This window comes from Pan troglodytes, chromosome 6, assembly GCF_028858775.2.
Source record: "Pan troglodytes isolate AG18354 chromosome 6, NHGRI_mPanTro3-v2.0_pri, whole genome shotgun sequence".
NCBI classification, from domain to species: Eukaryota; Metazoa; Chordata; class Mammalia; order Primates; family Hominidae; genus Pan; species Pan troglodytes.
In genome coordinates this window covers 75,183,841-75,328,019 of record NC_072404.2, presented here as the reverse complement: position 1 = coordinate 75,328,019, position 144,179 = coordinate 75,183,841, and the positions used below count along the sequence as shown (strand labels likewise).

The 144,179-nt window shown below is 36.3% G+C and overlaps 2 long non-coding RNA genes across 9 annotated transcripts; both read left to right on the top strand.

The window, feature by feature from the left end:
• Positions 1-23,515: 23,515 nt before the first annotated feature.
• LOC134810441 (uncharacterized) lies at positions 23,516-28,405 on the top strand. Its single transcript, XR_010158477.1, has 3 exons — positions 23,516-25,183; positions 25,947-26,059; positions 28,314-28,405. It is a non-coding gene; the product is annotated as an uncharacterized LOC134810441 (long non-coding RNA).
• A 12,565-nt stretch (positions 28,406-40,970) lies between these two features.
• On the top strand, positions 40,971-138,307 carry LOC134810442 (uncharacterized). 8 transcript variants are annotated; one of them, XR_010158485.1, is made up of 6 exons: positions 40,971-42,027; positions 70,451-72,212; positions 74,797-74,876; positions 76,701-76,892; positions 77,406-77,521; positions 122,419-126,168. It is a non-coding gene; the product is annotated as an uncharacterized LOC134810442 (long non-coding RNA). The 8 variants fall into 8 exon arrangements; XR_010158484.1 differs by lacking the exon at positions 40,971-42,027 and adding an exon at positions 62,628-62,844 and having other exon boundaries at positions 70,454-72,212; XR_010158483.1 differs by lacking the exon at positions 40,971-42,027 and adding an exon at positions 62,628-62,844.
• Positions 138,308-144,179: the final 5,872 nt, after the last annotated feature.

Below are 144,179 nucleotides of genomic sequence, written 5' to 3'. Positions count from 1 at the left end.
CACACTCAAATGAAACATGGGAAGAAATGACAAAGCCTGTTTATGCTGAAGGCTATACATCCCACAAATTGAATCCTTAGTAACACAGACATAAATCCGTCAACACTAATTGCACACTTATCACAGAAATGACTTTGACACCTATGTTGAAGATTATCTAAACAAAAGAAATAAAAGTGTTGTCCAATCCTTAAGGAATTGCCAATGAAGGTAAATTACAGAAACAACCAAATGTCATTCAAAGTAGAAGTCATGTTTTCAAGAAACAAAGAAGAAAGGATGCTTTATTTTGCTCAATGGGTATAACAGAATGTTTCTAAAGGTAAGGTTGAACCAGAGCATTTAAAAGATCTGGCCCCTGCACACCTTTTAATTCCCACTTTTATCCATTTCCACCAAGACACTTCTTACTCCAGCTTTTTTGGACTTGTTTCCATGTTTATTTATACTAACTCTCTCTTTACCATAGGGCTTCCTTTGCATAAAGTATTTAATCTGTCTAGGAGATTATTGCTCTTCTACCATTTACCTTAACCCATAGTCTTTGTGAAGACAAATGAGATTATACACCTAATGGACTTAGAACAGTGTTTGGCAAATAGGAAGAGCTCAGTAAATGTTCAATACTACTAAGTAATAATAATAAAATTGTAATAAATTTATTTTAACGTCAGGATCATATATACCCTCAATGTTTATATGTTTCGAAATGCCCAAGAAGAGTTGGTGGAGGAGGCAGCACTGGAAGCAGGCACATTGATAGAAAGAAACTACATTTTTAAAAGTAAGTTAAAAAGCAGTTATAAATAAGAAAAGCATAGCTGTTACAATCTGTAGCATAGATTCCCTGTAACAGGCTTTAAAGTCATGGTTATATCACACCACAGTGTTATGACTGATAATTATTTCAGAAATTCAAATTATCTGAACTTCTAGTTCAGGAGGCCAGAATATGAATAACCCAATTAAGAAATGCTTTCCTCCCAATCATGAAAATAAAAACAAAAACTTTTTAGCAATAATGAATATTAATTTCAGTTGCCTGGGAAATTGTCTTTATGTGACTTTCATCATTACTCTAAAATGGAAAAATATACTTCCATTTTTTATTATCTAGCTTATTGACTAATATACAGCCTAAAGCAATATCTACTCCAAGCCCATAAAGACCTCAGTTGAACAGATTGAATTAAAAAGAATTTGACCTGCTATCTAAAGTTTTCCAAACCTTGAAATTACATATATGTCATTAAAATAAATTAATATGGGAAAACTAATAACACTGATTTAAAATATAAAAAAATAAAGAATATTAAAATTACTATTCATAATTTTTAGAGCATAGGAATGAAAACAGATTGTCACATAATGTCTTTAAGCAGCAACATTTTGCACTGCTTCAGCAAATACAAAATGTGGAAAACATCTCAGATAGGAAAATAAGTTATGCTTGATTAGAGTACTTCTCTAGCTTTGATTTATCAGTTGAGTAATTGATTGATTAATTGGATGTTTTACTTTAGTTTTGGAACTCTGGGAAGCAGGCAAGGTTGTGTTTGGAATGCAAAGGTACAACTTTTCAAGAATGAAACACATTGCCCTGCTAGTAGTTTGGTCAACACAGCATTCAAAAATTCACTTCAACAAACATTTGAAATTAATGCAATATTTGTTCACTTCATTAGCAAATGTACAAGTCCTTGCAAGTACAAGATCTTGTGCTAGGTGTTGAAGGTTCAGTATTGATAAAACACTGTCTACTCTTACTGGAATTACAATTTTAGGCAAGCACCCAAAATTATGCCATAATGAAATCAGTGGATAGGAAAGCGGTGGGAGGGCTTTAGGAACACAGTTCAGAAGGAGCTATTAATTTTTCCGGGTAGAACCAGGAGTGTTTTAAGAAGAGCTGACATTTGCACAAGGTCTTTGGTAAAATTTTGCCAGGTAAGGTGCAGAAGTGTAATTCAGGCACAGAAGATAACAAGAGAAAAACTTGGAAGCAAAAAAAACCCACAAAAATCCCCCCAACAAAATACAGTTGTTCGTGTGATTCAACATAATTTCTTAAAAATAGTTTAGTGTGACAAAATATACAGTGCTGGAGTAGAAAAAAGAAGGATAGTTGAGACCAGATTTTAAGGGCATTGTATGACTTGATGAATGTGGCAGACAGACTCTAAGATGACCTTGTGATATTCATGGCTGATGCAATCCCCTACCATTGAGTGTGGGCAGAATCTGGGGCTTGTTCTAACCCACAGAATGTGGCAAAGGTGATGTGATTGCATTGCCTAAGATTGTAAACTCCATCTTATAAGGAGACTCTTTCCCTTGCTGGCTTTGACAAAGTAAGCGTCCACATTGGGAAGATTCATGGAACAAGGAATTGAGGCAGTCTTAGGTCAACAGCCAGCCAGGAACTCAGAACAGCTTCTGGCCAACAGCTCACAGGAGCTGAAAGATACTAACAGCCACATGAGCTTGGAAGTGGATTTTTCCCCGGTTAAACTTCAGAGCTTGAAACAGCAGCACCAGCCTATACCTTGACTGTAAACTTTGTGAAACTCTGAATCAGAGTAGACAGCCAAACCATCCCTGGACTCCTGACCCACAGAAACTGACATCATAAATACTGACATCATAAAAAATAAGACAATAAATTTGTTACAATATTGTTATATAACCATAGCTAGCTAATACAATGGAGAATTTGGAGCTTATCTTAAAATCAATGGCAAGCCAGCTGCTAAATATTGTCAAGCAAGAAAGTGGCTTGACATCTTTCCTTTAGGAAAGAAAATCTAGGGCTGGGCGCGGTGGCTCACGCCTGTAATCCCAGCACTTTAGGAGGCCAAGGCGGGTGGATCACGAGGTCAGGAGATCGAGACAATCTTGGTTAACACGGTGAAACCCCGTCTCTACTAAAAATACAAAAAAATTAGCCAGGCTTGGCAGCAGGCGCCTGTAGTCCTGGGGGAGGCTGAGGCAGGAGAATGGCATGAACCCAAGAGGCGGAGCTTGCAGTGAGCCAAGATCGCGCCACTGCACTCCAGCCTGGGTGACAGCAAGACTCCATCTCAAAAAAAAAAAAAAAAAAAAAGAAGAAGAAAAGAAAAAAAAAAAAAGAAAATCTAGGAAGCAATGTGGAGAATAAATAGGATGGGGGAAAATGAAATGCATAAAATACAGCTTGGAGATTATTGCAACAGTCTGAGTGAGAGGTAAAAAAGAAAACTAAACTGGTAATACAAAAAATGAAAAGAAAATATTTATTTTTATTTTTAAGTTATATTTTAGGTTCAGGGATACATGTGTAGGTTTGCTATATAGGTAAATTGCATGTCACAGGGGTTAGTTGTACAGATTATTTCATCACTCAGGAAATAAGCCCTATTAGGTAGCTTTTCAATCCTCTCCCTCCCCTATCCTTCAGCCTAGTAGTCCCTGGTATCTGTTGTTCCCCTCTTTGTACCCATGTAGTCTCATTGTTTAGCTTTCATTTGTGAGTGAGAATATGCAATATTTGCTATTATGAAAATAGTGTGTGATGAACATTTGCATTCATGTGTCTTTATGACAGAATGATTTATATTCCTTTGGGTATATACACAATAATGGGATTGCTGGGTCAAATGGTAATTCTGTTTTAAGTTATTTGAGAAGTCATCACACTGTGTTCCTCAGTGGCTGAACTAATTTACATTCCCACCAGCAGTGTATAAGCATTCCCCATTCTCTGCAACTCCACTAGCATCTGCTGTTTTTTGCCTTTTTAATAATAGCTATTCTGACTGGCATGAGATGGTATCTCATTGTGGTTTTGATTTCTCTAATTATTAGTGATGTTGAGCTTGTTTCCATATGCTTATTGGCCACATGTATGTCTTCTCTTGAAAAGTGTCTGTTCAGGTTTTTAGCCCACTTTTCAATGGGGTTGTTTTTTGCTTGTTAATTTAAGTTCCTTATAGATTCTGGATATTAGAATCTATGAAGAACCTATCTTCATCAAATCATAATTTGCAAATATTTTCTCCCCTTGTGGAAGTTGTCTGTTTACTCTGTTGATAGTTTCTTTTGCTGTGCGGAAGCTCTTTACTTTAATTGGGTCCCGTTTGGCAATTTTTGTTTTTGTTGCCATTGCTGTTGGCATCTTTGGGAAGAAAATTTTCCCAGGACCTATGTCCAGAATGGTAATTTGTAGGTTACCTTCTAAGGTCTTTAGTTTTAGGTTTTACATTTAGGTCTTTAATCCATCTTGAATTGATTTTTGTATATGGTGTCAGGGAGGGGTTTAGTTTCAGTCTTCTGCATATATCTAGCAGGTTATCCCAGCACCATTTATGGAATAGGGAGTCCTGCTCCCATTGCTTGTTTTTTGTTAACTTTGTCAAAAATTGGGTGGTTGTAGCTGTCTGGCATTATTTCTGGGCTCTCTATTCTGTTCAGTTGGTGTATGTGTCTGTTTTTGTACCAGTACCATGCTGTTTTGATTACTGTGGCCTTGTGGTATGGTTTGAAGTCAGGTAATGTGATGCCTCCAGCTTTTTTATTTTTGCTTAGGATCACCTTGGCTATTTGAGCTCTTTTATGTTTCCATATGAATTTTGAAACAGTTTTTTATAATTCTGTGAAGAATGTAATTGGTGGTTTAAGAGGAATAGCATTCAATCTAAATTGCTGTGGGTAGTATGGCCATTTTAACAATTTTGATTCTTCCTATTCATGAGCATGGAATGTTTTTACATTTGTTTGTGTCATCTCTGATTTCTTTGAGCAACGTTTTGTAGTTCTTGTAGAGATGTTTATGTTTCACCTCTGTCATTAACTGTATTCCTAGGTATTTTATTCCTTTTTTGGCTATTGTGAATAGGATTGTGTTCTTGATTTGGATCTTAGCTTGAACGTTATTGGTGTATAGAAATGCTACTAATTTTTGTACACTGATTTTGTATCTTCAAACTTTGATGAAGTTTTTTATTGGATCTAGGAGCTGCTAGGCAGAAACTATGGGGTTTTCTAGGTATAGAAACAGATTGCAGATAGAGATAGTGTGACTTCCTCTTTTCCTGTTTGGGTACCTTTTATTTCTTTCTCTTGCCTGACTGTTCTGGCTAGGATGTCCAGTACTATGTTGAATAGGAGTGCCGAGAGTGGTCACCCTTGTCTTGTTCTGTTTCTCAAGGGCAATGCTTCCAGCATTTGCCCATTCAGTATGATGTTGGCTGTGGGTTTGTCATAGATGGCTCTTGTTATTTTGATGTATGTTTCTTCAATGCCTTGCTTGTTGAGGATTTTTAACATGAAAGGATGCTGAATTTTATTGAAAGCCATTTCTGCATCTGTTGAGATGTTCATGTGGTTTATTTTAGTTCTGTTTAGGAGATGAATCATATTTATTGGTTTTGTGTAGGTTGAATTAATCTTGCATCCCAGGAATAAAGCCTACCTGATTGCTGTGGATTAGCTTTTTGATGTGCTGCTGGATTTGATTTGCTAGTATTTTTGTTGAGGATTTTAGCATCTATGTTTATCAGGGATATTGGCCCAACATTTTCTTTTTTTGTTGCATCTCAGCCAGATTTTAGTATTAGGATGATGCTGGCCTCATACAATGCGTTAGGGAGAGTCCCTCCTCCTCAACTTTTTGGAGTAGTTTTAGTAGAAGTGGTACTAGCTCTACTTTATACATTTGGTAGAATTAGGCTGTGGATCCATCTGGTCCTTGTTTTTTTCTAATTGATAGGCTTTTCATAACTGATTCAATTTTGGAACTCATTATTGATCTGTTTAGGGATTCAGTTTCTTCCTTGTTCAACCTTGGGAGCTTATGTTTCTAGGAATTTATCCATTTCTTCTAAGTTTTCTACTTTGTGTGCATAGGTATTTGTAGTTGTCTCTGAGGGTATTTTGTATTTTTGTGGGGTCAGTGGTAATGTCTTCGTTGTCTTTTCTAATTGTGTTTATTTGGGTCCTCCCTATCTTTTTATTAGTCTAGCTAAGAGTTTATCAATCTTTTTATTCTTTAAAAAAATTAAAATTTGGATTTATCTTTTTTGCTCTTCATCTCTCAATTTCCTTCAGTTCAGCTCTGATTTTGGTTATTTCTTGTCTTCTGCTAGCTTTGGAGTTGGTTTGCTCTTGTTTTTCTAATTTTTCCAGGTGTGACCTTAGGTTATGAATTAGAGATCCTTTTAACTTTTTGATGTGGGCATCACTATAAAATTCCCTCTTACCACTGCTTTAGCTGTGTCCCAGAGATTCTGGTATCTCTGGGATACTAGAGTTTAGTTTCAAAGAATTACTTGATGTTTGCCTTAATTTCATGGTTCACCCAAAAGTCATTCAGGAGCAGGTTGTTTAATTCCAAGTAATTGCATAGTTGTAAGCAATTTCTTAGTGTTGATTGTTTATTGCACTGTAGTCCAAGAGTATGTTTGGTATGATTTGTTTTTTTTGATTTGCTGAGGGTTGTTTTGTGGCCAATCATGTGGTTGACTTTAGAGTATGTGCTATGCGCAGATGAGAATAATTTATATTCTGTTGTTTTTGGATGCAGAGTTCTGTAGATATCTATTAGGCCCATTTAGTCAAGTGTTGAGTTCAAGTCCTGAATATTTTTGTAAGTTGTATGTCTCAATGACCTGCCTAATACTGTCAGTGTCATGTTGTAGTATCCCACTATTATTGTGTGGTTATCTACATCTTTTTGTAGGTGTTTCAGAACTTGCTTTATGCATCTGGGTACTCCTACATTGGGTGGGTATATATTTACAATAGTTAGGTCTTCTCATTGAATTGAACTGTTTATTATTAGGCAATGCCCTTCTGTGTCTGTTTTGATGATCACTGGTTTAGTCTGTTTTGTTGGAAATAAAAATAGGAGTCCCTGCTTTTTTCTGTTTTTTGTTTGCTTGGTAGATTTTTATTCATCCCTTTACTTTGAGTCTATGGGTGTCACTATTTGTGGGATGGGTTTCTTGAAGACAGCATACATTTGAGTCTTGCAGTCTAGCTTCTTTATCTAACTTGCCAATCTGTGCCTTTTGATTGGGGCACATAGCCCATTACTTTCAAGGTTAATATTCACGGGGGGGTGGGGGAAGGGAATTGGATCCTATCTTTGTGTTGTTAGCTGGTTATTATGCAGACTTTATTATGTGGTTGTTTTATAGTGTCCATAACCTATGTACTTAAGATTGTTTTTGAGGTGGCTGGTAATGGTCTTTGCTTTCCATGTTTAGAACTCCCTCAAGTACCTTTTGTAAGGCAGGTCTGGTTGTAACAAGTTCCCTTAATATTTCCTTGTCTGAAAAGGGTCTTATTTCTCCTTTGCTTATAAAGCTTAGTTTGGCTGGGTAGGAAATTATTGGTTGGAGTTTCTTTTCTTTAAAAATGCAGAATATAGGCCCCCAATCTATTTCAGATTGGAGTGTTTCTGCTGAAACAGTCACTGTTAATCTGATGAGTTTCCCTTTGTAGGTGACCTGTCCTTTCTTTCTAGCTGCCTTTAATATATTTTCTTTCATGTCAACCTTGAAGAATCTGAAAATTATGAGTCTTTGGGATGGTCATCTGATATAGTATCTTGCAGGGGTTATTTGCATCTCTTGAATTTGAATGTCGGCTTCTCTTGTGAAGCTGAAAAAGTTTTGGTGAATGATATTCTCAAATATGATTTCCAAGTTGCCTGCTTTCTCCCCTCTCTTTCAGGGATGCCAATGAGTTGAAAATGTGTTCTCTTTATATAACCTCATATTTCTTGAATGTTTTGTTCATTTTTTAATTTTTTCTTTATTTTTGTCTAACTGTATTTTGGAGAACCAGTCTTTGAGCTCTGAGAGTCTTTCCTCAGCTTGGTTGATTCTGCTGTTAATACTTGATACGGTTTGGCTGTGTTCCCACCCAAATCTCATCCTAAATTGTAGTTCCTATAATCTCCATGTATGGTGGGAGTGACCTAGTGGGAAGTAATTGAATCACAGGGCAGTTTCCCCCATGCTATTCTCATGATAGTAAGTTCTCACAAGATCTGATGGTTTTATAAGGGGCTTCTCCCTCATTTGGTTCTCATTCTTCTCCTTCCTGCCACCATGTGAAGAAGGTCATTTGCTTCCCCTTCCACCATAATTGTAGGTTTCCTGAGGCCTTGTGAACCCTGAGGAACTGTGGTCAATTAAACCTCCTTCCTTTATAATTTACCCAGTCTTGAGCAGTTCTTTATAGCAGCATGAGAATGGACTAATACAGTAAATTGGTACTGGTAGAGTGGGGTGCTGCTATAAGGATACCCAAAAATGTGGAAGTGACTTTGGAAATGGGTAACCGGCAGAGGTTGGAACACTGTGGAGGGCTTGGAAGAAAACAGGAAAATGTGGGAAAGTGTGGAGTTTCCTAGAGACTTGCTGAATGGCTTTGACCAAAATGCTGATAGTGATAGGGACAATAAAGTTCAGGCTGAGGTGGTCTCAGAGATGAGGAACTTGTTGGGAACTGGAGCAAAGGTGACTCTTGTTATGATTTAATAAAGAGACTGGTGGCATTTTGCTCCTTCCCTAGAGATCTTTGGAACTTTGAACTTGAGAGAGATGACTTAAGGTATCTAGCAGAAGAAATTTCTAAGTGGCAAAATGTTCAAGAGGGAGCAGGGCATAAAAGTTTGGAAAATTTGCAGCCCAATAACTAAATAGGAAAGAAAAACCATTTTCTGGGGAGAAATTCAAGCTGGTTGCAGAAATTTACACAAGTAATGAGGAGAGAAATATTAATCACCAAGATAATGTGGAAAATATCTCCAGGGCATGTCAGAGACCTTTGTGGCAGCCCCTCCCATGACAGATCCAGAAGTCTAGGAGGAAAAAAATGGCTTTACGGGCCCAGGGTCCCCCCGCTGTGTGCAGCCTAGCAACTTGGTGCCCTGCATTCCAGCTGCTGCAGCCACGGCTAAAAGGGGCCAAGGTATAGCTTGGGCCATGGCTTTAGAGGGTGCAAGCCCCAAGCTTTGGCAGCTTCTACTTGTTGTTGAGCCTTCTGGTACACAGAAGTCAAGAATTGAGATTTGGACCCCAAGACTATGGGAGCCCACCTCTTGCATCAGCATGACCTGAATGTGAGGCATGAAATCAAAGGAGATTATTTTGGGTCTTTAAGATTTAATAACTGCCTTGTTGGATTTCAGACTTGCATGAGGCCTGTAGCCCCTTTGTTTTGGCCACTTTTTCCCATTTGGAACAGGTGTATTTACCCAATGGCTGAACCTCCACTGTATCTAGGAAGTAACTAACTTGCTTTTGATTTTGCAGGCTTTTAGGTGGAAAAGACTTGCCCTTGTCTCAGATGAGACTTTGGACTTCAACTTTCAGGTTAATGCTGGAATGAGCTAAGACTTTTGGAGACTGTTGGAAAGGCATGAAATGTGAGGACATGAGATTTGGGTGTGGTGGAATGATATGGATTGGCTGGGTTCCCACCCAAACCTCATCTTGAATTATAGTTCCCATAATCCCATGTCTGGTGGGAGGGACCTGGTGGGAGGCAACTGAATCATGGGGGAAGTTGTCCCCATGCTGTTCTCATGACAGTGGTAAGTTCTCATAACATCTGATGGTTTTATAAGGAGCTTCCCCCTTCACTCAGTTCTCATTCTACTTCCTGCTACCATGTGAAGAAGGACATGTTTACTTCTCCTTCAACCATAATTATAACTTTCCTGAGACCTTGCCAGCCCTGTGGAACTCTGAGGCAATTAAACCTCTTTGCATGATAATATACCCAGTCATAGGCAGTTCTCTGTAGCAGTGTAAGAACAAACTAATACAATAATTGTGATTTTATTATGAAGTTTTTGTAGTGTGTTTTTCAGTTCTATCAGATCCATTTGGTTCTTCCTTATAATGGCCATTTCATCTTTCAGCTCCTGTATTGTTTTGCTGCAATCCTTAGATTCCTTGGATTAGAATAAAATTTTGACTTTCTCCTGAATCTTGATGCTTTTCATTTCTATCCATATCTGAATTCTATGTCTGTCATTTCAGTACTTTCAGTCTGGTTAAGAACCTTTGCTATGGAACCAGCACAATCAATTGGAGGAAAGGAGATACTCTGGCTTTTTGAATTGCCAGAGTTCTTCTACGGGTCAGGTCCTTTCTCATTTGTGTAGGCTGATATTCCTTTAACTGTGGTATAATTTGAGTATCGACAGTTGACTTCTTTTCTGGATGTTTTCAGAAGGCCAAGACCTTTGTGCAGGGTCTTTATTTGTAGCTGAATTCTAATTTTTGTCCTTGGTTTCACAGGTGGGTATATTAGCAAAATGTTTTTGGTGACGAAGTTTGGGCTATGACTCAATAGATGGTGCTTAAGCATAATGGCCAGTAGGTAGGCTCTTGCTCAGCCATGTGGAACCTCTGTACTTCCTCCCAATTGTATCTGTGCTCCCTCTTAGTGATCTGAAAGTGTCGGCTCCTCCAGAATGCTGGCTGTAGATCTTAGCTTGGCATGCCCAGGATCCACACTGCAGCCCTGGGGTAAGCTCAGGCTTTATGTTCCCTCCCCAGCTTGGAGGAAGCAAGAGATGGGACCTTGGCAATGGTTGTGGCAGCAGGACTTTCACTTGTTTCTTGGGGCTCCACTGCAGAGATATGCAGAGCCACTACCAGTTGGTACAATCAGCCCTGGGTGGGGCAGCTGTGTTGTGGATTCAAGCCAGGAGTCCCTGCCCAATGACAAGCAGTGGGGACCAGGGGACCTGGGGAGACAGACTGGCCTCTTCTCTTTAGGGCAGCCATGGTTTATTGGAGGTGTGGTTAAAGCACTCATGGTCTTTGTTCCTTTCCCAGTCTGAGGGCAGCAAAGGAAGTACCACTGCAGTTACAGTGGCAGAGGAGTTTTCAGTTGCCTCTTGGAGCTTCACCTCAAAGAAATACAAGGATCCTGCTAACGGGAATGTTCAGCTGGGTGTGGCTGAATATTCATCCAGGGACCCTGCTTGGTGAAAAGCTGGGGGTCAAGGCTCACAGGAAGGGGTGACTATACTCCTATCTGTATGGTGACTGTGGCATGCTGGAAATGTGAGTAAAGCCCTCAAACTCTTTGCTCCTTTCCCAGTCCTGGGGCAGCAAGGGCAGAACCACTGCAGGAGCCATAGCGGAGAGAGGCTGTTGGTTTCTTCTGAGAGCTCCATCCCTGGGAAACCCAGAGCAACTACCAGTAAGAATGCTTAGCCTGGGGTGGGGCAGCTGTTCTGTGGTCCCGAGCCAGGGGCCCTGCCTGGTGAAGAGTTGGGGGTGAGGACTCACAGGGAAGAAAGACTGAGCTCCTTTTCATAGGGTGGCTGTGGCATGCTGGAGGTGCCGGCATATCAACCAGGCCCTTTGTTCCTTCCCCAGCCTGAAGGCAGTAAGGGCAGTACTACTGCAGCTGCAATGACAGAGGGGCTGTGGATGTCTCTGTGATTTTTTTCTTCAGAGAAACGCAGAGCTGCCACTGACTGAAGTATTCAGGTGCAGGCAGTGTAGTTATGCTGCAGGCACACCTCAAAAAGCCCCCTGCCCAGTGAGGAGTAGTAGGGCCAGGGACCCATGCAGAAAACCATCTGACTGTTTGTTGGTAAGGCAGCTGTGCTGTGCTGGGGGCCCATGATAGTCCCTAATCCCTGCACTACCCTCCCAATCCTGAGAGCAGCAGGAATGAGGACTGTGGAGCTGCAAAATTTGCAGGCCTGCCTGTTACCCCTGGGAGCTCTGTTCCAAGAAAACGCAGAGCTGCAACAGGCCGAAAGCCCAGATTGGGTGTTTCTGAGATCCTAGGTCAGGAGGCCTTGCCCTGTGAGGAGTAGCAGGGGTGGGGACCCTCATGGAAAACAGTCTGGCCACTTTTCTGTAAGGCAGCTCTGCTATGCTGGGGGTCTTCATTAGTCCACAGTCAAGGTGCTCTCTCCCATGGGTGGAGGGGTCCTAGGGTATTTCCTGTGCCCAGGATTGCAAAGGGGTCCATGGCAGAAGTGTGGTCCCCAGGGACCCTCACTCACTGACCATTTTCCCGAGGTGGGGGCCTCCCCTGGCTCTGTACCACTCCGGGTGGGCAATTGTCATATCTCACGCTTCTCCATTCTCCATGGGTTGTGTTGTTTTCTTCATGAATTCTGAAGTTTACTCTTGGATGATCTAGTTGAAGAGCTAGTGTTTACTGATCACACTGTCTTCTCTCCTTGAAATTGGTGAATATTCGCTGCTTCTAGTCAGCGCTCTTGCCCAGAATCCCCAAAAAGAAAATTGTTAGTTCAGGGATTGTAGATTTTTTTGTTTTAACATGAGATATGTGATTATAATAAACTTCAAGTATTCAGGACCATTTTATGGATAAAAGGAGAATCTAACTTTTAAAGGTTGGGAAAATGATTTAATATTGGAAACTCAAGAGTTACAAATTCTTACAGTTATTTCAAAACTAAAGGTTTCTTTAGAGCTCCAAATTTAGAGCTATAAATCCTATATCCGTAATCAAATCCAGTACTGATAACAATGAACAATTGCTGAAGAGTAATATTCTCTCTTTACCAATGTAAGCCTTAGCATTGGTACTTTCTTGTATTATCTTTTTGCATGCCATTATGATCAGAAAAAACAAAAAGCTACCCAGAAAGGGCAGCCACATTCTAAATGATAGCTTTTACCTCCCTGAGGAGCTGCTAGTACCTACCTGATTAGAATTCATTTGTAAACAACAGAGGCCTTTTAAATCTAAATTACATTTCCTAATGAATTGTTTCTGTTTATTCAGTTTACATTAAGAAACTCTTCATTCATTGAGCAAATACCTACTGAAACCTATATTATGCCAGGCATTCTGATAAATACTAGGTATGTATCAATAAATAAAAATTACTCCATTTTCAGAAATATTTTGAATAACTCCTATGTATTAAGCAGGAATTTTTTAAATATACTAAAAACAGACAAAAATCCTGATCCTCATAGGGCTGCAGTCTGATGGAGGAAAGGGGAAATCATGCAAACAAATACGTATATCTCTAAAATCTCTAAAATAATGTCAATAAAGGATTAGAATTATAAGGAGAAATAAAGCAGAGAGAAATGGAGAAATCCTGGGTGTGATGTTTAAGTCACAGTGGTCAGGACACACAGTGGTTTAAGTCGTCTCTGGAAGTGATTTTGGGGACACAGATTTGAATAAAAGAGAGATTGAACTATAGAATATTTATGGGAAGAGAGCCAGGTGCAGTGGTTCACCCCTGTAATCCCAGCACTTTGGGAGGCCTAGACGGGCAGATCATGGGGTCAAGAGATCAAGACCATCCTGGCCAAGATGGTAAAACCCTGTCTTTACTAAAGTTACAAAAATTAGCTTGGTTTGGTGGCACATGCCTGTAGTCTCAGCTACTTGGGAGGCTGAGGCAGGAGAATCGCTTGAATCCGGGAGATGGAGGTTGCAGTGAGCTGAGATCACACCACTACACTCCAGCCTGGGTGGTGACAGAGCAAGACTCCATAAAAAAAAAAAAAAAAAAAAAAAAGAAAGAATATTTGTGGAAAGAAATTCATGAGAAGGTTGAGAAAACTGTGCCCAGCAGAAAGGAACTATTGCAAAGCCCTTGAGGTAAGAAAGTGCTTGACTTATTCAAACAGAAGCTAGAAAGCTAGTGGAGTGAGCAACAGGAAGAAGGGAAGGAAGTGAGATTGAGGAGGAGGATGCAATGCTAGACTACATAGAACAATATTGTTTAGAGTTTAAAAATATGAACTTTGTTCTATGTGTAATGAGAAGCCAATAAAAGTTTTGAACATGAAAATGACTACTGTGGTTAGTTTGCAGATGATGGAATACAATGTGTAATAATGTAAACAGGAAGACCAATTAGAGAACTATTGCAAGGGCTAAAGTTAAATTAGAAACAAAAAACAATGATGACTGGGCAAGGATATCAGATGATGCTAGATGGTAAATTTAGGATGCTAAATTTCAGATTTACTGGGTTTTAACAAAGTTTAAAGTTATTCAAATTTTTAATGTGAGCAACAGTGAGAAATAGTATTTTCATTTCCTAAGATGAGAAAGAATAGAAGGACATGTTTGATGGGAGGGTCAGCAGGAATCAGAAAAAAGGCTTTGTTTTGGATTTCTTTAGTTAGAAATATAGATTTTGCAGTTGAACATATGAATTTGGAATTCAGGAAACAAATTGGCATCAATAATATAATGTTTGGAAACTTTAATGTTGAGGTGATGTTTAAAGACTTAGGACCCGATAAGATTATTACTGAGGGAGTATGCAAAAGAAGAAGTCTGAAGACTCAGCTAGGATGCTTCAACTTTCAGAAGTTCAGAAGAAGGTATAATCGAATAATCAGTGTTACAGGCTGAATGTTGTCCTCCCAAAATACATGTTGAAATCTGAAGCTTCAGTATCTGTGCATGTGATCTTCTTTAGAAATAAGATCTTTTAAATGTAATCAAATTCAAAGGAGGTCATTAGAATAGGGATCCAATATGACTGGTGATCTTATAAGAAGAAGGGATAGAAACACACAGAAGAGAATGCCATGTGAAGACATGGATGCATGAGGTGAGAATGACATGATATTGGAGGCAGAGATTGAAGTGCTGCTGCTACAAGTAGAGGAATGACAAAGATTGCTGGCAAACCACCAGAAGCCAGGAAGAGACAAGAAAGAATTCTTCCTTTATGAGTTTCAGAGGGGAGCATAGTCCTGTCAACATGTTGATTTTGGACTTCAATTCTCCAGAACAGGGAGAAAATAAATTTCTGTTTATTGTAAACTCCCCATTTGTGGCACTTTAAAAAGGCCACCCTAGAAAACCTAAGTCAGCAAGGGAGGAGAGAAATAAGTAACTATGTGGGAATTGACAGTAGTAGATAAAATAAGACGAGGATTGAGAATTGACCTTTGAAGATCACACGTGAACAAAACAGTAGAAGCATCTATGATGACTGCGGATGGAAAGTTGTGGGGTTGCAGATTCGAGAGATAAAGGGATTTTCACTTCCTGCCAAGAGGGAGTAACAGAGACTGGACTTACTCTCCCATATGAAGCAACTAAAAAAGTGGACAAAATATTTAAAATAAAAGTTCTCAATACATTGACCATTAAAAAATGAAAGACAATGATCCATTGACAAAAAGCATGAGCCTTTTGATTGCTCTATTTACTGCCTGGAGAAAGCTTCCAGGTCATAGCACAAGGAGGACCTGGGTGTTTTCTAACACCAACAACCAATTTTCCAATTCTCTGATTTTTTACACCAACCAGAGGTCCTACAATTAAATTCCATTATGACACTAACTACCGAGAGTTTGCATGAGACTCTGTAGGTTTGAAAGCTCAGTCCCACAAGACTGACCACACTTCAGACTCCAGTTGCTAATGGGGTGCCTAGACTACCTACCTTTGTGCTTGGCCAACTACAAAGTAAGGGGTTCCCAGGACATCCCCCCATGGTTAAGAATTTGCTGTAGCAATTTACAGACACTGGAAACAGCTTTACAGACTATTAAAATTAGGCAAATTAAAATCTTAATGAATTTATTTGAGCATGCAGCAATATACGGATTGGCCAGCACCAGAAAACAAGCAGTTAGTGCTCCATTAAGGGGGCATGAGGCAAACACTTTTATAGGGGACGCATGGAAACATGACAAAGAAAATATTTGACTAGTTAAAGTGGAAGTCCTTAGAGGTTGATTGGCAGTAGCTGATTAGCTAAGCTTAAGTTTCATGTTACTGTTGACACTGAGTTGGGTTTTTGTTTGCTTCTGTAAGAACCCAAGGTGCTAGTTGTCTCAGCCTATTGGTCTCCCGATTAATTATTTTAATGTTACTATTGCCAGTTTATTATAAAGCTCAGGAACAGCCAAATGGAAGAGACGCAAAGGTCAAAGTATGGATGAAAGGGTGCAGAGCTTCCATGACCTCTCCAGTTGCACCACCCTTCCAGCATTTCAATGTGTTCACCAACCTAGAAGCTCTCGAACCCCATGGGTTAGGGTTTTTTATGGAGACTCCATCACATAGGCATGATTTGTTAAATCAGTGGTCACTTGTGAGTGAAATCAATCTCCAACCCCTCTTCTCTCCCTGGAGGTTAAGGGACTGAAAGTTCCAACCTTCTAATGAGAAGGCTGGTTCTTCTGACAACCAACCCCCACCCTGAAGCTATCTCACGGCCATAAGAGGGTCACCTCATTAGCATAAATTCAAATGTGGTTGAAAGAAGTTTGTTATTATTAACAAAAGACACTCCTATCACTCAGGAAATTACAAGGCTTTTAGGCTCTGCTTTGTACCAGAAATGGAACAAACAGTAAATATGCATTTATTCTTATACCACAGAATGGGAACACAAGTGGAACACAGAACTTTGAGTTGAGGAGCTGGAATTGCAGGGAGATCAAGGTGGCTGGCATGTATACAGCACAGTACTGAAGTAGAGAGAGCTATACTAAGAAATAACCCCAGAAATCTCCAGAGTCCCCCTTGTACATACAGCTGAGTACTGCTCAGTGCATGTGAGAAAACTACTTGAGTTTGGGAAAAGAACCACCTGAAAGGGTATGAGGGAAAAGTCTTCAGTGCTCACAAAGGGATAGGAATAGTGTTGTTCTCAACAGCCAGAATGGAAAACCTCATGATTCACAGGACATCAGGTAGATTGCTCAGAAGGTTTATGTTTAAACAGAGGGGTGAACTTAGTACTAAATGAAATGCTACTATCTTCTCCTGCAACAAAGTTTATAATAAGACTCATATAACTTAACTATATCTCAAGAGGAAGCTCAAGAATATTTATAGAAATAAAAAAAAACCAGCACCAACAAAGTAATATTCACACAAATTTTGCATTCTCCACAAAATTACCATAAATGCCAAAATACAGAAAACTACAATCCATAATAATGAAAGGAAGTAGGAATAACAAGGAACCATGAGGAAATTTTCATGGGTGAGTTTGGTTCATAACTGTAGTAACGGTTAAGTGGGTGCATGCACAGGTCAAAACTTAACAATGATGTGTATATATTATATGTCAATTATGCTGCAATAAAGCTGATTGAAAAAAAATGAGACTGGAAGGTGAAGAAGTGGAAAGAGCAACTCTTTGGAGACTTTTCTTTAAAAGAAAAGTTAATAGAAGAATGACGTAGTGGTTGGAAGAAGAGATAGGATAAACAAATTTTCATGCTTTTTTCTGTTTTGAGGAAATAAATAGTATTTAAAAGTAGAATTTGTAGTAGATAGTAACTAAGTGGACACAAAAGATAGGATGAAATGGATTACTGGAACACATATAGTATAGCATCAGAAATAGAGAAACCTGGGTTGCAATCACTGCCGTGGCACTTCATTGTTGTGATCCCATGCAAACCACTTATACCAAATGGCCCTCAATTTCTTCATTTGTAAACTGAAGATAATAGCAATATGTACTTGCATTGTATTTACAATTTTAAAAATCATAAATACGTAATAGAATCCAGCAGCAAGCATAAAACATAATTAACATTTTGCCTTTGCTTTCTCTGCTCTGTGTAGATAATAAAATGATACACTTTGCAGTGTTTTAGGAAGCTTGTCTGATGTAAACACAGAATAACAGTTTACCAATTTTGTAGTATTTTTATTTCTTCCAGTCTGTTTTACTTTGCTAATTGCATACAGATCAACTGTCTTAGAAAAGTACTTTTATGATGCTTACTATTTTGGGGAAACTTAGAGAATAAAATAATATTTTTTGATCCTTCAGAAGAACATATAGAATAATGTATTAACTCCATTTAAGATTCTGTCTCCAGCCTCACCCAAGCCGCTTTTTACCTTCGACCATATATTTTATTCCTCTGTGTAACTCAGTGTCTCCTAAACCCAAACATACTCAGGTCTCTGTACATTGAAATATTGCAGCCCTTTATTTCTCCTGGGACACATTCTTTTCTCTCCACTCCCTCCACTCCTTCCATGCTGTTCTCACCTATGGCCAACACTCAACTCACTTTTATGGAGTTTATCAAACTACCAATTCTTCCAAGTGTTTCCCATTTTATGAAATATTTCCCAAAAGACAGCCTGTCCTAGCACCATTGCCTGACATACCAAGCTCTCCACTACAACTCTTTTTCCACACTAGTGACACACACACACAAAATCTGTATTTTATTGGCCTCACCAGCCAAACTCATGTGCCATATTTATAAAATAAACAAAATATCAAAATTCTGATGCCTGCTGCTCCTTTTCTCCTTTTAATATCTTGGAGTTTTGTCCTTTCTAAGGATCTCCTACTTGAGACCACGGAAAGCAGCACTGTTAGTAATAGAATTCTGATGTTGATGCCAAGACATTAACCATGTTTCCAACAGGACACTGACAAGGCCAACAGAAACAAAGTGTATTTCTAACAGGATGTGGCCAAGATCACACTGAAGCTACTTCTGAGTTACTGCTGCTTTCTTGCGTAGCTGATCTGGCCCCCTGAACAAAGATTACTGAAATGTCCGGTAACTAAACTCCCCCCTCTTCTTGACAGTGTATCCAGATCGGCTTCCACATCTCTAAGCCCTTCTTCAATAACTCAGCACAAGCAGAAACTCTGTTAAAACCTGCCACTCCTCTCACCGAGAGGCTCTATGCTTATCTTCCATTGTGTTTCCTTTACTGCAACAAGATTAAAGACCCTATCTTTTTTTTTCTTTCCTGTATATAAGTGGTTGGTGGATTTTAACACACCAGTTATTCCTCCTGTGAATGCCTCAGAGATGGTGGAAACTGAGGCTGATGGGGGAACAACTTTAGCTAGGGAAGGAGGGTATTGGTTCTCACATTTGACCCACACTCCTCCTGCCCCGGGTTGTTCCTCTCTGCCTCCCTTCCCTACACTGCTGCTGTCCTCTTTTTGACATTTCTATTTGTTTATTTTTCTGCCCTCTCAGATCAGCAGGAGAGCACCTAGGTCTCAGCCAGCTCTCTATGGCAGGCCTCTGCAGCAGCACTTGTGAAGTGCTAGTGATTCACTTCCTTCTCTATTGCTCACCCTTCTCTTTCTTGGCAGGCAGTCCAGGGAGTGGAGGAGGGTGGAGTATAGCAGGGAAAGCCAGGCACTGCCTCACATTTTCACTGGAAGCACTGCTCCCTCTTAGTGGCAGGCCAAGTTTTTTAGTCTGAGCCATCAGACTAGATTTTGCCTTCACTTGCAGTGATCTCCCTCAGCGGCCCTCTTGCCCTTCCATCCAATCTGGCCCCTGTGTGGAATACCAAAACAGCAGTTATATTTGTGCATGTGGGAAAGTTAACTTACCAAATTCTTTTTCTGCCCTTTGGCAAATTAAAGGATGTAACTGGGAATATCTCACAAGGCACAAACATGCTAGGATGGCTAGGAAAGTTCTGGCTTATTCTGTTAGGATGCTTGTCTGCTCAGCACACACAGAAAACCTTTGGAGTTTATGGGACTAAACCTCTTGCTAAAGCCAACTGGAGTTTTATGATTGCTTATGTAATCCAAACACTACTCTTTAAAAATATAGCATTTGATTTTATATTAATATTGATTTTGTGTTTAGCTGCCTCCCGCTGTGAGATTGTGAGTGGCCTGCCAGGAGGAATTGGTCTTAGGGGAGTAGCCCCTATCACGTCTCTGGGTGAGTAGCCCTAGCACAGCAGTCAGCATAGAATGGATTCTTATTGGAACTATCCATGAAGCGTTTATAAAGATGCACAAATGCTAGGACATTCAGCAAATCTCCTAATTGGTGTATTGCTTATACCAGGCAATTAAAATATTATTTCATATTGCATGTTTAAAGAAGCTAATACTGGTTAAATTCTTAGTAATCAAATTGGACAAATTAATAAAGTGGGTCTCTTGCTATGATTTGATTTTGGTTGTACAATGTCTTCAAAGATGAGCCCATTTCCCTACAAAAGATAGTTCCCCACAAAAGAAGTCGAATTCTGTCCAGCAGACATTCACATATCCTAAGTGATTTGTGTGGAACATTGACAATAGTAACAATTTATACCTCTGGCCTCCTAAGTAGCACCAATAATTTTAGGGAGTTGATCTTAACTATTTCAGAGCTCAAATATGCTTGTTCAATAAATTAAAAACTACATTTGGTGGACCTCAAAGCACTAAATTATAAAACTGATACAATATTTTGCCAACACAACATTATGCTTGTTATAATGCCATGTCACAATCCATGTGATATTTTGTGGACAGACACCGTAGTTCTTTATGTATATTAATACTCACTGCAATCTTTGCAATGGGTATTATTATCTGCATTGAAAGATGAGGAAACTAAGGCACAGAAAAATCAAATGATTTTTCTCATGTCAGATGGCTGGTAAATTTAGCAGTTTGGCTCCAGTAAGCACATATTTCAAAACAACCCTGTCACAACTCTTTCTATGCTCTACACAAGATTTCTATGAAATAATGTGAAGAAGTTCCTAGCAGTGAGACCATAACAGAGGATCTACCCTAAAATTAAAAAAAGGGGAAAGAAGGTTGTCCTAGATATTCTCAATGATTGTTGCATTTTTAGAGTACAACTTGTATCAGTTTAGCAACATTGAACCTATTTTAGCTTCCTTGCAAGCTACTGATTTTTTTCCTCATTATAAAACCTTCAACTATATAAAGATTTTTCTCAATTCTTGCAGAAAGCTAGGATGAATAAAGCAATGAATATGGTACCCTTTTAAATAACACACCACATTAGGTAGGAATTTTAACTTTTTTCTTGCTGTTGTTGTTTTTGGAAGATTTATAGCAATTAAATAACATGGTCTCTGGTAGTTCTGGGACTGTATTAACCATGGAATCATTTTATTTGTACATTAATGAAATTTAGGACTATCATGAAATTTATAAAAAATAACATCTAACATATTCTTAGTTGTAAAACCTACATTCACAAGAATCCAAAGTCCTTGTAAAAAATAACCATCTTCCACTAAACATATAAATCACCCCTTCAAAGAGTATCTGTATCCTTGATCTTTCATGAAATTGTGAGTTTCACAACTTTGGGGAAGAATGAAGTAGTCTGTATAGCATTAGTATGCTAGGTCATCAAAGGAAAAATGGATAAATATCAGAATTTATTTCCAACAAGAAAATTGTTGTGCACAACTATTCATAGTTCAGTTTTGAAAATAATATTTAATATGCTTTTAAAATGCTAGTCAAGATATTCCAAGTTTTCTCATGCATCATTTACCTTCAGGAAACATGAAGAACTCAAATGTAAAAAAATATTAAAAGAGAAAAAACCACCCTACCTCAAAAAAGAATGGAATTTTGGGGGGTTTTGTTCTTATAATGTCTTAGTAGATAATATGCTGAAATACATAGAATGATATGTCAACATAAGTCTTCATTAGATTCTAAACTAATGGAGTTTCATGTATGCCTATGACTCTGCATAGTTAAAATATCATCCTGGCATTTAAACTCATCATTGAGATCAGAGCTAACTTGGGAAATCCAGGCTTGCATTGTGAAGTTGCAAATTATGGCAATTTCTCAGGTAATTTGAAGCAATTTCAATGACTTTCTCCTGTCTGCTTCAGGAAAGTACTAAACAAAAAGTAAATGTTATGTTTCATGTTGGGTCACTGATAAAACGTAAATGAACCCAGGACTCAGAATAAATTCCAGAGAAAACAGTATTTCTGTATTCAACGTGATGGTAAAGGCCAATGTATGAGGTTGAAACATCTTTATAATGTAGGTTTGCAAAACTATGTTTACTAAACCCTATTAGCAATATAGTCTTAGAATGGAGTCAAAAGCTACAAAAATAATTGCATAAATAGGTAATGTATGTTAATAAACATCTTATTTATATAACTTATCGGTGATACTCCAGACCTACCACCTCTTTTGTTTTGCTTGAGATTCTGACCTTTTAAACTAATCATTTTTGCTTCCTACATCTTCATTAACACATCATTAACTCTGGAATTTAACCTGAGATCCGTTCTTAATTCTTCTCTCTCAAACTCATAAGGGCTTTATGATAGCTGTGTAGTAAAAATGAAGTCTCCCTCTCTCTCTCTCTCTCTCTCTCTCTCTCTCTCTCTCTCTCTCTCTAAGGAAACACTCAAAACCCTCTACATAGCTTACTGTTGCTTGAATCACCACCAAACACTTTCTCTCCCCTCTCCTGGTGAAACATGCTAGGACATCCTATGAATATGTGCTGGGAGTGTTTTATGAGTGTGATTTTACCTAACCAGGAAGTCAGGAAGGAGGAGAATGACCTAATCTGCCATGTTTTCTTTATGAGAACATCTTCTTGGCAATGTATGGTTTCATGAAGTAGCTATAGAGTTTTAAAGTTGCCCTTACATCCTGAGTCAAGAAATGCTACCTTTCCTGCCATTCATTTCAATGAACCTGTAGTTTATTAAGCCAGTATCATTACTTTGAATTTGATTTGTGAGCATTACACAGAAAGCTGTATATGCCTGTATTTGATAAACAGAAGCATCTGACTTTGATTTGCATTATCATATTTGGATTCTTCAGTGATTGCTTGAAATGACTCATGTTGATCCTTATATATCTTTCTTTTCTTCCTTCCTTCATTCCCTTCCTCCTTCCTTCTTTCTTTTTTTTCTTTCCTATTTTTAAAAATTATTACTTTCAGATGATGAAAAGAAGAAAAACAATGAGAGTGACTAGTTAGGAATCATCTAGAAGCTTTAATATAGAAAGAAAAACAAAAATAAATACTCCCATCCATACACCCATTTTTTGCTTGAGAATCTCAGGGGAACTAGTTAAAACAGTTGCTAGGCAGCCTATTCCTCATCTCACAACGGGTTAGAACTTTAATCATGTTTACAGAGATACCATGTAAAACTCTAAATGAACAGTCTTATTTTATAGCTCCAATTTAATTAATAGCTAATATTTTTGGCATGTTTATACTAATTGATTACATAGAAATATACTCTATGATATATACATATTTCAGAAATTCTATGATATTTTTGGAAACTTGGTTTTTTTAAACTTTCATATTTTACTGCCTTGGAGTTTACTTGGAAATTGCATACACCAATCTGCTCACACATATCTAGTCTATTTTTTTCATTCTACAGAGAAAGCTATATTTTATACTACATCCCTTGAGAGATAGTACTTGAATCTACTAGTAATGATATTGTCAAAGAAAGTATATAGAGAGCTAGGAAGATAGATAAATGGTATATCTCTTACATACACACATATGCACACACACGTGTTTGTGTGTGAGAGAGAGTACATATGTTCATTCCTATAAAAATAAATACACATATTATAGCTTTCTCTGTTTCTAGTTATAACTCCATTAACCATGATAAAAAAAATAAGTCTTTCTTCTCTTTATAATTTAGATATCTCTACAGACAGTTTTCTTTATTCATGTTGGGAAAATCTAAAGTACTTTTAATTTTTCTTCATTTATTTCTCTATTGTGTTATGTACTTTTACTGCTTTTCCCTTGAATTTTTATTTAAGATGTTCAGGCAAATAAAATAGTCCCCAGGTATAGTCTCCCCAAAAATTGGGGAGTCCAGGGATACAGATCCTTATCTAAGTCATGCTACTGAAGGACTAGCATATTTCAGGCCCAGGTTCTTCTATATCCTTGCCATTGGTCTCCTATTCCTTCATGGCTCATTGTGAATTCGTCTGTAACATTCTGTCATCTATTAGTCTTTCAGTTCTTACTATGTTCCAAAGCTGGTACACTGATTCAATCTCATATTCCCAGACCAGGGTTTCTTAACCTACAGGTAATGAACAATCCCATGTGTATCTGTTTTACCTTTTTGTTTCTTGGTCTTTTCAGTTTTGCTTTGTTTTTGTTTTATGAGAACGAGGACCATATATTTCATTTGATTTTTAAAGAGACCCCTCAAATGCTAAAAAGGGTCATCCTAGATAACAGTCAAGATCTTTGTGACAACCCAGAGTAATTGTGGACACACTTCCATGCTGTCCTGATGTCTTCTTCACCTATTAGGATTGAAGAGGAGTCATGGTCTGCCTAATGTTATAAGGGGCAAGACTGACAAGGATAAACTCAGATGAAGGTGCTCTTATTTAGAAAAGGTTAATATGATCTATAACATTAAAATTTCAATTAACCCTCTAATGACAATACAGCTGATTTTTTTTGTAATCTTTAATCGAGCTTAATCTCTCCTTTAATAATAGCAAAGATGATCTTGAACATTCAGAATCCCTAGACAGTAAAATCCTTAACACAGAGAGTGTGCAGGGGACATGGCTACCTATAATTCAGCAGTGCTGACAAACTGAATGACACTGGATAAATCATTTAATTTTGATGTCCCTTAGTTACCTTGCCTTGAAATGGGAATGCTAAAAGTTTCACTACTTCCTTTGCAAGGTTACTGTGAATGTAAAATAGAATAACTAGAAAGCTAAAATATATATGTAATTTATGTATCTGTAAGTAATGTGTGGAACTTTTAAGCCTTGTATGGGAATAAAACAAATATACACTGTACTATTCTATGAACAAATCTGTTGGCCAACATTCTGATATTGAATATTTATACGCGATATAATGTCTCCATTTATTTTCTGGACAGAATATATGAGATTTCTCAACAGAGGATTTCCCGTTCTCTTATTTAAGTATTCTCCTCAGTGTTTGGGAGGCTGTATACTAAACTAGAGAAAAGGTATTTGTTTGTAGTCAAACATAAGCTTTTATATCTACTCTGCCCTTTTACTAGATCTGGGTCTCTGGGAAGTTAGTAGGTCCTTTATGAATGACAGTGTTCTTGTGTTTTGGCAATACCAACTATAGGTTTTCCTAACATCAGTTTTGTGCTTTGTCAAGTCTCTTGTTTGCTTGGTTTAAATCCCACTTCCAACTTCTTAAAGTCTAATTATAGAATTGTCTTGAGTTTATTGATGTTTAACTTCTAGGGCGGTCTGTGAATGTCATCGAAATGTTGATAACTTATTCTTCTAGCAGAAAGAAATCCTCTAGGATATGCTGAACCTTCTGAAAATGATTTTCTTACCTCTATTTACAAGTATCTCAATTTTAAAATCACACTTCTCAAAGTAAAGCAAAAATAGCCAATGAAGAATATTTCTAAAACTCAAGTGAGTAAAAGCTGCTTTATTACAATTTTACTCTATTCACGTTTTGGCATGCACTTTCTCTTTTTATTTAGCTAATAATTACTCTTTGGGGAAAATGCATCATTTAAACATTTATAAAATTTAATTTTAAGACTTGATTTATGATAGCTTCTTAAGTGATTATGAAATGAAACCTATTTTTGTAGAATATTCAGAAATAACATTCATGTAAATGACTTCAGTTTCTCTTGTTAGAAGTATCTATGAAACAAAACTTTCCCAAGTAATTTTACTTAAGTTATCCTTGGAATGATAATTAAACACAAAGACATGGTAAATTGAAAAGTAAAGAAATTAAAAGGATAACAGACAGGTGTGTCTTTGTTTGTTTCTTCCTTCCTTCTTTTCTGAATTATTTAGGAAGTGTCATAACATTTGCAACTTACTCTCAGTAGATTCAGGATGAAAAGAGAAAAAGAAAAATATGCAAGTACAAATATAGCAAAAGTTTTAGCAAATATGTATAATTATTGTACTACTGTTTCAGATTTTCCCTAGGTTTGAAAGTTTTTAAAACATAAATTTAAAATACCTGTGTTTATCTAGCTCCTGATATATATCAGGCACTTTGATATATGAAGTGAATTCAATGTTGAACAAAAAAGACCAAGTCCCTGGCCTCATAGAGCTTAAGATATTTAGGTAACAGGCATTAAACTAATACTTACATAATTTTAAAAACCAGGGTCGATAAGTGTAATAAATGAGTCTGGTGCTTGTGTAGGATTCATGTGGACTCCTGCTTCTGCTGGTACAGTCCAGCACTGGCAAATCTGTGGCAAGACGTTCAGTTCCAGAGCCTCCATGTCAAGGCCAGTCTACTGGCTTCAAGCCAAGGTAAAGAAACAGCCTCACTTGGGTCTTCTCTCCTCCTCCCATTCATTTGGCTCCTACTTATCCTCGCATTCATGGGATCTATAACCCACTTTCTATAACCTACTTCTCTATATTACCCAAATTAATTTCAAATACCACTCACAGTGTAAGTACAAAATGTTGAGAAAAAACCTCTGGGCTCTGAACAAGCAAGTTTTAGACTCTGAATCAAAAATTCTCTTGGAGTCTTACAATGAATGGAATGTGAATGCATGCAGTGCATACAATTCTAGGGTCACTTTTCTAAAAGGAAGTTTCTTGCTTTTGACTTCCTCATTCCCCTTTCTAAAGACCAGAATGAGAGTGGTTGAGAGACAATTTTCCTCTTTCAATAGCACCATGCATGATCTTATGAGGCAGAGTAATTTCTCCACCCTGGCCATGCCCCTACCTCTGGTCTATTATATAAGAAAAAAATAAAATTATCTCTTGTTTGACTTGCTCTAGTTTTAGGTCTCCTTGTTATAGCCAGCTCAGTCTATATTCTAACTAACATTCATCTTAAGTAAAAATCCAGAAATCATAATTGGCTACCTTTCTTTGTTTTGTAACTTTTCTCCTACCATAGTTTATTTCTTCATTAACCTTTGACTGAACTGAAGTAGTCACAACCTTGGTTTCCAAACCTTTTGATTTCCTCCTCTCTTATTCATCCTTCACAGTTCTATCAGCATAATCTTTCTAAAGCCCAAATTGCATTTGCATTACGTGTTCTCCTCAAGGACATTCAAATGGCTCCTCTATTACTTAGAAAATAAAACATGAACTCTTAGCTTGGCATTCAAAGTACTGTAACTTGTGGCTTCACAAGCAATAGAGTTATGAAGTTACTATGTTATGCCCAAGTGGTTTTGTTGAGAGAGCGACACCCTCCTCCAACTACTTCACTCATTGAAATTCTAATAATCCTTGAAATTCTAATAAGGCTGCCTTGAATTCCATATATTTTATGAAAATCCTTTCTTAGTTCCTCAAATTGAATTCATAATTCTTCTTGCACTATTGAGATAAAATTTCGCTTTTACCTCTTTTGGATATTTTATTCAGTCAAATATTATAATTTCTTTAATATGTATCTATCTCTACCTCTAGAATATAAACTCCTTGAGGATATGCACTGTATATTATTTTTCTGTATCGTTTTTATTGCTATCACCCATGGAAACGTGCATATTTCTCCATACATCAGAGGTAACAAAAAATGTTTACTGAATTGAACTAACTTGAAAAAAGCTAAACTATCCAATTCTTTCCTGAACAAGAATGGTCATTTCTGTAAGCCAAGATACTACCAGAAATTGAGAGAGAGAGAATATGATTTGATACAGTCCTCCAAAATTGGGTGTTTGAGTTTATTTACTTTAAGCAAGACATGATTTCCATTTTCCAAAGGAAAAAAACCTTGAATATATTATAAGAAAACAATAAGGCTTTCTGGACATCAAAGAATTCTTACAAAATAACTTTTGAATTAGTTAACTATAAAAGAATCAGAAACATACAAATTAAGTTCTCCTTGAGATACACTGGGCTTAAAAATAAAGAAGAAACATGTTTAAGATTATATAAAGCCTACAACTTTGAGGAAAGATTTCAGAAAAAAAAACTGAAGTCTAATAATATGGTAAAAATTTAACTATAATGGCAAATTATTCAAACATTTTAACTCCCTACTAACCTTCTCCAAATGTGAACCATTGAACCATTTACTAAATGACAGATTTTTTTTTAGGATTATGGCTTAACTTACTGGTCTCAGTTATATATCTTCTCATTTTGCCACAAAATGCTAGTAAAAACTTTCATTTAGCAAGTGCTTACAATATGATAGGTATATTTCCAAATATTATCTTTACTCTAAACAACAATTCATGTTTCGAAAATGGCAGTTCCAGATGTCAGAGATTTTTTTGACTAGTCCATGCTGTCTCAGCATGTTTTCGCGTATCTTGAAACTCCTTCTAACTTCATATATTATGAGAAATCATGAAAGGAACCTCTTATCTGCCCAGAAAATCTCACCATATCTTTGGGAAAAAGAAATAATATCTACCTCATTCGTAAATGTTGTGATTAATTGGCCAATGTGTAATATTAATAATAGCAAACATCTATGGAGCATGCTTTATTATGTCAGATGTTGTATTAAGTGTTTTAAACATCTAATTTCAGTTTTCACAACTACATAAAGTATTTTGTTATCCTCACTTTACAGATGGAGAAATGGAAACTCCAAAAGATTAAGCAAGAAGCCCATAGGAACACAATAAGTAGAGGTAGGATTTGAATTTATATCTGTCTAGTTCCAAATCTTATACTATTTACTATGATTTCACATTGTTTTTGCTTCAAAAATTATAAACGATTCATAATAAAGTATACTACCATAAAAATTGTTTCATGCATTTCAAGTTTGAATAGCATATAAATTTACATTATCAAGATAATTTTTTTACTTTGGAAAACTTTTTGTTCATTTAGGTGAATAATTTTCTAACATTAATGTCATATCGAATTACGGCCAAAAAATCCCCTTTAAGTTCTTATATTAGCACTGAGAGTGGATGAAGAGAAAATCTACCAATTCCTTACTTAGTTTTATATCTCCCCTTGACAAATGGAAACCTCATCTGTAGACAGGCAATATTTAGCTACTTTATCTTGATTAATCCATGGGATAGAGTGAGGTTTGTTAAGTAAGCAATAACACACGACATGATGCATGTTACTCTGTAATGAAGCCATGCTTGAGCTGTTTGGTGATACATGAACATCCTCCTCCATCAGATGCTGTCATTCTGTAATAGCAGGAGCTTTGGAATTAGCCACTGATATTTTGATGCCCTCCATTACTGAGAATGTTCATATAAAAATCAAAATAATATGAGACCACATACTATGAAAAGTTTTGCTCTCACTCTCTCATCTTTCCCATCCAAGAGGCCCATCACCATCACTACTCACTTTTAAGCTTATCCTCTGGAGATTTTCTATCCAAATGCAAACAAATACAAACATAAATTCTCATTTTCCTTCTTTCTTACATGAGTGGCAGCAGACTATCCACACTACTTTGTACTTTTTTTAAATAGACTTTTATGCCTTAGCAATCTTTACAAACCTATGACAGCTTCATAGTATTCCATTATTTAGACAAGTCTATGCTTATTTAACCAAAAGTTTCTGGTTGAGCTATGAAAATATCTGTGTAAGGAGAAAGCTTATGTGAAAGAGAATATATAATGTCTACCAAATACACTCTTTTCTATTTTCTATCCCATTTGCAGTTAGGGGCCAAGTGCCAGGTGATAAGATCTGGCCAATAATATAAAATTCAAAGGAATGCATGCCACTTCCAGTCAGAGGAAGTGAAAACTCCCTATGTGGTTTTTGGTTCTCTCTCTCACTATGCAATGAACAAAGAGGCTGAATATTCCTGATGTTGCAGCTACAAGATGAGGGTCTTCATCAGTTCACATACGGGGGCAAACTTGCAGCAAAACTCTCTGCCACACTGCAATGGTCACATATGGTTTTGTTAGATCACTGTAATTTGGGACTTATTTTGATATTGTATAGAATCAAACACTTCGAACTGGAGTAATCCTTGATAATATTCAAGCCAAGAAGTTCTTAAGTCTCTGTGTTGACTGGGAATTTTAAACATATGTTCAATTTCATTTTCTGGAGAATCGTTAGTAATGATTAGATTCTTAAAAGGAGTTCAGAGCCTAAAATTAGCTAAATTTTATCAACATGACCTAACCCCTCATTTTACAGACAATGAAAATGAGATTGGGGTGTTGGTTTAGAAGGTGTGGCTGAGTTGCAGATCCCCTTCTTCTCAGTTCTATACCGTGCCTCATCACGGCCCAGTCTGAGGAGTCCAACTGCATTAAACTCACAGCCCTGATGGAGCCAGCTGTTGTTTTCTACTTCATAAACATACACACCCTTTTAGTAACTAGGGCCAGCATCACAACCTACTTATGTTCATACCCTTCTTCATCTCATCTGTTCAAGTACTCAAGCCAAAAATTTAGGATTTTGCTTTGATCTCTCACTTCACCCTTTCTCCCTCTGAGTAAACCTCTCCTACATATCATGAACTACCAAAAAATCCTGCTCTTCCTGTTTCCATTCATGACCTCTTTTGGACTTGTGAAAGAAAGCAGGAATAATGATCTTTTCAAAAAGTACATAGAACCTCTTAAAGTCTTCTTATCACACTTAGAAAGAAATTTGTTCCCAGGTTGCATCACTGGTCTCATCCACCAGAAAATGCTTCCGTGGACATTTGCATGATAACATTCCTTATCATTCAGGTGTCTCCTCCAAGGTCATCTTTAAGAGCGGCCTTCTCTGATGACTTGGCCTGAAATACTCCTTCCCTCTACCACTTTCAACCCATTTACTCTATTTTCTTAACAGAAGGTAAAATAATTTTTAAATTTTGTTATTCATTTCTAAGGGTCCATATTCCACTTATAGCATAGATTCTGTAAGACTAAGATGGTGTCTCTTGCTCAATGCCAAATCGCAGTACCTAGAACACTAGCTGGTGCTTATGAATGCTTAATACTTATTAAGTCAGTCAACAAATGTTAATTTTCTAATCGTTAACCAAGGTGTTGCCTTGCTCAGAATTTCTTTCATTTTTTTCTTGTATTAGTTAAGCATTACCCATCTTTCAAGGTTTAGGACCATCATGATGGAGCTCCTCCGCCTGCCCTCCGGATATAGTCCCTCTTCTGATACCTACGATAGTTTCAGTTATAAGGTAGACCTGTACTCTTGACAGTTGAGACAGTATTACTTGTGAGAAAACACTTTGCCCTATAATTCAGAAGACTCAGCCACATCTACTTTTGATTCTAATAGTATTGAGATATAGCCTTGGATAAGTCATATAACTTCGCTAAATCTCAGTTTTCTAACCTTGGAAATGAGAAAGACAAAAATAATAAATAATGATGATACTTCCTTTAAAGCTGCCCACTCCATCTGTGTTTTATGTAATATACTCAAGTTCAAGGGCATACTTCATGTTTATGTACACTGTAAAACATAATGCCAATGCAAAGTACTATGATTATTACTGTTGTTATGTATTATGTGAAGGTATAGTTTATCTCCCTGATTCAGTTTTCTGGGTGCTTTCTATTAGCACTAGTAATAGTGCCAATAGGAACACCTAGGAATGAACCCTTTCAGCTTTTACAGCATTTGTTCCAAGAACATTATAAGGGTGTTTTGAGGGCTGTTGTTAAGTTAAAATACCATTGCTTTTGCTATACCCACATTTTATGTAAATCAGAGAACTTTTTTCCTACCATGAGAATATTATATCATTTAGCAAAAATGGAATCCCATAGAGCCAAAAATTTAAAACCTTTCATCAATTTTCTGCTAATATCCATTGGTATCAACTAATAACTTTACTCCACTAGTTGTAGAAACTATGCTTTTCTCCCTTTAATTGGCCAATGTCTACAAAGAAATTAGCTGATTTTATTATACATTTTTTTTCACTTGATGTAATTCTGTAACAACCCTTAATTTAATCCTATCTATGTATGCTATATAAGTGTGTGTATCATGGTTACACAACAGGCTGCAAAAGAACTGCTTCAGAAACATATTGAACAAACTAAGCAATGAAAACTTGCTAATGCACTGTGAGTCACATACTGTGCAAGAGCAGTAAATTGCTTCCTTGGTGGTTTTGACAACATTGCCTCTGAACATAATTGAATGTCATTCATTTATATGTTTGCAAATAAGGTCCCAGTGACATTACACCTGGGAGTGTGCACACTTGGTCGTCTGTTTATGACGGAGGAGCCAGACATATGGCCTGTGGACTCGGTTTGGCCCAGAGCTGTTGCAAAGTCCTCCTACCAGTTTTCAGCCAGTCAGCCCCGTCACTGTGAATCAGCTCTGTCAAAGGCAGTGCTTCCCATCAATTAAGGAGGGGAAATGCAGCTTACCCAACTGCCAGTTTGCCAGGGCCTCTCAGTCCTGAGATGGCAAAAATACTTGAAACATGCAAGAGAATGTCACATGCTATGTAAATAAAAGAAAGGAGATAAGACAAGGAGAAAGAGAAATGTTACCATTAAACTTGCAAAAGGGAGAGTCTAGAAAAGAGAAAACCTACTGCATGGAAGTGATTAAGTATGAGTTTTAATACTTACTGTGCTCTAAAGGGTTTGTGTGATATTAGGCAAGTCTCTTTTACCACATTAGCCTTAGTTTTCCTCTCTGTAAAGGAGCTGAATACATTTTTCAACATTTTTTTCTCAATCAGAAGTATTTTCATTTTTTCTAACTACAAATTCGAAAAAAATTATTAAACAAACTATGTCTATTAATTTGTTTTCCAACTACTATAAAGACATCTACAACTACCAAACCACAGTTACTGATCAGCATGATTATTAACATGTTGGGTTGGTATAATTTCAGCAACAAAGATGTCATTTAACTTTCCGCAAAGCCTTGGAATATTTAAAATATCTTAGAACTATCTGTAATGCTCCATGGATTTATAATCTTCCTGTGAAAATGCTGTGTTTAGTTTTTCTTTCAAAAATAGTTAATAAATACTGAGCTAGGCACTGGCATTATTAGGTACTGAGGTAACAAAAACTGTTCTTGATGCATTTCCAAAGTGGTAGAGAAATTGGTAAAGAAAAATCAAATTCAGCAAAAATAGGAAATACAATAATAGACCTACAAATAAAATCTGGGATCATGAGAAGGCCTATCAATATCCTCATTGAAAGAAAAGAGCCACAATAACAAAACCCTATTTCTAGAGACTCACCTAAAAGGAGGAGCCATCTGGCCATACTGCTTACCAGACGTGTGCTCTATGGAATCAAAGCCCTGGAGACACTCATTCAAAAATAGGCTCCCAGACTTAATTTTGCTTGACAAACACAATATTTTCTGTCTCACTCTTAAAGATTTACAATGCATATTTGCATATTAAAGGCTCTAAGAAGTCCCAAAGGCAAAGAAACACATCTAACTTGGCTTGATATAAATTTTCTGAAATATTTGACCAAAGAATCTACTTTTGCAGAATAAAAAATAGTAGCTTAGTTTAGGACACTCTAAATATGGCTTTTGGAATAAACAAGACCATAGCAGAGCCATGTTTTATGATCACATTGTTTTGTGGCCCATTGCCAGTTCCTACCTAGAAAACTTCAAGACCTACAAGACAGGTATTATCAAGCTGCACTTTGGCAGTCTACATGAACATTTACAAAGAAAAAGCTAAATGAAATGCATTGAGTTGCTATAAAGATAGCATTAAAGTTGCTGCTCAAACATCACTCAATAGAGACACAGAATAGATTTTTTTATTTAGGTACTCATGCCAGGAATAATGTGTACCTTCTGAATAATTTGTTTGTTTTCTATCATGTTAACACCATGATTTAACTGGTCATTGTTGGCAGAAAAGATCAGAGTCCATTTTATGACTCACAGTTAGAAAATGTAGAGAATTCTATATGCATGTCTTGTGTATTAATGTTACTCTTGATTTCATTGTACTTTTTCTATTTTATTTTTCCTTTGCCCTAATTTTCTTATTTTTGAAATGTATCAACACTATAAATGAATATCATTTTAAGAATTCAAACAATTTAAAATCAATTAAAAATTCCACTTTTACCCTTCTCTACTTTGTCAAACCTCTCCTGCCTAACCGTATGCGCTATTACAAATAGTTTTGATGTTTCTTACAGTGTCTGTTTATAAAGAGAAAAATATATTATATATATAATTTTGAATAGACTTTATTTTTTAGAGAAGTTTTAGTTTTATAGGAAAATTGAACAGAAAATACCAAGAGTTCCCTTGTAGCCCCTGCTGCCCCACATGCTCAGCCTCCCCCATTATCAACAGTCCTCACCAGAGTGATACTTTTGTTACAGTTGATAAACCTATATTGAGACATCATCATTACCCACATTTCCTACTTTACGCTGGGGTTCACTCTCGGTGATGTACATTCTGTGGGTTTGGACACATGTAAAATGACATGTACCACCATTGTAATATCACAGAGTAGTTTCACCTCCACAAATATCCTTTGTGCTCTGCCTATTGATCCCTCTCTCCCCCTAACCCTGGCAACTACCAATCAATTATTTTACTGTCTCCATCTTTTGTCTTTTCCAGCATGTCTAATAGTTGTAGTCACATAGTATATATCCTTTCAGATTGGCTTCTTTTACTTAGTAATGTGCATTTAAGTTTCCTCTAGATGTTTTCATGGCTTGATGGCTTCTTTCTTTCTTTTTTAAGCACTGAATAATATTTCACTGTCCTGATGTACCAAGTTTATCCATTCACCTACTGAAGGACATCTTGGTTGTTCTATGTTTTGGCAAATATGAATAAAGCTGCTATAAATGTTTATGTGCCAGTTTTTGCGTGGACATAAATTTTCAGTTTATTAGGGTAAACACCAAAGAGTGTGATTGCTGGAGAGTATGGTCAAAGTATGCTTAGTTTGGTAAGTGGCTGTACCATTTTGCATCCCCATGAGCAATGGATAAAATTTCTTGGTGCTCCACATTTTCCACAGCATGTTCTGGATTTTGACCACTCTAATTGGTAGGTAGTGGTATCTCATTGTTTTAAGTCACATTTCCCTGGTGACATATGATGTAGAAGAGAATCTTTCTGGTAGTTTATTTCACATCTGTTATATATATATATAATGTTAATTTGTTAATGAGATCCTAGTCTATGTTTTATTTTTTAAGTTTCTTTGTCAGTCTGGGAATTATTTTATGGATGGGGTCTTGCTGTGTTGTCCAGGCTGGTCTTGAACTCCTTGCCTCAAGCCATCTTCCCACCTCAGCCACCCGAGTAGCTGAGACTACAGTCATGCACCACCACACCTGGCTAATTAAGTCATCTTCTAATGAATGTATAATATCAATATAATGAGTAAAACAGTATTTAACCATTCCAATATTGATATTATACAGTTTTCTTCTATTAAAACAAGGATACGGTGGAGCCAAGATGGCCGAACAGGAGCAGCTCTGGTCTACAGCTCCCAGCGTGAGTGACACAGAAGATGGGTGATTTCTGCATTTCCATCTGAGGTACCAGGTTCATCTCACTAGGGAATGCCAGACAGTGGGTGCAGGACAGTGGGTGCAGTGCACCATGCGTGAGCTGAAGCAGGGCAAGGCATTGCCTCATTCGGGAAGCACAAGGGGTCAGGGAGTTCCCTTTCCTAGTCAAAGAAAGGGGTGACAGACGGCAACTGGAAAATCGGGTCACTCCCACCCTAATACTGCCCTTTTCCAATGGGCTTAAAAAACGGCACACCAGGAGATTATATCCCACATCTGGCTCAGAGGGTCCTACACCCACGGAGTCTCGCTGATTGCTAGCACAGCAGTCTGAGATCAAACTGCAAGGGGGCAGCAAGAGAATGGGCAGACTGCCTCCTCAAGTGGGTCCCTGACCCCCGAGCAGCCTAAATGGGAGGCACCCCCGAGTAGGGGCAGGCTGACACCTCACACAGCCGGGTACTCCTCTGACACAAAACCTCCAGAGGAACGATCAGGCAGCAGCATTTGCGGATCACCAATGTCTGCTGTTCTACAGCCACTGCTTTTCTGCAGTCACCGCTGCTGATACCCAGGCAAACAGGGTCTGGAGTGACCTCTAGCAAACTCCAACAGACCTGCAGCTGAGGGTCCTGTCTGTTAGAAGGAAAACTAACAAACAGAAAGGACATCCACACCAAAAACCCATCTGTACGTCACCATCATCAAAGACCAAAAGTAGATAAAACCACAAAGATGGGGAAAAAACAGAGCAGAAAAACTGGAAACTCTAAAAAGCGGAGCACCTCTCCTCCTCCCAAGGAAGGCAGCTCCTCACCAGCAATGGAACAAAGCTGGACGGAGAATGACTTTGACGAGTTGAGAGAAGAAGGCTTCAGATGATCAAACTACTCCAAGCTACAGGAGGAAATTCAGACCAATGGCAAAGAAGTTAAAAACTTTGAAAAAAAATAGACAAATGGATAACTAGAATAACCAATGCAGAGAAGTCCTTAAAGGACTTGATGGAGCTAAAAGCCAAGGCTCGAGAACTACGTGAATAATGCAGAAGCCCCAGGAGCCAATGCGATCAACTGGAAGAATGGGTATCAGCGATGGAAGACGAAATGAATGAAATGAAGCGAGAAGGGAAGTTTAGAGAAATAAGAATAAAAAGAAATGGACAAAGCCTCCAAGAAATATGGGACTATGTGAAAAGACCAAATCTACGTCTGATTGGTGTACCTGAAAGTGACGGGGAGAATGGAACCAAGTTGGAAAACACTCTGCAGGATATTATCCAGGAGAACTTTCCCAATCTGGCAAGGCAGGCCAACATTCAGATTCCGGAAATACAGAGAACACCACAAAGATACTCCTCGAGAAGAGCAACTCCAAGACACGTAATTATCAGATTCACCAAAGTTGAAATGAAGGAAAAAATGTTAAGGGCAGCCAGAGAGAAAGGTCGGGTTACCCTCAAAGGGAAGCCCATCAGACTAACAGCGGATCTCTCGGCAGAAACTCTGCAAGCCAGAAGAGAGTGGGGATCAATATTCAACATTCTTAAAGAAAAGAATTTTCAACCCAGAATCTCATATCCAGCCAAACTAAGCTTCATAAGTGAAGGAGAAATAAAATACTTTACAGACAAGCAAATGCTGAGAGATTTTGTCACCACCAGGCCTGCCCTAAAAGAGCTCCTGAAGGAAGCACTAAACATGGAAAGGAACAAACGATACCAGCCACTGCAAAAACATGCCAAAATGTAAAGACCATCAAGGCTAGGAAGAAACTGCGTCAACTAACGAGCAAAATAACCAGCTAACATTATAATGACAGGATCAAATTCACACATAACAATATTAACTTTAAATGTAAATGGGCTAAATGCTCCAATTAAAAGATACAGACTGGCAAATTGGATAAAGAGTCAAGACCCATCAGTGTGCTGTATTCAGGAAACCCATCTCACGTGCAGAGACACACATAGGCTCAAAATAAAAGGATGGAGGAAGATCTACCAAGCAAATGGACAACAAAAAAAGGCAGGGGTTGCAATCCTAGTCTCTGATAAAACAGACTTTAAACCAACAAAGATCAAAAGAGACAAAGAAGGCCATTACATAATGGTAAAGGGATCAATTCCACAAGAAGAGCTAACTATCCTAAATATATATGCACCCAATACAGGAGCACCCAGATTCATAAAGCAAGTCCTTAGTGACCTACAAAGAGACTTAGACTCCCACACAATAATAATGGGAGACTTTAACACCCCACTGTCAACATTAGACAGATCAACGAGACAGAAAGTCAACAAGGATACCCAGGAATTGAACTCAGCTCTGCACCAAGTGGACCTAATAAACATCTACAGAACTCTCCACCCCAAATAAAGAGGATATACATTTTTTTCAGCACCACACCACACCTATTCCAAAATTGACCACATACTTGGAAGTAAAGCACTCCTCAGCAAATGTAAAAGAACAGAAATTATAACAAACTGTCTCTCAGACCGCAGTGCAATCAAACTAGAACTCAGGATTAAGAAACTCACTCAAAACCGCTCAACTACATGGAAACTGAACAACCTGCTCCTAAGTGACTACTGGGTACATAACAAAATGAAGGCAGAAATAAAGATGTTCTTTGAAACCAATGAGAACAAAGACACAGCATACCAGAATCTCTGGGACACATTCAAAGCAGTGTGTAGAGGGAAATTTATAGCACTAAATGCCCACAAGAGAAAGCAGGAAAGATCCAAAATTGACACCCTAACATCACAATTAAAAGAACTAGAAAAGCGAGAGCAAACACATTCAAAAGCTAGCAGAAGGCAAGAAATAACTAAAATCAGAGCAGAACTGAAGGAAATAGAGACACAAAAAACCCTTCAAAAAATTAATGAATCCAGGAGCTGGTTTTTTGAAAGGATCAACAAAATTGATAGACCGCTAGCAAGACTAATAAAGAAAAAAAGAGAGAAGAATCTAATAGATGCAATAAAAAATGATAAAGGGGATATCACCACCGATCCCACAGAAATACAAACTACAATCAGAGAATACTACAAACACCTCTACCCAAATAAACTAGAAAATCTAGAAGAAATGGATAAATTCCTCGACACAAACACTCTCCCAAGACTAAACCAGGAAGAAGTTGAATCTCTGAATAGACCAATAACAGGATCTGAAATTGTGGCAATAATCAGTAGCTTACCAACCAAAAAGAGTCCAGGACCAGATGGATTCACAGCTGAATTCTACCAGAGGTACAAGGAGGAACTGGTACCATTCCTTCTGAAACTATTCCAATCAATAGAAAAAGAGGGAATCCTCCCTAACTCATTTTATGAGGCCAGCATCATTCTGATACCAAAGCCAGGCAGAGACACAACAAAAAAAGAGAATTTTAGACCAATATCCTTGATGAACATTGATGCAAAAATCCTCAATAAAGTACTGGCAAACCGAATCCAGCAGCATATCAAAAAGCTTATCCACCATGATCAAGTGGGCTTCATCCCTGGGATGCAAGGCTGGTTCAATATACGCAAATCAATAAATGTAATCCAGCATATAAACAGAGCCAAAGACAAAAACCACATGATTATCTCAATAGATGCAGAAAAAGCCTTTGACAAAATTCAACAACCCTTCATGCTAAAAACTCTCAATAAATTAGGTATTGATGGGACGTATTTCAAAATAATAAGAGCTATCTATGACAAACCCACAGCCAATATCATACCGAATGGGCAAAAACTGGAAGCATTCCCTTTGAAAACTGGCACAAGACAGGGATGCCCTCTCTCACCACTCCTATTCAACATAGTGTTGGAAGTTCTGGCCAGGGCAATTAGGCAGGAGAAGGAAATAAAGTGTATTCAATTAGGAAAAAAGGAAGTCAAATTGTCCCTCTTTGCAGACGACATGATTGTATATCTAGAAAACCCCATTGTCTCAGCACAAAATCTCCTTAAGCTGATAAGCAACTTCAGCAAAGTCTCAGGATACAAAATCAATGTGCAAAAATCACAAGCATTCTTATACACCAACAACAGACAAACAGAGAGCCAAATCATGAGTGAATTCCCATTCACAATTGCTTCAAAGAGAATAAAATACCTAGGAATCCAACTTACAAGGGATGTGAAGGACCTCTTCAAGGAGAACTACAAACCACCACTGCTCAAGGAAATAAAAGAGGATACAAACAAATGGAAGAACATTACATGCTCATGGGTAGGAAGAATCAATATGGTGAAAATGGCCATACTGCCCAAGGTAATTTACAGATTCAATGCCATCCCCATCAAGCTACCAATGCCTTTCTTCACAGAATTGGAAAAAACTACTTTAAAGTTCATATGGAACCAAAACAGAGCCCGCATCGCCAAGTCAATCCTGAGCCAAAAGAACAAAGCTGGAGGCATCACACTACCTGACTTCAAAATATACTACAATGCTACAGTAACCAAAACAGCGTGGTACTGGTACCAAAACAGAGATATAGATCAATGGAACTGAACAGAGCCCTCAGAAATAACGCTGCATATCTACAACTATCTGATTTTTGACAAACCTGAGAAAAACAAGCAATGGGGAAAGGATTCCCTATTTAATAAATGGTGCTGGGAAAACTGGCTAGCCATATGTAGAAAGCTGAAACTGGATCCCTTCCTTACACCTTATACAAAAATCAATTCAAGATGGATTAAAGACTTAAATGTTAGACCTAAAACCATAAAAACCCTAGAAGAAAACCTAGGCATTACCATTCAGGACATAGGCATGGGCAAGGACTTCATGTCTAAAACACCAAAAGCAATGGCAAGGAAAGCCAAAATTGACAAGTGGGATCTAATTAAACTAAAGAGCTTCTGCACAGCAAAAGAAACTACCATCAGACTGAACAGGCAACCTACAAAATGGGAGAAAATTTTCGCAACCTACTCATCTGACAAAAGGCTAATATCAAGAATCTACAATGAACTCAAACAAATTTACAAGAGAAAAACAAACAACCCCATCAAAAAGCGGGTGAAGGACATGAACAGACACTTCTCAAAAGAAGACATTTATGCAGCCAAAAAACACATGAAAAAAGGCTCATCATCACTGGCCATCAGAGAAATGCAAATCAAAACCACAATGAGATACCATCTCACACCAGTTAGAATGGCAATCATTAAAAAGTCAGGAAACAACAGGTGCTGGAGAGGATGTGGAGAAATAGGAACACTTTTACACTGTTGGTGGGACTGTAAACTAGTTCAACCATTGTGGAAGACAGTGTGGCGATTCCTCAGGGATCTAGAACTGGAAATACCATTTGACCCAGCCATCCCATTACTGGGTATATACCCAAAGGACTATAAATCATGCTGCTATAAAGACACATGCACACGTATGTTTATTGCGGCATTATTCACAATAGCAAAGACTTGGAACCAACCCAAATGTCCAACAATGATAGACTGGATTAAGAAAATGTGGCACATATACACCATGGAATACTATGCAGCCATAAAAAACGATGAGTTCATGTCCTTTGTAGGGACATGGATGAAATTGGAAATCATCATTCTCAGTAAACTATCGCAAGAACAAAAAACCAAACAATGCATATTCTCACTCATAGGTGGGAATTGAACAGTGAGATCACATGCACACAAGAAGGGGAATATCACACTCTGGGGACTGTTGTGGGGTGGGGGGGTGGGGGGAGGGATAGCATTGGGAGATATACCTAATGCTAGATGACGAGTTAGTGGGTGCAGTGCACCAGCATGGCTCATGTATACATATGTAACTAACCTGCACAATGTGCACATGTACCCTAAAACTTAAAGTATAATAAAAAAAAAAAGAATCTTCAAACCTAATGCCTAGAACATTTTATCAACATTAAACTTCTATTTAAAGTTTATTCTTAGCTATCTATAAGAAACGTTTACAGGAAGCAGAAAAGATAAGCTCTTTCTAAGTTAAAAGAGTATATTTGCAATTTGAACTTTCAAAAATTGATAAAGCAGTACACACATTTATATTTAGAAATTGAAGCTGCAAAGCTAAGCAATTTCCTACTATGACATGTGTGTTGGACAGTGTAGGGCATAGCAATGATTAGTGATTTTCAGCAGCCTTTCTTGAATAGGCATTGAAAATAGCTAAACAAAAAAAGAGAAGTGAGCTGAATTCTTGGAGTGAATATTTTGGAGTGAATTATAAAACAGAGTTCTTGCAATAATGCATGTAAATTAAAAATAGGTTAGCAAAGCATGAGTAAAAATAGTCAATTTTCAAATACGTCTCACAGCTCTCCGAGTCTGACATATTTCTCTGGCTAAAAGGGAAGAAACATATGGGCACTCATGTTGGGAAGACCTTAGAACAGCAAAGTACTAAAACTTGCCAAACCAACTTCAAGTGGCTTTCTTCTTAGTGCAATACACACTGCACTGAGTTCCTGAGCATAATATTTCCACCCTTTCCCATGGAGTCTGTTTAAATTTGAAGATTTTTTTCTGGTAGGTGTATTGTCCTTAATTTTGGAGGAAGTTTTAAAAAGGTGGATTAATGTTATATATGCTTCCGGGAATATTATGCAACCATGAAGCTTTGCACTTCAACATAAATGAATCCCAAAAAGAGCCAGATGAACTGTTGGCTGGGAGGCAGAGCCTTAGGATGTTTCAAATTCATTGTGACTTCACATAAAGGTCCTCTCTGGAGTATGAAAGTCAATTTTACAGGTGTAAAATAAAGGAAAAGAAGACAGTCTGAAAGTCAAATGAAATTCCAGGACCACCTGTATTTCAGTGAGGTAAGTGTTATAATAAAGTGTTACGGGTAGATACATAAAAGACAACTAATTTAGAGTAAAAATAAATTGGGGGACTATTAAGAGACTGTCTTAATGTGGAATGAATTTTACAGAGTCTTTATGGTAACATTTGTAGATTAAAATTAGGTCAGTAAAGCATAAGTAAAAATAGTTAATTTTCAAATATTTATCACAGAGCTTTCTAGTTTACATTTAAGAATATATTCTGTTGCATTGGATTGATATGCACAGGATTATTTTGTCTCCACATAGGGGTAGGAAAGAAAACAAATTTGTTTTGCAATAGCCCAGTTTAATAGAGGTGGTACAAACTTTAGGAAGTATTTTAATTTTAGTTAAATTGATCCAGGTTAATTTGGAGACAATTATGAAGCACATACAAATTACAAATCATAAAATGGTAATTGTGTTTGCAGTTGTAAGAACCCAAAAGATTTAAGCTCCATTAGCTAAGAATAAAATGCTGATAACCGTGAGTCGCAGCCATGGTTTGGATGTACTCAGAAAAGTTAACTACGTAAAAAATGTCACCTTCTTATTCAGCATATTAGCTCCCTGGGTGTTTTCAAGACATATCTGCTGGCTTTTCTTTTAAAATTACACTTCCCTTAGCTACGCTGTGATATTACAGCTATGGAAGAGTGAGCTGGCTTCACCCTGCCTCATGCATCATCAGCCGAACTGTCAGTAAAGTGCTAATTGCAGAAACTTTATTACTTGAGGTGATACTGAACCAGAGAGAACACAGCTTGATTTTTCATAATCTAAACTTTGCAATGTGAGCAATTAGAAAAAAAAAAACTTTCCTTTTTGTTTCAATTTCTAAGCTAAGCAAAATTAAAATGGATGTCATTGACAGTAAAATAGAAACTTAAAAATGTTGTCCTTCTAGGTGACTTTATAACTTAGTATAAAATCCCATTAACCCCTTTTTATAAAAATGCATAATTTGAAGCTTAACAGCACTTACAATTCTATGACACATTTGGCTACCTGTAATTGGTGAAAGACAGAACTTTATTTTCTGCTTCTGTCATTTTTGTATTTTGTAGAGGAAATATACTTCAAAGATATGCTTTATATATACTCTCTAAATTTATATATTTCCTATGGGATCTGAAATATTTAAAGCACCTTTAAACACTATTTCAGAAAATGGGTTTGCAGGTAGCACAAGAAATTTCCTCTAGAAATATAAAAATAGATGAGGATGGTTTAATGGAAAATTTATTGGAATAGACGCATGGAATGTTGGGACCATTTTTAGGGCAAATTCCATGGGGAGTGATTAGAAAAATCAGCAAATATAATTCCATGTGAAATCCTTGGGGAAATTCAGTATACAATAAAACACATGAGTGGGATATCTAAATCAGACCTAAGGGTCTAAAAAGAAAACAAACCTATGATAGCCTCTTAAGGAGGAGAAATAATTAGGGACAAGATGGTAGAAAAGGCAAAGAAAGGAAAAATAGTTTTCTCAGTATAGGAAACAATGTACAACATCCTTGGGATTATTTCTCCTTTTTATGGTCGTAATGTAGAAAGACTGAAAGTCAATAGGAGTAAATTCTACTGATTAAGTGGGTGGTGTGGATTAGAAGGACACCTGCCTATAAAGTTAACTGTGCAAAATCTTGAAAGGGCTTGCGAGCCATGCTAGAGAATTTCAAATTGATCAGAAGGGCAATAGGAAATCATATAGGGTTTTGCATAGGAATTTAACATGAGCAGATTTGTATTTTTTAGGGGTCAGTCTTATTGACGTCTGGAGAGTTGCCTGGAGAGAAACAAGGCTGAAAATAGGGAAACCATTAAAAAAGCTATTACAGCAATCCACATAGGCTATGATCTAAGGCACAGCTGGGGTGGTAGCAGAAGGAACAGATGAATTTGAAAGATACTTAGGAGATAAAATCAACAGGTAAATGACTAGGTGTGTGAGGCAAGAGAGACGGGAGATTCAGAAATGGCACTTGGGTTTCCGGTCAGGACAACAGAATGGACGGTAATGTAATTTGCTAGAACACAGGAAAGAGAGTGGGTTTGGGTAATAAAGGTGATTTCAGCCATGGACCTGTTAAGATTTCCTATGAGATTTACATGAAATTAATGTAAGTTGAATAGTGGATCATGAAATATAAGCCAGATGGAAAGGAAGTAAAGAGAGAAAGTTGATGATAGGAGGAAAGGAGAGGGGTCAAGATTTGGAAGTATCCATAAATTACATGGACAAGTGTGGAGGAGTAACCACTAGAGGTCCGAGTTGGTAAGAGATTATGCTCAGAAAGTGGGATGTCTGCATTCATGAATTCAGAAGTAGACATGTCCTGGTGAAGACAAGTGCACAGGTGGCTGTGGGAGTGGTTGGCTGAAGTGGAGTTAAGGTAAGGGTCCTTGGAAATGAGGCACTAGCAGCTCAACTCAGTGCTGGGGTTTCACTTTCCTGGAGTTCATGCTGCTATTTCATTTGGAACTCAGATGCTTTTAGGGTACTGAGTATGTTTTCACTAATATCTGTACCTTAATATTTGTGCCCATACACACAGGGGGTCATGTATAAAATTCTTTGGTGGGTGATTCTGCTGTATCTAATTATCTCATGGAGAAAATGGAACTTACTGAAGAAAAGAATGGCAGCTCTTCTGCAAATAAATAAGCAAATACACATAAGCTTGTAATACATTACTGTTAAAACCAGAGAAAAGAACCGGCTTTATAATTAATTTAATTAACATATTCACCACTATTGGATTCAGTTTAATTTAATAAAATTTGGTTTAAAAGTGCTGGCATAGATAAAACTAAATGTTTATATAAACAAGCATTTGAACAGCTGAGGGAAAAGATTGATCATTGAGGGCTAAAGGTTTAAGAGCCTTATAGAAGATGGAACAATTGATCTGAACCTTAGAAGATGGGTTAAAATCTAAACTAGGGAACCTATACTATATACTAATTATACATTTAATAGGCTTGGGTTCGAATCCTGACTCTGCCTCTTTCTGGCTGTAAGCCCTTGTTCAAATTAATTAATCTTTCTAAAAATAAATGTTCTCATCTGTAATATAAAAATATTAATAGTCTTACTTATAAAATGTAAGTACATTTAAAAGCTTTTGTCCTGTAGTAATTGACTGAAGTACAAGCATTAAAAATGTTAATCATCAAAAGCATAAAGATTATATAATATAGAGGTTATATATAGAGAAGAAATTAATATATTTTAAAACTGAACATTTTTGTTGTGAAAAAAATTATAAAAAATTTAAACAGAATTAAAAATGCATTTATTGTATCCCAAATATTGGCAAATGATATCATCAGAATATACCAGATGGTTGATACCATTAGTGTTGCCCAATACCTTGTTTATTTTCATTTATCAGTACACAGATAATTAAGGTTTCCTTTCTACTTGAAGTTAGGTGTGGCCAGTGATTGGTTCTGGCCAGTGAAATGTAAGTGGAAATATCTCCTTCAATAAAGCACTTAATTACTTGACCTTAATTCTCCAATTCTCTTCTGCCATGCAAACCTCTAAGCCTGGTGTTAAAATGGAATTATCAAAAAATGTAGAACATTCAATAACCTGGTTGTTTGAGCTCCAGATTTCTAATTCACATGTGCTGACCATGAGCAAGAGCCAAATGGGCATTGTTTGTTATGCCACATAATTTAAACTGTACTAACTGATACCAGTTATAAGGTTCTCTATCTCAAATAAGAGAATAGATTGAGAGAAAGCAATGTTATCTTTTATCTAGGCCTGGGCAGACATATATTAACATGCGTTGATAAATAAATATGTGTCAGACACATATTGATAAATCAAGAAGAAAATAGTAAAGTTAAGATATATAATAAATGGTAACATAATTTTATCCTCCTAACAAATACATAGACAATGATGTAGTTAACATTATCCATATTAAATAGTTTATCATCTTAAAAATCATTTTCTAAGTTTTTAATTTCATGTGACACAGATAGCATTTCCTCTTTCCATGTTGCCTCCCTTCTAAGAGCTTATAGTCTCAGACCAATAATATAGCATAGGTTAAGTATGAAGCAAACAACCTGTTAAATATATCGGGGTTCTAGGTATGATGAAACGCATGATAAAAGGCACAATTAGGAGTGAGAAACACATGATGAAATAAACCTAAATGCTCTTTCTACTTGGTGGGTAGCTTGATGGGTTCCCCTTCCCTGATAGAATGAAAAGTATCTGTTGAGAAAGTAAAACATTATTGACATTTGAATACATAATGGGAAAGGGCTAAGACACAAAAGGGTGTTTATGGCAATCATAGGTAATGTCTCAACTCAAAATGTGGAGAAGGTTACCGTAGTGAAGTCTTCAAACTGTCATCTAGGTATCTAGGAACCACAGGCAGTAAGGATTGCGTCTGGATGTTACTGTGCCTCTGATGATACCACTGCCATTTCAGTAGAGTGGATCTCCATGTCAAGTGGATCTATGCTAAGAGTCCTTGGCACAGATTTCTGATCCCTTCAATCCTGAAGAATTGGCATGAATAGCTCCATTTTGCTTTGTGGCAATAGTTCTGACTCTGAAGTCAACCCTAATCACAAAATATCTCTGTGAATTGAAAGTGAACAAGAGATGTCAATGAAAATTCTCAGTGCTTCTCAGAACTGTAAGGCCTCCAAAGAAGTGTAAATTTAGGAAGGCTATGCAGAAAATGGCAGGAGGATGACGGTTCATTCTCCACCCTATAGCAGAAGTGATCTTTGAAATGTTGGTCTGCTCATATTATTTCCACTGTTACTTAAAACCCTTCAATGGCTTTCCATTCCTCTTAAATTGATGGCCATGAAGAACCTCAAGATAAAAAGATAAAATGACCCAAAAGATAATAAATGATGTGAACACTGTCTACCTTTCCAGCTCTTCTCTTATTATTTCCTTATCATTTCCTTCCCTGGAGCCATCACTCTAGATCAGCCATGCTTCCTCCCACCATGAAGATCTTACACATGCAATTATCTCTACCAAGATGTTTTTCCTTCCCTTCCCTTCTTAGTAGTTCACACTGCTTATCTCTCAGCCACATGTCATCTACCATTTCTTATGGAGTCTTATATTACTCCTTGGCTAAGTCACATCCTCCTGCAACAGGGTTTTGTACCACTGAGGACTTCCCCTTTGTGGTCATTGTCAGAATTGAAATTTAATAATTGTGTAGGCATAATTCATTGATGGATATTTGTTGTTATACATATTTTTTTATTTTGCTGGAAGGTAAACACTACAAAAACAAGAGGATATATAGGTTTCCATTTAGCTTCTTTTGCCAGTGTTTGCTGAAGGGTCAAACAAGTGGCAGATTTTGAATACATATTGGTTGAATAAATTAATATTGTTGAACACTACGATGATACCCTAATGAACAGATGTGCCTTCTGACTCACTTAAATGCTTAAAATAAAAGTCAAGGTATTCTGGAGGGTGTAGATGACACAGACATCCTTCAAAATGTTGCAGTTCACTATTCAGAGAAAAATGTGGAATCTGATGTTAGTCTTTTAAGTTGAGGGAAGGAGAGTAAACTGTCAAAGCAGTGCTTCTCATGGGAATTTTTTCTTTGCCACGGTTCATAAATGAAAGGTAAGGAATGAGTCACCATGTTGATAGTGCATTCAACCTCTCAGATACTCTGCAAAAAGGATTTTATACATTCTGGCTTAATTAGGATCCTTAGGTAATATCCTAGTCTAAAAAAATAAATACAATGGTTAACTAGGTCCTCTGTATATTTCAGTCAGTATTGCAGATTATATTTTGGAGAAGTCTTAGTATTTTTTCTTGCCTTAGAAAGCACCATGGTAGTGGACATCACGGAACCTTTTCCAATGATTCAGAACACTGTGATGCCTCATGGTTGTCATCTTGTAAATCAGTTATTATGGGAAATAGAAATATAAATTTAGAAGATAGAGCAGATTGAACCAAATGACCCTTGGATATAACTTGAAAAAAGTTCTGTTTAAAACCTTCCAGGAGCTTCCAACACTTAGAATGATATCCCAGCCTTTACCAGTGCCCAGTACCCTGGAATCTGGTTCCTCCCTGTCCATCCAAACTACCTTCCTGCTGTTCCCACACCTGCCAAATTCCATCCCTCTTTCTGGAAAAATCTCCCACTAGAACTTGAGAAGCTTCAGTCACATCATTTAGATTTCTGCTTGATAGCTTCTCCTCAGAGAGGCTTTCCTTGAGATCCTGTGGAAAATACCATAGTAGACAACCTGGTCACTGTCTATCACATTAGCCTACTTTATTTTCTTTATAGCCCTTACTACTTATTGAAATTATATTATTTAGGGTGTGTGTGTGTGTGTGTGTGTGTGTGTGTGTGTGTGTGTGTGTGTTTTAATTTTTATTGTTCATCTCCTGGACTAAAATATATGCTCAAAGAGTAACAATATTTACTCTATTCTCTGTTTTATCCCCAGTGCTTAGAAGAACATATGGCCCAGATTCCACACTCAGTATATAATTCTTGAATGAAAAAGAGAAATGAATCAAGGGCCTCTGATTCCGTGAAGCCCCCCCCAACTGCCCACCACCCATGACATACATCACTTAAGCAGATTGATCATTCCTCTCCTATCCCATTAACAGTTTACATTTCTTGGGCAGGCAGTGTCTAAGATCTTTATATATGTTGTCTGATATTATTTGTCAGGCTGTCAGACTGCCTGATTCTGACCAAGGAGAACAGAAAAACAGGTAAATTTTAGTCTCACGAGGGTCTTTAGAACATATAATAACCATGCATTCATGTAAGCATTTATAAACAGCCTTACAAGTAGAAGAATTCCAAGAGTACCCTTTTGGAATTTAGACATAAAACATTATAATGCCTTTTGGAACAGCTAAAGTCAGGTAACACCCAATTCCATACTGGTTGTGTGAGTGTGTATGTGTGTGTGTGTGTGTGTGTGTGTGTGTAATTGTTTGTGGACATGCAGATGAAATACAACTTAATTTATTAAATAACTCCAGACCTGTGTCATAAATTTCCTTGCTACACTTGCGCCCTTTGACCCTAATGTGCCAAGTTTATACAGTGGAGATAAAAGCACCAAGGACTTCATCTGAATACATGAATATGCAAACAGGCAAAAATATGCCCTATGCACCTGAGGAACTAAAGGGAAAATATGTCTGCTGTATTTCTCAGGACTTTAATTTTCAGAGACATCTCTCTAGGACTAGATAGGACAAAAAGAATTACTGGCCAAACTAAAACAGCTAAGGGCAAGGCAAACTGAAGTGTAGCATAGCCCTCCAATATAAGGCATCTGAGCCAGGTACTTAACATGCTATCAGGATTCTTATAGGGATGTATGTGTTAATTTTTCTCAGTCCAAATCATTTATGTCCACTGACAAATGGGGAATAATTGGGCTTAAAAATCTGTAAAATTAAATCTAAAAATGATTTTTAAAATAATAGTATTCTGTCCACAATTCAACAGCAACAATTATTTTCATCAGTCTAGCAAAAGACAATTTTTTTAAAGGTACTTTAGGTAAAATTTTCATAAACTATTTTGGTTTCAATGATGCTGTATTGATACCATCATTGGTTTCTGCAATTATTTAATCTAATTAACTTGAGTTCTCCCTAATGCCTTAACCAAAAATATGTATTAAGCATAGTATATGTACAGTATTGAACTAACTTTCTGATATAAATAATACTAAAGAAGTTTGGACAAGAGAAACATGTTCCCTCTTCAGGACAGGGCATTTCAAACAGGTGAAGAATCAGAGTTTAGTTTGTTTGTTTCCCCAGTCCATCAGAGACCAATATTTTTGTAAAGAGAAAAAAAAAGTGAATTACTACAAAAATAAAATAAAAAAGACATCCAAAATACAAGTCTAAATTATTTAGTTTTTGATTTATCAGGGATAAAATTACATTTCAATAAATATAACCAAAACAACATTTCATAGGAAAAAGGGAACTATGGAAACTCTGCAAATTGTCCATTTAAAATGTGTATGCAGGTAGAGAATCACTATTATGCCCGTATTTTTTTTCTTTCCTCAATTGTAACTGAACAAACAGTTATATGTAAAACAATTCCTGTGCCAAATACATTTTTGCACATGTTGAATGAATACCATGGACAACAATATTTAAAGTTTTCAAATGTGGCAAATGAACATATTTCTTACTTCCTCATTTATCTAATTTAAATTGGATTAATGAATTTCTAAATTTTGATCTTCACTTCTGTACTTATTTTATCACAAACCATAACAAACAGCAAGAATGTAATAAGAGAATTAGACCTTCCCCACAAATTCTTGCTGCTGTGGCCTCTTGAACTCTCTTCTCTGTCTCCTCAATTCAGCAAGACCTTAAATCTGGTGCTGCCAGTTGGAAAATGCTTCCACAGAGTTAGTGCCTGTAATCGTAGGCCTCACTTTGTTTAATACCCTTCTCGCATGGATCATATTCCTGCACTATCTGTTGAATTCCTGCAATAAATGTCTGAAAACATTTGTTTCATATTTTTCCCCCTATTCCCTAGTTGTTTAAGAAGGAAAGGTAAATTCAGGCTTGACTAGGAGCAGAAGTTCCATATCTTGCATACATTCTACACTGTTATATTTTCATTATAAATCACACCAAAATATTTTCTACTTTGCTTGATTTTTTTTACTTAAACCTTGAAATACTAAGAAATGTATTATTTAATATTATGCAGTTGGGAAGTTTCTAATTTTATTTTTATTATTGACTTCTAGATTAATTTCTTCTCATAGCATAACTGAGTAACTTCAATCCTTAGATATTGTTGAAGCTACCATTTTGGCCTAGCATATGGTTAAATTTCATACATGTATACTTAATATATACCTTGCTTTCCTCAGGTGTTGTGTTTTCTATATATCGATTAGTTCATGTTTAAAAATTTAATTATTTGTACCATCTCATTTTTTGTTTTGCCAGTTCTATCAGTTATAGAGAGAAGAGTGTTTAATAATTGCAGATTTAGACCAGGCACGGTGGCTCACGCCTGTAATCCCAGCACTTTGGGAGGCCGAGGCGGGTGGATCACGAGGTCAGGAGATTGAGACCATCCTGGCTAACACGGTGAAACCCCGTCTCTACTAAAAATACAAAAAATTAGCCGGGCGTGGTGGCAGGCGCCTGTAGTCCCAGCTACTTGGGAGGCTGAGGCAGGAGAATGGCATGAACCTGGGAGGCGGAGCTTGCAGTGAGCTGAGATCACACTGCTGCACTCCAGCCTGGGCGACAAAGTGAGACTCCGTCTCAAAAAAAAAAAAATTGCAGATTTATTCTTTTCTTTTTTAGGTTCTGTAGTATGTAGCTATGGTAGTGGATGAATACCCATTTGGTATTGTGCTATCTTCCTATTGGATAGACTCTATATTTTAAAATGTCCCTCTTATCTCTAGTCATTGTCTTACTTTGAAATCTACTTTGACTTACATTAATTAGCACAGCAGAACTAGCTCTCTGTTGGTTAGTGATTATCATGCTTTCTTCCATTATTTCACTTTCAACCATTCTGCATTCTTATATTTAAAGTGTATTCTTATAAACAATATATAGTTGTTGTTTTATATCTTAAACATAATTGTTTTTTCCTTAATAAATTTGATCTATTTTCATTTAAAATAATAATGGATAGAGCTGTGATTATGTCTGCTATCCTGCAAAGTCCCTTTTTAACTGCTTTCTTGATGACTTTTGATTTTGTCAAATATTGTGAGAACGTTTTTCTTATATTAACTCATTAACTACAACTACTTTGTAGTGATTACCCTAGAGAGTATATAACTCATTCTACACTTATTACAATTTAAAACAAGCTATTATTTATCACTTTCATTATACTACTTGAACCATAGACCTTTTAACTCCATTACTCCCCAACCTCATTTTGCATTCTTATTACTTTTACAGTGGACACACCTTTTAAGATTTTGCTGATGCATAATGTTGGCTTAAATATTTCCTGTTGCCTAGTTGAACTAAACATATCATGATGGTATTTAGTGAGGAAATGTGTCTGATACCAGAAATTGAATTCAATTTATTAAAGATTTCTTGGCATCTGTCAAAAAGTTCATCAAAATTTTCCCCTTTGCCCGTGTAATATGATTGATTATGGAAATCTATTTTTGAATAATGAAAAATATTTGAATCTTCTCAGAGACTATCACTTAATAATGGTACTTTCTGAATTTAAAGCTCTGATGAATTTGTTTTACTAATATCTTTCACTTTGTATCTCTCTATCTATAACCTAAATTTGTCTGTAGATTGCTGTATCTTTTTTTGTTCTGTTTATTTAATATTTATTACAAGCTTGCTAACAGCATCATCCTAGCTTAAAAAATTAATTAGAAAGTTTCTGTTCTTTTCTCCGTGTCTTGGAAGGGATTGAAAAGCAAAGAAATTGTGTCTTCTTAAAAGTTTGCAGCACTGTTCACAATAGTCAAATTATGAAATCAACCATTAATGTGTCCATCAAAGGATGAATAAATAAAGAAAATGTGATAATATATTCACAATGGAATACAATTCAACCCTTAAAAAGGGAGAAAGTCAATCATTTGTGACAACATGAATGGAATTGAAGAACATTATGCTAAGTACAATAACCCAAACATAAAAAGACAAATACCATATGTTCTTACTTATATGTGGAATCTAAAACAACTGAACTCATGGAAGCAGCGAGTAGAATCATAGTAACCAGAGGCTGGGGGTGGGGTATTGGGGAAATGATAGTGAAGCCTCAGTAAGGAAGAATAAGTTTGATTTTTTTTTGACTAATTGCCAACATGATGAATATAGCTAATAATTAATTTATATATTACAATATCATAACAAGTAAATTTCTAATGTTCTCATCACAAAAGAATATTAAGTATTTGAGGTGATGGATATGTTTATTAGCTTAATTTAAACTTTTCATATTACATTCAAAAATTATAATGCCACTTTTTACTTCATAAATATATACAACTATAGTTCATCAATATATCATAAAATAACTTTTTTAAGTTTGTAGAAACTCAACTATGAAACCATCTGGGTCATGAAACTATTTGAACAATTTCTTTATTCTGTATAATAACCTAACTTTATGACAAAAAGTTTACTATTTCACTTAGTGTTTAAATGTCTTAAGCACAATTTCATGTATGTAATTAATCTGAAAAAACATTTCTATGACAGTGATTGCATCACCTTTCATACACTAATATTGTGAATTACTATTCTCACGCATTTTCCCATGAGTATCTTTTAGAGATTTATCTATTTCATTATAGTTCTTAAATAACTAGCATTAGATGTATTTTCATTTCTAACTTCCCTTACTTATGTTATTATCTTTACAACTTCCTTTCTACTGATTTCATAGTGATCGAGGCAGGAGGCAGACAGATGCCCAGGCATATAGGGGCAGGTCCCAATGAAACCCAATCTTCAAGTTGGAAACTGTTCCTGGTAAATCCTTGGACCCCATTAAGAACCTGCCTTCCTGTTTCATGCACTATCCTCTGACCTTGATCCCCATCCTTCACGTATTTTACATATAACTACCCTTTCTTAATTGTTTTTCTACACTGTAGTGCCCATCTTTGAATGGTGTTCTTCACTTTGACCTTTTTTGCATACTCACAAACAAATCAGCACACACTCCCTATTCTGAGCTCATAAAAAGCCCCAGGCTCCACCACATTAGAAAACCTTCCTGTCTTCAGGTAGGAGAACCACCCCACCCCTCCCATATCACCTGTTTTTGCTGAGAGCTTTTCTTTCCCTTAAATTTTACTCCACTCACTCTTTGAGGTTTGCGTGCCTAATTTTTCCTGGTCATGAGACAATAACCCAAACCAAGCTGAGCTAAAAGAGCAAACATCCTAAATCAATAGGAGTTAATTCAGTGTACTTTCTTATCTCCCTGTTAATATTTATTGCTGCGAACAAACTATAGGAGATTTTGCAGCTTAAAACAACACCCATTTATTAGCTCACTGCAGGTCAGAAGTTTGCGTGACATCACTGGTTTCTCCTCTCAGTGTATCATAGGGCTAAACTCAAGATGTTGGTTATGCTGAGTCTTCTTTGGAAGTTCTGAGGAAAAATCAGCCTCCAGGATCATTCTTGTTTGCAAAATTCATTTCCTTCCTCTTGTAGGAATGAGGTCCTGGTGTTCTTTTTGACTGTCAACCCAGTAGCTTCTCTCAGCTTCTAGAGTCCCCCCACATTCCTTGCTATGTGACCTCTCCGTCTTCAAGCCTGCAACACTGTATTCAATCTTCAAGCCTATAACAATATGTTCAATCCTTCCTATGCTTTGAATCTCTGACTTCTTGTCTCTTACCTCTGGACCCAGATTTAAAGAGATGACATGGTTGAGCCAGGCACAATTTTCCTATCTTAAGGTCAGCTGGTTTTAGACCCTAATTTACACTAGCAAAATCCTTCACAACAGCATCTAAATTGGTATTTGATTGAATAATGGGAAAAGGTGTGTGTTTATCAACAGACAGAAATCTTGGGAGTCTCATAGAATTCTGCCTACCACATTTCTATGAGTGGCATATTTAGCTCATTTATTTTTATTTTCCCTATTTTGCAGGCATAAATTTTCAGAGTGCATATCATATTTGTCTGTGTTTCCTACTTTTTGATATATTCTGTCTTGAGAAGTTGATATCCTCTTTGACTCAAGAGCTCTTTAGGTTATTATTTTTGGTTCCTATGTGATTTAATATGTTCCTTAAGTAATGCTTTTGTTATTAATGTTTTTATTTCACTGAAATAAGGGAAGTAGAATTGTTATGATTTATTCTTTTCCTTTTGAGATTTTTTAAGACCCAGGATATAATCAATATTTAAAAATACCTCATGAGTATTTGAAAATATTTTTTTAAATATATTTTTTCTGCCTAGGAACTAAAACATTAATTATATTATTCAATTTCTTAATTTCTTCATTTGATTTCTGATTATTTTATCTTCAGAAAGTTTGAAAAATAATTATTTTCCCATTTATTTTTTATTTTGAACATTTAATATAGTTCAGAGATATATTATTTGTCTCATAGATGACTTTTGATAGCTAAATCTTCATGTTACAGTACATCTTTTATCCTCATATAATACCTGACAACATGCTAAACAAAGAATTGCTATGATGATTATAAATGATGATATTTGTGCAATATGATATTGCCACTAATGCTTTTATTTGTAATTTTCTTTATGTCACATTATTTTTCATTTTGTTTATATTATTTAGCTATCAGTCTTCATGTATTGTCGTTGTTTTTTGTTTTGCAATCTAATTCCCGAGTTTTCAAGTAGTAGGGTTTAACACTTTTTTTTTTTTTTCAGTTGGGCTTGCTTCTGTTATCTACTTTATATTTTATGCTCTTAAGTTTTCATGCTATTCCCCAGTCAGTTCACTGATTTTGCTATACTATTCAAAGTTTCTTTCATTTTTGTTTTCTAGTGATTTGAGAATAATATACCTATGTTTATTCTATCAGTGATTTATCTTAAAATTTTGAGCATAAATGTATGAACATTCATGAACTCATTTTTAAATTTATTTTCCTCTAGCAATAGAGAATGATCTTTTTAATAAAATAAAACCAATAATCTCATTTTCCCACTTAATGTTCTTTCTATTTTTGAAAATAAAAGTCAAAATCTTAGCTTAGACATGAAGGCCCTTCATTAACTGAGTGATGTCTCTTTCTCTTGCGTTGTAACTTCTGTTCTCCTTCTCCTTAGCTATGTTCTGTTGTTTCAGGATTCCGACATTCACACTGCTGTTATGCAAAATGCTGTTTTTCAAACTGAAATGCTTGTGCTTCTCTTTTACCTGCTAAATTCTATTCAAACTTCAACATTCAGTTCAAATAATTATGTCCCCTGGAAAACTTTTCCTAGTCACATTCTCCATGCAATCTGATTTTAAAAACCCTCTCCTTCACTGATGTGGCACTCTGTAGATACCCCATCACAGGACCTATCATCTTGCCCTACATTATTAGGTTACTCATTCATCTTCTCTTCTTCTTAGAGCTCAGTAAGGGCAGGGACTTTGTCTTATTCAGCTTTGAGCCCTCAGAATCTAGTGCTGTCCTTCACATATTTGTGGTACTTACAAATATTTGTTTACTGAATTAAGTATATTAGACAAATATCACCAGTGTTTGCCCATTTTTGGCTCAAATATTCAGAAATTTCATTTATGTTTATAAAATACACAATGTAATTTTCTGATTTATTCTGAAGTACCAGAAACAAAGAAAAATAGAAAACCGAATATATTATAATGTAACCAATGAACTTTAGCTAACAATGTATCAGTATTGGTTCATCAATTGTAATAAATGTATTATACAAATGCAAGATATTAATAATAGAGGAAACTGGGGTAGGCAAGTACATATGAGAACTTTCTGTACTTTCTGCTCAATTTTTCTATAGGACAAAACTGCTCTAAAAGTAGTCTTATAACTAAAAACACCTGTTTATATATTTCAAAAATATTATAACTGAATATACCTTACCTTACTATTTAATAATAGCTCTTTTACATATTAATTTAACTAACATATTGAACACCTCTATGCCCATAAGACAAGTGAGAGACCAAGTGTTACTTGCTACATATTGTGATAAGCCCTGTCAAGACAGTATTTTTTGAGAGCATGTAGGAAACCTATCAATCCTAGACCTGGGTAGGTGATTGAAGATTCCATGATGGAAGTGACACCTCCAAGGAAGCCTGAATGATGAGAAGGAGTTTATGAGTAAAGAACTAAAAATAAGGAAAATAGAACCTGGAGAATTAAATCTGATCCTGTTTCAGAGTTTGAACTTTAATCCAGAGGTAATGTGATGCCACTGAAAAGACTGTTAACATGTACATGACATAATCAGATTTCCTTTCTAGAAGGATTACTTTGGATGCTACAAAGAGGAAAGTGGATGAGAAATAGGCAAGATCAGATGGTATCAAAGCAAGGAGACAACTTATGAAGCTTTTTTGGCCATCTAGGCTAGGAATGATGATTCTCTAAAATGGAGTAGTATCAATAGGAATAGGGTGATGAGAATTTCACAGCAGATCAGGAGATAGATGGATTGGATACAAGTGAGAAGGAGGCATTCAGGGTGATTCTTCAGTCTTTAACTATTCAACTGGGTGGATGTCCTCATGCCATTTTCAGAGAGAGAAAAGATAGAGAGTAAATTTGGGTAAAGGAATTGAAAATGAGTTACATTTGGGATTTGAAATATCTGCCGAATATGCAAATGAAGACCTCCAACTGAGAAATGAATGTGGAGATCCTGGCCTATGTAAGGGAATTGGGTCATTAAAAGACAGTAAGAATTGTCAGACTATCTCAATAACTGAAGAAAGGGGTGTGGGCAAATTAGCAACTGAAGCATTGGATACTTTCCCCACTGTAGAGATATAGAGAATTATTACTTCGGAAATACAACAACAACAAATATTTTCTAGTTGAGAAACTTCATAGATGTTTATAACATATTTTTCTCTTTGGTGATAAAGTGATTTTAGAAGTAATTTATATTTATTTTTAAGTTGGCATTACATCTTTTTGAAGATACCAGGATATTTACTGCAGAATCTCCAGGCTGCCATCCATATGGATCCCAAGGACCTTATCACTTTCTTGACAGTAAGAATGTGTGTACTTTAATGAAGTTATCAATTCCATCAGATGTAATACTTACTTTGATAATAAATAATGTGGAATATACACATAATACCTACACAGATAATTAAAAAATACAGTGCCCTAAATGTAGTATAAAGGAGGAGTAAAGACATCTAATAAAGTTAATATTTCTCTAAAAAACTGCTCAACGTAACAGCACTAGAAGACATAATGAAATAATCAGATACTTAAACCCCTGGGTGTAATTACAATGAAGTTGTAGCTATAAGTGAAGGTTATGTAAACTTCAGAAAGGCATGTGTTTATTCTACTTAGTTCACTGCTATTTCCTTTGTACCTGGAGCTATGCCTGAAACATGGTATGTGCTCAGTAAAAACTTTATTAAATAATTGAAATAATAAATTCAAGTGTTCCTTATGATTTTAAATACCACTAGCAGCACTGCTGTCAGTGATGTGATGTTTCAAAATGTGGATCAATTCTCAGTGAATTTCCAAGCAATAGTTTGCCCAGTTGTTGCATTTAAGTATTATTACTGGTTTAATTGTAAATTGTTAAGTACTAATCCATGAGAATAATCACTAATCTGAACAAATTTCTTTAAAATAGCTTACTATTAAGTACTTTACTTAAATCAGCAATAATGAATTTGCACTAATTGGTCACCTATTATGTACCTGATAGTAGAGATTGTGCTCTCACACCTGTATATCTTTACCCTTGGAGAGGCATTTACTACATAATTTTTGAGTAAATGATTTCTTGCAACAATTCTGCTCTGTGAGTGTTTTGCCACTTTTAAAAAATTGTCTTTCTGATTGCTATGTTTAAGATTTGATTACTATGTTCTATTACTGATATTTGAAGTAACTTAACAGAACTATCTGGTTTATTTATCTACAAAAATATATATTTTACCCAGCAATTTAAGACTATGTTTAACTCATCATTATTTCAATAAGAAATGAAAAATACATTAAACTTATATTTATCATAGTCAGTTCCCTGCCCATTTCCCTTTGGGTCCTTTATCTCTTCTGAGTGGCAGTCTGACTCCCCACCCATACTGCCATCTGTACTGGAAGGCTGTCCTCTGTTTCCAGAACCTTCTTTGCCAATGCACAGCTGACCAGAAATGTCTGGGGGCTAGCATGTCTCTGAGAGCCTTTGCCAGTGGGTTTAATACCCTAGGTTGCTCATCTTGGCAAGAATAATCCTGAGGCATGTCTTTTCACCTTTTCTCAGAGCTGACCTGGGGATTGTGCTCCAGAACAACTTGACGGCCTGCTTTTCCCTTCCTGTATCATCTCCACAGTCCTCTGCTTGTTTTTCCTGCAGCTCCCAAATAAACAAAGGGTGTATCATCCTTTTCTCAGGGTCTGATTCTCTTAGGGTCACCTAATTAAAGGAGTTAGAAATTGTTCTAGGAAACAGATCCTCACAGAGAACTTTGGGGTTGGGTCTTGGGGCTGGCCAGATAGCAAAAGACTGCATTGCTGGTGGTAGTCGGGATAATGATAATCTTTGACATTCTATAGCATAACCATTAATGCCCTTTTCACCAGTGGTGAAATGAAATGGAATATCTGTGGAAGAGGATGCAATATCACTGATATGTAAGAGGTATGGTGGCAACGGTCATTACAGACTGTGGAATTCTTTAGTTGTTTTAAAATTCTATTAATAAGCAAAATTAAAATGCTGACAGGCTCAAATCCGAAAACAGATACCTTTTCCCGGTGGGGTGGGAGGGGCCAAAGGGGATCTTTGACAGTATTCAAAGATTCCTTCATCTCCTGCAACTAGAGGGCAGATCAGGACAAAAACTAGACCCAGCACCGCATTGTGAGAGTAGGTGAGTTACAGAGAAGGCATGATTCCTAGTACTTATGTCTCCTCTGCCGAATAAAGGCCCTAGGTGCAAAACGAATGTGCCCTGGCTACCTGGGAGGGGAATATCTGAGCAGACACACTTGAGAATACTTAATCTCCCATTCCCTTGAATCCTCCAAGGCTGCAGAAGAGGCCTGCTTCTCTTGCCTGGAGACCTTGCAGAGGCCTCTGCTGAGATGGATGCTTCCCAAGTTGATAATGGAATTTTCCAAGATTTCCCTCCACTTCCCCTCATCATTTCTAGACTAATAGCTGGTATAAAGTTTAGTAAATTACCTCCTCTGGGAAGAAAGGGATTCTTCCATCCCTCACCCCCTCAAAAAAAAACTATAGTTCTTGCAAATATGTACTGACAGGGCCCCAGGAATGAGTTCTGAGGGCACTAGATGAATGGAGGGAAGGTGTTGAGTGGCATGCAGAACATAAAGCTATACAGGGGAGAGTTTGTAAATATAAGAAACAATCTAATGGTACAGTATGCAACATACTGACAAGGACACCTGGAGCTTGTTCTAATTTGCTACTAAAATGGCTCCCTGAAGCTTGGGGAAAAAAATGCCGGCCTCTAATAAATGGATGGAGATGCTGAAATGCCTTGGCAGAATAGTGTGGAAGAATTAAAAACGCTTAGAGAGGTAGGCGTGCTAGAATGAATTTATTCACTACCTGACCTATTTCTCAATGAGAGCCCAGAGGACTCTCCATTTAGTAAATCAATATGGGATGAGCTAGTAAGGATGGCACCAACACTGTGTCCTTTCTAAGCCAGGTCGATGGAGGGGACACTGCTTTGGAACTGGACTCCCCAGAGTCAATGAGGACAATAGGATTCAGGCACAGCAGAACCCTGAGGCTGGCATTAAACATTAAAGAAAAATCATAAGTAGCTACCAAAGTGTAGCAAAGCTGCAATGGCAAACACATTTATATTTTGCAGCATCTAATTATGATTTTTACGGAAAACTTAATACAAACCTACCTACATTCATTATCATAAACTTAACTGCATATCAGTATCTTAAAATAATCTTCCCATATTAAATGTTTGTGAAAAAGAAATCAATTCTAGTCATCAGAGAGCCCTTGTAATAAATATGCAAGAAAAACAAATTATTGACATTTCCTGGAAAGGTGAACATTAATTTTGTTATACAAATTTCATGACTGAATATTTAGTATTGATCTTTCCAGGCCAGAGTTTTTTTCAACTTTATTTTTATCTTCAAATTTTTACTTTCTTTAACATGGGTCTTCATGATATTGAAGCAGCGTCATTTGTCTGGGGTGATACAGAGGTTCGTTGTCTCATGGCCACAGGAAACTAGGACATGGACACGCGAAGAGTGAGGTTCAGAGCAGAAGTTTAATAGGCAAAAGAAAGAGAAGAGCTCTCTTCTGGGTTAAATGCAGCAGGTTTTATAGATGATCTTGAGGAGACAGTGTCTGATTTACATAGGGCACAAAAGATTGGTTGGACCAGGTATGCCATTTGCATAGGGCACAAAAAACTAATTAGGACTAGGTGTGCCATTTGCATAGGGCGCAAAAAGCTGGCCACCCCCACCCTGATCTTTTATTATGCAGACGGATTTTCTACCTTGCCAGCGCCATGTTGCCTGTTTGTTTACTGTACACCTGGTGACAAAGAAAAGGGAAGACAGAGCCTCCATGTTGAACCTACCTGGCCCCCAGGTAGCTCTTTTCTATTGGCACAGCTGCTGGCATTCACCCATGCAAGCTTCCAGCTTGCTTATCTATGTCTGCAGCTCAATTTTTCAGGCTGCTCTTTGTTAGAAAAGAAATGATTTGGGGGCTGCTTTTTGTTAAAAAGGGAAATTGCACCAAGGACTCTTGCCCTTACTATCTGCCTAAACAGTTTATTTCTATCTCCTGTATCAATATTCCATGCTTCTCTGATAGAAAAAAGTATGTGTGCATGTGAGTATGAGATGTTACCACTGTTCACCAACAGGACTGAAGATATTACCACTGTTCACTAACAGGAGTAAATTGATTTATATTCTAGTAAGAAACGCATATAACAAGCCATCCCAGTCCCTTTTTGGGTATTTCTTGCCTAGGAGCCACTTTATGCCAAGAGAAGTGGTTTATTGGCATTATAGTGTTAAATATTCCCCCATTCTGCTTAAGTGGCCGTATTTAAATGAAGTTTAAGTACTCCAGAACCTGTGGAAGCATTAGCAGTCAAGTGGGCCAGTGCTTTCTATTTTTCAGTGTGTGTATTTGGGTAGTAGATGGCATGCATTTGTACTTATGTGTGTCTTCCTGTGTATTCTAGTGTTCTCAAGGCATAACAAGGTACACATTTTATCAGGTTTACTTAATATTTTTGGCTGGTAGACCCCCTATTAAGGTGATTATTTTCATTTTAAAATTAATATAAATTTATTTTGGGAAATCCAAAAATATATCTTGTTTAAAAATATCACGAACATCTTTGCCTCTTTATAGTAATCCAAGTGTGTTTTAACTCACTTCTTTATTTGTTGTATTTATATATTTGCTTTTTATAGTGATTATGCAACTCCAAACCCTTCCTTTTCATTTATGAAAATGATATATATATTTTTTTTCCAAGAGCTAGCGTCTCTTATATAATATTTAATGGCATTATAAAAGCTCACTGAATGTATATACTATAATTACTTAGCCATGATTCTATCATAAACAGAGATTCTGTATCAGTCAGGGTTCTCCAGAGAAAGAGAACCAATATAGATATATAGAGAGATACAGATATAGAAACAGATTTATAAAGAGATTAATCATGAGGAATTTGCTTACTTGATTTTGGAGACTGAGAAGTCCCATGATCTGCCCTCTGCAAGCTGGTGACTGAGGAAAGCCAGTGAGTTAGTTCTAATCTGAGTCCAAAGGCCTGAGAACCAGGAGGCTGATGGTATAATGTCTGAGAACTGGGGAGAAGAAGGTATAAGTTTCAGCTCAAAGGCAGGAGAATATGGATGTTCTAGCCCATCCAGTCAGGGAGAGAGAGTGAATTCTCCATTTCTCTGCCTTTTTTCTTCTATTCAAGCCTTCAACAGATTGAATGCTTCCCACCCACGTTGGGAAGGGAGATCTTTCCCCAGTCTATTGATTCAAATGCTCACCTCATCCAAAAACAGGTATTTGTTTAACCAAACATCTGTGCACCCCTTGACCCAATCAAGTTGACACATAACATTAATCATCACAGGACACAATCCTACTGATTGTTCGGAATTATTCTGTCATCAGTATTTGTGCTTATTTTATCTTTTTGTTCATGTTTCAGAGTTTATAATTAATTTCTTATAATAGATTTCCAGATATGGAATTACCAGATCAAATTGCATAATTAACTTTAAATTTTCAGCTGGGCACAGTTGCTCTTGCCTGTAATCCCAGCACTTTGGAAGGCTGAGGCAGGAGGATCACTTAAGCCCAGAAGTTGGAAGACCAGCCTGGGCAACATAGGGATTCTCTGTTGCTACAGAAAACTTTCTAGAAATTAGCTGGGCGTAGTGGCACACACTTGTGGTCTCAACTACTTAGGAGGCTGAGATGGGTGAACTCATGAGCCTGGGAGGTTGAGGATGCAGTGAGTTGTGATTGTGCCATTGCACTCTAGCCTGGGCAACAGAGTCAGACCCTGTGTCAAAAGAAAAATCATAATTGTCTCAAATTATTTCTGAAATAATTTTATCATACTATATTTGACCACACATTTATTATTATGTACGATTTCATATGCTTAATTTTAATAGAATAAAAATTTATATTTCATTTTCCCCATGTGCTTATTAACGATTTATATGTTCTCTTTCTTTAAACATCAGATCATATTCCTTGGCCACTTATCTATTGGAATTATAGGATTTTTTGATTGATTTCTGAAGTCTTCATTTATTAATATTGTTACTATTAATAATATTGATATTTCATCTAATGTGACCTTCTTAATTGTATTATTTAACTTTGTATTCTTTTTGAACAAGGTTCTAACCTGATGTACCAAAAATCCATTTTTACTGTAATATACTTAAAATGATAACCATCTCATTATCTTGTGATTTAATGAATTATTATTTTTATTTCTCCCTGAATTCATGTTTGAATGTTTGCATCTCATATCTTATTTTGGAATAATATATGAGTTGAGTATATAAATTCATTATTTTCTAAATAGCAAACTGATTACCAAAACAGTTTTATTAAATAATCTGTCTCCTTCTCACTGGTTTGTGATACCTCTATGACTGTAGTAGTTCTCATGGAAGATGAGGCCTAATTCTTATAAATATGTTTTGTAGTGTTCATCGAGGTCTACCTAATTTTGTTAGTACCATGTTCACTTAAGTATTATAGTTTTATAACATTTGATGTCTATTATGTCTTGCTCCTCATTTTAATTTTTTGAAAACTAGCTCTCCTCATATGATTTAACATATGGAATTTGAAATTTTAATTTCCAGTTTTTCAAAAATTATTTCTTTTATTTATAATAAAATTACATTAAATAAATAAAATAATTTAGCATGAAGATATATTTAAATATACATCCCTCTTGCTTGAAGCATGGTGTATCTATCCAACTTCTTAAGTCTGCTTTAATTCTCTCTATATTTGGTAGTTTTCATTAAATATACACTAGACGTGTTTCACTGAGGTTACTTTTAGGTATTTTGTTACCACAAATGGGAATGCAATTATAGGCAAAGCAAGCAGAAACATACGGCTTTGATGAAAGCTCTAGTCTCAACACTGTCCATATATATTTGACCACATCATTAGACCTATAAAAGTTTGCATTCAGGCAATACTCCAGATTTTATTTGATCTCATTTCTTGTTTTGAGCCATCTGGCAAGTATTCACAATTATTGATGGCAAGAATTTCTCAAACTGGATCAATAAAATGTCTTCCTTCCTAAATCCCAGTGGAATACACTGAGGACTGTGGGGAAGTTGATTTACTTAAAGATTCCGACAGTTCTGTAGAGAAAGTAAGAATGGAGGAACTAAAAGCTCTGTCACAGGCTCACTGTTCCATCTATACTTTCCCTTCCTCATCTCATTCTCACCCTGAGCACCAACCACCATATGATGTAGCTGCTGTCCAAATATAAATTTCTAGTCCAGGTCCTCTGATGAACCATAGCATAAATATATCTTCACTCAGACAAGCTCAATTTGTCCAAAACTGAACTCAAAATAATTTTGCTCAAGTAGGTTACTTCTGCATTCTATATGAGCAATGGCACTACTATCCCCCCAGCTGGTTACGCCTAAAAGAGACTATCTTAGTTTTTTGTTTCTTTTTATTTCCCCTAGAGTGTAGTCTCCACGTCTCCTTAACATCTCCTTAGTGCAGAACCTCCTCTGCATCCTATCTGCTACTGCCTTGGTTTAGGGCTCCGTTTTCCCTCTCCCAGGCCTGAGCAATAGCTTCCCCACACTTCCTCCTCTATAGTCAGCTACTCCCACCATCTATCCTTCCCACTTTAGACAAAGGGAACTTTCTAAGGAGCAAATCATTGTTGTTGACTTTTTCTCCCTTCCAAAATACTTCAATGGCTCATTATTAACTTAAGGAGAAAAAGTATTCTATTTACCTGGACAACTATATAATATCTTGCGTATTACTCATCCTGCTAAGTAACCCTTAGTTAAGTGAAAGCGTTTGCATTGCTAAGGTAGTAACAGGAAACAGAGTGAAAGAAAATAGTCTGCCGAGCGTGGTGGCTCATGCCTGTAATCCCAGCACTTTGGGAGGCTGAGACAGGTGGATCACAAGGTCAAGAGATCGAGACCATCCTGGCCAACATGGTGAAACCCCATCTCTACTGAAAATACAAAAATTAGCTGCAAGTGGTGCGGGCACTACTCGGGAAGCTGAGGCAGGAGAATAGTTTGAATCCAGGAGGCGGAGACTGCAGTGAGCCAAGATGGCGCCACTGCACTCCAGCCTGGCGACAGAACGAGACTCCATCTCAAACAAAACAAAACAAAACAAACAAATAAAATAGTCAATAATCAGGCATTGAACATTCAGCTAGGAAACCTGAGGGAATCAGCACAGTTTATACCAGAATCCAGCTCCCACTCCGGGAGAGATAAGAAGAAGACTACTACTGAGGCTTAGGACAGTGTAGAGGAATGAGGAAAAGCGACCTAAAATTTTCGTGTCTGGGAGAAGAGGGAATGAGCAGTGGCTGAGGGGAGCAGGAGGTCAGCATGGAGAGATATAAGGAGACAGTTTTGGTGGCCAGCCCAGGGGCTGTGTGAAATCATTGAATGGGAGTCTCACCAATGGCAGAAGCCAAGCCAATGCCTGATTTTTGTGCTTACCTTCAAACTGCCTGTTCCTCTTCTTCCTGTCTTCAGTGGTTTTCCATCAACAGCATGCCATTTGTGGTTCATTCAGAAAAATGGCATTCTGGCCCCATGACTTTGCTTACTTTTTATACAGGCCACTTGGCATGGCCATTCTCCAGTCCCCTTTAATGGTCCAAAACATTTAGAAGACTAAGAAACAGAGAGTGAAGTGAAATTAAGTCCTGAAAGAGCCTTGTGTATCAGGGAAATCCTCAGCACTCCTACTTGGAGGGACGGCACTGCGATTAAAGCACTTCAGTGACATGTGCATACACTTAGCTCTCCAATGTGACCTGTTCCTGTGACCTCCCTTGCTTCAACCTAGTCACCTGTTCTAGTTACCCGTAGATACACCAGGTGGTGGGAAACTTTGACAACTTCACCAGCACTCTTCCTTCTACTGAGAAACTCCCTTCCCTATCCCACATAATTTTCCAGTGCACACGTTAATCTTGCAAGATCATATCTTTTTAAAAAGTGTCTGTCTCTTATCTTGTCATACACATGTAAATAAAAAGGTGCAACAAAGTTTTTGGGTATTGACCCTCCCCACCATTCCACCCACCCACCTCCACTCACCTGTGGCTCCAGCCTCCGGAGCTTATCCATCTCTCTATTACAACAAGTACTCCTTCAAGCAAATGTTGAATAAATGAATGAAAGGACAAACAAATAAATCTGTTTTGTCAAGCCTTAACAGCCAGCTGAAGGCTTAAATCAGAGAACTTAAATTGCCCCTGAAAAAATCACTGCAATCTGTACTACTCTTCAGACAATTCCCTATTTCTGTCAACCTACCCCTAACTCAATATTTAACTGATTTCTAACTTTGTGTCTCAACTACGTGATGCTTTCCAAAACTAGAATTACCTTGGCAGCCAGGTTTATAGACTTCAAAGAAACCTGATGCTGCTATGGATGGAAATAGGGGGCAAGCTGGTTTGTGTGGCGAGTGCCAAGGTTAAGTAAATAGACATAGTGGAGCCAAACATTCACCTGCATTTCAATATGATCAGATTTACACACACACACACACACACTCTTAAAGTTAGCGATTTATGCTATGAGAATGAGAATATTTTAGACTTGAGGAAACTCAAATTTAATAAAACCTGTAAGATGGCTGGCTATGACTTTATGTAAGCTGAATAAACATATCTTCATTCAGACTGATACTTCTGCCTTTCTTCTTTGAGTCTCTAATCATCCAAAGCCAACTTTTCAGTTCCTGAATGCTACAAATTATCTTCTATGAAAGTCATTGTTTTGTCTATGAAGCTTATCATAACTTCAGGGAATTTCACATTTGCATTTCTGATGGACTACAGTCTAAGGTGTTAGAAAATTGGTTTCAGCTTTCCCCACCTTTTTTTTTCCACTGTGAAGCAGCTCATTACAAAATAGACACATTTCTAAATCAAATACTTGAGTTATTATTGATGCATGTAGAGAATAGAGATGATTTGGTTAAGAAATGCCTAAAAGTTACTTTCTTGTTCCCATGATTTTCTAGTTGATTGAATGATTTATATGCTCAATTCCAAATTTAAATGTATGGTTTTTAATCATCATGATATAGTTAGTGGAAGGCTTTTAACCTTTACATTTAAGAAGCCCTTAGTACAACTCAAGCTTATTGACTTCTAAAGCTTAACATACAATATTTTTAAATGATTCAAGTCTATACATTTTATAGGTCTATAGTTTGAGCAATAGTAGAAGAATGTTTAAAGAGCCACTTGTTTTCCAATTACTGTAGTCATGGCTCCAAGATAGGCATGAATCCCCACCCTAAAAACAAAACATGAAAAATTGGCATACTTTGAGTAGACTACCTCTGTAAAGTATTAAAATCTCCAAACACAAAGCGACTCTAAGACTCAGTATAATTCATTTATTCGATGGCACTATAATGGGATTTCTTACACAATGAGAAGCAAGCAAATATTATCTTCTTTAAGTTCTTAAATGTTTTATTTAGTATCCCTAAATTAGGAAGGGAAACTAAACATTCACATAATCAAATATATAGGAGGGATCTGTATATTCCGTATTTTTTGAAGTTTTTTCTACTGGCAGATAGCATCTCATTTTGCTGTGACGGGCATTAAGACTGTGATTTTGAGATACGGTCAACCAAAACTTCATGCAACTAATTCCAGGGTTTATAGCAGAAAAGAAATTGTTGTGTACCTCTCATTACAACTCTTAACTATTTTTAAGGTAGCTTATATGGTTGACTTAGGGAAAAGGATGAAGATCCAGAAGAAAAATAGTGAGACTTCAGGTGATAGAGAAAAAGAGTTACAAAATGTTCTAAAAGGATAAAGCCCAAAGGCTGTAGAGCAACACAGTAATATTAAATCCTGGATTAAAGTGAAATGATTTAGGAGACTTTATAAGACATATCTGCAAAGCAATGCCTTTAGAAATATTTATTTAGTGAGCCTAATTATGTAAAATAGTGAGAATTGGTGACACAGTACAATATTATCTCTTCAGATATATATTTAACAAAATTAGGGAGTTTTGAGTTCGAGCATTTATCATCCTACTAAAGCCTTTAGCACATAGTTAATTCCATGGCATGTATTATCCTGTCTTCCAGAGACAAGTACAATGGGATTAAGGAGGATGAATGGACTGTCTCACTTAGCCTGGGAGATTCAGGTGAAGTTTGTGCACAGACTTGAAAGAAATGCAGAATTTCCTAGGGTAGGCAGGAGATGGGGCTTGCGGTGAGGGAAGTAAATTTCAGAAAAAATATCATGTGCAAAAAAGGTACACTGGTATGAGACAGCATGGTGTCTTTAAAAACTGTAGAGCAGTATTCCGATAGCATTTAGTTTAACTCCATCATTATATTTTTAAGCTATTTTTTGTACTATACTTCTAAAACATGTTTCTATCCTAAGCGAACTTACACAAACACCATAACAAGGCAAAATTTGGCGCTAAAGTATAAGCCATAACATTACAAAGGCAACGCATACAGGAGATTTGATATAAGAGTGTTTTGTACATATTTCAATTATTAGCACAGGGTTAGATATAATTCATCACTCAAAACTGATTGTTTTACTTGTACAGAAGCCAGTATGACTGAAGCTCTCTTTTCAGTCAATTAATGTCCACTTGCCTGCCAGTTTTTACCGTACATACCTGTGCCCTCCATGAAGCTAATTCCCCAACTGTTTAGGAAATTCAAATGGAACTCCTAAATAGTTCACACACAGCTTTTGTTAATAAATTACCCAACATATTTCAACCAGGTCAGGCTTCACAGCTATACATTTTTTAAAAAGTGTAAATTAACTCTTGACAAGGGAAATTCAAAACCATTCAAAGGCAAAGCCTGTGAATGAGACAAAGGATGAAAGGAAAATAGATGAAGTAATGCAATAGCCAGCTGAGGAGGAAAGGATGCCAAGTAGCTGTGATACAACAGCATGAAGCAAAGTGACTTCATTAATACTCTGCAAAGTACCAGAATGCTGCACAAGACAACACTTCGTTTCCAAACCAAACACAACCAGAGTTTACCACTATTGATTTTAAGTAGCAGCTGCCTAATTGCTAGAAAGCAGATACTTGAGCAGTTGTTGAGATATGCAAATGCAAATAAGCATTGTCACAAATATATCTGTATCACAGTGAGTATGGCTTTTGGTTTAGTTAGTTACACAATGATTGTGATATTTAGCCATCAGAGTAATTGAACTTTATAAAGTAATCAGCAGTAGCAAACAGGTATATAAATAGCAGTTACTTAGATGATAGTCAAATCACAATTAAAAAATATATAAAGAACTTTATTACTGTGCTTTTATTTCCTAATTTTAAAAACATTTTAATCTATTCCAACAATAATTTACTTTAAAATGATAATCTTTGTCACAAGAATGTTTATTCTATGAATATTTACTCAGCATCTTCCATGTTAAGTGTTTATGATGCAAAAAACAAAAATTTTCCTACAGTTATTTCTGTGTTGCTGACGTTAAAAGAATTCATAGAATAAACAGCTTAGGGAAAAATGATAAATGTGTAATCACACAACTCCTTAGCATTGTTAAATATGTATCTGAAGAGACCATATTATATTATTCAACTCCCTCAAATTTAACAATCTAAAATAGTGATATATTTTGGCTGGTGAAAATTTTAGACTTGACATTCTACTGTGGATTATCAATTTCAAAGAATTACATTGCCAAGAATATGCTACAAATAATGTTCATGTTATACTGAACCTAATCTAGTTTTGCCTCCACAAGTTCAGAAGATACTTCCAATCCTTTGTCAGCAAAAGCATCCATTTTAATTGAGCATTCTGTTCCATTTACTGTATATTTAAGTTGTTGTTATTACATAGCAGGAACTGTACTAGGAGAAGGAGCCAGAAAGGTGGTGACATACTTTTCCTTTCATGGGGAAACAGTCTAATGGAGAGAAGGACAAGTAAGAAACCACAAAGTGTATTTTGGTAAGTGTTTTGAGAGGAGCTCTAGAGGCTCAAAGGAGGAGTTGTTGGTTGGGTCCCCTGAGAAAGCAGGCCTTGAAATAAGGACTTGAATAGAATTAGTTTATTTGGGAAATGATTACAGGGAACACTAGTAGGGAGTGAGGGAGCAAGACAGGAAAGAGATAGAGTCAATTAAAGGCGCGTTGTCCAGCAAGTTCCCACCTGGCTGGCTGAAGCCTAATCCAACTGGGGAAGTTTGGGAAATGGTGTAAGACACAGTCTCAAATTTATCACACCTAAGGGAGAGGGATTTGGAGTATTTATAACTGCCAGCAGTCCTTGGTTGCAGTCTATTCAGAAAGGTATTAATTCTCTTACGCTTATGATTTGCAAAGGAAAAGAAAGTCCTCAGACCAAAACAATAACAGCAACAACCAAAAACTGTTTTCATTTGGAAGGAGGACCAAAAGGAAGGAATAAGGGTCAGGCACTGACTCTACAGGTACTCACTGATCTCTTTGTTATGACTATGGAGTGTTCTTTACTTTATTCCCACATTTTTTCACTGCACTGGGACCTGCATTTTTTTTTCTGTTTTGTCATTTGTCACGTTTGACTTTCTACTTTTCCTTAGTTAGGTCGTGAGACCAATCACAGAAATTATTTATTTATACATTTTCAAAATGTCTTTTCCTCTCCTACCCTTCTTCATGCTATTTCAAAAATTACACCACTGGATACATTTAAATGTTCTTCCTGTTTTGCATCTAAACCCAGCAGTGAACTATCACTAGAGAAAAACACCTGACTTCAGTGAACACCTGGTCTCAGATAAATTCATGACCACAGACCTCAAGTAGGTGCTGAGCACAGCCCTGCCATCCTCTTGCTACCCCCATCCTCCACTCCCAAACTTGATTATTTCATAATGGCTCCATGGTCAAAGTTTGATAACCATGCCTCAGCTGATAGTCTTGCCTCCTATTTCACTGAGGAAATGGATGCTGTCATAAAACAAAATACTTCATTTTATCACTAACAATTCTACCTAATTATCATTATCTATGCCCATGAACTCCATTTTCCACCTGTTACAACTGATGAACTTCATTGCTATGGCCAAAACTTCCAATGATACACTGGATCTCATCCCTTTTTTTGTCAACTCAAGAACTTTATTCCTACAGTTATCCATCTTTCCTAAAACATATATCTCTATATCTGTAGGATTAGTTTCATCAGCATTTGAACATACTCTAGGAAGTACCACAGTAATGTGAGCTTTAGTAATTAAATACCAAACTAAATAGCATTTCTAAGCCTCAGTTACTTCATCTATCATAAAGAATAATAAAATCTACCTTTTTGGATTATTGTTAGCATTAAATAAAATGAAGCATAAAAAGCTCCCAAAATATATGACATTGGTTAATAATTTATTATTAATATTCTATTACATAGCTAAATATAACAAAGCTAAAATATTGTCTTCTCTCAAGCATATCTTGATTTGTACATTCATTCTGGAACAGATACTCAGACTCAAAGCTCACTGGAGAGCAGAATGAGTATTCCAAAAATGGCCATCATATGTCTGGACCCACATTCTCTTCTAGAACATTGCCCCTACTCCATCAAGAAGTTGAGTGTATATACTTCTCTCTGAACCTGGGTAGGTCCTTATGACTTTTTGACTTTTTCAACTGATATGGTATGGCAGAAGCAAAGCTGTGTACATCTAAGGCTAGGCATTAAAAGGGGATAGTGCATCCGCCTGGTGCTAGTGCTCTCTCTCGCGCTCTCTCTTTTCTCCCTCTCTCTGTCTCTTTCTCTCCTTCTCTTAAAATGATCACCCCTGGAAATGAGCCAAGTAACCCAGGCTACTTGGACCAGCCCATGTTGAAAGAAACTGAAGTTCCCACTCTGTAGTCATGGCTATGCTTTACAGCTGACAGAGCACCACCTTGCCTGCTGTGTGAGTGAGCCATCTTAGAAGCAGATCCTCCAGTGTTCAGATGACTCACATCATCTGGTGTTGTATAGATATGGCTTTTACATAATGACACAAACTCAATATTTTTAAAACATTTATTCATGGAGTAACACTGCCAACTTGGACTGTGAGAGCAGAGACATTAAAAAATGAAAAGGGGTCTTTAGACTCCAAATTTATACAAGCAGGAAGCAGACTGAGAAAACTACTTCATCAAACACATGTTACATATTATGGAAGAGGAAGGATAATTCAGAAGCAGAACCAAGAATTTAAAGACCAGACCCAAGAGCCATGGAGCTGACATGACAAAGTGCCACAGACTGGGTGACTTAAACAACAGAACTTGATTTTCTCACAGTTTTGGAGGCTAGAAGTCTGAAGTGGAAGTGTCAGAAGGGTTCGTTTTTCCTATGGCTTCACTTCTTGGCTTATAGATTGCTGTCTTCTCCTTACATCTTCCCAGTGGTCTTTCCTCTGTGTGTGTCTGTGCTTAATTTCTTCTTCTTAAAAGAATGCCAGTCATATTGGACAAGAGCTACCCGTACAACCTCATTTTAATTAACTCTTTAAACATCCTACTCCTGATGAAGAGTAAACTGAGGCTCAATAAAACCTTAAAGAGTTTATTTGAGCAAGCAACAATTCATGAGTTGGGTAGCTCCAAACCAGAAGTGGTTCAAGAGCTCCAGTGAGGAAATGCAAGGAGGAGGCTTTTATAGGATGAATACAGAGGGAAAGCAAAGAAAATATTTGATTGAGTACAATTATACAATTGCCTTCTTTGGCCTATCCCATTGGAAAGTCTCTAGTTTTACAATTATAAGTTTATTGGCTACTTCTGATTGGTTGAGCTTAAGCTCTGCTTTTCTTTAATATAGGCATTTACAGGAAGTAGCTCAAGTTAAGTTTCACTGATGTTCGCAAATCAAGCAAGGTTTAAGTCATTTATGAGGCCTCACTGGTTTCATCTTCTCAGAGATTTTTTAGGCCTTGTCTCCATTTTAAGGTATTTTAACACTCCAAATACAGTCATATTCTAAGGTACTTGGGATTGGGATTTCAGCATATAAATTTGTGGGGACACAATCCAACCCATAACACCACTGCTTTGGGATTTCTTCTTACATGGTAATAGATAATCCAAACATCCCCTGTTTCCTGATAATATCCTAAATTGTTTACACTGCACTTCTGGAAGTGTCCTTTCTCATTCACTTTTGAACCATTTAAGGACTAGGACTTTACTTTGTGTTTCTGTAGTCTTCATGCATAGCACAAATTTCACAATCAAAGCAGCCCTGGCACATAATAGGTCTTCAATAAATGTTTGATGATTAAATTCCTCAAAGGCCGCATCGTGCTCTCTAAATGTTTTTTCAATGTGCATCTCTTAGAATGGTCTACTGTCATCTATTCTGTGATGGAAGAGGCAGTGTCACTTTTTTTGGCTAATAATTGTCAACTCAGCATTCAAAGCCCTGCAGTTTGACTCCAGTCTATCTTTCTTGCCTCATTTTCCACTTCCCCTTACCACTTGCACTACACTTCAACCCGTCTTGGCCATAAGCTCTTTCTTCATCATGTTCCACATTTTTTCCATTGTTGACTATGAATAAGTGGGCAAATGTGCAGAGGTCTACTTCCTTTTGGATATTTTTCTTGATTCCTCCTAACCATCTAAGATAATTGTTGTTTCTGGTAAACGCTTTTACACCATTTTGTACTTTGGCACTCACCTTATTCTATCATGTAATTCATTCATATGTAAACTCCTTCTACCTTAGTTCTCAGATTGTAAGCTGCTGTAAGGAGTGCTTCATGTTCATATTTACACTCCCTGAAGTCCTCAGAAGAACATTTGTAGCTTAGTAGATCCTCAAGTATATGTTAAACTGCCTTAAATTGATTAAAAACTAACTTAAGTCATCTCCCCTTATGGATATTAAGTATATTGACTTTAAAGGGTTTTCTTGCTGCTGCAAGTCATAACAGTAAATAGATGTAGAGAGAAATGTTTACAAGGACTATAATTAAGCAAAATAGGCTTTCTCTGACTTTTGCAAGCAAACTAATTTGTGTGTATATCATTTAGAATTGATTAAAATTTTAAATTTAATATCTGAAATTATTTGATTATTTTGGTTCTTGTGTTATAGTTATTTCTTCTGATATCTGATCTGCTATGATGATGTAGGTTAATCTCTTCCAACTTGATTTACAAAACTTGTTTTCAATTGCTGTACCACTCATTTCCTCAAAGGTTGCCTCTCATATCTCCTCATCATATATACCTCTTCAAATTCAATCGAGATTTCAATTCTTCTCACTTCTCCCCAACCTGTGAGTACCACTTTGTTGCACTGTAAAAATGCATAAGAACTCCTTCACATTATTTGAATTTTGCAATATATTATGTATTCTCAGAAAAAGCACTACACTGACACCCATAGTGTTGAACTACATAATTTTAAAAAGAGCTGATTTGAGTACAAAATAATTATTTAACTGACTACTTAATATCTAAGTATATCTTTCACTTAAAACAACTGATGGAATTTCTTTGACCAACACCAGCATCTCATGTGACTTAGTAAAAACATTTGTATATTTAGATACTGGCAACAGAAAAATGGCTTGGAGATTTCTCAGCAAAACTATTCTGTTTCAGAAATGTTTTGTTTCATATTTTATTAGTATATAATTATAATACTCTAAATGTCAGTTACAAAAATTAAATGAATAGTTGTGTTTTTGAATATTTACTCTACCACCTCTTGGTGTTCTGCTCAATAATGTACAGTGTGACTAAGTATAGTAACTCTATGAGTGACTATACAGAATTTCATACCCTTCTCCTCAAAGAGTGGTTAAAATACTTGGAGAACATCTCCATTCTTTAATAGATGTTAGAAAAAATCACTTTAAAAAGTCCTTTAGATTTAATAATTTAAAAAACAGGAACTCCTTTTTAGCAAAAATTTGATTATAAGGGTTTTTTAAGTTTCCACTATTATTGAATGTCAGTTAATTCTTAATTCATTCTTCTGTATCTTCTGAAAAATGTGGCAGTGAAAAAAATTTCAATCAACCACAATTACATGTCTACCAACCCAAGAATCATTAAGTTAATTAACCTTTAAATTCAAGAATCAACTAAAAGGAAATGTTCATTGAAATCAGTTTTTAAACAAAATTAAAAGTAAGATTCCAAGCCAATATTTTTTGTTAAAGTTTTTAGCTTTCAAATTCGGATGATAAAGCAAACTAAATGAATAAACTATGTCTTTCAGTAGCTATAACCCTAGTTCATATAGTAGGAAATTATTGTCATGCTACATGATCAAGTCAACTAAAGTGCCTAGGAACATAGGAGTTATTTAGTCAGTCCAATCTAGACCGTTTTGTTAAGCTCCAGAAAGTATAGAATTTACTTAATTGGCACCCTGATAAATGGTTCTCCAATCTAATTGGTATAATTACCAAAAGGCAGGTACAGTGTAATGTATTTAAATGACTCAAATCAATAGGTTCATGGAATATCTTTTTCATTTAAAGAGAGTTATTAACTTATTCAATGTAGTCTACTACATATCAATATCTAGCTCCAAATATATTCTAGTATACCTTGTCTCCAGATCTATGATTAAGAAAGAGATTATAAGTGCTTTCTATGGTTTTCATCTATCTGGAACAAAATTGAAAACTTAGCAAAGGGAGATTCTTTTCAACTAAAATTTATCAGAGCTGCACTGAATATACTTTCTTGTTTACCAAGAACTGTGTGATGATACTTAAATAAATGATTATTTCCATCACCTATCAAAATGTCCAAAGCCTTGATTTTCATCCGTCCTATTATAGTCCATCTATTGTCTTCTCTGATGCACAGTATCATGAAGAAAAAGTTAAGAATTATTATGAAGGAAGTGTCTTTTCTTCCCTTCAGCAGGAAAGATGAATGTTTTACTCATGAAAGTTATGAGGTAGAAAAATAGCTATTCCATTTTGTTTTTCACTTTTGATATGATATAAATTTCAGTGGAGACCTTAGAGATTCATAAGAAAGAAAATGAAAAACAAAGTCCTCAAAAATACTTTTTTTTTTTTGTCAGAAGAGCATCATTATTTTTAAGTTTCTCACAAACTTGTTTGTTCTGTCTCCAGTACTTTGATCTCCTGGTAATTTTAGAGTAATTGAGAATATTTTCTAACATACGTGTCAATATAATGAAGGAGCTGGGACCTAAATGAAGAAGCGACAGAATTTACAGTGGCTTTGAATGCTGGTTCCTGAATGGATTTGCTTGACCGCAATTCAATCTTTTTTGTGGCTCAAGGCTCACTCACCTCTAAAAGGTACTTCGTTTGTCAGAATCGATTTAAATCAATTTCTGTGGAAATTAAAATTAAATATGGTATCCCTAAGATTCTTGCATTTATTTCAATTTTTAAATTATTGATTTATACATGATTTTTATGCCCCTATCATTATATGAACATTTATATAATTAGTGCTGATAACCAATATGCAATTTCATTTCTTTCTCTGAGATAGCTTTCATTACATTTACTTTTCACATCAGAAGCTGGCATTCCAGTCTTCTTGAAGCTTAATTCTTTTATTGAAATTTAGTTATAGATATCCCATGATATTCTCTCCCTGGAAGTTGGTATTATAAGCTTGTTATTGTTTGTTTAAAGTTGGCTATAGAAGGATATTCTTCCCCAGTTTGTCTTTAGAGGTTAGAGCTTATCAATTTTTTTTTTTTAAAGAAATTTGGGGAGGTTGTTTCACTTGTGATTGTCAAAAGTTCTGAGTTTCTTTTGTTGTTGTTTTTGTTTTTGTTTGTTTGTTTGTTTTTGAGACAGTCTCGTTCTGTCAACCAGGCTGGAGTGCAGTGGCACGATCTCGGCTCGCTGTAACCTCCACCTCCCGGGCTCAAGCAATTCTCCTGCCTCAGCCTCCTGAGTAGCTGGGATTCCAGGTGTGTGCAAGTTCTGAGTTCTTTAAAGCTTTTTAAAAAGGCTTTTCTAAATGTTTTTCTCTTAGGAGATTTAGAAATTTTATCTATATTTCATTGCATTGCAATTACATCTGTGTCCTGAAACATTGGTTATTCTTCCGGGTTTTGATGGTTACTAGATGAGTGTGTGTGTGTGTGTGTGTGTGTGTGTGTGTGTGTGTTATGAACAATGCTAGATTATTGGGGAAAATCAGAATAATTTGAATGCCATCACACTATCCACAGGAAAGGCATATTTGTTTATACAAAGAGAAACGAGAAAATCTTTTGTGATCATGCAGGACCAGAAAGTGATAAAAATATATGGTTCTGTAGAAATAAATGTTTAGCTGGAAGGAAATTGGCAGTTTTCTTCTTTGTATTTGCTACCAAATTTCTTCAACCTTAAAGTTTTACAAAATTGTTGATACTCAGGAAGAAATGAGAAAAGAGAATATAGGAGAATTTATTTTAGCCAGCGAGAAATTTTAGAATTTGGTGGATATAATGTATAATATAACTATAAATTCAAAACTGTACTTGTCTGTGATATCATTAGTAGAATCTTTTAGAAATCAGGATTTTAAAAATATTAATATTTGTAAAATTAACATTGACACTTAATACAAAACATACATTACCTTGTTATGTTGCTGCATATCCAGAGTGTAAACTAATGATGAAAATGATAATAATGATCACAATCATGCTAACAGAAAATAACATTTGTTGGGTTCTTACTCTTTAACATATTACCTACCGTTTCTCATTGAGTTTTGTGGAGATAGTATGCTCAATGATTTTACTAGATAAGAAAACATTACATCACATATCTCATACAATTTCTTACTGTTAAAATTAAGTATGATGACTAAAGTAATTATAAATTCTGTCCTCAAATGCACATTATTCACACACACAATATTTCTTTTGTTTGTTTGTTTGTTTTTGTTTTTGTTTTTGTTTTTGTTTTGAGACAGAGTCTTGCTCTGTCTCCCAGGCTGGAGTGCAGTGGCCTGATCTCAGCTCACAACAACCTCCGCCTCCCAGGTTCAAGCAATTCTCCTGCCTCAGCCTCCCGAGTAGCTGGGACTACAGGCGTCTGCCACCATGCCTGGCTAATTTTTGTATTTTTAGTAGAGACGGGGTTTCACCATATTGGCCAGGCTGGTCTCGAACTCCTGACCTTGTGATCCGCCCGCCTTGGCCTCCCAAAGTGCTGGGATTACAGGCGTGAGCCACCGCGCCCAGCCCACACAATATTTCTTAAAATGTTATGGATTTATATTTTATCTTTTTAAATCCACCATTAATGTAAATGTATTCACCAGACCCTTAGGGTTTCAGCAAAGAATGTGAACTTTTCTCAATTCATTTGTTTATTCACTGGTAATATTTCATATTGAAATTGAAAAGACGAGAGAATTATGATAAAAGTCGCTTTTGTCCAGTCAATGCTATTAAGCGAGTTAACCATAGACATTCTCTCAAATCAGCTAATAGAATTGTATTTTCAGTGGACATTTTTAATTGCATTAAATACAAAAGATATAAACTAAATTATTCATCCTAATTATACAAAAAAGATGATAAACTTAAGCAATATGACTATCTGTATAATTCACTCAGAAATTAAGATTTTCAAATCACCAACAGTTTAGATCAAAACAAAAGGTATAAATAAAAGGCCTCTAACGGTATCAACTACCTCCTAAATTTCAATAACAGAATCTTTTATGAAATTTAAATTAATACGGCATTATTGAATATACACGAAGCAGAATAATCCTTAAATATATTTGTGCCAATCTGGTTTTGGAGAAAGTTTTAAACTTTATGAAGTCCTAATATATAAATTGTTTTTATATTACGGAATACTTACAAATATCTAATGAGCTATCTTGGCGACGAGACCTAAGCCTAAACATAAAATTTATTTATGTTTCATGTATGCCTTATGTACATCACCTGAAGGTAATTTTATACAATATTTTAAATAAATTTGTTCATGAAACAAAGTTTTGATGGCATTTTATTATGACTTGTCACCTAAGATCAAGTAAGAAATTTTCCGATGGCATGTAGGTGCTCAATTTTAGATTTTAGAGTATTCTGGATTGGGGGCATTCCTAATCCAAAAATCTGAAATCCAAAGTGCTACAAAATTTGAAACTATACACACCAATACACACACACATATATATTTAGTTTCCTGACATGTGCGCCTGTATATGAGTGTTGCTTTTACAGACCATGTCTTTGTGTTGGACATGTCAGTTTAATATGCCTGCCATATCCCAATTCCATTTAACATAATTTGTCTTCTTCAAACTCTTAAAAGAGATATGCAACATACCAGCTGACCTCACATGAATGGTTATAGATACAGGCATGCCTCATTTTATTATTATTTTATTTATTGCACTTTGCAGATATCACTTTTTTTTTTTTAACAAATTGAAGGTCTGTGGCAATCCTGCATCCAGCAAGTTATTGGCATTGTTTTCCAACAGCATGTGCTCACTTCTTGTGTTTGTGTCTCATTTTGGTAATTATCACAATATTTCAAACTTTTAAATTATTACGTTATGGTAGTCTTTGATGGTGGTCTGTGATCATTGATCTTTGATATTACTATTGTAATTGTTTTGGAGTGCCTGCCATGAGCCACACCCATGTGGATTTAATAAATGTTGTGTGCATTCCAACTACTTTGCCAACTGCTCTCTCATCTCTCTCACTCTCCTTGGGCTTCTCTATTTCCTGAGAAAAAATTGAAATTAGGCCAATTAATAACTCTATAATAGCCTCTAAGTCATGGGTGTTCAATCTTTTGGCTTCCTTAGGCCACATTGGAAGAAGAATTGTCTTGGGCCACACATAAAATATACTATCACTAATGATAGCTGTTAAGCTAAAAAACAAAATCAGAAAAAAACTCGTAATGTTTTAAGAAAGTTTACGAAATTTGTGTTGGTCAACGCATATCCTGGGCTGCAGGCTGAGCGTTGAACAAGCTTGTTGCAAGTGTCCAAGTGAAAGGAAGAGTTGCATATCTCCCTCTCACTTTAAATTGAAATCTCAAAATGATTAAGCTTAGTGAGGAAGGGATATTGAAAGCTGAGAAAGGCAGAATGCTAGTCCTTTTGCATCAAGCAGTTAACCAAGTTGTGAATGCAAAGGAAAAGTTCTTGAAGTAAATTGAAAGTGCTACCCCAGTGAACACACCAATGATAATAAAATGAAACAACTGTATTACTGATATAGAAAACATTTTAGTGGTCTGGATAAAAGATCAAAACAGCCACAATAGTCTCTTAAGCCAAACTCAAATCCAGAGCAAGACCCTAACTGTCTTCAATTCTGTGAAGGCAGACAGAGGTGAGGAAGCTGCAGAAGAAAAGTTGGAAGCTAGAGGAGGTTGGCTCATGAGGTTTAAGAAGCTATCTCTATAACATAAAAGTCTAAGATGAAGCAGCAAGTGCTGATGCAAAAGCTGCAGCAAATGATCCAGAAGATCTAGCTAAGATCATCGAAGAAAGTGCCTACAGTGAAGAACAGATTTTCAATGCAGAAAAACAGCCTTCTGTTGGAAGAAGATAGCATCTAACACTTTCATAGCTAGAAAGCAGAAGTCAATGTCTGGCTTTTAAAGCCTCAAAGGACAATCTGAGTCTCTTGTTAGGGGCTAATGCAGCTGGCAACTTGATGTTGAAGCCAATGGTCATTTATCATTCCAAAACTTCTAGGACCCTTAAGAGTTATGCTAAATCTACTCTGCTTGTGCTGTATAAAATGGAATAACAAAGCCTTGATGGCAACACTTCTATTTACAGCATGGCATGCTGAATATTTTATGCCCTATATTGAGACCTACCCTTCAGACAAAAATATTCTCTTAAAAAATATTACTGCTCTTTAACAATGAACCTAATCACCCAAGAGCTCTGATGGACACATACAAGGAAATCAATGTTGCATTCATGTCTGCCAACAAAACATCCATTTTACAGCACATAGATCAAGGAGTAATGTTTGCTTTGTAGTCTTATTATTTAAGAAATATTTTAAGGCTATAGGGCTATAGCTGCTATAGATAGTGATTACTTTGATGGATCTGGGCAAAGTAAATTGAAAATCTTCTGGAAATAATTCACCATTCTAGATGCCATTAGTGATTTCTGGGAAGAAGTCAAAATATCAACATTTGTAGAAGTTTGGAAGAAGTCGATTCCAGCCCTCATGGATAATTTTGAGGGATTCAAGACTTCAGTGGAAGTCCCTGAAGATGTGGTGGAAATAGCAAGATGAATTAGAATTAGACGTAAAGAATTAGAATTAAAATTAGAATTAGATATAATGCCTGAAGATGTGACTGAATCACTGCAGTCTTCTGATAAAACGAACAGATGAGGAATTCCTTCTTATGGCTGAACAAAGAAAGTGATTGATTCCTTGAGATGGATTCTACTCCTAGTGAAGATACTGTGAACATGTTTTGAAATAAAAACAAATTATTTAAAATATTTCAAAAACTTAGTAGATAAAGCAGTGGCAGAGTTTGAGAGGATTTACTCCAGTTTTGAAAGAAGATCTACCATGGGTAAGATGCTATAAAAGGAAATAGCATGCTACAGAGAAATCTTTCATGAAAGAAAGAGTCAATAGATGTGACAAACTTCATTTGTTGTCTTATTTCAAGAACTTGGCATAGCCATCCCAATCTTCAGCAACCACCATTCTGATTAGTCAACGGCCATCAACATGGAGGCAAGACCCTCCACAAGCAAAAAAATTACATCTAATTGAAGGCTTAAATGATTGTTAGCACTTTTTAACAATAAAGTATTTTTAATTAAGGTTTGTACATTGTCTTTTAGACATAATGCTAGTGCACACTTAATGGATTACAGTAAGTGTAAACATAAATTTTTTATCGACTGGGAAACCAAAAAATCATCTGACTTACCTTTCTGCAATATTTGCATTATTTGGGGGCCTGGAATTAAGTCTGCAGTATTTCAGATGAATGCCTATAATTAGACTGGAGTGTATATTTGATTCTAGGAGATCCAATCAATAGTCAATCAGTTTTTTCTTTAATTATCAGAAATAAGAGGCAGAGAAACTGTATTCTGAAGGCAACAGATTCTGCGTTGGACAAGTTATGTAAAAGTTTTGGCCTGAGCTGACAACATTGCAAATTATTACAACCACCTAAATGATGAATAAACAGAAAGGGTGGGCAGGGAAAATTCAGTTGTAGACTAAAAGAGTGGAACAGACTCTAAGAAGCAAGAAACCTGCAGGATCAGAAAGATGTGAAGCTAAAGTACTTGTTTTAAGATGCCTTGGATCCTATGAGTCCACATTTCCTTTTCAAATCTTTTAAAATATTCAAAAGAAGACATTTATGCAGCCAAAAAACACATGAAAAAAATGCCCACCATCACTGGCCATCAGAGAAATGCAAATCAAAACCACAATGAGATACCATCTCACACCAGTTAGAATGGCAATCATTAAAAAGTCAGGAAACAACAGGTGCTGGAGAGGATGTGGAGAAACAGGAACACTTTTACACTGTTGGTGGGACTGTAAACTAGTTCAACCATTGTGGAAGTCAGTGTGGCGATTCCTCAGGGATCTAGAACTAGAAATACCATTTGACCCAGCCATCCCATTACTGGGTATGTACCCAAAGGACTATAAATCATGCTGCTATAAAGACACATGCACACGTATGTTTATTGCGGCACTATTCACAATAGCAAAGACTTGGAACCAACCCAAATGTCCAACAATGATAGACTGGATTAAGAAAATGTGGCACATATACACCATGGAATACTATGCAGCCATAAAAAAGGATGAGTTCATGTCCTTTGTAGGGACATGGATGAAATTGGAAATCATCATTCTCAGTAAACTATCACAAGAACAAAAAACCAAACACCGCTTATTCTCACTCATAGGTGGGAATTGAACAATGAGAACACATGGACACAGGAAGGGGAACATCACACTCTGGGGACTGTTGTGGGGTTGGGGGGGGGGAGGGATAGCACTGGGAGATATACCTAATGCTAGATGACGAGTTAGTGGGTGCAGTGCACCAGCATGGCACATGTATACATATGTAACTAACATGCACATTGTGCACATGTACCCTAAAACTTAAAGTATAATAATAATAAATAAAATAAAATAAAATAAAAATTCACCCAGCCAGTTTTTCTTGGAATATTTTGAATGGGCATTTATTGTTTACAACTAAAATGATTTTCTTGTTTGGCTTTTCTTTCATTAGATAAATGTACACATCTTGGAAAAAAATTAGCATATCAGGACAAAGTTACATTTATACAATTATATTTCATTATTTTTCACTAAAAAAATATGTTACTATAAAGCAGGTAGCAGAGTTTATCTTGGAAAAGAAAGCCAATACAATGATGGTCTTTAAATGTGGATGGAGAGGCATCCAAGGCATGCCAATGTGTCCTACAGCATGACACAGCTGCTGGAGGAGGCAGAGGTGAGGGTAAGAAACAATGTAAAATATTATAAGGGAGGTGACTCAAACCACATGGAGTATGTGCACATGTGTGTAAACATGGATAGAACTTATGTTTCTAACAAAGTGATTCATTTTCTGAAGTCAGGGACTGTTTTATTCTCTTGTACTTCTCAATGTCTTGAATAGCAATAAGTCCATAGAAGGAGCCAAATAAATAAATGAATCTGAGTTTTGCCTTCCTCAATGACCTTGGGCAAACTGTTTAATCTTGATTACAACACAAATATTTTTTATAGCTATAATAAACTATAGCTGTGTTGTGATTGGAATAGATGAATGAATGAATGAATGTTTTTTCAGAACCTGTTAGTACCAGCATATTAGCAAGGTTAGCAAACAATCCTAAGCCCTCCAAATCTAGGGCTTTCTCACTCCCCTATCCCCACAAAAAGATGGATTTCTTACTCACCTCACATGATAGCTGCAAATAACTGCTGGTCTGCTCCATGTGTTTTCTCCATCATGGAATCCAGCCTGAAGGTGAAGCTCCTGTCTCCCACATTGCTGATCTGGTGGCAGAGGGAAAGGAGCAATTGAATAACAACGTGATTATGCTTTAAGTTGCTGCTCAGCAATGTCATAAGTTATTTCTACTAACACGTACATTGCCCAAAGTCAGTCACCTGACTCAATGGGATGAACTTACAAACCACTCACAGAAACTAATACTGCAAATAACATGGCAATGAGAAGTAGGATATGGAAAGACCCAAGACATTTCTGGATTAGGTATTGTTCCCTGAAAGCAAAACATCTTCAGTTCTTTATTTGTCATGGATCTTGGAACTGACGTCTACAAAGACCTTCTTTTTCCATTCTCTTCCTCGGCCATATCTGAAGAGGTTATTAAAGGATATGCCCTTCTTGGTGGCTCAGATGGCTTTGCAGCCCATTTTCTGCCTGTAAAAGTTTGGATCTCCATATGGGGTTACAAGATAAAATATAGTGTTCACTGTTAAATTTGAATTTTGATAAACTACAAATAATATTTTAGCATAAGTATGTCCTAAATATTGCATGACATATAATTATACTAAAAATATTATTTGTTATTTATTTAAAATTCAAAGTTAATTAGGCATTCTGTATTTTTCTTTATTACTCTGGACACCTTAGTACTCAAAGGGAATTTCAAGTCTCAAATAATTATAGTCTGTTTAATTTAGAGTGCTGGTACAACTCTCTCAAAAGCATAGTAAGATTTTTATTTATTTGATACCAGTTTCCAGTGCCAATGTACACACTTTTTCCCCCTAAAATAGGCCTTTCTCTCTAGTTTTAGCTGCCAGTCATTTAAACTTAGCAAGATTCTATGGGAAGGTCTTACTCTGAGTCTCCTTTCCATGAGAAATTTTGACCAATTGGAAAGATTGAATGGGTGCCACATTAGTTATTTCTGAGTTTTAATAATAGGCTTTAGCTCCCTTAACCCCCAATTGGGTCTTTGTCTTGAGGCTGAGTGTTAACGAGCCTTTGTCACTAAAATTTCACAATGTTACGTTTTACTGACAGAAATGTAAAGGAATTACACCTCTTGTCTCTGTTAGTAAACTGGCCAATTCTTTCTTTTCTCATCTTGTTCTTCAAGTACCTTATCAAATGCTGCCAACATTACATGAGTAGCTTTCTGTTTTCCAACGTGTCCACGTACAGCTCAAGCTCATACAATACATTGCCTGTCTTCTAAGTAATTACAAGCAACAATGATATTAAATGTTCCGCTTATACATATGCATAATGAGTTGTCTTGCATCCCATCAACAATAAATACACTCTTAGACAACTACCCCGTTCAAAAGCCAATGGCACATATATTGGTGTTCTATTTCAGCAGAACACAGCTTACATGTTCCATTTTATTAATTAGTTAATTTTGCTAGGTTACACTGTACTCTGACAAAATCTTAGTGGTTTGCTACAACTAAGGGTTGTCTTACTCCAGATCTCAGCAGAAAGGCTTTCAATTTTTCCCTGTTCAGTATGATGCTAACTGTGGGTTTGTCATCTATGGCCTTTGTTATTTTAAGGTATGCCCCTTCTATACCCAGTTTATTGAAGGGTTTTAATATAAAGGGAGGTTGAATTTTCTTGAATGCTTTTTCAGCATGTATTGAAATGATCATATGGATTTTGTTCTTGGTTCTGTTAACGTGATGTATCATCTTCATTGATTTGTGTATGTTGGACTCATTGCACCCTTGTGATAAAGCCCATTTGATCATGGTGAAAATCTGTTGTTGCATTCAGTTTGCTAGTATTTTGTGGAAGATTTTTGCATTTATATTTTTCAGTGATATTGGCTTATAGTTTTTGTCCTTGTTGTGTCCTTGTCTAGTTTTGATAACTGAATAATGTTGGCTTCATATAACAAGTTTGAAAGTATTTCCTGCTGTTCGATTTTGATTTTGAAGAATTTGAATAAATTATTATTAGCTTTTCTTTAAATGCTTGGTAGATTTCAGCCATGAAACCATTGGGTCTTGAGCTTTTCTTTGGTGGGAGACTTGTTTTATGGCTTCAGTCCTTTACTTGCTATTGGTTTATTTAGGTTTTCTAATTCTTCATGGTTCAATCTTGGTAGTTGCATGTATCCAGGAAATTAACCATTTCTTCTAGGCTTTCCAATTTGTTGACTTATAGTTGTTCATAATAGTCTCTAGTGATTCTTTGTGCTTTCAGCTGTTATGTCTCCTTTTTCATTTCTGATTTTATTGGGTCTTTTCACTTTTTTTCTTAGTCTAGCTAGAGATTCGTTGATTTTGTTTGTCTTTTCACAAAAAACAATTATTAGGTGTTAGTAAAGCAACTTACTTGTATGGAGAAATTTTATGTCAGAGAATAACAAGAGCTATTATATGTGAAGGTAAATAATAAAAATTATTTAAAGATTTCTTGTAAAGTTAGATTTTTTCTGCAGAATACGTGGAGGCAAGTAGTGTCTTCATGAAACCAGGCTCTTACGATACTGAAATAGTATCAACGTGTTGAGTATTAAAAAGTGACACAATTGAGTGGTACTATGCCACTTCAGTGTACTGAGGAAGTAAATGTTAACTTTGCAATTGCTATGTACTGTAAAAAAAGAAAGAAAGAAAGAAAGAAGACAACTAGAAGATTATTATATAGTTGGCACATGTCTTAAGTCCTACCTGAGATTAGAAAGTTTCATTGAATTTTTCTGGCTAAAAAAATTAAATTAAATCAATTATAAAAGTATTCTACTTACACTTGTCATTTTAGCATCAATGGAATTAGAAAAAAAAGTACAGTGACTGAAAAAAATCTTGCAAAATAAAGCTAATATTTAAAAAAAAAATTGATTCCTTGAAACCTCCTCAAATTACGACTTTGCGCCACCTCATTGTGAGTCATTAATCAATGCACACTTAACCAAGAAAATAAATTAAAAATTTTGTGCATTGAAAAAAATCTAAATCGACTTGTCAGTAAGAGAACTAAACTCAATTCTAAATCGCATGTGTGAAAACAAAGAGAGGCATGAAATTTTAGGGTCTGTCACATTAGCTGAAGATGTCTTAACATGAATGTGCCAATGTTGTTAAATGAGAGCAGGAAAAGGAACTAGGAGTTTTCAAATATCAGTGTCCATTGCTTTTCAGAAACAGCATGCACAGACTGGGTTTACTTGTGCTATGTCCATCAAGATACTCAAGTTACTAGAATCTTACATTTTGGAGTCTCACTTATAGAAGGACCTTGCCCTGAAAGAAAGGTGAGGGGAAATAACTTCAGATTAAGGTGCAGGAGACCTGAGCTATAATTCCTGCTCTGCCACTTATCATGTCTAGGTCTTCTGGTAAGACTTAATTTACCTCTGTCTCAGTGTTCTCTGACAGGAGGGAGTTGGACTTAGTTCAAAAATCACAAAACAACGATGGAGATTTCACCACTTTCTTCTTTTTACATTGGATTAAATAAACTATTATCTAAAGATTTGGGGTCTTCATATTTCACACAGAAATATATATTGAGTAGCAAAATCTTAAAAGAGTATTAAACATCTTCTAAAACATGACACTGTGAAATATCCCAGAGAAACTTTAATTATATGATTATCTAAATACTTGATGGTCTAGAGTCTCTATTAAATTGATTAAATTTAATGATTAAATTTTAAATACCCTCAAATATTAGCCACACAACAAAAAGAGCACTTGAGTAGTTGTTTCCTACATTCAGCTCTGAAATATGCCAAATCTGTGTTTATAAACAATCTTCATTAAGTCTGACAGGCACTGTTGATCTGAGTTAAGTCTCTAATTCTGGGCATCCAAGGCCTCTGTCCTCTCTTTCCTCATCTCTTATTGTTTTCAAGATGAGATGAATTAAAATTCTTATTTGTTATGCATTTGGCGTATCACCACTCTTCCTGCTCATCTGTGCTTATAAGATTTTACCCTGCTTGCATAAGTGTTCATGAGCCCTCAATTTTGAACAGCTGTGAGGAAGGCTGGTTAACTATTTGTAAACACCACCCAATGATGCTTGACAGTGATGGCAGTCTTGCAGAATACTGAAGTGCTATTTTACTGGGAATGATAATGAGACTGTCTTGTCCAGAGGTCTGGTTATTACACCAATACTAAACATTATCATCTAGTTGTCTGGTGTAAAATAATGAATTAGTCCCATATATTTTATGAGGCTATATCCACATTTTTTTCATAACAGAAAAAAATGGTATATACAGCTATGAGTTTTATTGATATAATTCAAATTTACACCATTACTGAGTTTTCTAATTATCTGCCTTGGTTAGCTTTCACAACAAATACAGAATTTATATTGTGAATTGCTCCTTCTTTTACTAAAAAAAAAAAGTCTTTTTATCGAGTTGTTGGTATGACGTGATTACTAACTAGTAGTTATATATATATTTATATATATATAAAACTACTCATATATATGCATATATATATACATATGAGATTATTTGAAGTAGAAAGTAGGTTTTCTAGGAAAAAATAAAAAATAAAACCAAAGAAAAATAGAGTTAATAACCTTTACAAGAGTAATATGATATTTAATTATATAAATGACATACTATTCATATGTTTTATGTCATACAGTATTAATGTATAATATTATACATAATAATACATTTTTATAAAGACCCAAATATTTTTCCTATATGGTCCATAAGCTTAGAAATAACAATTGCTTTTATTATATCAAATTACAAGCTAGCTCTAAGAAGTCACTCTTACTAATTAGGGTTGAATAACGAAGACAATTACAATTGAAAAAGGGCATGGCTTCTAATGAGAGATCAGTAAATAGTTGTTGAATAAATGTATAAAAAGTTATGAAAGCTTCCACGTTTTTTCTAAGAGCATGTAGCTTGTTAAGTTGCAAAGATGCAAATGAAAGCTGTGTTTCTCATTGCAATTCAAGACCTGTGCTGCTCCCATTTTTATGCATGTAGCTTTATATACCTAAATCTTTTTTATGTTACTAATATCATTTTGTAGATTTCTATGTAAAGTTTGTGCACACTTTTCATAAAGTATGCACATTACTAAAGTATTTATAAAGTTGTTGCTGATATGAATGAGACTTATTTTTCAATTTTATTCTCCAACTGGTTATGGTAGGAATGAAAATAATATCATTTATATTAAATTCTCTTATTTATTCTAAAGTGTTTTGAGTACCTACTATGTGCAAGGAACTATGCTAGGAATTGGGATAAGTGGGAAAAATACAAAGAATCTGTCTTCAAGGAGCTTATGGCCTACAAGGGCCAATAACCCTGTCTTGAGTGAGGGCAGAATGGAAGAATTGTAGTTGAGACTGTTGAGACAATTATCCTGTGGCATTCTTGCACCTCTCTATATCTCGATAGCAGAGGTACTGACTGCCTTTGTCCCAACTATCTTTTCAATGATATTTGTACAGTGAATAGACTTGGAAGATATAGTATCTCAGTCCAGAGCGAAGGCAGGCTTGCTTATAGTCTTAGAAGTATAATCTCTCTCTTGGCAGCAAAAGGTAGACATGCTTATTATTCATTATAAAAGTTGGGCTCCCTAAGCTCAAGGTTTCTCTCCTGAAATGCAACAGGTATGCAGGTGTCACTTTAACCCTCTTGGCATCACCCTATGGGAACAGAGGGTCAGAGAATCAGAGAAAATACTAAAACTCTGCTACTGCTATTGCCATGATTAATACATTTTTTTCCCTGACCCAGGAATGTCCCATCTTCTGCCAGCATCTATAAAACTATTGAAGCCTAACTTGTTAGCTTGCAAGTAGAGTAAACTGTCAAACTTTTTAAAGTTCTTGACATGGATCTAAAGTCAAAGTAGGACATAACCAAGCCAAAGCAGGCCAGGGGTAAGGACTTCATAAAGAGCATTGTAAAAAAAGGCCATCACATTTATTGGCCTGGTTTGTTCAGCATCACAGAAATGGACCTGCAGTTGAGGATATGAACTGGAAAGACCAAAATTTAACAGGTAATCCTAGCCTAATTTGTTGAGTGCTCACTATGTTCTAGGCACTATTCACATTTCACATTAATTAACTTATTTAATTTTCTACAAACTTTCACATAGGGTATATTTGTGATTCTCATTTTATACCCGAAGAAACAAAGGCAAAGAAAAGATAAGTTACTTGTCCACAGTCACATATTTAGTTAGAAGTAGAATCAGAATTCAAACTCAAGATGCATGACTCTAGAGTCCCTGGCTCTTGACCTTAGACTTTATATCTCAAGATGGACTTGAATCGAGGCCATATCATAAAAGTCTTGTAAAGCACACTTAGGACGATAGACTTCGTGCTAGGAAAATGTGTGCTATAATTTGGGTGTTTGCCCCTCCAAATCTCATGTTGCAATTTGATCCCCAGCGTTGGAGGTGGAGACGTAAAGGGGAGTGTTTGGATCATGGGGGCGGATCCCTCATGAATGGCTTGGTGAGTTCTTGCTCTATTAGTTCCAACAAGAGCTGATTATGAAAAAGAGCCTGGCACATCCCCACTGTCTCTCTCTTGCTTCCTCTCTCTCCATATGATTTCTGCACAGGTCTGCTTCCCTTTGCCTTCCACAATCAGTGGAAGCAGCCTGAAGCCTTCACTAGAAGCAGATGCTGGTGCCATGCTTCTTGTTCAGCCTGCAAAACAATGAACCAAATAAATCTCCTTTCTTTATGTATTACCCAGCCTCAGGTCTTCCTTTATAGCAACACAAATGTACAAAGACAATAGGTAACCACCAAGAGGCAGGGAAATGACCTGACAGTGATAAGCTTTGTACTCTGGAAAAGGACAAATATCAGAGGCAGTGTAGAAGCTGCTGCAGTAGTCTAGGTTACAGACAATGATCACAAGAAGTTAAAAAGACAATTTGGGATCCCTTTTATAAGCTTTTTTTTTTTTTTTTTTTAATCTGTAGCACCAAGAACAATGTATAGTAGCAATATGTACTCAGCTGATACATTTCAAATCAATAAATTAATCTGGTCACCATCTTAAAACCTCTAATTCTAATAATATGAGTGTGCATTTGGTAAAATGTATACAAATGTGTAAGCATATGTGCACATGTATGTTTGTAAAAATTTTAAGACGCAAGTAATGGCAAAACTGAAAGACATTTCATTCAATTTTCTCTGATGTTGAGCTTTGCGGTTGGTGTAATGCTAAACCCCCTTAACTTGAAATCTCACGAAATGCTGTTTTATAAGCAGTGATGTTGGTCCTTGGATATAACCACATGTCCTGCTGCAGCCTGGATCTTGCATCAGGCAATTCCACAGCTTGAACTGGGTAATTTTTGTCAAACCATGGTTAGTTAACTTGGGCCTTTTTCTTAAACTGGAGCTTGCATTGGCAATCTAGATTTCCTGTTTTTTTGCAGCCATAACATGCAATGGTGAAAGAAGCAAAAGTCTGGTCAGAGGAAAAACCAAAAGTCCGGTCAGACTCTTTAAGAGTAATAGGACTCTAAGTTCTGAGCAGATTTTGGTTTTTCCTCTTATGAAATACAACTAAATAAAAAGTTTTCTTAGATTAAGATAAGACATCAAGTTTCTGATTTATAGCAGATAGAACCTCAGAGAAAAGGATGCTTCACATGACACTGGACTGCGTTTGCATTACACTGATTATTGTGAGAGAACTGAAATAAAAATGATGTATTTAATCAATTAAAAGTTTATTTTAATTAATTTTAATTTAGTTAGATAATTTCATTTAATTGATACATTCAATTAATATATAATTTAATATTTTTACTTAATTAAAATGTAATTATTTTAAAATATGTAACATAATTCTGTATCACTAGCCTCTTAGAGAAGGCCATATTTTACACATATGTGAAAAGTTCTTTGAAGGAGAAATTCAATATCATTATCCATATTTATGTGTTTTGGGAAGGGTCAGGACAAGGCACTAGGGTTGACATCATTATCCATTGTGGTGGTCACTTGACTTTCCTTATTTAATTTTATTTAAATTAAAAATATTGGTTGGATGCAGTGGCTCACACCTGTGATCCCAACACTTTGCAATGCCAAAGGGGGCAGATGGCTTTGAGCTCAGGAGTTCAAGACCAGCCTGGGCAACATGGTGAAACCCTGTCTCTAAAAAAAACACAAATATTAGTCAGACATGGTGGCTCATGCCTGTGGTCCCAGCTACTCAGGAGTCTGAGGTCAGAGGATCCCTTGAGCCTGGGAAGCAGAGGTTGCAGTGAGCCAAGATTGTGCCACTGCACTCCAGCCCGGGTGACAGAGTAAGACTCTGTCAAAAATGAAATAAAATAAAATAAATAAAATTGAATAATCTTTGAATTCTAACCTAGACTCTTACCAGGTGGAAAAACTTATCTGGAATGAAAATAAAATTAACTGAGAATTACCTCTGTGTTAGGCATTATCCTCGGCATTGTTGATTATTTCACTATACCTGAAAAATATTACAAGTCAGGCATTTTTTTCCTCAGTATTATTTTAAGGTGGAATTTAGAAAGATATGACAACTAATAAGTCAAAAAAACTGAATGTTGGCAATAAGTTCATATGACTCCATTGAACAAAATTGTTCATTCTGTTTGAAGTTATACATTAATCAATTTTTAAATTATAATGCCTTTTATATTTTTGCCTTTACAATAAGTAATATTCTAGTTTTCTTTATTATATTTTTGTCAAACAAAATCAAAAAGTAAAATTTTAAAAATGAGAATACTTTGTTTGATTCTATGTAAATAAATATGACAACCTAAAGAAAATATGCAACTTTTTAGAGTAAATTAATTACAAAAATGAAGAAAACATTGAAAACTAAACAAAAAAATCATATATAAAATTAATAAATGTGGCAGAGTAACACTCGGATAGTGATGTAATGAAGGTTTTAAGTTAAATGTTTAAACCTTCAGAACTTAAACCAACCAGTTGTGCTAATTCTATTTACATTATTAAAGAGAACTAAGAAATGCAATGCTTGCCAACATCTTTTATAAAAGCAGTAGAACATTGATACCAATACCTGCCAAAGGCAGGTTGACAAAAAAATCTTTCAAGCTAATTTTTGTATGTTAATACACAATCCAAAATAAAATTATATTTTAATGAACTATTAGAATAATCTACTAATATTTGAAAATAATATACCCTATAAACAGTTTATAAGTGGAATGCAAAGATGGTTCAATATTAGAAATTTAATGTAATTATGTCAATAAGTTAAAGTGAAAAATATGTATTTTTCATAATATGGTATTAGTTAAGATAAAAGTTAAACTGCAAGACTTTAAAGTAACACCAGACTAGGATGCAAGATGAACAAATTAGTTAAAATAGTGTGCACTGAAAACAAAAATATTCCACGTGTTACTGATTTTGAAAAATTTCAAAGTACTAGAGAACAGAAATAAAAATACATCTTGAATAACTATGACCTTTTGTCTAGAAAAGATTGATAACATAAGAGGCTTTTGTTTTTGTTTTGTTTTATCCATAAATAATTTGTTATGACACATTATCTTGAGGAATTACAGAAACATTAGCATAAAAGAGTTTAAGTCTACAAATTAAAAAATTAAATTCTACAAGTTATTTTCCATGTATGTCTTAGAAGAACTGCACAAAGGAGTACCAGATTTATTTAATAAGTAAATAGAAATAAGCCAATATAAATTCTAGAAAGAATATTATAGCTGACATATATATATATATATATTTTTTTTTTTTTTTTTTTGAGACAGACTCTCACTCTGTCACCCAGGCTAGAGTGCGGTGGCATGATCTCTGCTCACTGCAACCTCCACCCCTTGGGTTCAACCGATTCTCTGGCCTCAGCCTCCCGAGTAGCTGGGATTACAGGTGCCTGCACCACGCCTGGCTAATTTTTGTATTTTTAGTAGAGACAGAGTTTCACCATCTTGGCCAGGCTGGTCTTGAACTCCTGATCTCATGATCCACCAGCCTTAGCCTCCCAAAGTGCTAGGATTACAGGCATGTACCACTGTGCCCGGCCAACATTTATGTATTTTTATCTGACACTCTTTCTCTTAAAAAGAGAGACAGAGAGAGAAAGGAAGAAGGAAAGAAAATCTCACTTCCAACCCTGATTCATATGAAAAATGACTCGATACTTATACTATCCCATTTTTTCCCCTTCCAACCCTGATTCATATGAAGCATGACTCCATATTTATACTACCCCATTTTTCCCCTTGGCCAAAGGTTAAATGAAAGATGGGCTCAAGATCCAAGTTATGACTATTAATGTTTCCTCTTTAGTAAATTGACAGAGTACAGTGGTATTCCAGTCCCAGTTAAAGCTGGATTCTTGAAGAGGAAATGGAAGTGTAAAAACTGGAGAGCCTCAACACACCTTTCATATTTTTCATTTTGTACACTAGAATGTAGAGAAAGCTGGTCTGTGAAGAGAAACACTGATAGAGATGAAAAGAAAACAGCCATATAATGACATGGAGAGTAAGATAGGAAATGAAAATGAGGTTTTCCACAGTAGGGTGAGCCCTGGCTCCAGACAACTGTGAGCTAAAATGCAATTTCTCACTTGGTTTGTGAAACATCCCAGAATCCTTATATTTAATATTACATTGTGGTCTCAGAAATGGGTGTAATATTTTTCAAAGTTTAAATTATATATTTTATCATCACTTTAAATTATAATATTTTTGACTTTCATTCATTCAATCCTAGGGTTTCCGTGATTCTGGAGAAATTCTGAAATAATCTGAACAAAGTTGCCAAGTGTTTGTGGTAAATCAGGGTTTGGTGTCCCAATAAAACAATAGATTTGAAATCCAGACTTAAATAAAAGACAAAAGAATTTACAAATTCCAAATTTTCTTACAAGTTAAAACATTTTGGAGATCTGAATTTTATGTTTTATTATGTAGAATATAGGTGGAAAGAAAGCAACTACAGGCTATTCCAGAGAAAACACATATGTGAGTCTGTAGACTGAACAGGGTAGGAGAGAGAGAGACAGGGGAAAATAAAAAAGTAGGAGGCAAGACACCAGTGTCTTTAGTTCTCCATTTCATCTCAATCTGGTTCACTATAGGATAAGCCTCAAGATGAAGATTGAGCAGTGATGGAAAGCCCCACGAGAGGGATGGAGGTGGGGGTGGCTAAAAGAAAAGGAGGCTGGGGCCCTACAACCTACTGGGACTTAAGGAGGTGGCCACTTGGCTGAATATCCCACAACAATAGTAAGCAACCGCAGCTGAGTAATGATGGCTAAATGTTCATAGATAGTCCTCCACCCTACTCTCACCTTTGATTCCACACATTCTAAACCTAATGAGGGAAATGTCTCAAAAGTCACTGTGTGCCCACAATGGGGAAGAGAGAAACCACTGGGTAATTAGGAAGGGGTCAGATGAATATCATGACTGAGCTTCAGCAGAACAGCAGTGGCAGGGGAGGCTGAAGTGGAGCCATGTCAGAACAGTGTAACCTGTTTGTACAAGGAAAAGGACCTGCAGGCACTCACTGTGCAGAAAAAAAAAAAACAAAATAAAACATAAACATGACTTTCATCTGTCATAGATGTCAGAAGTAGATGAGCAACAACCAAATGGGACAACGGACATCCTAGGGGACACCACTACTCAAATTTGAGATTTTCTGATGCCTCATGCTATGTCCAGGTACCATCTTGGCTAGGAGAAAGGGAAAAACAAACCATTTTAAAATGAAAGAGATGAGTTACCTTTAAATGACAAATTTAAAATACCATCTATCCTGGCTCCTCCCACCACCATTAAAGAGAATCCAAGTTTCAGAAAATTAGATAAAAAGAATATGACTTTTTTCAGGTATAAGTTCAGCATATGTGAAATTTAACCACTTATCCTACAGTAGTAACACATGATTTCTCTTACGGCCAAAGTTCTAAGAAATGCCAGCACTGAGCAGAGAAAGAGGAGGCTGTTTCTGTTGATCCCAACCCTACATCAGAAGGGATATTGTCGTGGCTATGATAACTAGTAGCAAGACAGCGGCCATCCCTACACTTCTGTTATGTGGCAGCATGATCATTATTACATAATTAAATTGTTTATGTTTTACACATCTGTTTTGTTCTATGACAGATTATCACAAATACTCTTTGGTTATCCTTGGTTAAAGACCATTAGTATTTAATCAAATAAGTTTAGTGTAGATAATTCTTACTTTTAAGCAATTTGTTGAATTAAATCATTATGAAGATCAGAATTCCAATTTGGACATTTGTTTTCTTCCTTCAGTTATGATTTTATAGTGTAGTTGTGGGGAGTGTCTTCAAGGGAAAGAAATAACATAAGTTCAGTAAATTCAGGTCAATGGTTTATATTGAACTCAACTGGTAGTAATGAAAAAAAATATCCTTCCAACTCATGGCCTTCCTATGAGCACATGTGAAATAAGTTGCTTGCCTAGTGAAAATCTCAAGGTGACTGAAAACATGCACATCACAATATACTCCAGTGTGCATGTTCTAGGACATGTGTTAGGTAGTCTTGGTGAATAAGCAAGGTAACACAGTATTCTTAAGCACTCCTCCACCATTCAAGAAAAGATGAGTGCAGAGCTAGGGGGCAGTCATGGGTCAGTGTCAATGAAAAGTGAAGAAAGTGAGGACCTGCACTTTCTATTCTGCAGGTCAGTTAGGTCTTGCTCAGTCAGTTAAGACCCAGCTAGTCATCAACATCTCAGAGCAAGGTCTGCTCAGCAGGACTTTGCAGACTCTGCAAGTCCTTAAGAAATGGGTTCTGAAATGTCCAATAATAGCCACTGTAATTAAAGCAACTCCTACTCTTAAGATGCTTGGGGTATTTTGATAAATTGAGAAGTCTCTAAATCAATTATCTGTGCAAGATCTCTGAATGTTCAAATAGCAATTTAGATTGTTTTAAAAATCTGCTTTGAGTGTCTGTGCTGGGCCAAATCTGATGTTGATCCCATAAATTGCCTTCTTCCCCTTCAAAAAAATCACACCTAAAAAGAAAGCGCTGGAAGACAGTCTCTTTCGAAAGTGATTTCATTATATCTTGGCTATTAATGATGATTACAGTGTGTGAGATATTAAATCATGACCCTGTAAGATTCTGGAACTTTTCCTCAGCCAGAATGTCATTTTATTTTAATTCTTTAAGGTTGCACATTTTTTTATCCTAATGTAGGATTTGGTGGACTGTAATTAAACGATGGTCAATGGACCTAAATTTTATGAGCAATTAGATATACTGTATTTGCTTTTTTTACCCCTCTACTGAGAATATATGCTGGCTTTGTGGAATCACTAAGATGTATCCCTCTGCCCCCACTTGCTTTTTAGTTCCTGCTCAGTGCAAAGAACACACAGAATTCTGCAATGATTTTGTTCTATTATTGCTTGAAATATCTACTTCACATTCCACTGGAGAAATTTAATGAATACAGGAATGTAAAGTACCATTTAAGCATTTTTTCTATGTTCTCTTCACCTTTTATGTTTCTTTCACTGTATAAACTCCGTCCTCTTCCTGAAATTCCACTCCTTTTAACTGACACACAAAGCTGAAAATGGGCAGGTTTCAAAAGCCTAGAACATCTTATACTCATGCAAGAATATAAGAGACTTATTGTGACATAACTTTTTTTTTTTTTTGAGAAGGAGTCTCTGTCGCCCAGGCTGGAGTGCAGTGGCGCGACCTCTGCTCACTGCAAGCTCCGCCTCCCGGGTTCACGCCATTCTCCTGCCTCAGCCTCCCGAGTAGCTGGGACTACAGGCGCCCGCCACCACGCCCAGCTTATTTTTTGTATTTTTTAGTAGACACGGGGTTTCACCGTGGTAGCCAGGCTGGTCTCGATCTCCTGAACTCGTGATCCGCCCACCTCGGCCTCCCAAAGTGCTGGGATTACAGGCGTGAGCCACCACACCCGGCCTATTATGACATAACTCTTTAGATACATTCAATATTTTTTAAAATTAGAAAACAAACCCAAATCAGAATTCAGGATTCAAAATAACAAGGAAATTTGCATTGACAGATATAAGCTACTGTCACAACAGGGCCAAGTATCTTTTCTCCAAATTATTTATTTTTAGTCATTTTCTTTAAAACATTTACACATATGATTGTTGTATTATGGTACCTATGTCCTCTTGGGAATAGGCATTGATGAGACTTATTAAATATTATTTCATCAATAATTATGTGGCTTCCATACCTGATGATGGACACAGCTGGAAGATCATTTTCATCATTATACTTCTTTTCAAATTATTTTTTATAATTTAAAAAATTATAAATAAACATTGCTGCTGTGCTGTGATCCCAAAGGGCATTATGAAAAATAGATACACACACAAATATAGGCACATATCCAATTTTACATATTATATATTATTACTAAGGGAAGGGAATATATATTATATATTGCTAAGGGACGGGAATACATATTATATATTGCTCAGCCTCTGAGGCTCCTACCACTCTTGATTCCCATAGCAACATAGTTGTTGGATCAGTCAAAACCCCACAGAGACATATGCAAAAGTTCACATCTTTTATGCTGGACCTCCTCAGGATACTCTAATTTGCTACAGCTGTGCCCATGCCCATTCACTCCTAGGTTCTTGGCAAGCCCAGCCTTGATGGTTGACAGGTGTGGGAGCTACTGGCTCAGGGGAAAGAAAATTAACCCTATTTCTGCCAGAACCCACCCTACAATAGTTAACACATAGTTTCTTTTATAATCAAATTTCTAACAATACCGCCCTCAACAGAGAAACAAGAGGCTGATTCATTATTCTTACACTCGAATAAGGAGAATCTTCGTTTCTCACCATGATCAACCAGTATAAATTTTTTAATCAGTCAGAAAGCTTTCTAGTCCTAAAAGCACTGGGACCCATGATTATCACTAAGGATATTACTTAGAGGTGGAAAGATGAAGATATGAACAGCTGGTTTAGTAGTCACAGCAGAAGACCTTGAAATATCCCTAAAAGAGAAGATTTTAGGTTGTTTGGCTTATTTGGAGAAGAAGAGAAAGCCACTGCTCTGTTCCTCCTTTGCATTTTTCCCTCTTCAGAAAAGCAGGCTCTTATAAATTTTTTAAAATAATTGAGCCATTTTGAAATGGTATATTTTTGACCATTTTAATTATTTGATTTGTTTTCGTTTCTGCCTTGTGCACAGTCAGAGGTAAACTAAAATGGCTTGTGCTGGTAGTGGGCCATCGTAAAAAGCTCAGATGACAGTGGGAAATTGCTTTTGTGATGAAGGGAAACATTAATAAAAGCTTCTCTCATGTTTACCCTTTTAAATTGGCCCTAGAGGAGTTATTTAAAGTACCCCATTGGCAGTGGTTGGCTGATACCTTGGTTGTGAAATGTTCTCTGTCCATAGGTGGTAGTTGAGTTTGGAAATATCTACCTTTTTCTGACCTCGTTTGGTTTATCATTGAAGTTTCATTTAAACTCTTTTGTCCTCTTGTGATATGGTAAAGGCCTTAAGTCTTTGCTCATAAAGAAAATATTGTTGTGTGTCTAAGAAAATGTCACATTTTGTGTCCCACAAGGGTCTTAAGATACTAAATCATTCTACCTGTGGCATCAGGGCTTCAATAGACGCAACTGGCTAGGGATTTTATTTTATTTTTTAATTTACAAGAAAAGTAACCAAAGCAAAATCAAAGTAGGTTTTTTTGTTTTTAATGTGAATTTCCTGCGCTGCCCTATATTCAACTACACATATGAGATACCCAAGAAAGTGCACTAAATAACTTTTATAGCTCATTTGGGAGTCCTTCCGTTGAGTCAGAGAGTAAGAAAAGACTCATGTGGTTCAGCTGTCCAAGGGTACTGAGCATGAGAAACCAGCGCAAAGTGAAGGCTCCCTTAGGATGGCCTCTCTTATTCCCACTGCTGTGCCATTCCACAATGCTTGTCTTCTCACCCTCAGCAGTATGACAGGTGCTACACTCAGAGCATCTGCAAAGACAGTTAGTAGAAGATGAGATCTTTTATAGAAACTCAAATGTCCTCTCTGGAGGATTCAGTTGATAAGGGTACATAGTTGGTATTCTATTTAACTTTACTTTTAGTTTTGAATCTTGAAATTTTCTGCAGTGAAAGGGGAGGGGAACTTTTATCTATTCAGTAGCCTCTGAGGGCCAAGGACTTACATTAATTTTTTTGATCACTTGGTTTTTCACAACAAATTTATAAAGTATAGGTGTTTATCTGCATCTAATTTTGTAGATAAGGAAATTCCAACCATAAAAGGTTAAATTTTCTCTCACCAGGCAAATGTGTGAGAACCCAAATGTTTATTCTGATCCAAGACCATCTCTGTTTTCTGTATCAAGCTTTCTCCTCTGGAGATAAAAATAGGAAAAAATGTAATAATTTTTTAAGCAACATGTCATATGATGAGTCTTGAATATTTTCTAATTGAACTTTTCTTCTTGTAACATAGAAGGAAATGACCTATAGAGAAAAAGGGACTAGCACCAAATCACACAGTTCTTTTTGTCTCTTTTATGAGTTTCAATAATATACTCTTCTCTAATCAAGTTTTTTGTATAATTTTTATAAAATTTACTTAGAATAACAGTTAGATGAGCTTTGACAACACTAGTGTAATCAGCATCACAATCAAGTTCATAGAACATTTCCATCACCCAGAAACTTCCCTTGTATTTATTTGCTGTCATTCTCCAACCTTTTACTTTAGACATCACGATAAGCTTTATGTCACTATAATTTTTCTTGATCTAGAATGTCATGTAAATAAAATCATGTAGTGCACAGCTTCCTTAGCTTGCCATAATGCTTCTTATATTTGTTCATGTGGTTGGGGTAACTTAGTGGTCTTTTTTTTTTTAACTGTTAGTAATATTTCATCATACGCATATACTACATCTTGTTTCTCCACCCACTTGCTCGCTTGTTGATGGACATTAGTATGGTTTACAGACTTTTTTTGCCTATTGAAAATAAAGCTTCTGTAAACATTTCAGTGCAAGGAATTTCATGTCTCTTAGGTAAATAATTAGTAGTAGAGTTGATTGGGTGTATTGTCAAAAAATGGACAAACTTATCTCCCCAGTGGCTATTCAATTTTATATTCCTACCAGCAACATATGAGACTTACAGTTGCTCCACAACCTTGAAAACACTTGATATTTTCAATAGTTTTAATTTTAGCCATTCTAGTAGGTATAGAGCAATATCTCACTGTGGTTTTACTTTTATTTCTGTAAGGCCTAGAAAGAGTGAACCTCTTGTTTTGTGTTTGTTAGTCATGAATGTATCTTTTTTGGTAAAATATTTAGTCAACTATTTTGCCCATTAAAAAAAAAATCTGGTTGCTAGTTTTCTTACTGAATTGTAAGAATGATTTTTATATTTTGAATATAAGTCCTTTGTCAGATATATGCAATGCAAATATGTCCACCTCATCTTTAGATTGCCTTTTTATCTTCTTGATGGTAGTCTTCAAAGAAGAGAAGTGCTGTATTAATTTTGATGAAATCAAGCTTATCAGTTCTTTTTATTTACAGTTTTTTGCATCTCATCTAAGTAACATTTACCTAATAAAAGATTGCAATAATTTTGTCCTATGTTTTCTTCCGGAAATTTTAAGCTTTCTAAAGTTTTTGAGTTTATTTCTGTGTATGGCATGAGGTATGGGTTATGGTTCATTTTTTCCATAGGGATAGGAATTTTTTAAAAAGATTATTTTTCCCCATTGAATAAATGCAATATCTTTTTTTAAAAATCTATTTACTATGAAAGTGTCTATTTCTAAACTCTTAATTCTGTTGCATTGATCTACCTGAATCCTTACAACAATGCTACACTGTTTTGATTACTGTAGCTTTTTAAATAAGTATTAAAATAAGGCAATACAACTTCCTTCTGAAAATGGCTTCAGCTATTTTAGGTGTTTGCATTTTCATAAAAATTTTAGAAACAGTTTGTCACTGCTTTTCTTTTCTTTTTTTCCTTTTTTTTTTTTTTTTTTTTTTTTTTTTTTTTGAGACAGCATCTTGCTCTGTCACCCAGGCTGGAGTGCTGTGGTGCAATAGCAGCTCACTTCAGCCTCAACCTCCCAGGCTCAAGCAATCCTTTGACCCCAGCCTCCTGAGCAGCTGGGATCACAGGCCCATGACACCATTCCCAACTAATTTTTTTTTTTCATAAAGGGGTCTCCCTATGTTGCCCCAGGCTGGTCAAATTCCTGGGGTCAAGCAAGTCACTTGCCTCTGCTTCCCAAAATGTCAGGATTGCAGGCATGAACCACTGCACTCAACAGCTTGTCAATTGTTTTAAAAAGCATGACTGAATTTTTACTGGGATTGTATAGCATCTATATACTAATTTACATTTCACTTATATTTAAAGTATCTTTTAATTGTTCCAACAGTGTTTTCAGTTATTCACTGTGTACATCTTGAATATATTCTGTTAAATGTATTCCTAAATATTCCATGTTTTTGTATGCCATTATAAATGGTATATTTTACTTGAAATTGTATTTTCTAATTATGTCTTGCTAGTTTAGAAATACACTTGCTTTTTATATATTGCTCTTTTATCCTAAGATCTTGTTAAACTCATTTATTTTAAACATTTTTGTTATTGTTGATGATGATTCTTTATAATGTCCTATATACACAATCATGTCATCTCTTCACAAGGACAGTTTTATTAATGCCTTCTAATATATGTATCTTTTATTTCATTTTTCTTTTCTTCTTGCACAGGCTAGACCCTCCACTATAACACTGAGTAGAATTAGAGAAAACAGCTATCTTGCCTTGTTCTCTATCACAGAAGGAAGCATTCAGAATTCCACTACTAAGTATAATGGTCACTGTAAGTTTTACATACATACCTTTCATTAGGTTGAGAAATTTTTTCTCTAAGCCTAGTATGCTGATATTTTTAAACTTAAATGAGTGCTGTATCAGGGGAACCTGCCCCCAGTATTTCAACCTAGGTTCTTTCTATTTTCCCTAAGTGTAGGCCAGCCTGAGAAATAAAGAGAAACAGTACAAAGAGAGGAATTTTATAGCTAGGCCTCCAGGGCTGACATCACATATTGGTAGGTCCGTGATGTCCACCCGAGCCACAAAACCAGCAGGTTTTTATTAAGGACTTGAAAAGGGGAGGGGGTGTACAAACAGGGAGTAGGTCACAATGATCACATGCTTTAAAGGGCAATAAAGATCACAATGCAAAGGGTAAAGCAAAGATCACAAGGCAAAGGGCAAAATCAGAATTACTGATGAGGGTCTATGTTCAGCTGTGCATGTATTGTCTTGATAAACATCTTAAACAACAGAAAACAGAGTTCGAGAGCAGAGAACCAGTCTGACCTCAAATTTACCAGGGTGAGGTTTCTTTCCCACCCTAATAAGCCTGAGGGTACTGCAGGAGACCAGGGCATATTTCAGTCCTTATCTCAACTGCATAAGACAGACACTCCCAGAGCAGCCATTTATAGACCACCCCCCAGGAATGCAATTCTTTTCCTAGGGTGTTAGTATTATATTCCTTGCTAGGAAAACAATTTAGCAATATCTCTCTTACTTGCATGTCCATTTATAGGCTCTCTGCAAGAAGAAAAATATGGCTCTTTTTGCCCGACTCCGCAGGCAGTCAGACCTTATGGTTGTCTTCCCTTGTTCCCTAAAATCGCTGTTATTCTGTTCGTTTTCAGGGTGCACTGATTTCATATTGTTCAAACACACATGTTTTACAATCAGATTTCTACAATAGTGGTCCCGAGGTGACGTACATTCTCAGCTTACGAAGATAACAGGATTAAGAGATTAAAGTAAAGACAGGCATAAGAAATTATAAGAGTATTATTAGGGAAGTGACAAATGTCCATGAAATCTTCACAATTTATGTTCAGAGACTGCAGTAAAAACAGGCGTTAAGAAACTATAAAAGTATTAATTTTGGGAACTGATAAATGTCCATGAAATCTTCACAATTTATGTTCCTCAGCCGCAGCTCCAACAGGTCCCTTCGTTCAGGGTCCCTGACTTCCTGTAACAGTGCTGCACTTTTTTCAAAATTTGTTTCTCCATATATTAACATGATAAAGTGGTTTTTCTCTTTTATTCTGTTAATATATTAGATTACACTGATTATTTTTCAAATATTAAGTCAGCTGTTTATTCCTGAGATATACCTCAATTGGTATATATTTGATATTTTGTTAAGGATTTTTAATTCTGTGTTTTTGAGGGGTATTGGTCTGGTTTTCATATAAGCACATGCTTATCTTGTGAAATAAGCAGGGATTCTTCCCCTCTTCTATTTTCTAGAAGACTTTGTATATAATTGATATTGATTGAAATCTCTTAAGCCATATGAGCTTAGACTACTGTTTATAGGAAAAACTTAACTATGGATTCAATGTATCTGTATATTAGGACAGGGCTTTGGTTGTTCTTTTTTTTCCTTTATCTCAAATTTTTAAATTTTGTACCTTTGAATGAATTTGTACATCTCATCAAAGTTGGAAATTTTAGTAGGATATATTTGTTCATCATAGCCCCTTATTATCTTTTCAGTGTTTGTAGGATCTGTAGTGAGAGTTACTGCTTCGTTCCTGATACTGGTTACTTCACTATCTCCTATTCTTGACCAGATCTCTCTTAAAACCAGATTTTGCTTTCACTTATTTTTCTATTATCTGCTTTCCATTTGATCATTTTTCTGCCCTTATAGTCAATATTTCCTTTCTTTAAACTCATTTTGAGTTTAATTTGCTCTCATTTTTCCAGGTTATAAAGCATTTTAAGCAACACATTTTCCTCTAAGGAAATAGCCTTACCTGTATCCTACACATTTTAAAGTTGTGTTCTTATTTTTATTTAGTTCAAATTATTTATGAGAAATTATGTTTTACAGGGATATTGTTTAATTTCCAAATATTTGTTGATTTTCTACATATTTCTACTGATTCCTAACATAATTATTTTGTGTTCAGAGACCATGTTTTATAATATATCAATCTTTTTAATTTCTTAACACACTTGAAAAGTTTATGATATAACTTAGAGGATGTATTATGTACACTAAAAATAATATATCTTTTCCTGCTCTTAAGTAGTGTTTTATATAGACCTATCAGTTGCCATAGGTAAAGTTGGTTGATAGTATTTTCAACTTTCTTGTTAAAAAATACAATTTAGAAGTATTTTTCAATACTATCTCAAGTATTTTTGAGTTATCTGTATCTTTACTGATTTTTGTCTACTTATGCTGTCAATTATTGAAAAAGAATGTTGAAATCTGCAACTATCAATGTGGATATGTCTATTTCTTCATTCAGGTCTATCAATATTTGTTTCATGTACTTTGAGGTTCTTTTATTAGATGCATACACATTTAGATAAGTTAATAAAGATTTTTATCCTTCCTTGATTATTTAAACCTTTGTTATCATGAAATTTACCTCTTTATCCTTGGCAATTTTCCTTGGAATGTAGTGTACTTTGATGTCAATACAACCATTCCAAAAGTTTTATGCTTAGTGTCTGTATAATATATATTTTTCCATCTGTTATTGTAAATTATCTGTTTCTTTTTACCTAAAGTAAATTTCTTGTATGAGCATACATTTGGGTCTTGCTGTTTTACCTGGTCTGAAAAAACTCTGCCTTTTATTTGGAGTGTTTGATCCATTTACACTTAATGTAATGAATAATAATTAGATAGTTAGATAAATAAGTTTTCTATGTCTTTTTCTTGTTTTTGTTTTGCTCCTTTGCCTTCTTTTAATTCGATATTTTTTATAATTATATTTTGTCTCCCCTAGTGATTTACATGCTAGCTGTGTGTGTATATGTGTGTATTTGCTCTAAGGTTTAAAGCACTCATCTTTAATTTATCAATTCTACCACCAAGCACTGTTATATCACTTCACATTAATCAAACTTATAATAGTTTACTTATTTTTCCCTACTCTTCCTTGTGCTATTGTTATCACAATGGTCTAGTGCCTCCAGTTAGGAAGCTATGGTAATCATAAAGTTCATGCTATGATTCTTTTGCCTCCTATTAATATAAAAAATTCCAGTTCTATTCAGCTTGCTTTCAAATGTCTGGAGTTTTTTTTTATAATGCTTTTTCTGTGTCTTAGTTATCTGAAGTGGGAGTGCAAGTCAGTCTTGTCAGTTAGCTTTACATGATCAAAAGCAAAATTAACTTTAACATGATATATTCTTTAGAAATAATATCTTTCATAAACAAAAAATAAATTGACCTGTCAATAATGCTAGCTCTGAGATAATATTTCAGGTGTATTAAAAGGTTTACATTAAGATTTGCTAACTTTACTCCAACTATGATCAACAAATCATTATAAATATTTTATAACTCATATTTATGTTAGAGACATATGGTCATAGGGGAAAAATTAGAATATATAGATGAAGAAAAAATGAAACTTTCCTCTTATATCATACCTAGACATGCAGATTAATATTTTGCTGTAGAATTTGAATATGTATAGTTCATATATTCTAAAGAATTCATATTAGAAATTTTGAGAACCATAGGCACAGACTATGACCAAATAAAAACCAAAAACCAAAAACACCTTCTCATATTCCCACCTCCACCTCTGACTCCTTAATTTAGATGGTCATTACTTCCACCTAAATTATAGATACACTTAGCCTCCTACCTAGTTTTTGTCATCAGTTTTGTTTTTTCGTACCTATTCTCATTTTGATCAGAAGGACTTCAATCATACTTTATCATTCCATCACTTAAATTTCCTCAACGAATTCTCACCAAGATTAAATAAATTCTCAACTTCTCAATATAACACACAACATTTTTTGGCTCTAATTTCATCTCTTCTTATTTATTACAAAGCATTACAAACTCTAGCCATTTTGAGCACACATATGTGGTAAATGCAGCACCCATCTGCTGTTTGTTCTCTGCATACCCTCCGTACAACCCCACCACTAACTCTCTTTCTCACACACTTACTTGTCTTACTGTTTCTTCTTCCTGCTTTACAACTTATGCCTAGGGTTCCATTGTTGGAACACTAAGTATGTGGGAGTTATTTATATCCTATTGCTCAAGGTCATCACCAAGGTCTGATTGCAAATATTCAAAAATTGCAACCTCAGGCATAAATGGGTTAAGATGAAGTTCAGGCATCTGTTTGCTTTAGGCTGGGTTAGTTGTACTTATTTATGTATTTATTTATTTATTTATTTATTTTTTGCTCCCACAGTTGCCAGTACACTCATGGTTCTATGATAAAATATTGTGCTGTGGTCTAATATTTTCTTTACTTCTTTGTCTCTCTCACTAGATTGTGAGTTATTTGAGAGCAGATATTATGTTTTCCATTTTTTAATCACTAGGGTGCAGTAGACCATCTGGCACATATTAACTACTCAATATGTATTTGTTGAATGAAATAATTAAAACCATTACTCATGTGATAATCAAATTGGCACTCTTGATTTCACTGGCACTTTATGTTAGACCTCTATATTCTTTATCTGTATCTACAAGACAACATTAATGGTAAGACACATCCTCCAATAATATTATGTGATTCTAGCTAAAAGGAACATAAGAAAAATTGTAACTTTTTTGCTACTTTTCACACTGAAAACTGTGACATCTATTAAAATACTTTTACCCAAAACCAGAAATATGAAAGTGTATATTCAATAATAAATATTAGGAAATCGATGTCTACAGACATGTTTCAAACATCTCATAAAAGCTCTTTTTTCTTTTGCCACTTCCAAATTAGGACCATTCTTGTTTTTGAATTCAGCTCCAGGTATTCAATTTAGTCTTCAAGAATTAAGTCTTAATTATCTCAGTGATCATCTCACTGCCTCTGCATTCTCAATTTAGCAATTGATCACAGAGTGAGCACAACATAGCATTTGGACATAAAAATCAACTTTAAGTTTTGACTACAATCCACTCAGTGATTTAAGCACATACTGTGGTCTGAGTCCAAAAATATTTCATATTGATAACAGAGGAACTTTTGTGATTCGTTTCACCTTCAAACTCCAGAATATTAGTATCCCTTAACAAAAACAATTTGTATTGGATAAAAATGTTTGGTATAAATTAGGACTCTTCACAGTTCAAATAATAATAATAGTAGTAATTAGAAAACCCAACCTCACCTAACAATGAACGTTTAATGATATGAGTGATTTGTTGGCTAATATAACCAGAAGTTGCAGAGGATGAATGGATTATATTTGGCTCAGTTTAGCAGCTCAGTATTACCATTAAAGATCCAGTTTAATTTTATTTCCCTGTATTCCATAGTACTAGCATTATCCCAGCTCTGACTTTCTTCATGGTGTCAAAATGACTTATAGTTCCAGACTTCATATCTTTATGCCACATCTTTCAGAATGAAACAAAAGTTGGCTACAAGTAGGTCTTTGAGAAATCTGAAAATCATCTTTCCTAGAAGCATAATTATTTTTGAAGCTTGACTCAACTTGGACCTTTTATTTGATCATATGCCCATTCCAGAAAAATTATCTGTCAACAAAGAAGTATCATATGCTAATGGTATAGATTTTAGGTCCCTGAATCAATTACTATTGTGGCATAGGGTTACCTCAACAGGGTTAGACCTATCAAAAATCATCTCTGGATCATGGAATGAGGCAATTACCCCTAACCCAAAACCAGGCCGTTTTTAAATAGCTAGGAAGAAAAGTGAGTCTTGGGGATAAAACATGGAAATTTAGAACCAGAGCTGGAAGTGATGAATTCAAACATTTTTAAACAAAAATAAAATTCCTTAAAATTAGGGTTGACAAATTTATTGAATAAAAATACTTGGCACCCATTTAAATTTGATTTTCAGATAAACAATAATTAAATTTTAGCATAAGTATGTCCCATGAAATTGTACTTGAAATCTCATTTAAACTGCAATACATGAGTTATTTAAAATACATTTTTTTTGGTAAAAGTACAAAAAAAAGACAACTTTTTATGGGAAACAAAATAAATAAAGATAAGACAAAGACTGGCTGTAGTTTTCATTTGATTATTTCAGTCAGTGACCACACATACATCCAGTAATTATGGGAATGTTACGTAGGAAAGTCAGTTCAATGCTCCCGGTCTTAATGAAGAGGACTCATCCCTAAGTACTACAGAAAGCTCTCTCTGCCTTCTTACTGATTACTAAAATTGGGAACAGTTTGCTCAGCTCTGGGAGGAAGTTGCATCTCATGTATAAAGGGCAGTCTCTGCCGTTGCAGGCAAGAGGTATCTTGACCCAGTCTGTTTGACTGGATGGATAGGCTCTCTAACTCTGAGCTTCAGACTTAGGAAGGCCATTTCACTCTAACTCTAAAAAAATTGCTTTAAACTTAGATTTAATTAATAATAGGTGTGGGCCGGGTGCGGTGGCTCATGCCTGTAATCTCAGCACTTTTGGAGGCTGAGGCGAGTGGATCACAAGGTCAGGAGTTTGAGACCAGCCTGACCAACATGGTGAAAGCCCATCTCTACTAAAAATACAAAAATTAGCTAGGCGTAGTGGCCCGCACATATAATCCCAGCTACTCGGGAGGCTGAGAAAGGAGAATCACTTGAACCTGGGAGGCGGATGTTGCAGTGAGCTGAGATTGTGCCATTGCATTCCAGGCTGGGCTATAGAGTGAGACTCAGTTTCAAAAAATAAATGAACAAATAAATAATAATAATGACAAGGGTGATAGTCCAGGCCCCATCTTTTACTCCTTTGTGCTGTTTATATTTTCACCCTTGATTGCAGAACTTTATAGGGAAGTTTATATGCCCTCCTTAGAAAATTCAACCCAAATTATTCTTGCTAATTTATATGTACTGGAACTAAGAGGTTATCGATATATGCTACCTATTTATATAAATGGCATAAATTTTGGAGTGTTTATTGATTTAGACTTTTTGAAATAAAGTTTAACCTTTATGGGATAATATTAAACATAAGTTCCCCATTTTTAATTTATTACAATAAATAAATTATATACAATTAGTGGATATAAATATTGAGAGTGTTTCTGAGGATATATAAAAATGGCTGCATCATGACAATTACTCTCAGGAATCAAAAGAGAAGTGGCACTGAAACAGATGAAAGAGGAAGTAGGGACAATATAATGTAATAGACAAGAGGTATGGACCTGAGATATTTAGCTGAATATGTGTACAAATTCACATGTCTGGACTCTGTTCACAACCACCAAAAAACAACCATCCCAAAGGAAGACAAAACATTGTTCTAGAAATATAGGGATGCCAGGTGGAAAGATGAATATGGAAGTGTTTGCAGCAGGCTTTACAATGCTAGTGATGTGCTGTAATTTGAATTGCCACCTTGAGTGGGTTTTGCTTTTCTTACCACTGAAGTTTAGATGACCTGTGACGTGGTTTTTCAAAATTAACAAAACAAGTACAGAGACAGAATCATCCAGAAGCTTTCAAGGATATTACATTCTGGACATGAATTCATGAGATAGGAACCACCCTCAGAAGTGGGAACTTTTAAAATAAAGCTATTGCCTCAGCCCATGGTGGGAAGTTTACAAAACCAGCTGCACTTTGCATCTCTGGGTCTAACAAAGATCACATATCAAAGCTTCATGACCAAATTAATGTGTAGCTTATCCCCCTCCCCAAGGTCTTTCCCTTGGTTTTATTATTACTGACAATATTGTAAGAGCAGTGTGAAATGGCCAATTCACACATGTGCCACGTTTTGCACACTACCTGAACCTGCTGGAACATGATTTTCCTAAGAATGACAGTAATAAACATCTTCTGGCAGAGGCTTGCAAAATCTGCACCAATTTTAGTCACTCAGTAATGCCTCATAAAATTCTTTGAGAACTGCAGGAGAAAAACAATGTACATACTCATGCATAAATTAAAACTAGAAGTGCCAGCTCAATGGAACTCAACTTCTCACACTCTGGGACAACTGTGGAGCAATTAAAACTAAACAAACCCATCAGATGTAGGTACAGCCAACGGTCATCAGAGAAAGTGCTCTCTGTTTGAGATCAAACCATTAACCAGTGCCTTCCTTGAGTTGATTCCCTCTTTGGTCTGTGAAAATATTCAGGATACTTTACATAATCCTTCCTGATGAGTTATCTTACAAAGGCAATGTCAATGTGAATGGATGAGAAGAAAAATGCTCATCTTGATTTCCCTTTACATTTAAGGATCATTTTCTGCACAAAATGTGATATAAGCCTAAACATTCCTGATTCCCTTCTTTACATAAAAGTTTCAAGTTTGAGCTCTGTCATTTTCATGGGTGAACAATTCACAAATGCTCTTTATTTTGTCAAGTTTTAAAGAAAGAAAATAATCAGAAATACCTAAAAAATATTCTCATAGAACTCAAAAAATCATTAGTTCATAGAGCATTTCTAGCAATACTTTAGAATCATTTTCTCAGCCCTGCTCACTATGAGTAGGACTCTTTACAGTTTTCAGAACTGAAAAAAAAAAATCGGTTTTATGGTCAAGTTTCCATACTTGTCTTAGCAATTGAAATCTTATTCTACAGTTGTTTGGAACGTTCTCAGGTGGAAAGTAATGGGTACCAGTTTTATCTGTCATCTAACATAATATTTGGCAGTTGATACAATGTGGTGTATTAATACTCCCCTCAAATAGCAAGATGACAATTTGGGAATTTTTCCCCAGATCTGGAAGCAGGTTTAGTTGGTCCTGGGACACTCCCAACCAACTTGCCAGAGATTGCTTTAGTCATGGTCATGTGACCAATTCTGGACAACAAGCCATGCCTTGAGGTTTATGACAGGCCCTTGGGAAAGTTCTTCCTTGCTTTTAAGAGAGAATAGGAAAGCTTTATATTTCTCCCCAATGGTTGTGAATGAGAAAACATGTAGCCCCTATTACTTTGGGCATTTGTCTCAAATCTATGAAGAAATGAGATAAAGCCAATTTTTGAGGTGCTAGTATTAGTCCGTTTTCATACTGCCATAAAGAACTGCCCAAGACTGGGTAATTTATAAAGGAAAGAAGTTTAATTGACTCACAGTTCAGCATGGCTGGGGAGGCCTCAGGAAACTTACAATCACAGCAGAAGGCAAAGAGCAAACAGGTACCTTTTTCACAAGGCAGCAGGAAGGAGAATAGTGAAGAGCAAAGGGGGAAGAGCTCCTTATAAAACCATCAGATCTCATGAGAACTCACTCACTATCATGAGAATAGCATGGGAGAACCACCCCCATGATCCAATTACGTCCACCTGGTCTCTCCCTAGACATATGGGGATTATGGGGATTACAATTCAAGATGAAATTTGGGTGGAGACACAAAGCCTAACCATATCAGTGGTGGATTAGCCAACACTAAACCCTACCTATTTCTGATTTCCTTTTGTATTAGCTAGTAAGTAATCTGTTCTTTTAAGTCATTGTTTCAGGTTTTGTCACTTACAGTAAGAGGCAGTTCAAAAGACTTAAGAACTTTACAAAATGTCCTTTCTTATTACACAGTGACTTATGGGGTGGAGGGTTGCAGATACTCAGTTGTTAAGTGTATGGACCAAAATGACATATGGCAAAGAAGCAGGCCCATTAGACAATGAAAGAATAATGATGTAAGAATGGCAGGCTCTTTGTCTCAGAGAAGTGGCTACACCTGATAAGAATCCCAGCTCTACCACCCATGTGTAGGCCCTCACCAAATTTTTCTGCAACTCTCTAGGGTTTAATTTCTAATATTTTTTTCTCTATATCCTCCTTCTTGACTCTGCACCTGCTATTTTCAATTACAGCCCATCCACCTCACTTGTTGTGTGCACACACACACACACACACACACCACATCACAGAGTATTCTGTGATGGTGGTGTCCCAGATGATTTGGGGAATCACAGGAGGGGAAAATGAGTCCTTCCTGTATAAATAACTGCATACATACTTTCTGTTTTTTCTCTTGTCTCTTCTTACCTATTCAGAGACACCTACAAAATTCTTTTTATGTTTTATGCACATGAATTTTATCCACTCCTAGGACATAAAACTTCTTTATTTCTACTCTAAGCAATATGCCAAAGAATTTTCCCAATAAATGTTGATCTTCTTCTACAAGGACTCCTTTTCCAACTGCAAAATATATATATACACACACATATGTATGTATATATATATTCATATATGTATATATACATATATGTATGTATATATATATTCCCATTGAAAAGTGCACTTCTTTTTCAAATTTATGTGAAAATTGGCTTACTTAGGAGGAAGATGTTCTTAGGATACTGCACCTACAAAATAAAATTCCCAAATATGACCAGGAGCATCCTTCTGAATCAGTATGACTCTCAACTCCAAATGAAGTTTAGGTTTTGCCTGACCCCTTCCCAAGTAGAAAATGTTTCTTAGGCAACAGGGGCTTTTCCCACAAAAAAGGTCAGTTTTGGGATTAAAGAGAGGTACAAACGAATGGTTTTAGGAGTAGATACATCTTAGGTAAGAAATAGAGAAAAGGATTCATACAACAACTGTAAGGCTCTGAATTCCCAGGAGAGTATGTAGAGCACTCGGTCCTGACAGTAAGCACCCTCTTTGAATAAATAGAGTCCTGCCAGATGGCAGGATTCCAAGCTGATGCTTTGAGAAGAAAGACCTCTGGAAAAACCTCACAATATTAATAAATACTTGTCATTAGATAATTTCAGCTGCAAAAAATGCTTCAAATGTCTCTTCCAATATAATTCACCTTTGTTCTAGATATCAAAGATCTCAGAAAAGCAGTTAAGACTATGATGTATAAGTCAGCACTTAAAAGATCTTACCTTTTAATTAATGGTTATAAAAATTATTCACACTCAAAATATCAACTCAGAAAAAAAAAATCTCACAATTTGGGCCAGTTTTGTTATCCTTTATATAGCACTGAAGTATTTGCTTATTGCAATAGTATAGAGTGTTTCTATACAATCACATATTTTTGCAGATATAGAGGCAGCACACACACAGTTGTTGATTATTAATTTTCAAAAAGAATATAATTAATAGCTTGGAATGACAGAATGAAGAATGTAATTAATAGCCTGGAATGACAGTATTGTTGAGTGCTAAGAAAGCTATGGTCTTCAGACTGGCAAAAGTGGCAAAACCGCATCTCTACAAAAAATATAAAAATTAGTCGGGCGTGGTGGCACACAACTGTGGTCCCAGCTACACAGGAAGCTGCGGCAGGATAATCGCTTGAACCTGGGAAGCAGAGGTTGCAGTGAGTCACTGCACTCCAGCCTAGGCGACGAAGCAAGACTGTGTCTCAAAACAAAACAACATGACAAAACAAACAAACAAAAACACCTATGATCTTGTTTTGGTTCTAAAAGTTTCAAACTTTACCTTTCCCAGGATGCCTTAGTTTTCTCATTGGTAAATGAGGTAACTGGGTGTTCTGTTCGTTATGTAACTCACAGTTTTAAATTATTAGATCTGATTTTAATGAGCTTGAAAATACAAATCAAGGTATCTAATCTCTTTTGCTCTCAGGTTTTTCAACTATAAAAGAGAATTGTAAGATACCAGTAGTGAGTGTATGCATATAACATCTGGAGCCCTTTTTGGAGAACAATGCTTACGCTCTCCCCAACTCCTGCCCCACCCCTGGCATCTCGGTTCCACCGTAAACTCATTATTAGTTCAGGTGGTTTGAGAGAAGTTGATCAGGTTCTGTCAAGGGAAACACATGACCTGTCCTGAACAATCTGACCAGTGATTAGCCATGGCCATTGTTACAGAAATAGACATTTGACCCAGGCTATACCAATTAATATTCTCTTAAGACTTTTGCTGGACCTAACCAGAAACAAAACTCCCTTTTTCTGAGGTGTAAGCAATGAGAGAAATTTGACTTCAATTTGCCATTGGCCACGTTGCCACTACTTGTAGTGAGAATGAAGGTAAGGTGGGAGTTGAGAGAGAGAACATTTCATTTCGAATCCCAGAATTCAAATGCCTAAAGCCTATTTTTTGCTTGTTTGTTTCATGAGCCAACAAATGTTCCTTTTCCTTAAGGTAGTAATTTTCCTTGGATTTCTGTCACTAAACACTGAAAATATTGACAGACATATTACCTTAGAAATTTATGAAACGTGGGAGGAACCAAGATGGCCGAATAGGAACAGCTCCGGTCTACAGCTCCCAGCGTGAGCGACGCAGAAGACGGGTGATTTCTGCATTTCCATCTGAGGTACCGGGTTCATCTCAGTAGGGAGTGCCAGACAGTGGGCGCAGGTCAGTGGGTGCGCGCACCGTGCGCGAGCGGAAGCAGGGCGAGGCATTGCCTCACTCCAGAAGCGCAAGGGGTCAGGGAGTTCCCTTTCCGAGTCAAAGAAAGGGGTGACCGACAGCACCTGGAAAATCGGGTCACTCCCACCCAAATACTGTGCTTTTCCGACGGGCTTAAAAAACGGCGCAGCGCGAGTTTATATCCCGCACCTGGCTGGGAGGGTCCTACGCCCTCGGAATCTCGCTGATTGCTAGCACAGCAGTCTGAGATCAGACCGCAAGGCGGCAGCGAGGCTGGGGGAGGGGCGCCCGCCATTACCCAGGCTTGATTAGGTAAACAAAGCAGCCGGGAAGCTCGAACTGGGTGGAGCCCACCACGGCTCAAGGAGGCCTGCCTGCCTCTGTAGGCTCCACCTCTGGGGGCAGGGCACAGACAAACAAAAAGACAGCAGTAACCTCTGCAGACTTAAATGTCCCTGTCTGACAGCTTTGAAGAGAGCAGTGGTTCTCCCAGTACGCAGCTGGAGATCTGAGAACGGGCAGACTGCCTCCTCAAGTGGGTCCCTGAGCCCTGACCCCCGAGCAGCCTAACTGGGAGGCACCCCCCAGCAGGGGCACACTGACACCTCGCACGGCAGGGTACTCCAACAGACCTGCAGCTGAGGGTCCTGTCTGTTAGAAGGAAAACTAACAAACAGAAAGGACATCCACACCAAAAACCCATCGGTACATCACCGTCATCAAAGACCAAAAGTAGATAAAACCACAAAGATGGGGAAAAAACAGAACAGAAAAACTGGAAACTCTAAAAAGCTGAGCGCCTCTCCTCCTCCAAAGGAACGCAGCTCCTCACCAGCAACGGAACAAAGCTGGACGGAGAACGACTTTGACAAGCTGAGAGAAGAAGGCTTCAGACGATCAACTTACTCTGAGCTATGGGAGGACATTCAAACCAAAGGCAAAGAAGTTGAAAACTTTGAAAAAAATTGAGAAGAATGTATAACTAGAATAACCAATACAGAGAAGTGCTTAAAGGAGCTGATGGAGCTGAAAACCAAGGCTCGAGAACTACATGAAGAATGCAGAAGCCTCAGGAGCCGATGCGATCAACTGGAAGAAAGGGTATCAGCAATGCAAGATGAAATGAATGAAATGAAGTGAGAAGGGAAGTTTAGAGAAAAAAGAATAAAAAGAAATGAGCAAAGCCTCCAAGAAATATGGGACTATGTGAAAAGACCAAATCTACGTCTGATTGGTGTGCCTGAAAGTGATGGGGAGAATGGAACCAAGTTGGAAAACACTCTGCAGGATATTATCCAGGAGAACTTCCCCAATCTAACAGGGCAGGCCAACGTTCAGATTCAGGAAATACAGAGAACACCACAAAGATACTCCTCAAGAAGAGCAACTCCAAGACACATAATTATCAGATTCACCAAAGTTGAAATGAAGGAAAAAATGTTAAGGGCAGCCAGAGAGAAAGGTCGGGTTACCCTCAAAGGGAAGCCCATCAGACTAACAGTGGATCTCTCAGCAGAAACCCTACAAGCCAGAAGAGAGTGGGGGCCAATATTCAACATTCTTAAAGAAAAGAATTTTCAACCCAGAATTTCACATCCAGCCAAACTAAGCTTCATAAGTGAAGGAGAAATAAAATACTTTACAGACAAGCAAATGCTGAGAGATTTTGTCACCACCAGGCCTGCCCTAAAAGAGTTCCTGAAGGAAGCGCTAAACATGGAAAGGAACAACCAGTACCAGCCACTGCAAAATCATGCCAAAATGTAAAGACCATCGAGACTAGGAAGAAACTGCATCAACTAATGAGCAAAATAACCAGCTAACATCATGACAGGATCAAATTCACACATAACAATATTAACTTTAAATGTAAATGGACTAAATGCTCCAATTAAAAGACACAGACTGGCAAATTGGATAAAGAGTCAAGACCCATCAGTGTGCTATATTCAGGAAACCCATCTCACGTGCAGAGACACACATAGGCTCAAAATAAAAGGATGGAGGAAGATCTACCAAGCAAATGGAAAACAAAAAAAGGCAGGGGTTGCAATCCTAGTCTCTGATAAAACAGACTTTAAACCAACAAAGATCAAAAGAGACAAAGAAGGCCATTACATAATGGTAAAGGAATCAATTCAACAAGAAGAGCTAACTATCCTAAATATATATTCACCCAATACAGGAACACCCAAATTCATAAAGCAAGTCCTGAGTGACCTACAAAGAGACTTAGACTCCCACACATTAATAATGGGAGACTTTAACACCCCACTGTCAACATTAGATCAACGAGAGAGAAAGTCAACAAGGATACCCAGGAATTGAACTCAGCTCCTATACTGGATGCATATATATTTAGGATAGTTAGGTCTTCTTGCAAATCGAACCCTTTACCATTATGTAATACCCTTTAATTTTTAAAATATCTTTGTTGGCTTAAAGTCTGTTTGGCTTAAAATCTATTTGTCTGAAATTAGTATACTAATCCTTGCTTTCTTCTGTTTTCCATTTGCCTGGTAGATTTTTCTTCATCCCTTTACTTTGAGCCTATGGGTGTCATTGCATGTGAGATGGGGTCTCTTGAAGGTAGCATACCATTGGGTCTTGCTTCTTTATCTAACTCACCACTCTGCCTTTTGACTGGAGCATTTAGCCCATTTATATTCAAGGTTAATATTGATATGTGTAAATTTCATTCCTTCATCATGTTGTTAGTTGGTTACTATGCAGACTTAATTGCATGGTTGCTTTACAGTGTTAATAGTCTATGTACTTAAGTGTGTTTTCAAAGTGGCTGGTAATGGTCTTTCCTTTCCATATTTAGCACTCTGTTCAGGACCTCTCATAAGGCAGTTCTGGTGGTAATGAATTCCCTTAGCATTTGCTTGTCTGAAAAGGACCTTATTTCTCCTTTGTTTATGAAGCTTAGTTTAGCTGGATATGAAATTCTGGGTAGGAGTTTCTCTTCTTTAGGAATGCTGAATCAAGGCCCTCAATGTCTTCTGGTTTGTAGGGCTTTTGCTGAAAGGTCCGTGGTTAGACTGATGGGGTTCCCTTGGAAGATGTCCTTCCCCTTCTCCCTAGCTGACTTTGGGAATCTGTTTACTATGTGTCTTGGAGATGGTCATCTTCTGTAGTACCTTGAAGGGGTTCTTTGCATTTCCTGAATTTGAATGTTGCCCTCTCTAGTGAGGTTGGGGAAATTCTCATGGACCATATCCTGAAATATGCTTCCAAGTTACTTGCTTTCTCTCCTTCTCTTTCATAAGTGCCAATAAGTCATAGATTTGGCCACTTTACATAATCCCATATTGCTTAGAAATATTGCTTATTCTTTAATCTTCTTTCTTTCTTTTTGTCCAGCTACGTTATTTTGGAAAACTGGTCTTCAAGCTCTGACATTCTTTCCCCACCTTGGTCAACCATACCCATGCAGAACTATGGTAAAGATTACGTACCAAAAATCAGAACAATTTCCATTTACCGAATGCTGACCATCACATTATGTTCGACATTCATGAATATCCTCTGTTGTGGAAAGCAATAGTGCAGTTTGAAAAAAAAAATCAATGCTGCTACCTGAGGGAAAGGCAAGTGAGATGGACTTGGAAAGGGAAAAGAGAAAGTGAACCCAAAGGTCCAAGGTCAAGTATACCCTCCAACAGATCAGAGAAAAGATGAAAATACAGAATGAGTAAGGTTGTGTGAAATTTAATGAAGAAAGAAAGCAAAATTGCAGTAGCAATAGTATCACAAGAATAACCCATAAGTGTGAGTGTACCTGCATTCACCCTGAGATGCACACCAAACCCAAACTTCCCTTCTCCCAACTAAATAATCACAAGTTCTTTATCTGCCTCAAATTAGATGCTGAAGGATAGAGAAAAAAGCAAAGAAAAGTCTAAAGTTCAAAACATAATGCACAAAACATTTTATGACTGCTTACTACTTGCTGTATCCTGGTGATAAAGAGAAGCAGTAGAAAGAAAATCACACTAGGAAAAGAGATCTGAGAGTTGAAAGGCAGCTTCCCAGAATCAAGCCAAGTATACGTTTTCATGTTATTTGTGTTGCATGCTTCCACTTTAAGTCATAGGTACTTGCATGTCAAAGGTACTCTGTAAGCACTAAGTGAATCAAACAGAATGAAAGGGGAGAGGGAAGATGAGATTCATTTAGAAGAAGAAATAAGAAGGCAATTTACTTTTGCATAGGTGGGAACATAGTTCAGGGCTCTTTACACTGGCTAAAAAGGAAGAAAAATAATAAAGAGAGATGGGTTGCCAATCACACAAATGTAAATGTTCAAAGATATATGAGATTTGAGGTGGAAGATGTATGATCGTATGTGTGATTTCCTCAGTGACAGGAAATATCAGATTTATGAATGTACTATGCTCCATTTTCATCTGTAAGAGGAATTTGAAAAGGAAATATTATTTTGGGTCATGACTTGTCTTCTGCATATAATAAAAATAGTTTGAAGACTTTAACTACATAACTAAAAAAAGTATAAAGGAATTTGATGTGTGCTGGGCAGAAGGTGGGGGGCACAAAAAGTAATATGTGGACACATTGAGTCACAAACAAATCCAAAATATAGGCATGAAAACTGTTTATTAATTCCTCGCTGCATGACAGAAGTGGCTTAATATACTCTTTCCAGACCAAAGCATCTTTATCTGCAAAATGAGAGGATTAAATTAGGTTATCTCTAAGTTCATTTAAAATTGTTTTAAAACAATCTATGTAGATAAACAGAGTAGCAGTCTGCAATGTATTTAAAAGGAAATGGACTAGTCAAGTTGGCAAGATCTATGTGAAAGAATTATTGTTGTGCTATATAAAAAAAGATTCTGCCTTTTTAAATAAGACAAGTAATGACAAATTAATTTTCATGCAGGTTGAAAATGTGGCAGGTGTGTATGGAGAATGAGAAAATTCCTGTTATAATAGAGATGACTTAAATTATGAGGATGGTAAAGAAGAGGGAATGTTTTCTGTCCTTTCAAGATGTCAAAGCTTAATTGAACATGTTTTTAAAAATGAAAATAAAAATCTCAGTGCAAAGAATACATTTACTTCTCTAGTAGAGACTATTAATTGCAGAATCGCAATACATATGATCTCCTTCTTCTTTGTTAACCAAGTCTCAATCACATTTGGTTAACAAATAAAATACTACACTCCCCGTCATCCCTTGTAGCGAAATGAGCTTATAAGTCTAAGTCCTGCCCAGTGAGATGTAAGCTTACTATTTTGTGACAGTCTTTCTGGGAAGGCTGCTTAAAGGGAGCCAATAAGTCAAGGAGAAAGGATAATCATTTATCCTTCCCCACCTCTTCCTGCTACAACAGAAGGGATGGCTGGAGCTATAGCAGCCAATTTAGACTATAGATAAACTCAAAGAAGGAAGCTCCATGCTAAAAATGGAATATAGGAAGAAATAGACTGTATCACCGATAACGTCCTCATGCCACCAGAATGATTTATCTTCAAACTTCTCTTTTAACCGAAAAAAAAAGTAAACTTCTGTCTTGATTAAGCCACTCTCATTTTCATTATTATTTCCTTCCCTGGTTATACACCTTTAAAGCTTATTCCAACTGATTTAGTACTTGGAAGTAAGGTTCTTCAAGTATCAGAAACTAAAATGTGGCACTAAATATGTAATGGAAGCAGAGCTGCATAGGTGCATAGCAATGACTCAGATAATGAAAGCCAAAAATCTCATGATCTTTATAATAAATCTACAAAATATTTAGTCAAGTCATCACCTGCTACACATTGGAAGCCAACCACATGCTGCCAAAGGCTACATATAGTATTAGGAGAAATGGTAAAATATTGGTATGGGTTGTCAGAAAAATCCTAGCATGACAAATTCAAGGTGGAACTAACTACCTGGCCAGTCTCAGAGTTGAAACGGAAAGACATGCACCTTTGCTAAGGAAGGTACTCTTTGCCTATAACCCACAATCTCAGTTGACTGAGAGTCTGGTAATTTGAAAACTTTCATGGTTGAAAAAGCCAACTGCCTATACTCCAAATTGAAACAGTTAAAAGAAGCGTCTGAAAATTCTAGCCTTAGTGATAAATATGACTTTTGCCACACCATACAAAAGTTGTGAGCCTGCTGGCAAAGATAATGCATTACTTCATATGTTCTCAATGCAGCAGACAGCAAGCTGAAAATTATTTAGATGCACAGAGCACAGAGGTCTGTAAATAAAAGACCAGGGTCTTCAAGCTTAATAATTCCATTTACCCAAGGTCATTGGCTGTGTTTATTCACACTTGGAGATGACCAAAAAACAACTACGCTGAAAGTCTGTCATACTTTTTAGGGTATCTTATTGTCCAGAACTAATCCAGTGGGTCATGAACCCATACTAAAAGGAAGTGGCTTGCTACATATGTGCAGTCCTTAGTGAAGATATTCTCCTGAATGTCCATTTCAGATGTGGCCACAGAGGACAACAGAAAAGGAAGACCCTCCTGAAGAGCAAATCCAGGGGCCACGAAAGAAAATGAACAAGAGAATTTTTATTGAAGAGCAGAACCTGGGACTGCCAGATGGACCAACTAAAGAACTCACTTCACAACTAGGGCAGTGAGTCCTCACCAGTTCTTCTCAGCAAGAGTTGGCTGCTGTAAAATCAGAGAGATTATTCATGCCTTATGGTTAATAAAAGTATCTATAGGTAACTGAATCTTGAGGAGCCAAATTGAGGCCTGATGAAGGAGACTGTACATCATCCAGAGAGAATGAACTTGGAGCAGGATGCAAAGACTGCAGGGGAGAAATCAGGGTTTTTCTGCTGGAGGAAGAAGCAGAGGGTACATAGACATAAGGTATCCAAAGAAGCCCACTATAGAAGCTGGGACAGATTGCATACTTATTCTCAATTCTTCACTCCTTCCTATGCAGTAGAGCAGAGAAAATCGAGTATACCTGTGACTTGCTTTGACCAGTGGAAAGTTAGAGGGGACAAGAGCACAGGCTTTAAACATGCCCATATGGGACTTCTGTGCCTACCATGAGAACATGCCCCATAATTGTTAATGCAGGGAGAATGAGGAGATGTGGTGCAGACTCTTAGCCAATCCCAAGAGCTGGGTTCAAGGGTAGCCAACACTCATCCTAGAGAAGTGTCCCCTCTGACCTGCAGACACATGGCCAAGAAAAATCAATGCATGTTGTTGTAAACCATTGCATTTCAAGGCTGTTTGTGATGCAGCATCCTGGCTAATAAACCAGCCAGGTCTATTCTAACAATTGTAGCTCAGAGTAAAGAATGTGGGCATCTCATCAGCAGACATGATCACTAAAAAGACAGAGAAAAGATACAATGAGAAAACTATAAGCAAACTCTTGGAAATCCAAAGAACAAAATAGAAGAAAGAAGAAAGATTAAGAAATTTCTAGAAACATCCTACGGTGGTCAGGAAGACTGAGACATTAAGCCTAGGAGATAAAAATGGACAGGCAGATTCATATCATGCTTAAAAAGAAACTGCAAATGATTGAGAAGTTTTTTTTAAAGTGGAACTATTTCAAAAGTAAGAAATTAGTAAAGGGACAAAGTTGTTAATGCACCATAAACAAGTGATCAAAAGCAGAAAAAAAAATGAACTGCTGTGGAAATGGACACAGTGTCATCCTATTTTTAGTGGACTACTTGAGTTTTTTAAAAAATTAGGAGGAAGGTAAAAGGTTCAGAAAATAGAAACAGAAGTGTAAATAATACTATGAAATGGGCCTAGCTGAAACAGCTGACTTTTCAAAAGAATACATTAAGTGAAGAATACAGAATGAGATCCTTAAAAAAAGAAGTCAGGAAAGTATTACATAGAGTAATTGCAAAGGCCTTCTCTCCTTATAACACGGAAATTGATGGATTTGAGAATAAGGATATTAAAAAAGATCTTTAAGAGTCTACAGGAAATAGAAGAGCTAGGACAAAGCATGGATGTCATGTAGAATATTTTATGATAAACTGCTGACCTGAGCCAATAATTCTTGGGCTGGGGAAAAAAACTGTTTCTCTATAGATAGGTGGGTGGGGGTGAGGGTGGAGAGGGAAAATTGTAATGCTTACTTTCTAAATAGATTTCAAAGGAATGCGGGAGAACACAAAGAGAACTAGCTTGCATTGATTTTTTTTAATATTAGCATTTTGTTGATAAAACAGAAAGCAGGAAGAAAAATAATGAATCATGCATGTAGTAATAAAAAGTGTGGTAGGTGATTAACGTGTTAAGAGTCAAGGGAAGAACTCATCAGAAGAGTAAAAGAAGAGAACTGGAAAGCAAAGGGGGACAATCAACAAAATGTGAACATACAGTTTATACGAGGAATGCAATCATACAGGTACCAATAACTCAGTTGCAAGGAATAATTGAAATATGCACATATATAAAAAGTACACATACTTTGTATAACTTGAAAAACATTTGAGGATCAAATAAAATAATGTATTCGAAAATATTTATAAAAAGCATGAAGTTTTCTACAGACAAATTAGTGGGTGCAATACTGAGCACTACTCCTTGAAGGTGAACAACATAGAAATATTTTTCAGTGCAACTCAACAAATGTTTATTTAATGGCTGCAATGTACTGAGCAAATTTTAGGCTCTGGTAAGACACATCAGTAATGAAGACAAACATATGCATTAACTATATCAAGCAGGACAAAGGGCTCTAAAGAGAATGAATGCAGTTCTCCAAACAGAGATCTCTGCTGTCACTATTGAATATCTTGTAAACTCTCCAGAAACGTGTATGTGCAAGCGTGTGTCTGTTTGTGCATATATATATGTGTATATTTTAATGCTACACATTTGAAGATACCTTATTACACTATTCACGACTTTGTGATTTTCTCTTAACACAGCAATTTGGAGATTACCCCCTTTCAGAACATAGAGAGAGCTACTTCATTTCTCCTAATAGCATATTTTATTGCGTGGTTGTGCCATAATTTATTGAATTACTGGCCTTTAATGAACAATTATGCCATTTCCAGTCCTTTCTTATTCATGTAATGCTTATTGATACTGTGCTTTATATATGGGCTAGTATACCTGTTAACACAAATCTTGAGAAGTGAAATTTCTGTCACCCGGCAAGTGAATTTTTAATTTTGATACATAGTGCCAAATAGCCTTCAAAGTGAAACATTCACTTATATTCCCACCAACAGTGCACAAAATTGCTTTTGTCCTCAAACTTCCTGCCAATGCCATTTATTATCAAACCATTTGATCCTTGCAAGTACAGTAACTAAGAAGCTATCTCATTGCTGTTTGAATTACAAACTACAAATCTCATTGTAGTTTAAAATGCAAACCATAATGGTCTTGTTATGAGCAAATATGAGTAGGTTTTTACATATTTAAAAGTCTTTTGAGTTTCTCTTACTGTGAATTATCTGTCTATAATCTTGGCCTATTTTTAAAAATTAATAAGTTAGAAGAAATGAGCCAATTTTCATATATCTTGGCAGGTTTTTCCAGTTTCTTATTTTCCATTCAAATTTATTTATGGTTGTTTTAAACCATTTTGACATTTTGATCTTTTTTTAATTTTGAGATTATTGTAGATTTATTTGCAGTTTTAAGAAATAATACAGAGAGAATTCCATATACCTTTCACCATTTTCCCTCACTGGTAATGTTTTGCATAACTACAGGACAATGTCACAAGTAGGAAGTTGACACTGACACAATGCATCTACCTTATTCAGATGTCAGATTTACATTCACTTGTGTGTGTATGTTAGTTCTACACAATGTTGTCACAGTGCAATTTCCTGTGTGCACTACTGTGGTCAAGATACAGACTTGTGTTTCATCGCAAAGATTCCCTTGCTACCCTTTTCTATTCACAGTCCCTCCTTAAGCCCTGACAAGCACACATCTGTTCTCCATCTCTATAACTTGGTCACTTCAAAAATGAATGGAATCATGGAGTCTGAATGGAATCATGGAGTATGCAATATTCTGAGATTGGCTTTTTCCACTCAGTGTAATTGTCCTGCATTTGTAAAAAAATTGGCATTTCGAATTTTGGTACTATGCTATTTAGCTTAAGGTTCATACCAAACTTTAATTGTAGATTTAAACTTTTTCATTGTCTTTCGTTTGGTAGTTTCATGCAGTTTTCCCTAAAGTGGACCTTGTATAATTTTAATAAAATTACTCTTGCTTGCTTTTAGTTTTGTTTACCTATATTTTGCTTCCTGCCTTTATTGATTTTAGATGAATATCATAATAGCACCTGTGTCATTTTGTGGTCCAAATTGATGGTCTTTTAATGAGCAATTTTATCTCATTGATATTTACTGATATGGCAATTAGCTGTGGCATTTTATTTCAAGTTCTACTTTCTGTATTTAATGCCATTTATTTTTGCTATATTGTCTATATTCCTTGTATTTGCATGTTTTACTTTTATAATTTGGAAAGCATATTCTCTTCTTCAGATTTTCTGGTAGTAACATATAATATACACATAATATACACATATAAATATATATGTATATATTTAAAGAAAGGACATGAGAAATGCACATACGATTCTGCAAAAGAACAAATAGAAAAAAGGTAAGAACACATCAAAAATATTTAGTCATAAAAGACATGAAAATTATAAGAAAACCCTTCTCTGAGAATTCAAAGAAATTTTTTAAAAAGTCCTCTGATACATATATATGTATATATGTATGTGTATATATGTACACATATATGTATGTATGTGTATATATGTACACATATATGTATGTGTGTGTATATATGTACACATATATGTATGTGTGTATATATGTACACATATATGTATGTGTGTATATATGTACACATATATGTATGTATGTGTATATATGTACACCTATATGTATGTATGTGTATATATGTACACCTATATGTATGTATGTGTATATATGTACACCTATATGTATGTATGTGTATATATGTACACCTATATGTATGTATGTGTATATATGTACACCTATATGTATGTATGTGTATATATGTACACATATGTATGTATGTGTATATATGTACACCTATATGTATGTGTATATATGTACACATATATGTATGTGTATATATGTACACATATATGTATGTATGTGTATATATGTACACATATATGTATGTATGTGTATATATGTACACATATATGTATGTATGTGTATATATGTACACATATATGTATGTATGTGTATATATGTACACATATATGTATGTATGTGTATATATGTACACATATATGTATGTGTATATATGTACACATATATGCATGTATGTGTATACATACATGCATATATGTATGTGTATATACATGTGTGCATATATACATGTATGTAGTATATATACATGCATATATGTATGTGTATATATACACATATCTATGTATATATGTATATGTATATGCATGTATATATGTACACATATATACACATATATATGTATCAGAAGACTTTAAAAAAATTTCTTTGAATTCTCAGAGAAGGGTTTTCTTATTTTCATGTCTTTTATGACTAAATATTTTTTATGTGTTCTTACCTTTTTTCTATTTGTTCTTTTGCAGAATTGTATCTGCATTTCTCATGTGCTTTCTTTCTGTTTGTCTTTGTTATTTTTGTTGTTTTTCCCCAGGCCAACTATGCATTAGAGGATAATGTTAGAAAGCACATCAGTGGAGTGAGTTAGATATTCAGGTAGCTTGCATTCAAATTTGTGTCTTGAAATGTTTCCCAACAAAACACTGTCCTAGAATTTGATTTTTCTCCGGGATAAACTTTCCATATTATGCAATCATGTTTGCCACCAGATTTTATGCAGTAACTTGGAGTTTATTTTACTTTTGTATATCAAATAATCAACTGAAAGATTGCTTGCTAACATTTTCCCTCCCACTCAGCTAGAAGGATTGATGTATTGTTTTGTTTTGTTTTCTGCTTTTTCTGTTTGTTTGTTTGTTTGTTTTGCAAAGAGAGGTGTGTAGGCACTTTACTAGCTCCACCTTCTCTGACATTCTTTTCTGCCCAGCAAGGTTAGTGATGCCCCAGACTCTGACACAGCAGCTGAGCGCTTGCTGTTCCAAAGAGGCCCTGATGACATTTCAGGAAGTGTAACTTACCTTTGGATAATTCTGCGTGCTTTCTGTGAACATGGAGGCACACACCTCCTGCTGCTTTCCTCATTTTAACTAGATTTAAATTTCATAACACTTTTACAGCCCTCCAGGTTTTCATTTCTGCTTCTTTGTTCTCTGTTTTGGTTTTAAGTTGGTTTCAAAGAACGGGGCAGAAATGTCTTTACTCTGCCATCTTTAATTGGTTCCTGTACTCTTTAATACATTTTAAAATTAAAGCCAGAGAAAGAATAATTAAACTTCCATGCTGCAACCCATAGAAGTTCCAATTTCTTGTGTATACAGACTCTCTCTCTCTGCATTTTTAAGAAGTTCCATACACTTTTAGGAAGACTTACTGTCTTCTCCACCAACCTGAGACACGTACCCCTACAAGGGTACATGAAATTCCACTCAACATTCTGTGAGTTCACACCAAAGATTCATAAGGCTACACATCGTTCCTTCTATCATTTTCTAAAAGGGTTTTCTTCTCATATTTTCTTGTATGGTTATAAATAACATGTTCCTGTTCACAGTTTGTATTTAGAACATTTGCTAGGCATTTTGTTTTCAATCATAATCCTTAGAGCCTTGAAACAAACAAATCACATATACTGTATAGAATGATATCTGCTTGGTATTTCTGCCTTAGGAAATAATGTTCATTTTTGAGGCTTCATTTTAATGTACAGCAGAATTTAGTGATATCACAATCCCCTACACAGCTCTAGTAAAACTAAATGAAACAGTGTGAAGCTCCTAGCTTTATCTGAACTCCCATGTCTGAAATCTGTCATTTGTTGGTGTTTAGTTTGCCTGGAATGTTTGTTTACCTACTCCCTGTTGACTAGCTTCCAAATCCTCTTGATGAGTTGATTTCATAACAGCTGAAAATAACATTGCATTCCTCACCTGTAACAGGTGGTCCCCAAGTGACTGTCCATCTTCCCTTGTGTTCTCTGCTGTGAACTGTAAATCATGTCAAGAAACGACAACCCGTTAGATGACATGATCTACCATCACTGCGAGGAGCCACCAGTCACAACATGCACACACTTTATCCATCCTATGCGCAAATAATAAATTTGGTCAAAAGATTGCCATTTCATGTTCTGGAAAACATGAACTTATGTGACCTTATACATAAAATATTTTAATCTATAATCTCATGTATATGTCATTATGTCATATTTCCCGGAATTCAGCTGCCAAAAATAACATTAAAGAAGTAGTTCATGTCAGGTAAGATGAGAATGCCCCATAAATACTGATTCTGAACCTCTAGCAGCCATACATATGTTAATTCATTATTCCACAAATATTTTGTGCACATATTCTGTGCCAAGCACTGTGCTAGGTCCGAAGGATACCAAAATTAATCATTACAAACTCAGAGTCCAAAGAAAAAGACAGACTCACAAATAAACAGCGGTAAAAATGTGTGTTGCTCTATTTGGAGGTATTACGTAGACATTAGGGAGAGAGCATCTGTATTAGTCCATTTTCACATGCTGATAAAGACATATCCGAGACTGGGCAATTTACAAAAGAAAGAGGTTTATTGGACTCACAGTGCCACGTGGCTGAGGAGGCCTCACCATCACGGCAGAAGGTAAAAGGCAAGGAGAAGCAAGTCACATCTTAACATGAATAGCGGCAGGCAAAAAGAGCTTGTGCGGGGAACCTCCACCTTATAAAGCCATCAGATCTTGGGAGACTTATTCACTATCACGATAATAGCACAGGAAAGTCCTGCCCCCATGATTCAATTACCTACCACCAGGTCCCTCCCACAACTTGTGGGAATTCAAGATAAGATTTGGGTGGGGACACAGCCAAACCACATCATTCTGTCCCAGCCCCTCCCAAATCTTATGTCCTCACATTTAAAAACCAGTCATGCCTTCCCAATGGTCCCCCTAAGTCTTAACTCATTTCAGCATTAACTCAAAAGTCCACAGTCCAAAGTCTCGTTCGAGACAAGGCAAGTTCCTTCCACCTATGAGCCTGTGAAATCAAAAGCAGGTTAGTTACTTCCTAGATACAGCAGTGGTACAAGCATTGGGTAAATACAGCCATTCCAATAGGGAGAAATTGGCCAAAACAAAGGGGCTACAGACCCCATGCAAATCTGAAACCCAGCAGGACAGTCAAATCTTAAAGCTCCAAAATGATCTCCTTTGATCCCATGTCTTGCATCCAGGTCAGGCTGATGCAAGATGTGGGTTCCCATGGTCTTGGGCAGCTCTGCCCCTGAGGCTGTGCAGGATGCAGCCTCCCCTCCCTGCTGGCTGCTTTCATGGGCTGCCATTGAGTGTTTGTGGCTTTTCCTGGTGCACAGTGCAAGCTGTCAGTGGATCTCCCACTCTGGGGTCTGGAGGATGGTGGCCCTCTTCTCATAGCTCCACGAGGTGGTGCCCCAGTAGGGACTCTGTGTGGGGGCTCCAACCCCACATTTACTTTCTGCATTGCCCTAGTAGAGGTTTTCCACGAGAGGCCTGCCCCTGCAGCAAACTTTTGCCTGGACATCCAGGTATTTCCATATAGCCTCTGAAATCTAGGCAGAGGTTCCCAAACCCCAATTCTTAATGTCTGTGCACCACCAGGCTCAACATCAGGTAAAAGCTGCCAAGGCTTGAGGCTTGCACCCTCTGTAGCCATGGCCTGAGCTCTACATTGACACCTTTCAGCCATGGCTGGAGCAGCTGGGATGCAAGACACCAAGTCCCTAGGCTGCACACAGCATGGAGACCCCAGATTCGACCCACTAAACCATTTTTCCTCCTAGACCTCCTGGCCTGTGATGGGAGGGGCTGCTGTGAAGACCTCTGACATGCCCTGGAGGCATTTTCCCCATTGTCTTAGAGATTAACATTTGGCTACTTGTTACACAAATTTCTGCAGCTGGCTTGGATTTCTCCTCAGAAAATGGGATTTTCTTTTCTATCACATTGTCAGGCTGCAAATTTTCCAAACTTTTATTCTCTACTTCCCTTATAAAACTGAATATCTTTAACAACACCCAAGTCACCTCTTGAATGCTTTGCTGCTTAAAAATTTTTTCTACCAGATATCCTAAATCATCTCTAGCAAGTTCAAAGTTCCGCACATCTCTAGGGCAGCAACAAAATGCTGCCAGTCTCTTTGCTAAAACATAACAAGAATCACCTTTGCTCCAGTTCCCAACAAGTTCCTCATTTCCATCTGAGACCAACTCAGCCTGGACTTTATTGTCCATATCATTATCAGCATTTTGGTCAAAGCCATTCAAGAAGTCTCTAGGAAGTTTCAAACTTTCCCACATTTTCCTGTCTTCTGAGTCCTCCAAACGGTTCCATCCAATCTCTTCCTGTTACCCAGTTCCAAAGTCACTTCCACATTTTTGGGTATCTTTTCAGCAGTGCCACACTTCCCATACCAATTCACTGTATTAGCCCATTTTCACACTGCTGATAAAGACACACCTGAGACTCAGCAATTTACAAAAGAAAGAGGTATTGGACTTACAGTTGAACATGGCGGGGGAGGCCTCATAATCATGGCAGAAGGTGAAAGGCAAGAAGGAGCAAGTCACAATCTTACATGGAGGGGGTCAGTCAAGAAGAGCTTGTGCAGGGAAACTCCACCTTATAAAGCCATCAGATCTTGTGAGACTTATTCACTATCATAAAAACAGCATGAGAAAGCCCTGCCCCCATGATTCAGTTACCTACCACCAGGTCACTCCCACAACATCTGGGAATTCAAGATGAGATTTGTGTGAGAACACAGCCAAACCCTATCAGCTTCATTCTGGGGTCAGGTGGTAGGGACAACACGAACACCAAGATAAGTTCCTTTGGAGATATGGCATGAGCTGAGGCTTATAGGGTGAATAAGAAGTATGCTTGGTAAAAGAGTTCAGGCAGGAAGGCATTGGGGAGTGGCATTTCTTGGTAAAGGAGTTCAGGCAGGAACACATTGGGGAGTGGCATTTATTGTATAGGGGAAGGAGCAAAGGTATAGAGTTGAGAAGGAGGTTAGAACACGCAAGGAACTACCAGCAATACTATAGGAGTTTACTTAGTGATGCCGGGGCCAGTGAGATATGTGGAGCAGTAAGCAAAAGGCAAGGTTGAGGAGCACTCCAGGAACAGTATGTAGGAAGCCAGGCTGGATCCTGTGGTCAGGAGCTTCTGAAGAGCTTGCTGTTGTGGATATTTGCTTGCACTTAAATAACTTTTGTATTAGTCTGTTTTCACACTACTGATAAAGACATACCCAACACTGGGTAATTTATAAAGAAAAAGAGGTTGAATGGACTCACAGTTCCACATGGCTGCGGGGGGCCTCACGATCATGGTGGAAGGTGAAAGGCATGTCTTACATGTTGGCAGACAAGAGAGGATGAGAGCCAAGCAAAAGGAGAAACCCCCTATAAAACCATCAGATTTCATGAGACTTTTTCACTACCATATGAACAGTATGGGGGACACCGCCCCCATGATTCAATTGTCTCCCACCAGGTCCCTCCCACAATACATGGGAATTATGGGAGCTAAAATTCAAGATGATATTTGGGTGGGGACACAGACAAATTATATAAGCTTTATTGAGGTTTAATTTACTTCTTAAGATTCACTTAGGTGAACAATTCAATGATTACTATTAAATTGACAGAGTTGTACAATCCTTAACACAATACAGGTTTTAGAATATTTCCATCATTCCAGAATATCCCTCATACCCATTTATAGTCACTACTGACTCCTACCTCCAAGAACCAGGCAAATGCTCATCTGCTTCCTATGTCTATAGATTTGTCATTTCTGGACATTTCACATAAATGGAATCACAGAATATGTAGTCATTTGCATCTGGTTTGTTTCATCAGGCATCAGGTTTTTCAGATTTACCCACGCTGCAGTATGTATCCATAGCATATTTGTTTGTATTGTAAAATAGTATTCCATGGTATGGATATAACATCATTGGCTTATCTTTTCACCAATTGATGGGCGTTCAGATTGTTTCTATTTTTTGGTTAATATGACTAATGCTGCCACAAGCATTCACATGCAAGTCTTTACACAGACATGTTTTCATTTCTCTTGGGTAGATATTTAGGGATAGAATTCTTGGGTCATATGGTAAATTTATGCTTATCTGCTTAAGAAATTGTCAAGCTATTGTGAAAAGCAGCTGCATGATTTTACAATCCCATCAACAATGTCTAGGGTTCTAGTTTCTCCTAAGGAGTTTTAACGAGATGGATAATATGGCTAGATTTGTGCTTTAGGTAAATCAATCTGGTAGCTACTAAAAATGAGACTGAAAATAATGAGCCTGTTTAGGAAGATGTTACAATAATCTAGGTGAGATCTCTACTACGATTCCCAACTAGACCATTGGAGGAGAAGATTATCTCAGAAGAAGAACAATGCTGCTGAATAAGAACAGGTGATTTGCTTCCATCAGTTGCTCAGCCTTGGGAACGTGACTCACGGTGGTGTGAGGACAAAGCAGGTACCTGCCCGCCAGCCAGATTAGCTGAGGAAAATACACTTCAGGTATGTAAGCTTATGCCTTCACATCTGAAATGTCCTGTACTAACATATACACCCTCAAACTTTCCAACACTTATACTATCACTGTGTCATTTTTTCCTGGTTCACCAACTGCATACTGGACACAGTGCTGCACATGCTATTGGGTATTTTTCCTGCTTTAGAGATTATGTTCATTTGGTTCTAAGGATAATTGCAAGAATATTGTTGTGCTATAAGTAAATAAATGCTATGTATTTATAAATTATCTGTGTTAAAATTATACTATTTCTATTGTTAGCACACACAGTATTAAGTCATGTGGCCCAAATCTCATATTTCATAGCATATTATGGTTTTATTAGGATACAGTAAATTAATATTTCAGTGAGAAAGTATTTGGAAGTACCCATAAGCCTTATCAACAGCTCATCCCAATGTTTCCCTTCAAACAGCCACGTGGAATTTGTGTAAATGAGTCTAAATGAATGATAAGGACAATATGATGTTTGAGTTAAAATATCTTTTGAAACTGAAAATGAGCAGCTAGCCAAAAAAAACTGTCACTTTAAAAAGATCAGGAAAAAGTCTTAATTCTGCCATTGTGCAATGTATAGCATGTAACTAAGAACAATATCTAAGGACAACAAATATAAATATTGAAGGAAGTTGAGTAATATTTAATTAGATTATACTATATTTGGTCTAGGAATAATAAACCTGTAAAATTATCTACACTATGAAACTAAGCTCTGTATTATAACATATAAATGAGTTCTCTGATCTTTTAAAATATGTATTTCTAACAACCTTGTAAATGATTAATATTTCAAAATACTGCTACTACTGCTGCTACTACTAGTAATAACAACAATTTTGAATAGCCTTGAATGTCTTAAAAGTTGTAAAATATAATTTTATTCATGATGATTAAGTTCCATGTGAATAAGAGAAATAAAATGACTACAAATATTTAACCAAAAATAAAAGAACAGAGGGTTTGCCAAAAGAGACCAATTTACTTATTAAATAGAATGACCATACATTACAGTTTCCTGGAATGAAACACTTTTATAACTATTGTCCTGATGGCCAATCCAGTTTAGCATTTTGTCCTTGATTGCTTTACCTTTCAACAAAGTATTATTATCAATGTTATGATTATTGTTATCATTAATGAAAATAAGCCAGATGGACTTTTACAACCTCTACTTCATACTCCCAATCTTTGTTATAATCATGTCTAAGTAGCATGAGACAAATCCAGGGAATGCAGTTCTCACCTTAAATGGGAGTTAATCTTAAAGAAGACCAGCAGTAATAACCTATCTCTTCCCATTTCAGACTCAATGTAACCAATACCTGCCTTTCAAGGAAAACTCATATGGGGCTCACTGATGAAACAAAGCGAGTTTGGAAAAAAAGATTCGACACAGTCAATTCTTTGTACTCTTCGGTGATGGTAGCTGCCTTAGTGGAAAATGTGGGAAATTACAGATTGGGGTAGGTGAATTGAAGATAAAATTATTTATTTTTGTTGTTATAAATACAAATTTTGATATAATATAGCATCATGTGTAAAACAATTTTCCTAACTAACTTAAGAAATAAGTGGAACAGAAATATTTGAAATGTGGTGGTGTACAAGGGAGTGAGCTTGAAGAAAAGAGGGTCCCAAAAATTCACGTTTTACACCAAGAGAAATAAAACCGTAGTAGTCACAATTTATGAATATTTTTACACTTGTATATATATACTTGTGTATTTGTGTGTATATGTATTTGCAACTGAATTATAAACTTTAATGATTAAGCTGATTTGAAATAATTTTAGGAAATACTTTAGTATGGCAATACATACTTGGTCTTTTTGTTGCCCATAATCAGTTAGATTTGAGAAATAATTAACCTTTGAATAACCTCTTTGCAAATTTACTTAGTTATCCTAGAAAAGTATTAAATATTTTGTAAATGAGTCCTGACATTTCTGATTGTATGTTTTTCAAAATTGTTGGAAATCTTTAAACAAAATCCTGGAGCATCCAAATTTCAACTACTAAAGATTATAATTTTTTGAGCACCCGTATTTCAAATATGAAAGCTTTAGGCAAATTGCATTTATTGAAAATAAAGCTTTCATACAGGAAGATATTGATAGCTCTTAAAAAGCAAGGGATACATTGAATTGATTAGATGATAAGTGGGCAAATGGTATGGAGGATGTAATTTTAACATTCTCTAAGAGCATATTGAAATGTATTAACCTTTAGGAAGAATTTTGATGAGCCCCTATTTTTCAGTAAATTTCTTTTTAAACTTGTATTACATTTTATTTTGTCTCTATTTTTTGTTATTATTATTATACTTTAAAGTTCTGGGGCACATGTGCAGAATGTTCAGGTTTGTTACATAGGTATACATGTGCCATAGTGGTTTGCTGCACCCATCGACCCATCATTTACATTAGGTATTTCTCCTAATGCTATCCCTCCCCTAGCCTCCCACCCACCAACAGGCCCAGGTGTGTGATATTTCCCTCCCTGTGTCCATGTGTTCTCATTGCTCAACTCCCACTTATGAGTGAGAACATGCGGTGTTTGGTTTTCTGTTCTTGTGATAATTGGCTGAGAATGACAGTGTCCAGCGTCATCCATGTTCCTGCAAAATACATGAACTCATCCTTTTCTATGGCTGCATAGTATTCCATGGTGTATATTGCCACATTTTCTTTATCCAGTCTATCATTGATGGGCATTTGGGTTGCCTCCAAGTCTTTGCTATTGTGAACAGTGCTGCAATAAACATACATGTGCATGTGTCTTTATAGCAGCATGATTTATAATCCTTTGGGTAAATACCCAGTAATGGGATTGCTGGGTCAAATGGTATTTCCAGTTCTAGATCCTTGAGGAATCACCACACTGTTTTCCACAATGGTTGAACTAATTTATATTACGTACCATTATAGAATGAAAATGAAGTCAATGATTTGATGGTAAAGAGCTGCATATAATATGACTAATACTAAAATAATAAATAATTTTATAAGAACTGAGGTATAGGCCCACCAGCATAATCAATCTAATTATAACTATTTCAAAAAGTCTATTATTCTAATTATTCAACTATCTGCATTTACTATCAAAAATGCTTCAGCTTGAGAATAAATGATATGATCATCCCAGTTTTGATCAAGTAACTATTGGTGGACAATTTTGTGCAACTAGATCCTAAAATAATAAAAGCCTCTTTTCTTCATCATGATAGAAATAAAAATTCCTCTTTCCAAGTGTCTCTTTATGCTCATCCTACAGGAAATTCAATTAAAGATATTATACAATACTGGATGTTAAGGCTCTCAATCAAATGTTGCCATTTATTTCATTAAATTGTCTTCGTAACAGGCTAATTAAATTATTGCCCAGTTTAGAATGTAATTTCTATAGCTTATACAACCAAACTTAATATCCTTAATAATTCAAAAACAGCTATATTTTTATAATTGAAAATTGTTTCTGTATGTTGAAGATTACAGATTTGCAAATGTTCTGGCAAGTGTGAGCCTCTTTGAAAGTAGATCATATCCTTAAATGAACAGCAAATAAATCACAGCCACAAAATTGCGTATATTGCATTTTGCAACTGATAGCCTCTTAGCTGCTCAGACTGTTATTTAAATAAAATGAATAATTAGAGCAGAAAACTGAAGAGAAGGTCTTATTTTTATCTCTGTACTCAATAGAATGTTTTCAAGACAAAAATTAGTAAGGAGCATGCTTGCTCAATTTCTTTAACTTTAAATCAATGTTTACTCTCTGAACACTTATATTGTAAATGTTAAGTAGAGGCTTAGAAACTGATAATACTAATAATAAAAAATGAAAAATTGAGTAGGCTATCCAGTTATTTGCCAATGTTTAAAAGCTATTTGGCATATTATTGGCACAATTTATCTGACATAACTCAGGTGCTTAATTTCATTAATTTCAAGATAGTCAAAACATTTGGCATAAGAAGATTAAAGGAAACTCAAAATATAAACAGAATTAAAATAACATCATAAAAATAGTAGTTGCCGAAATAATGAAAAAAGTGTTAATAGCAATAAATTAAGGCACACATCAATCAATATGAAAACATACTATAAATGATGTGAACAAAAGATACAAGTTAAAGAGGCAAATAGTCAATAAATATGCGAAAAATTAAACTCACAAATAAATAAATGCAAATTAAAGTATAAGCATAATGAAATTTTTGCTCTCCAAATTAACAAATAATTTATTATCCCATTTCTCTCTGTGGACAAGAATATGAAAAAGATATTCTGATAACCTCCTGGTGAGGCAGCAATTTAGTATAATTTTTTGAAAAGTAATTTAAGGCCAGGCGCGGTGGCTCATGCCTGTAATCCCAGCACTTTGGGAGGCCGAGGTGGGCGGATCACGAGGTCAGGAGATCGAGACCATCCTGGCTAACATGGTGAAACCCCGTCTTTACTAAAAAAAAAAAAAAAAAATTAGCCGTGCGTGGTGGCAGGTGCCTGTAGTCCCAGCTACTTGGGAGGCTGAGGCAGGAGAATGGCATGAACCTGGGAGGCGGAGCTTGCAGTGAGCAGAGATCGCACTACTGTACCCCAGCCTGGGTGACAGTGCAACACTCCATCTCAAAAAAAAAAAAGAAAGAAAGAAAAGTAATTTAAAAATACATATTAATAAAGATATTATACAGTATCTTTGTATAATATGTCTTTGACCATATGTCTATTTATTTTAAAAATCCATCCCTAACTAATTATCAGAAATGTGAACAAAGATTTATGCATAGTGATTTTACCACTTTTTAGTTATAAAAATAAATCCTGAGTATGACCTAAATGTACAGCAATAGAGTAATAGTTTAATTAAGATGTATTCATAGAATGTAAAAAGTATTCAATGATATGAAACTTCTTTATTTTTAAGTGAAAAATGATGGCAAAAATATATACCTCCAATGTATCTATGTCTGTGTCTATCTAAATATGTTCATCTATCAATGTATCTGCCACCCTTTATGTTTACAAAATTAAAACTTAGAAGACTATATCTCAAAATGTCATTTCTTATTTGCATCACTGTTTTGACAATGAAAATGTATATTTCCTTTACAATTTGAGAGACATTTTACAAAAAAATTAGTCCAAATTTTGTTTAAAATGTTAAGAGCAGCATAAGTTTTGTAGGACTTTAAAGTAAGAAAGTAAATTAAGGTTTTTCATAAGATAGCAATTAACTGGTCATTTTAATCTAACCAGTAAATTTGAATTAATTTGCTGCTAATGGGTTTGCTTTAGTTTAAAAGTATATGGAGTGCCCTAGACTCTTCAGGCTACTATAACAATATACCATAAACTGGGTAGTTTATACACAACAGAAATTTATTTCTCACAGGTCTGGAGGCTGAAAAATCCAAAAACAAGGCTCTGGAAGATTCTGTGTCTGATAAGGGCCCACTTTCTCATTCACAGATGGAGCCTTCTCACTGTGTCTTCACATGGTGAAAGGGATGAAGGTGCTCTCTTAGGCCGCATTTATAAGGACACTACTCTCATGACCTAATCCCATTTATGAGGGCTCTATCATCATGACCTAATTCGCTCCCAAAGATACCACCTCCTGATTTGATTATCTTCATGGTTAAGATTTCAACACATGAACTTGGAGGAACACAAACATTCAGATCATAGCATGGACTATTTGTTATTAGTATTATTATTATTTCTTAATTACAAGTTTAATTAAAGGAACCAATAGCTAGGGAATACAGCCAAGTTTGTTTACAAGTATGAAGAACCACCAGTGCTACAATCACAAAAAATAATCTATGAAACCACTGTGGAAAATATTTTTATGTTATATTGTAAAAATCACTGAATTTATACCAGTGTTTATGGCAATATTTGCCCAATTTACAATCGGAATTATGTTGGTACTTTTTTATATGTCAAAGAGAATATAAAAGTCGCTTTGTTCTTATAAAATATAATCGGTAGATTAAATTTTAAGCTCACTGAAGTACAAATAAGCTATCTAGATAGTATAAAAAACTAGTTAGAAAAAAATTTCAAACAAACTGTTGGTTTGAGTTTTTTTCTTCACAGTATATAAACATTTAAATAAAAAACTTTAAAATAAACTTCACACCCAGTTTTCTCATGTTTAAGAAAGTCAGTACAAAGTAGTAGTTAATAAAGCTGGATAAGAAGCAGATTACCTGGAACTAAGTTCTGCTCTGGCACTTATAAATTGTATTATTTAGGGCAAGTTATTTAACTTCTCTGTTCTTCAGTTTCCTCATCACCAAACTGAGAATAATAATTGTATCTACATTAAGGGATTATTTTAAAGATTCAAAGAGCTAATAAAATGTAAAGCCCATAAAAGAGTACCCAGGACACAGTAAGAGCTTAATCAATACTAACCTTAATTATTGTGCCCTCAGTCTACACTCATACTTTTCACAGCAAATCTTGAGTGAATAGTATTTACTTTTTTTCATTCATTTCAGAAGCATTTGTTGAGTACCTAACAATATTTGTAATTTTGAAGGCAAATGTTGGATAAGCCCTGGTGGGGAAAAAAGACAAATGTAACCTATTCTGACCTCAAATAATGCATGGCTTCATGATAGAGAGAAGGATCCTATAAAAAAAAAAAAACAAACAAACCAAAAGAGTTTTGGAAGTACAGAAATGTACTGGCTGCAGAGGAGCAGGCAAGACATAGAATCTAGGCAGGGGGTTGGGATTAGGAAGGGCTGGTCTCTGGGAAAATCATTCATGTTCTGGGGTTCAAACAATGCATTGAATTGTCTTGAAAAATAAAGTGAAATAGATATATGGGGGAAAAATAATCCACACAGGCACAGATGCAAAAGAGATTGTGATGCATTTGAGGAAATGGAAGAAAACTGATTTGGCTAAGTTCAGGATACAGGTGGGAAAGAGAATTGTGAAAATTGTGGCTGTACAGCTAAGGAGAGGTCAGATTATGAAGAGCCTTCAAGTAGAGTAAACATATAATTTATTGTTGTACCAAACTATCTTTGCAAGTGAGGAGGAGAATACTAATTATTTTACCCGGAACACAGACATAAAACAAAAATCTCCATAGTGACTTGGAATGTATAGTACTTCTAGGCCATGATTACTTTCATCTATGCATCTATGTTCTCTCCATCTTTTTTTTTTTTCTTTTTTTGAGACAGAATCTTACTCTGTTGCCGAGGCTGGAGCGCAGTGGTAAGATCACAGCTGACTGCACCCTTGACCTTCTGGACTCAAGCAATTCTCCCACCTCAGCCTTGCAAGTAGCTGGGACTACAGGCACATGCCGTGACACCTACATATGCATTTAATTTTTTGTAGATATGGGGACTCACCATATTGCACAGGTTGTTCTTGAACCCCTGTGCTCAAGCGATCCTCCTGTCTCGGCCTCCCAAAGTGGTGGTGTTACAGGCATGAGCTACAGTGCCCATTGGCATCATTTTACCTTTACCTTGGGTACATGTATGTGTTGCATAAGGGAGCAGGGAGCACAGGGAGAGGAGAATCTCACAGGCAAGGGGGTTCTGGTACCAGATAAAGGAGATAGATACAAAGATAAGCCAAACCACAAATGCTTATTCAGCATTCTTCCTGAACTATCTTTCCTCCCCTGAAACTCCTTTTTCTTTGTTTTCTTCTTGTGTCTTTGATTACTTTTTTCAATTTCCTCCATGGGGTTCTCTTTTTTAATATGAATTTTTTTCTTTGCTTATTTTCTTTTCTCTAACTGTATGTAGAGAGATATGAAGGCAAACATAACCCTCCCTACAGTGTCAATTTCAATCTTATTTTAATGGTTCCTGAATGTTTCTCTTGGTACTGAAACCAGCCCAACTTCCTCACAGAACTGATGTTTATAGTTTTTAGATAAACATAAAAATTGACTCAACCAATCTTAAAATGTAAAACTTAAATTTGCCTTATCTGAGTTCCTTTCTCAGGAAACCCACTCTCAGGACTCCCAAATAATCCATAAGTATCTCTGAGTGACTTTTAGGTGCCCAGTAACTATAGCCTTTTTCACAAATCAGGGTCTCATATCTAATGCTGGGTCCAGTAAGAGACTTTAAACTTCATCTTAGGCCCTCCAATATGACTATAATATTTGCATGTCACTAAAACATTGTGGTATTAGGAAGGAAGAAGGACAAGAGAAAAATTCAAAGAAGGAACTTGAAAACATTTTTAAAGTTCTATGTAAGGAATTCCACAAAAACACCTTTTATATTTTTTTCCTGCAAGAATAAGAAAATCCAACGCCAAATTGCTTAAGCAATAAGCAAAATGTATTATTTCACATATTAGGAAGTCTAAAGTTTGAAAGGTTTGAGAGTTAGATAATTCAGTGGCATATTGACATCATCAGTGACCTAAGTGTTTTCTATCTTTATGACCTGTCATCCTCAGTGAATTGCTTTGCCTTTTATGGACCCAAGATGACTGTAAAATGTAGAGAGGCATAAATGCAGTCTTTCCTTCTATGGGTCTCCTTAATGGACTTTATCCAGATGGTTCCCAGCAGATGTCTCTTTTCAGCCTATTTACCAGAACTGTGTGACAAGACCAAGCCAACACTATCAAGGAGAATGTTCTTGATCTGATTCTTTTAACCCATCTTTATTTACTTCTTGGAGCTAAAAATAATCCAGAGTGCAGGGACACAAGATACCTGAACAAACCTGAGCTTCTATTAATAAAGAAGGTGGAAAATAGTGGTTTACAGGAAAACAGCAGTATCTGCTACATTCTACATTCATTCTAGGTTATAAAACAGTTCCTCACGACAGAGCCAGACAGGTGTAGAACCATACACGATCAAGATGCAGCAAATCAAAGAGCTGTGTGTCTAAGCATCTGAAATCCATCTTTGACAATGACTATATACATGATATGAAAAAAATTTTAAAAGGTTAAGTGATAGACTGATTTGAGTTGAATCTAAGCCGCTCTTCATATTAGTTGTTCTATTCCTTCTTATGCTCCTCACTAAACCTCAGTTTCTTAATCTATAGTCGGATAAAAATAGAAAAATAATGAGAGGAAAGTTCTCTGTGGTAACACTTATATGATTCTGTAGTAGTCTGACTGTTTGTGCCTTTACCTTATGACACTATAAACTTAATAGACTTCCAACTCCCAGTCCCACATATAAGGAGCTTAGAAGCCACCACTCCATCGTAACAATAGGTAAAAAGCTGAACAAACTGAAAAGTCAACAATTCTTTTTAGATCCATAAAAGAGGTGAAGATCCAGGCAAACTAGTGGCTCCAAGATTAGAGAGACACACAGACAAATACAGAAAGGGGAGTCATGGCTTATCTAAACAGAGACTCACAAGTGGAAACCACTGCAGGAACTAGTGCCAGGGTAGAAAAACCTAAACTGTAATTGATGAATTGCTGGAGAATCAGCGTGGACAAGTCAGAGTTTACAGCTCCAGAAGGACCTAAGCATAAGGGAGACTCCATACTTTTGTGTCTTTTATCTCTAAGAACTTGACCCAGTAAATATTGGATAAAAATTTCTTTGTGCTTTCAGCAAAGTGAGGGGAAAATGAATCATTTTGAAGCATGCTAGAATACTCTCTTCTTAAAAAGGCCTCCCTGAAGAAAACCTAATTAACTAGACCCTAATTTCATAGGAGTATTATCATAGTCTAACTAACCTGGAGGAAAGGAGATACCCGACTTCAGCCAGGTCTATTATTCCACATGGCAGAAGGAAAATACCAATGTCCAGCCCACTGTAGCCATCCTGTCCCACCTAAAAGCAAAGAAAAAGCTGAGATATACTTATGAAGTACAGTCTAGAGGCATAGGATCCCTGAAAGACTTGGAACTAATCGTGAGACTATGAACACTTCTCCTCCCACACCTTACCACCACATTATAAATACTTATTTACAAAAAGCTAGTTCCTTGAAAAGATCAGTAAAATTGATAAGCCTCTAACCAGGCTAAGAAAAAAAGAGAGAGGACACAAGTTACTAAGTAAAAGAAATAAAAAAGGGTATATCACTATAGATCCCAGGGACATTAAGAAGAGAACAAAAGGGCGGGTGTGGCGGCTCACACCTGTAATCCCAGCACTTTAGGAGCCTGAAGTGGGTGGATCATGAGGTCAAAAGATCAAGACCATCCTGGCCAACGAGGTGAAACCCCATCTCTACTAGAAATACAAAAATTAGCTGGGCGTGGTGGCATGTGCCTGTAGTCCCAGCTACTTGGGAGGCTGAGGCAGGAGAATCGCTTGAACCCAGGAGGTGGAGGTTGCAGTGAGCTGAGATCACACCACTGCACTCCAGCCTGGTGACAGAGTGAGACTCCAACTCAAAAATTAAAAAAAAAGAGAGAGAATAAAATAATACTATGAACAGCTCTATGTCCACCAATTTGATAACCTAGAGGAACTAAACTAATTCCTTGAAAGACACAATCTGTGAAAACTCATGCAAGAAGA